Source organism: Xiphophorus hellerii, chromosome 8 (assembly GCF_003331165.1).
Source record: "Xiphophorus hellerii strain 12219 chromosome 8, Xiphophorus_hellerii-4.1, whole genome shotgun sequence".
Taxonomy (NCBI): Eukaryota; Metazoa; Chordata; class Actinopteri; order Cyprinodontiformes; family Poeciliidae; genus Xiphophorus; species Xiphophorus hellerii.
In genome coordinates, this window is record NC_045679.1 from 14,233,208 (window position 1) to 14,346,497 (window position 113,290).

Here is a 113,290-nt window from a genome sequence, read left to right on the forward strand (position 1 = left end):
ACAGGAGATGGGGACTTGAAGGCTGCTGAGGACGAAGTCAGAACAGTCTTTCACAAGTAGAGCAAGCTAGAAGACCCCAAGACTCTACTCAGATCATCCAGACGTCTTCATCACCAAACAGCAACCTGAGGCCAAGGGACACAAAGGTGGGTTTCTTGGCTTGAAGCTGTCCGGAAAATCCAAAATAGATGAAGAGTATTTTATTTAGAGGTAGGTTGCTTTGACCTTCAGTCAGAAGAGCATTTAACACCTGGTTTGTCTTTTCTAACATTTCTATTCAAAATCAAGATTTATAGATGATTTGGTAGCAGTTTTTGAAAGATCTCTGTTAGGATGACCCTTCTGAAAGCTTGGAAAAAGTAAGGTAAGATATCATATTCATGTGTCATAATCATCAGTACATTAAAATCATCTCATCAACTTTACTTCATCTTACGGAAATATGCTCATCCTGATAAACTTCCACCGCCATCGCCCACCATCTTCGCACAAATCCCTCCAACCCCTGCACCATTTGGTCCCTAAGAATAGCGAGTTTTTCCTTGCTGCATTGATATTCATTACGATATCATTTCATCACACAAAGTGGTTCAGTTGCCTGAGCTCTAAGTTGATTATCTCACCACGCTTTCTCGTTTGAGTAAGACGTCTCTGGGGAGCTGAAAGAGACACTGGAGAAGGTAACAAGATTGAGAAACCTTTTGGGGAAACGACTCCCTTAGCTTGATGGTATCTTGACTCTTGACATTGCACTCACTGGCCGATAACAAGGTTAGTACTGAGATGAAAGACGGGTCGTGTCTTTGCGTTGAGGAGATGGTCAATGTCTGCAGATGGACTGCAGAGATACAGCTATAATTCTTGAGGTCAGTGGGCCACCGCGGCTCTTTTAGAGTTAATTACAAGCTAAATTCGAGAGTCTGGGTTCACAATGAGTCTAAGTTAGATCGCCCGAACTCAGTTTCCATTGATCAGTGGGAAAATTTCACTTGCAAGAAAAATGCAAGTCAGTGAATCTTAGACTTGTTGCACACATCACAATGAAAATTATTTGGCATTTCTAATGCATATGTTAAAAATAAGTTACAGAATTTTCTCGTTTCTTTTTGTTCAGGCGTGTCTCAAACAAAGGCGAGAAGGGCGAGAGGGTGGGGTTTGACGCAGTTTGTGCGCAGGAAGGGTGGTACCCTTTTTTTCCGCAGTGAGCATGACCTATGACTAATCTTTTTCTTTTAATATTCTGCAGATGTTTTTAATTGCGGGATCTAAGTATAACCAAAGGTTCTAGCCAATCAAACGACAAGATAGGACTCTAAAGAACTTTTTGACTTTTACCTAGCAGAAGCTGCTGAACTGAACTGGATTATTCTATTGTAGAAACCAAAGGAAAAAATCATAACATAGAGTTTTTTAGGATTTAAGCTTAAGCTAAGAGAAGATGTATTTTTTAAGAAATAAAAAATATGTTCTTTTGTAAAAGCCCTTCTACCACGTGAATTCAATAATCTGCGCTGTTCTTTGGCGGAAATGCAGGGGAAGACTTTGGCGATATGTGTTGGCTTTTCTTGCCTTTGCCCAAGACTCCATTGTGCTTGATCTAACCATGCAGTGCATCCTGCGTCCATGGTTGTGCCAAGCACCTTGGAGGCTTGTGAGCGCAATCTACAGTCATTTCCCAAGCGAAGGTATCCAAATATTTTACATGTTCGCAGTTTTGCATTTCCTCTATCTGAAACTCTATAATAGGGATGAAGACTTGATAATGACTGCAAACCACTGAATAATTTTTTTTTCTGAGTTTGGTTTAAATCAACATGTCTTGTTTTACTTCATGATGCACATTAAAATTCAGAACTATGACTAATAAATTGTAACTAAATGCTCTGTGTGTGTTAATTTTTTTAGCTGAATAAACTGGATGGAGGTGGGGACGGGGGGCAGTGGTTCAGAGGTCATGCAGTTAAAATTATTCATACAGATAAAGCTGTCATTATCTACAAGCTGGGTGGTCAAAATATGCCCCATTCATAGAAACGATCAATTACAGTAATTGCTCGGTGGCTTTTAACTCGTCCAATAATTTCAGTCTCTAGAGGTCATACATTAAAACGATCTTCCGCCTGTCAGGACTGCAGATGCATCACAGACGCGTAAATCAAACCACTGCTGCACAAAGACTGAAACACAAGTGTTCAGGACGAGTTTATATACCTGGATTAATGATGGAATTACTTTACCCTGTTCTATCCAGAGCTCAGCTACTTATTTAAATTCAACCGCTGTTTGATCAGAACTGATACACCACATCAATAAATTTCATTTGTGAAAACCAGACTCCTTATTTCCTTGTGTTTCCTATTGTAATCGATTCATATTTTGCCTATTCTTTTTTCATTTTGTCTTAAATAAGAACCACAAATATATTTTTTCTAGTTTAAAACTCACCATGAATGACAACCCTTGCACTATAAATGGTGAACTTCTTAATGGAGAAATACTTTGTAATAAATATGTAACATGAACGTGTTTCACAGGTTTATCATCAATATTTACATGAATAAACATAACTTGCGTCATCAAAGCTTCATGTACTTTTTAAAATTATAACTCCTCAGCTATATTTTCTGTCTTGTTATTCTTCTTTTCTTATTCTGAAGGTCATATTGAGAACATTTCAACAATTACTGATGAGCATTAGTAACCCACGACACTGACGTTAAGTCAAAAAGGGGGGTTATAACTACCAGCTACTTTAGCCATTGGGAAATTAAATCATTACTGCATTGATTTTGTTCATTGTCTGACTTGTCAAAATGTCTTCATCAAAATAAAGACAAGAAAATCAATAAAACTGCAGCAGTTTTAGAGATCCAGAAAACAGGACAAGAACAGACAATACAAGATCTCCTTATTTTCATGTATAAGCCACCAGTGCAAAAGTCAGAATTGATATTTACTTTGCATTTATAAAGTACAGAACAAAAGCTATGAGAAAATTATAAAGTATTCTCGTAAATGTTAATGCACACTTCTTTCTGCTTTGGTAATATGTACAAAAAAGTAAGAAATAAATATAGGATAGAGATGGAAGACTTATGTATCTATGGGTGAAACAAAACTGCTGCGAACAATGAATTTCTGTCAGACTTCGTAATCTGAAATTATACAGCAAAGCAATGTATGAAAAAACAAATTTCTATTCAAAAAGAAAGAAAGAAACAAGCCAAAATAAACCAATCATGTATTATGGTTATAGAGGTTGCATTACCTATAAAAATACTCTCCTTTATTATGTTATTGTGTAAAATTTATTCCACATCAAAAACATGTATTTAATATATCTAAATATATCATATTTTTGTAACACAGTTCTATTTAATGCACAGTACATTATCCAAGCCCAAATAAGCCCTCGGCTACTGAAGAAACCCCAGAAAATGTGTCTGTAGTGTTTAAATTAAAAATTATAGTTCAGAATGATGTACAATATGCATTAGTTTTACATTTATGAGATTTTTTTAAATAACTGAGACCACTTTAACTGAAATTGTATTTTAAAAAGTGTTAATCAAAATATATATCCAAAAAGAAAATACTTATGTAAATTAAAATGCTCAGTATTTATTTTTTTCTATATTGAAATAGTAAAGGTGATGAAAATGTAATAAAAAAAACAAGAAAAGTCACATTTATTGCATTTTTTTTTTTTTTGGCTTAATGGTCAAACATGAATACTACATTAAATACTCATGATACTAATTTTAATACTACATTAAAATTAGTATCATGTACAAAAGGTTTTGTAGCATGACTGACAGTATTTTTCAGCAGCTGATCGATTCAGCAGTGCTTTCAGTAAAACCACGAGGAGCCTCTGAAGCTTCACTCCGACCTTTCACCCAGACTGGAGTACGAGGTTTATACCTTATCCCATTAGACTGAACTACATTGGTTTAACAGAGACAATGCTGATTGTCCTTTTCTCTGGCAGGATGATATATCAAAGCTGTTCTCAAGCTGAAGACGGTGAGACAGACAAAGACGTTTAGATGATCTGGTTAGACTCCAAATTCAGGTTATTTCATTTTATTTATCAAACTAAAAATTGACAATAAATGAAAATAGTTAACATGAACTGCTCCTCATTTACTTAGTGAGGTCATATTAAACTTTTTGCAATAAAGGGCCAATAAGAACAGCGAAAAAGATTGCACAGCTTGAGGGAAAGCCTTAAAAATCTATTCACACGTTTAACAGTAGCAAATATGTTTTATTGGGTTGAGATTTTCACTTTTCAGTTCGATTATGACAGACTGCTTCTGAAACAAACATTTAAATTTCAATACATCAAATTTCACTACTAAGTTTATTTAAAAAGCAGGACATGCTTCACCACTGAATTCAGGAAGCAGACTGAATTACACTGAAACAAGAGACTCACTCAGATGCATCAACTACAAATTGTGAACATAACAATTTAGTAGAACATGGAGGGCTTTGTTAAACACCATGTCGGTGTCAGTTTAACAAGCTGTAAACAGTTTAATTAGGCAAGGTTTCAATCCACAGCATGTGGTTCACTTTGTACATTCATTAGAGACCCTGCATACAGCTCATTATAAACATCGACGGAGAACACTATGACGTTTCAGTAGAACCTGCATAAAACAAGAAAATGTATAATTGAAACTCGGGTTAGGTATTGTGAAGCTTTTTGCACCTAAAAACAATAAATGTGCCCGATCTACAGTAAAAGAGAAAACCACGTAACTCACAGACTGAAAACAAACTAAACAGAGAAAGGCAAAAAACAAGATTTGAAATGAGAACTTAAATATACATCCAGATAAATTGTCATGTGGCACGGTCTACGCAGGGCACTGCTTTGTGTGTTTTTGTACAACCGCCTCACTACAAAAACTTTAGTACCTTTTCTAATGAGGATTTATGCGTTTTTTGTAAGACACTATGCCTGTACTGCTGAGACTGCAATATCTTCAGAAGGCTGGCAGCTTTGAACACTGAGATGACTACAAACTCCTGTTTTTTTTCTTCATATGTAAAAAAAAATAATAATAATATTTTTTTTACATACAACTGCTTATCCAGTAAAATGACCCTATTGTGCAGCAAAAAAAACTACAACCTCCTCATCCATGAAATGCAGGAACCTCTTGTGAAGCATTTCTCACAGCGGCCACAGTTCTTCATCAGGCAGTGGGTTCATTGGGTCAAGGCCTTGCATTTCAGTGATAAAGTCCACCAGGATTCAGTCATATTCACCTCCCTGTATCAAAGTCAAGACAAACCACATGACTTTCCATGGAGCTTTGAAAAAAGAAAAGAGAGAGAAACAGTGCTTTGGCAAAAGCCTCTTCACAAACAGGAAAGCTGGCTGGATCTTATAGTTACAGAAGACACGCCACTGCCAAACCATGATGAGAGACACACGGGATTGGCTGGATACCAAAACTGTGCCGCCGTCATCAGTCTGCACCTTGTCTCCACAAGGATAGTAATGCCATCCATCATATTCTGGCTGCCTCATTCACAAACAGTATAACGGCATCTACCTGTGTCTGCAGGTTGGACTACAAACCCCTTAACTGTCATGAGGACACCGGTGTCCTTATGGCCCCATTGACTTGCATGTGGGTGTGTTTGGGGTGACAGTTAAGGGGTTCATTTGTAGCAGTACCCTAAAGGTTTCATTGGAGGACTTCAAACAGACTCAAGTGCAAATTAAAACATGCCAGAGTTGACTCCTGGACGACTTCCGTCTCAAGCGTAGATATGACCAGGACCACCAGTGTGTGTGTTTTCAGCACCTAGGCGCTCCTGGCTCGGCTGACGGTTGGACTCGCTGGATTTGATGACGCCGGTGTAGTCGTGAATCCCGACCTCCAAGTTCTTGGCCCGCAAGGCAGCAGTATGGAGCTTCTCTAGAAAGTCTGGCATACCTGGCAGGGAGTTCACCAGCGATTTTACTCAGGAACATATGATAAATACGCAACTAACGCAAAAAATTATAAAAAACTCTCCAACCTAGATAATAAACATGGATAGCGTTCCTATAAAGTTGCAATTTCAAAATTCCAGGATTTCCCCAAATTTTCTGAAATATTATTCAGCTTCTGATGTAGGTATAACATTTTTTAGGTTTACCGTCAGTGTTTTTAAAGCATTAAGTTTTAAAACGGGCACAAATCAATTTTTAATCACCACAGCGACGGCCAAGTGTTGAGGATACAACACTGTGTACACGGTTTGTACACTTTTCAAGAATTTCAAAAGGTAAGTTTTCAAACTTCAGCGCCAGACTGATCCTGTGCTTGTTTTTCTAATGGGAGAACAATATTATACTAAATTTTTATAACATTATTATCTGCGGAGAAATGCCAAAGTCATATTTTGTTAAGAAAACATTTCCCCAATCTCAGTGTTTTGAGAAAAACAAAATCTCAAGATGGTTTAGTAACAGCAATTTGATTATATTTCAGCATCCTAAAATTGGATTTCAGGTTAACCTTGTTTTGTCATGTAATAATTACTATATCCACATAATGTTAGTTTTTAGGTTGTTGACTACAGCTTAACAACAAAATGATGGGTTCCCAATCATGTTTTTGGCACAATACCAATTTAGTTGCATCAAGATCATAAGATTCTGAGCTCACTTTGTTATAGCCTTAATTAGATTAGATTAATTGTCATTGCACATTATTTTTAGCGGTAAAATAAGATTAATAGTGCAACTTTGCTATTCTGCACTGTTAGTCTTTATTCAGACTGATTATACCTAACAGAACAGAGAAGAGTGTAGAAACAGTTGCTAAATAATCCATTTTTGAAACCCCTAAAATCTACTTTTTAAGACAGTGAAGGAGGTTATTTCAGCTCCGTGTATGAAATTGGTATATTAAATATATTCTAAAGGAATGTACAGCTAACAAGAGTTAAATGTAGAAACTGTAAGTTTAGTGAAAAAGAGCTCACCACTTGACACCATCCAGCTCACACAGTAACGAGGAAAGACCGTCTGTGGATCATCGCTGTAGGTCAGCAAGTAATCAAACCCGTTCTGTGAAGAAAAATGACAAATCAATACAAACTTTAAAAACACACATTTGTATAAGCTTGAAATATCTGAACAATTCAAACCTCATCAAAGGACTTATGAGGACGAATGACCATCTTTGACTGGTATGAGTGGACCCTCACAAATTCTTGAGTCTCTGGGACTCTAGGATGCTGCACAGCTCTACACAAAACAACAACATACAGCAAGATGAGATACACACATCATTTGGTTTATGTCTGTAAATGTGCAAAATATCAATCAAGTTTACAATTAGGTGCAAATATTTATGAGCCCCACCTGGATACCAAGACCATCATGTTATTTTCCTCGTCAACATCATACCGCCGCACATAAACATAGTCTCTTGAAAACAACGGATACTGTGAAGGAACAATAAAGACAATTTTGTTTCTACAACTGAAAAATTGTGGTAATTTTCTTTGTTTCTAATACATAAAACATTGCGGGGAGGATAAGCAGCAAGCTTACTGGAAAGTGTGTCGCCCAGTGCACAACTTCCGAGCCCGTGTTGGCGTCCCTGTCAACCACTTCAAGCTTGATGACCAATGAATCCCACTTCTTCCTGTACTCAGTGTCCAACTGAGGGAAAGGGGAAAAGTGTTAGTAAATACAGAACAAGCATTTATGGTTTACAATAACCTTGTGATACAAATTTTGAGCGAATTTTTAAAAATGTTGCGAAAAAGAAAATGCTAATTAAGTGTGTTTACATCCACGCGAATCAATCAGGCCATGTAAAGCGTAATTCTGTTAGATTCTGATGCTACGCATAAGAAAAAAAAAAAAGAGACATTTTTTAGACTTCCGTGCTTCTAGTATGGCACAAACCCACCAGTGGATGAGAGCGTACCACCCTGAGGTGGTGCTAGGCATTTTTGTTCCAAATTTTAGGCTTTTAAAACTCTTAGGACATTTCAGTACAAAACATTATCTTAGCTGGACTTTATCTTTATAATCAACAATTATTGAAACAGCAGAAGTGGAAGTTGACATTTTATTCAGCAGTGTCACAAAGGAATATTATTTAGATTTCTTGGCATCTGGACTAAAATGAGCTACAGCTGACAAATCTAAAAAACTTAAAACTTGCAAAATATAGACAAGTGTTACCTATACTGAATACAGATTATTCTTAACATAAAAGGGAAGTAAAGAGTAAAACAGCTCTTTATATTTTTGAATTAGGGCACTTCTATCTGTGGGGTTATCTTCACTTGAATATCAAACGGCGTAAAAAGCACTTTTGGAAATTCCTATGACTTACAAAACATTTTTCCAAACCCATCTTTTTTCTGAGCTTCCAAGTAGCAGTTTCAGTCGACTGCTCTTCTAAATGTGACACAGACTAAGTGGAACATAATGAGATTAATGAGAGTTTACCTGTACATTGAAGAACTGTCTCGGTGTGACATCGTGGTAGGAACCCAATACTGCAGGAAAAAACAAGAACAAAAATGCCAACTCAGATTGTTGTCCTACGTGCCCATCAGAAACTTGGGTGTCAGATAGCAACCATACTGACCTCTGTATTCATAGAGCTGGCTGTCGGAAATTTGTCTCTTCCACACTCTGATATCCTTTTTGTCCACCACAACTTCCCAGCCACCTTCCTGGTGCCCGGCCCTGCTGCTAGACGGTGTGCATAGCTTTTTCACTGCTTCCATGGCTTCCAACTCGAGTCCACATCTTTAAAGAAATGCCAGTGTCAAAACAGGATTAGCACACAAGTCACAGCTCACACGATAGCTCACAGGGAAATTAATCCAACTCACTGAGGGTTGCAGTTACCGATTGGTTACAAGTAGGCATGGGCCGGTGACAGGTATCAATGTATAGTAAGGTTATAATAAATACAGAATTAGTACTTTCGTCATACAGTTCCTATGGATTAAAGTCTTGAAAATGAAATGCCAGAGAACACGCCAGAGTAACTAGTTTCCTGTAGATGCATAAAGTGACACAGATTACTGCAAGCGTTACCATCTTGCACTAAATGCTGCCCATAGCTGATTTATATCAGCTGTGGACAGCAAAAGTCCATCCAGAGGCCAATATTGTTGGCAACAACAGCATGACTGCAAGAACTTGAAATATAATAGCCTCCAAAATATTGCTTCAAAGGTCTCCTTTGCAATTGGAGACCTTGTTCTGTGAGGACAACATTTTATATTATGTCCAGCTAGTTAAGGAGTTACTATCAACTTGTTATACTTGTTATATTCAGCACAATAAACAGTTGAAAACTATGACCGTAATCTATACAACATACTTAAATAATATGTTTATTTCTCAATTTTAACAAATTATTAATAATTTCATTTATAATGCCCTTTATATCTTCAAGGGTGACCTCAAATAATAGACTACATTAGTAGCAAATTGGTGCCTTTTTTGTTATGAATAAGAATAAGCTGGCCATGTTACAAATTATTTTGCAATTTTATGTAAATAACATGCTATTTTTACTGACGGTAATCACGCTCTGAAAATATACATGGAAATGCATTAAAACTAATGTCTTTAGCTACAAGATTTTCAACAAGAGGGCAATTTCTTTGTCAAAGTGACTGTTTTAGTTCCCTAAAATAGGATAATATCTCTCCATCCCAACTGTCCATGGGTGAAGTGCAAGAAGTCCTCACCTGCGGATCTCCTCATCTTGTATCTTCTCAATGTCCCACAAGAAGACCCCAGCCAGAGCCGCCACAAGCTTCCCTGTGGGGGCGTGATTGTTCTGAAATCTGCGCCAAATGTTGCCAACCAGGGTCCACCTGGTCCGCTCGGAGTACAGGTTGGAGTAAAGCTCGCCCACTTGGCAGGCCCGCCGCAGCCTTTGACCGGTCACAAAGCCACAGTGGTCAGCAAATATGGACAGCAGACCTTTCTTTTTCTTCTGACCCGAGGCCCTGTTGGAGCCCACACCTGCTCTCTGGAGCCAGGAGAGCAGCAGGCCCACGTTCCTGCCCAGCATCGGGAACCTCTGGAGTTTCTCCATGCCCTCCTCCACTGTACATCCGAGAGACCTGCTGCTCTGGAGCCGCATTGTATTGACTCCGATCTCGCAGATGGGACGTCGGGGCACAGAGTGAAACATGACTGACAGCTGTGACCGTGACACAAGGTCCCACAGATAAATACCAATGGCAGGACGATGCAGCAGCAACGTTACCAAGCTAAGTTTTTAAACAACCCGGATGTCAGAAAAGAACCACCATAGATTACCTCTGCGTGTATAAAGAAGCAGGGTTTTAGTTAGCAGTAGTCATAACTTCGCTCTGGTAGCAACTCTTGCTGTCAACCCCTGTGTGAACACGCTACATGTGTCGTTAGCATTAGCTAGCAGGCTTTCATACTAACGATTTCGCCTCAAAAATAAACAAACCCCTCTGACGCCACTTTTATCTGCGTACTGAAACATAAAAATGTGCAACATAAACGATATGATCACACCAGACCTCTATTAACTTGGTTTTCTCTCCTTATGACAGACTCACGCTTTCCAAACTCTACCATCTCATTTGACCTCCTCTTCCTTTCGTGTCTTTCACGCCCACTCCTAAGGCCCGCCTTCCTGAGCGGAAGTTAGCAGTGTATGGCATTTCTGATTGGTCGAGAGGGATGCCTGTCAAAGCTTCAGGCGCTTAAGTGCCAGCATGTGTGTATGTCCGCTTCTTCCCTCAAAGCCCTAAAACCTGATCCAGGACCGGTGTTATAGAAAAGCAGAAATGACAAGATATAAACAGGAAGAGAAAGTCGCCCTCAAGTGGTACAGTTCAAAAAATAAACAAACAAAAAAATCTTTAGCCAACATTTACACTATTGTACAAAAATGTAATCGTGTAGTACGAATGATTTAGGGTTGTCATAGCTATCCGTGCCGTAAAATACAGAATAATAAACAGAATATATAATATATATATAATATATATAAATATATATTAATATAATAATATATATATTAATATAATAATATATAATACAGAATAAATACAGAATAAATACAGAATAATTTGGCAGTTAAGTGTTGCGTTTCGTATTGGAGCGATACGGAAAGCTATTTGTTCTGTATTTTTTATAAATATCAAAAACACTCCTGTTACACACAAACATCAAAACTAAAGGTAGCAATAATAAACAAAATAAAACACATGAAATATTAACCACACGCCTTGCTGCTTTCAAAATCCGCGTCATTTTAAAACTATGAAAACGCTTGCAAGCATACAGACGCGAGTAAGGAGACGCACATCCCTGCTGAACGGCGTCAGTGGGGATAAATAAGACGAACGATCAGACATCATGGATCAGGGGAGCAACACAACACGTAAGTTAAGAAAGCACATGACCCAGTCACTTCATTCCTCAACCGTCTCCTGAAACTGATATGGTGGAACATTATGTTGCGATTGATTCAGCTTCCAATTGTCCTTTTAGTAAAATATTGTTGTTTGATTGATTGCTTAGGATGTTAAGTTTGAATGATGAAATATTTGCTATATAGCCAGGCTAATTAAGGCTAAATCACAATTTAAAGAACAAACTGTGCTAATACATCAAAAGCAAATATTGTGAAGACAAAACGTTTATTTATTTTAATATCTATAAATTTTTTTAGATTTAAAACGTCTGTTAGGGTTGTGTGTTTTATTTGGAAATGTTGATATTTTTGAAGAATACAGTGTTCAGTGATTTGGATAACCTAAGTCCCATTAAACAATAAGACAGACAGCAGACAAATACTGTGAAATTTAATTTATTATGCATTTTGTATGTGCCTTAAGAAGAATAAATTAATTAAGACAATGTAGTTTCTAAGTTTATGAAGTTTCCAAGTATAAGTTAGTATCTCCATCCACACTCCATGCCACTTGGTGGCAGTTATGTACCAATGTCAGCTATCATTAGTGACAACCAGCATCATGACAACTAAAAAAACAGCTAATTGAGACAGAGTTGCAGAGAAGTTTGGTGCAGGGTTAGGTTATAAAACAATACAACAAAGATTTTGACAAAACACAGAGCAGTGTTCATTTTGTCATCCAAAAATGGAAAAAAGCAAGTCACAACTACAAATCTTCTTGGAATTGGAGAGCAGAAGAGCTGCCTCGAGTTATATGGGAACTGTGCAGATCCATGGCTCAGGTCGGAAAATCTGGTGAGAGAACAAATTTTAGACATAAATCTGCCCCTTTGTGAAAACTGAAACTCCACATCCTTCTCGCCATCATGCTACTATGTTTGTAGCAGCATCAGGCTGTGGGTGTGGTTTTCTTCAGCAGAGACAAGGAAGGTGACCAGAAGTGATGACAAATCCTGAAAGAAAATCTGTTTAGTGACTGCAAAAGACTAGACTGGGGCAGTGGTTTGTCTTTCAGTAGCATATTGACTGGGAATACTGCAAGATTGTTTAGATCAAACAATTTTCCTGTCAGAACTGACAAAAATAAAATCCAACTGAGAATCTGTTGCAAGAGCAATATGTTCTCCATCCAAGCTGCATTTCAGTCTCTAAAAGTGCAAAGTAGTGACATACCCCAAATATTTCCAGCTGATTTTGCAGTGAAAGACAAATCTTGCAAATGCATTCCACACACTTGCCTGATTCTTAATAGAAAATAAGAAATGTTGTATTGTCTCCTCTCACAAAACAAACATATACTCTTCTGAGTTGGTATACCACACATAGTCCCAATAAAATACACGTGTTTGTGGTTGCAACGTGTCAAAAAAGAAAAAGCGAGATGGGCGTGAACACTTTTGCAAGGATCTCGCTGTACTGACCAAAAATGTAGTGTATGAGCCTCCCTAATTGTAGTAATCATAACAACACTCCCTTTAAGGGTAAGCAGAATATTATACTGGATACCAGTAAGTAATTTTTGCAAGTCATGACTCATCAGTGGAAGGGAACAGAATGACAGATATAGAGACCCGGGGACTCAACTCTGTCTGACACCATTACAAAATTACAAAGATCCCAAAGTCCCATACAACAGATTAACTTCCCCTGTTCAATATGAGTACCAGTAATATAAAATCCTTATCAGATTTAAAGGATCTCATCTCATTTACAATTTAATAAACAAGCTCTGTTAACTCATTTTGTACCTAAACTGAAAATATTCCTACAAGATATAGTTTACTTTCGCTTACATTATTTATATAAAATTAGGTATAAACTCAAACCCTTGTGTTTATTTTTTGTAAAAAAAAAATACAAATAAAATAACTAATAATAATAAAAAATAATATTAATAGTAATTTGTTCATATGAAAATTGACCTCAAGCAGCAAGATAGTAGAAACAATTAAATTGTAGTTACCATAATATGCGCCAGGGGGCGCCGTTTCACTTACGCAGTAAATGAGATTCATCAGAGAGCATTTCTAAAGTTAAAAATTAATTTGCAATGTAGATAACTTGCACCAGAAAGTTCAGCTCGTCGTATGTGAATGACACTACTTTGATCCCACTCAAGAACTGACATTTGCTCTATATTCTGCATTTGCAGTCCCATGAAAAGTATTCAGACCTTTTAGGGGTGTGGGTTGGATTTTGTTTTTGTCTTTTACATTTTTTTAGTTATTTCAAAGTCCATTAAATCTGATTTTGACTTTATCTACTTGACCTAGATAAGCACGTAATTGCACAACTGAATGAAAGTTATTACCAATTTGCCATCTGAAATTTCTTTCCCTACATCTTCTTCGGAATGTAGTCCTGCTCAGACTGGATGGACGGTATTTTCAAATATTAATCTTCAAAGATTATCAGCTGGCTTTAAGCCTGGACTTTGACTGGGCCATTCTTTTTCAGAAATATGCTTTGATCTAAGCCATCTGGCCATATGTTTAGGGTTGTTGTCATGCTGGATGGTGAACGTTTTCTTTGTGAACAGCAATGGTAAGTCTTGCTACAGATTATTAATTGGTTTTAGGTCTGGATTTTGAATTGACCATTCTAAACATGCAAATATGATTTGTTCTAAGTGAGTGCTTCACAAAGTTGGGGTAAGGAACCTACTTGGGGTCATAAAGAGTGGAGTTCTGAGATTTTAAGTAATTAATTTACTCTGCAATAATAATTGTATGCTGAACCAATGGACAGTCACAAATGTCTGTCACTATTATTTCGATCTAAGCCATCCCATTGTGTGTTTAGCACTGCTATTCTGTTGAAAGGTAAACCTTCGGCCACTCAATTCTTTTGCTGCCTCTAGCAAATTTTATTTTATTTTTTTCCTGGATTGTTGTGCCATCCAGGTTGCCGTCATTTCTCACGAACTTTGTTGATCCTGTTAAAGCTTCCCCAAAGCATGATGCTATCACCATGTGAAAAGAAACATCACGAGATTGGACCCTGTTTATAAGTAAGATTACTTGGAAAGTGACTAGATTTTAATTAGGTGTATCAGAGTAAGTGCCATACTGTACATTTACAGTGTGTTGTAGATGTACAACACACTTTTTCAATTTGTCTTTAAGTATTTTCTTCTCTCTTCACAATTATACTACAGTTGCTTTGTTATTGTCATGGAAAAAACGACTTTAACAAGAGAAGAAATAAGAACTTTATTAAAACCTTGCAAGGTGAGAACAGAAATATGGAGTCAAAGGAGCACAGAATGTGGTAAGAAACCTTTTAAGGGAACAGGCCACTCCCCTCCACTGCTGTTATACGGCACTGTAGAAGTCTATAAGAGAGCAGCTTGACCAATCTCATGATGAGATCATGACACAATCTAAAGCACAGGAGGGGTGATGGGCACCTTATAAAATTTTCCATTACAGTTATACAATATGTTCTCACATGCATTTGAATCTTGAATTTATAATGTGAAAAAATGCTGAAAAGCTTAAGAGATATGAAGGTTTTGTAAAGCATCCTTACAAAATTAGCTTCATCATTTCATGCAACAAACAATCAGGTTAAATTAAAACACAACATGTGTTTTGCCAAAGAATCACTACTGCACTAAAAGACATGTGACCAGAAAAATAATAAATTTGGACCCGACAGTGTTGCTTGAGATCATGTGTTTGTTACTCAGGCTGTGGTGGATTTCAGCATCATAAGACTGTGAGGTTAGAGTTTCGAAAAAACAGTTTTGAGTTTGTGTCCTTGTTTTTATAAAGTCTGCTTTTCTCACTGAGTCAAGGTAAACAAGAAGGTTTCTCAAATCAGTTAATTGCTACGTTGAGGAAAGGTGGGAGCTGAAGAAGACACAAATTATATCTTTAGAGATTATGGACAAAGTTCTGGAAATTGCCATTATAAAACCGCAAAACTTACGTTGGAGAGTTTATGTGTTATCGGCATTCTTGTCATTCTGGTGCTTGGAAACAATTTCAACTATAACCCTTACTTTTGCATAGATAAAGCTCCCCTGATCCCCAAAGGTGTGATGTCAATAAACAATGAGGGAAAGCAGACAAATAGTTAAACCCAAACACAAAGGGCCCTTTGTTCCATTTACAATAAATCAGCCCTGTGTCTTTTGTTCTACCTATTGAGCAATGCTTTTATGTGACATAATGCATCTCTGTTGACCATATATAAACCAGCAGTGGCCAAAGAAAACAACTTTTGTTAGAGTGAATGTTCTTATCATTTCCAGCTGGATGCACTTCAATGAGTGACAAGTCTTCTGTAATGTGCCCAACATCACCGGCTCAGACTGTTTTCCTGTTTTGTTTTGTCCTGACATTGTTTTTCCATTTTTATAGAAACCAGACTGTGACGTGTTATTCTCCAGAGTTTTATGTGTAGAGGCACAAAATTAATGATTTCCTTCTTAAATCATTAAAACACCTTTCGATTATTTGGTATACGCCATACAGTACATGTGACTAAGACAGAACAACATCTGACGTGTTTACAGTATGACTCAGAGAACATTATGTGCCATTGCCAACATTACAATAATCAACCCAACCTATCTTGTATCTTGTTTCTCAGGTGTTCTGTACTGGACCTTGATTTTCAAGTCAATGTGACTTTGCAGAAAGCCCAATCTGGATGTAAATGTGTTCAAACCTGCTCTTCAGTCATTGTCCCCCAGATAGACGTTCTACTTCCTGCAAGAAGATTCAAGGAAGACCTTTCAGTTCATGGCAAAACAGAAGAACAAAAAAACCTTCGATTCTAAGAATAAAATTTCCAGGAAGGACATATTTGCTTAATGCAATGTCAAAAATATTTGCCATAACATTTTTTGTTGAACATATTTCTCTATGAAATGCGTTAAAAACTAAGAAGAAAATACAATATCACCTAAAACATGCATTAGATTTAAAAAAGTAAATTATGCTTTTAGCATTTGAATAACACAGACTACAGAAATTTCTAAACTTATTTAATCTTTCATCATACACATGTGCTGAACAAATCAACCAAAAAACAAATAACAAAAATCAATTAAGAGACATTTTTTTAAACACAGAAGGTGCAGCAACCTGATTGCAGAAGTGTGCACAGCACATCCTACACTACTACATACTTAGTTGAAAACACATTTTGAGAATTTTTAAAATGTACTTCTATAAATTAGTGTTCTTGGGTTTATGTCTTCATATCTTATAGGAAGCTGAAATAAAGTTCAACTGTTGTAACAAGACTTTCTAGTAGAATTTATTTATTTTACCAAAATAGTTCATGAAGAGGTGACAGATTATCAAAATTATCTCACTAAAGGTATCAGTCTGGAGGAGAGCACAAAAAACAGTAATATGAATACAGTATGTACCATAGTACTGAGAAGGGAATGGTAAAAAAAAATACTGGGTAAATAACAAAACTGAAACTTTGTTCCTAAATTGAAGGGATACAAAAGATAAAAGTTGCTCAAGGAGGCCAAGAGACTGTCAGTAAAACTGTGGAAGCTGCCAGAATGTCTAACATTTCTAACACTTGTTGAACTTTTCATGTTCGACAAGTGTCAATAATATAATATATTTCCATATGTTAAAACTTAGATGAAGGGAAATTTGAGTGAATCCTTTGCTTTAAAAAAAAAACCAACTAAACTTAACATTGTCCAAAGCAATGTGGTAGATATGGTCTACCAATGTGGTCTGGTCTTAAGGAACCAAAGTGAGATATTTGGGCCAGATTTCCAAAAGGTGTTTGGCGCAGAAACAGAAGTAAACATCACTGAAAGAAGACAAAACCCAAACAAAACATAGTGGTGGCCGCAATGTGCTCTGTGGCATACTGGTGGTCACTGTTTTTGTTAAGGTGCAAGAAATACTGAGGAACTTCAAATAGCAGGCAGTTTCCATCAAAACCTCCTTTTTTTTATTATTATTCCTTAATTTTTAAAGTGTAATATTTTTTTCACATTTTTTTCTGTTGTGTATTAATGGGATTTTGCATAACTGACCAACAAAAATGGCAGATAACTATGACATGAAAGAAAAATAATACATGTTTTTTTAAAATTATGTTTATAATATTCTGTTTTCTTCAATTTACAACTGTCCCAGGGCTTATATGCTTAGTTGTTTTCCTCTTAGATTTAGCTCTTAAAGAATCTTTTGCTGCCATTAATTCTTTGCTTTCTCATTCACACTGAAAGTACTGTTGTACCAGTGTACTGTGTGTTGTTTTTTTTTGTTGGTAGTTTTTATCTGTCTTTTCAAACATCCAGTCAGTCGTAGCAGATGGCTGCTCACACAGAGCCAGATTCTGCTGGGGGAGTTTTTCTCTCTGCTCTCCCTAGATTCAGGCTCAGATTGAGGTATTGCTGCAAAGTTAACTCAATTAAATCGACTGCTGTCGCTACATCCTTGTTCCAGAAAAGGAATAGCTGCAAAGTCAGTGTCTTCATGCAACTGGCTGAGTTTAATTAGACAGAAAACCTTTTTATTTTATTATTATTTAAAATAATAAACTGAACTCGACTACATTGTTTAATAATGGGGACAAAATTATAATTAATGTAATTGACTTTGAATCTATAAATGTATTTAATTGGAAATCTAATTCAGTGTGTAAATTGTAACCACAATATTGAAAAGTGTAGCGTGTATCTGTATTTAACCCTTCTGAGCCAATTTAGGCTACTTTGTAGAACCATATCTCTCAATGCATTGAAAGTATTCTGCTGTATTTCCTAGTCTTTTACATTTACAGACTGGCATTTTTGTCCATTCTTAGTTTTAAAATACCTCTGTGAACATCAATTTTCCAGTCTTCCTGATTTTCAATTTGATGTAGGTCTAGGCTTTCACTGCACCATTATAGCACAAGAATATGCTTTGATCTAAACCATTGGATTATATTTTTGACTAAATGTTAGGGGTTATTGTCCTGCTGAAAGGTAAACCTCCACCACAGTCTCAAGTCTTTTAATACTTGTGACTTCTCTTTAAAACTATTTTTTATTTAACAAATTAAAACATGTTATGCAGACATGTTACCATATTTATTTCTGTTGTAGCTACTATTGTTCAAGTACATATCAGATATTTTCTTACGCAACATCAGAATTTGAGACTGCCAAGTGGAAAAGGCTAGAGACAATTGCAACGCGTGTAAAGTAAAGCATTTCTGATTGACTACAACTGGGCAAACTCATATTTATAGGATTACTGCTCCACTCCGTGTAAGAACAATGTAAAGTCTGACAGAATGCTATTTAGTTTAAAAGATATTCATTTATTTGTTTAACTTTTCCTAAAAAAAAAAAAAAAAAAAATTAAAAAAAACCCCTTTCCCAAGAAATCCGACCCATCCCTGTTTGTGTTGCATCAGAAGAATGGACTCCTTTACCCGGGGAGGGGAGGGCTACATGCGCCGATCACGTGAAGGAGGAGCTGGAAGGGGCGGGGCTTCCTGCAGGGTGTATCCAATAAAAAAAGGAACCCCCGTTGTCTCGCAGAACCGGCACGAGCAAGTTTCATACATGCGGTAGAGAAGCCTCCATTCAAACGGCGACCTTTCTAGAACTTTAAAAGCGTACTTATTTCCGATATAGGCGTTGTCGTAGATATATATTTTTTGACGCAATCATTTCTTTGTTTTAGTGTAGGCAGCTTTTGAAGGGATATTTTTTAATCTGTTTCATTTTTCCTTATCCCGCGCGCGCTATCGCAGAGAGCCGTTTGTGAACGCGCGCGCGCGCTAATTAGCTTACCGGCTAAAAGGAAGTATTTTCTTCTGGACCGACTGTCGTAACTTGTGGTAAGTTTACAACTTTAATATCTTCATCAGCACTTTGAGCCCTCTTTTTCTGGTTTAGAGGCATGGCCTGTATTTTAAGGCTGTATAACCTGCCGATGTTAGCCTACAGCTAATGGCAGCTCGAACAATGTTGTCATCACAAACATCAAGTGAGCTGTGAATAGTAAACTGGTTCACTTATTGCGAACTAAATATTTCCTAAGCTTTAACTAAATTACAGTTGTTGCCAAAAATAGGATATGGGGCGTGTACCTTTTTACATAAATTGTCATATAAGCGAACATTTTTTTGTTTAGAAAAAGGTGACCGTCCTTGACATCAATACTGTTGATATACATTAAAACGTTCTATTTATTGGATGAAAACTAAACTGGGTCAAGACGCAGAAGATCCACTTAAACGATGAGGTACTGCATCTGCAACTGGAGGAGTCTGTACCGGCTCACATCCGGTTGCATCCCCCCTCGTACGAAAAAATAGAAAAACTCGGCAAACATAACTTATATAAAACATCTTTTGCCCACAGCAGCGAGTATGGCGGTCACAAAGACGAATTAAAGACTACACTGTATCTCTCACTGCTTCTCTGTTGTCTAGACAGTCTGAGCCGCACTACAGAAGGAGCTCGTGTTCTTTGCTTAGCGTGAATGAGTGACGACACGTGCACACGTAGTAAAATCGTGCCTCCACTTAAGACAAATACGCCTTTTATCTCCACACTTCTTTTAATAAATGCGATTCCTCTGACCAGGCAGCTGTAAACAAAATGTTTGATGCATCGACCGAGATATACCAAAGGTCGTTATTGATCGGAGACTCTTCGTGCGCCATTTCCTCAATATGGCTTCCCTTTTAGCTTTCTGGAAAGCACGCAGCTGACGATCTTCCGGTATAGGCAGTGGCTTCTGAATTTTCATGCCGTCATATGCCACGTAAAAAGAGGCTTTTGTCAATTTAATTATTGTTTTGGTGACTGTCCATAGAGATTAAAGTTTTTTTTTTCTTTCTGTTTTCTCTTTTCAGAATGTTCCCCTGCCTACCTGCAGTCACAGTTGCACAATGGCTGGTTGTACCCTCTGCTTGATAACCAAGCACCACAACAGCAGCAAAAAATCTAGTATAATTGCTGGATAGCAATAAATCTTTTGTTATACCTCTAGTTTACTTTAATTAATTTCTGGTCAGTCCCAGATTTTTACAAGTTTGCACTGCTGAATCTCAGTAACTCGGCTTATAGAAAAGCTATTTATTTATTATTATTTACATAATACCTCTTGAATTTATTGGCTGCTGTTTAAAAGTAGCCTTATTGAAATAGTTTGTTTTTACATTACTTTCCCTTAAAATTGTGAAGTAATTCTAATCTAGTCTACAATCATGGTTTCACCAACTACAGCTGCAGTTATTTTGGCTACTGCTGCAGCAACAGTGTCAGACACTCCTATGACAGACTACATGTGGCTGCTGATCGTTGGCTTCATCATCGCATTTGTCTTGGCCTTTTCCGTGGGTGCGAATGATGTGGCAAACTCATTTGGCACAGCTGTTGGATCTGGGGTTGTGACCCTGCGACAGGCCTGCATTCTGGCTACGGTGTTTGAGACTCTGGGTTCTGTCCTTCTCGGGGCAAAAGTGAGTGAAACCATCCGCAAGGGTATCATCGATGTGGGCATGTACAATGGCTCTGAGCATGTGCTGATGGCTGGATCTGTCAGTGCCATGTTTGGTAAGTAACTTGTACATAGTTTAAAATTCCCTTTTGGGAGAAAAAAGCATATAGAGCTTTAAAGTAGCTGATTTTTTTTAGTTTGTCCTCTAATTTTCTTTCTTTCTCTATAGGTTCTGCTGTATGGCAGCTGGCTGCCTCTTTCCTTAAGCTCCCCATTTCTGGAACACACTGCATTGTTGGTGCTACAATTGGCTTTTCGTTGGTTGCCAAAGGTCAGCAAGGAGTCAAGTGGCTTGAGCTTCTTCGTATAGGTAAGGAAGACATTTTACTTACCCTCAATTTACTATAGCCTGCATTTACGCTTCAAATATCTTATATAAATGCATATAATGTGTAAACTAGACATGAAGAGAATAAATAACAGTGATTTACAGTGGGAATGTTTCTGTTATGCTATAAACTATTAAAATGTATATATTTGAGGCTTGGCTGGATTTTTGTGATGGTAGGTTAAAATCTATAGTAACTGTTATGAAAACTTCTGTATATTGCAAGAAATTTTGAATCTGGTTGAGTGCGACAGACTTGACAAGACACTTGAATTGCCACAGTTGTATTTGACTTGCTGAATAACTTAAGCAATTTTCCAAGGATGTTGGATTTTGGAACTGGTTAATAAGTAAAAAGAAAAAAGTTACATTTGATGTTAAATCAGAGTTTCTGTTTTCAGTTGCTTCCTGGTTCCTGAGTCCCCTTTTGTCTGGAATAATGTCGGCTGTGGTTTTCTACTTTGTGCGCATGTTCATCTTGCAAAAGGTATGAACATTGCTACAAATCAGCTGATTTTTCTAAGCTAGGAACTTGATGTCTTTGTTTCACAGCATGGAAATGCCGTCCTGTCTCTATATGTCCACATGGATCACATTAAATTTCTGACCTTGTAGCTGTTTAAATGTGGTAGAACCTGTAAATCTGAATTATTTTGTTTCTGTTCCACAGAAAGACCCTGTGCCTAACGGCCTGAAAGCCCTGCCTGTCTTCTATGCTGTGACCATGGGGGTCAACCTGTTCTCCATCTTGTTCACTGGAGCGCCGGGTGAGTATCATTGTCTCGTTTTTCTCTACGTGACTGCCAGCAGACAAAACCTAAAATAAACGGCTCCCTCAGACAGCCGGATGCCCACGCAAATATTCCAGACAGAACCAGACTGTTTACCACTTTCACAGAAGGCGTGTTTATTTTAACATGTTTTTGAGGCCCTCTTGTTTGTGGTTCTGTGTGGGTCATAGCTGGAATGAAGTTTAAGAGTGGAGCACAACAAGGGAATGGAAACTAGAATTAACTCTGAGCATCTTCAAACTTCAGAGAAGTAAAGATGAAGTGGTTGTGATTTTTCTTGTGCCTCTTGTTGTTATGGTAATGTTCTTGATAATTGTTAGTTGTCTTGACCTTCTGGAAGCATTTTATTAAATGAGGTGCTTTTGCTCCTTTTTGTTTTCTTCTCTCTGCAGGGCCAAAAAGTTCAAGATGTTAGCTGGCCTGGGCCTTTAAATGGCGGCTACAGGCCAGAGTTTGACCACATTTGGTGTGCAGATGTGCATGCACATCGGCGCATTCAGAGGAGATCACTTGCACTTCCAGCATAGCTAACCTGGCTTAGACAGACATATTCTGTAAAGTTGTGTGAGGTCCTTCCCATCGGAACCCACCGCAATATACGTGAGGACCAGTAAATGCGTACCTTGCATGAAAAGGTGTGAGACTTCCCTTAGAGATCTTAACAAGCTGCCCTGTGTTAATCACATTAGATGAGGCTTACGCACAGTGGTTAGAGTCACATTAGGCATTCATACATTATTATAGACAGTCGCAACATGAACAAGAATAAGCTTTTGAGAAAAAAGCATATATTACAGCTAAATGGGATATCTTTAGAAATCAGAAAATTATATAAGTCTAATCCAGTAGCAACACTTTTGTAATCGGCTCTACTCTGGAATAAGGCAGACTCCTATTTTTGCTGATCTGTGTGCTTTAATGCAGCAGCTGCATCAGTATCTGCAACGAACAGAGTACAGCGTGTCCTGCAACAAGACTCGACTCTCCGAATCAACATGTTAGCACAGTGGAGTGAATGGAAACCGGGCCGTCTGCAGCATATTCCTGCACTCAGTTTATAAACAGCCATGTGAGAGAGCTTATGTTGGCAAATGGAAAACTGAATGCAGTATGAAGCCAGGACTTTAAATTTCAGCTGATTATCCATAACAGATGGATGTCTCATGTTACCTGAGGTCTTCTCCCCTTATAAATCACTCAACTGCTTTAGCTCCACTGCAGTCTTGTCCAGTATCAAATGATCTGCCTGTACAAAGATTTGTTCATAGTGCTAAAGCAAATGTCACATAAGCATTAATGTTAGTAGGGTAAACTTCTGACTGATGCAGACATCAAATTTCCCTTAACAAATTACTTGAATTTTTTATTATTTTTCTCAGACATTGGTCTTTGGATATTTTGGTGTAGCCCTGGAGACGACAAACGATCCCCATTATTACCCCACTTTATCGGTTATCAGTAATTGGCTGATAACTGAGTCTCACTATGTCATATATTTGAATATCAAATAACTTATGATTTGCACAAAACACACTCCAAACAAAGATGCAAGGGTCTAATTGCTTTTAAAGATTTAGATTTAGAACAGGGGTTCTTAACCCTGATCTTCACAACTCATTGTCCTACATGACTTAAATGACTGATTAACAGGCTTCTTCATGCTGAGGATGTGATGAAATCATTTAAATCAATTGTGTTGGAGCAAAGATTCATCTAATACATGAAGGACTATGTGCACTGGGGAAGAGCATTGAGACTGCTTTATAGAGTCAGTCACTGGCACTTCTTTATTACTTTAAATCTTCTGGGGAACATGAGGGAGTTTTTCTTTTTTTTAATTGACTTTCTAAAGGTTGATACATCTAAGCAGCCTGTGGTTAGCACTGCACACCGACTTCATTTAGAATACGATGCTTTAACTCCAATCAAAAAACGAGCTCCTTGGGTCTGAGTTAAATATATAAATGCACAAGTAAAAACTTTATTGGTGAGTGAGTCATAAAGGGGAAGTTTTAGTGGTCGTCTGTTATTGAAGTGGGTGTTAACTTGCACATGTGGCACCAGGGGAGGGAAAACAGACCATGTCATTGTGCTTTGTAGGCCACAGAGTACTGAGGTTTCAGGGAACGGTTTTGACACAGACATGGTTAAATTTCACTTCCTGTTGTGTAATATGCTCTTTTCTTTTATGTGGAAGTGGTAACCAGTGTAGTAGACGCAGCTTCACTTAATTTTCCCGTCTCCTCACACGTAAGCGTACACACCCAGACACGCCTCCCCATAAGGGAGCTGAACTACTGGAGCCTTGTCGTCGTCTTGTTCCCGTCCTGAGGGGAATGCGCTTACATTGCGCAACTGAACAAACATCAATGTGGTGCTGCAGTCTTGTGTTGCAGTGTGACTCCGTGAGGAGAGCGTGCTGTCACTGTGGACTCTTCCCTCAAATCAACATGGCAGCGGACACATTTTTTATAATGTATCTTTGACCCTCATTTCCTTTTGTTTATCTTGCTCTACCAAAACAACAAAAGGAAACCTCATTTCCTTTTGTTTATCTTGCAATGCCAAAACAACTTAAATATCCACACTCAAGGTCACCCTAACACAGTAAGTGTCAGGTGTGTGTTTTGTAGTCTTTACTTTCTGTTCACAGGTAATTACTGCCGACTCCAACTCTTTGTTAGACAAAGATGGCTTCCTCCTCTGGGAAATTCAAATAAGGTGCTTGAACTGTGCTGCACCAGTTTTGCTGCAGTCTTGGCAGGATTTTACCCCCACTACGGTGAAAAGTTGCAGTGTGCAATTTCACCCACCTCCCTTTTTCTACTTTTCTTTCCTTTTGAGGAACTCGTCCGTGTGCATTTGTTGGCTGGGCTCTTAGGGGTCATGTTGACATTTGTGCCCTCTCACCTGTTGAGTGTTATGTAAGCGTTCGCATACAGGGGTACATGTGCTTTCCATTTATAACCATGTGCCATAGTGATGCAGTGCAGTCAAGTGATGATGCGTGTGCTGCTCCTATAAGACGCAAGATTACTAGTCTTACGTCTCAGGTTTAAAATGTCTCCTGTAATCCATGGTTTATGTTCAGTTTTATTCTTTCATAAAGGTAGCCTCCGCTGCCTTGTCTTATAAAATGTTCTGTTTCTATTTGCCTTTCTTGTGTTTTTTGTGTGGACCCTGGTGATCTCTCAGAGCTGGGAATTGACAAAGTCCCTTGGTGGGGCATCCTGCTCATCTCATTGGCCTGTGCTCTGCTGACTGCCATTGTGGTCTGGTTTATTGTCTGCCCTCGCCTCAAGAAGAAGATTGAACGTAAGTCCAAGTTGTGTTTTCTTTTTTATTTGTGTTTGATTTCTGAATTGACTTTTGAGGCCAGTGAACAATTGGTTCTCATTTAACTCCAGCCTAGTCACGTTGAGAGCTCGCATAATCCAAATGGATCTAAGGGATATATTTTACCCGTGGATTCACAGAGATGAGTCACCTGACAGTATTGTCACCTATTTATGCCTCATAATCCTGGATTATTTTTTTTCTCCCCCTTCCAATAAATCAAGAGTTCTGGTTTTAGGGCAGAGCATTTTGTTAACCTCTTTAAATCCTAAACAGAGCTTTTATTCTCTGTACACTGATTTGGTCGTTTCCTTCTTCGTCACACGACTTCAAAAGATGTGACAACACAAGGCTCTCAAAAGGTTTAAAGTAGTTATGTAGGTCTTGTGGATCATTGGGTTTACCTGATAATGCGTCCTTTCTGGGTGAGCGCCACCTTACAAGTCGTTTAATTGGGTCAAAGTGATCCTCTAATTGGTCTTTAACTCTGACTAAAATAAGCCTGGGTTGACTTAAGATGTTCACATGGCTGGGTTAAAATACAAAAACGTGGGAGGTGACTGCAGCTCTGACCTTGAGGTTTCTGAATAGTGTAAGGTTACTTCCTGATCAGCTTGCTCCAGCGTGTTTACTACAGAAAACATTAAGTGGAATTTCTTGTCTTCTTGGAAGCACGAAATGTCAGTTCACGTGAGCCTCATGTTGTGTTTACTGTTCTGTGATTAGGTAACCTCTTGGCAGTAATGTAAATATGGTCCATTTAATCCATTTATCTGATCCTGTGAACAGAGGCTCATCTTTAAACTTGGGTAACATTACATTTGTAGGACAATAGTCCTTTGACTCTGTAACTACACAAGTCTTACGGAATCTCACAGATTAGGCAGAAGGAAAACAGCGGCTCTGTTTGAATATCTCAGCTGGTTGGTGTACTTGTACGATCTCACCTTGATGTCTCTCCTGCCAGGAGATATCAAGTCTTCCAGCCCCTCGGAGAGCCCCCTGATGGAAAAGAGAGAGCTCAAAGAGGCCCACTGTCCCATCCTGAAGCAGACTGCCAAGGAGACGTCTACACCTGCTGCGCCAGCTGTCACTCAAAACTCCTCTGAACCTCAGCCGGTCCCTGAGGAGCGGAGGGTGGCGTTTGACATTGGAGAGTCTGAGGAGGGGGAAACTAATAAGGAGCGCAAGGTTGCTTTTAACATCGGGGATTGTGATGACACAGATGACTGCAGTACAAATGGTAAGAGATAAGGATTTAGAGCTCAATTTCTGTCAGGGCTGGAGGGTATGTCTAAAAAATGTTTCTCACAATATAGGCGTTTCATAGAGGTCTTACTATAGTTTTGTTTTAAATATCTAAATTATTGCCAAAATGGAATGCATTTCGTTTTTTTATACTCAGTTTTCTTATGGTTTTTGAGCTGCTAGGAGTCACGATGGTGAAACCTTAAACTGCTGCTGAACAAGTTACTCAACATGTTGCTAGGTAACCATGTTGATTTCCTAGCACCAATCTTGCTTAACTGGCTATGAAAGGTTGAGCGGCTGAATTCTTTCCTCTGCCTACATTCCTCAAAATATGGACGTATTATCTTGATATTGATCAAGTGTCTATTGTAGTATATGTTATTGATTTTTTTGCCCAGCCCTAATCTCTGTTTGTTAGTCTTTGTGTTTTCTTGTTCTCAGATATGAATACTGATACTAAAAATAGCCAACACTGAGTCAATCCTCATTAATGGCACCAGCTTCAAAGAATGTCGTTTTTATGATCTAGTTGCAATTAGGTGTCGTCTTTTCATTAAAACCGTCAGATTTAGATTACCAACCAATTTTATTTGGAGGATTTCTAAGTTTTATGACATCCAAATTAAAGTCTGACCAAAATGGAAGTAAATTTAATGCAATGTGGCACTTCTGTAAAATAAATGAAACGCTGCAAAAAAACAAAATCTAAGTATTTTGGGGCTAGTTTATGGTGCAAATATCTTAGTCCACTTGAAATAAGACAATTAACTTACAAGTAACTTTTCAGCTTGATACAGTAACTTTAAGTCAATAATTAACATTGATGGGAAAATACAACACATTCTTCCCATATTTTAAGCTATGGTATGGGGAAAAATGTCTTGTTCCACTCTAAGATTATTTCACTAGTAGCTGGTACTTTTCCATCGATATTTAGGAAGTACTGACTTAAAACAAGCCATCTTGCTGAAAATTTAAGTTACTTTTGTACTTATTTCAAGGGTACTAAGACATTTGCACTGAAAACTAGACCAGAAATACTTGGTAAGATTTTGTTTTTGCAATGAATAAGACACTTTATCTGAACTTTTTATTTTTTTTTGTCTGCAGCCCCAAAACAGCCTCAAACAAACGACCAGCTCCAGCACAGTAACGGCTCTGCAAATGCTCCTAGCCAGGTCCACTTCAATAACCAAGCTCAGTTCAACAACAGACCGGCTCAGATCCCCAGCAATGGTTACAGTCAGTACCACACGGTCCACAAGGACTCCGGCCTCTACAAAGACCTGCTGCACAAACTCCACCTGGCCAAGGTTGGCGACTGCATGGGCGAGCCGGGTGACCGGCCCATCCGAAGAAACAACAGCTACACCTCATACACTATGGCTATCATTGGCCTACACGGTGACTTCAGGCACAAAGAGGCGGACCCTCGTGTCGGCGAAGACGGCGACAAGGCCCCGGGGTCCGGCAGTCAGGAAAAGAAGCGTGTGCGCATGGACAGTTACACCAGCTACTGCAACGCTGTAGCAGAGAACACAACTCCTGAAGGTCTGGGCGAAGGCGACGTGACACTAGAGATAGTTAACGAGGATGCGGGCAGCAGCCATAGCTCTCTGGATGACAGACACGAAGAAGACAAGCCTGAAGTATCCACTCTGTTTCAGTTCCTCCAAATTCTCACAGCTTGCTTTGGATCTTTCGCCCATGGTGGAAACGACGTGAGGTAAGGACTCTGTACAGCGCAGGTCATGTTGTACTGATAAGATAAAAACAGGTTGCTGGTGACCTTTTAACTTGCCCTAACTCTTTGCCCAGTGTGTGAATAACCTCTCTGCGTCCTCTGCAGCAATGCCATTGGACCTTTGGTAGCTTTGTGGTTGGTTTACACAACGAGCAGCGTGACCTCTAACGCACCGACACCCATTTGGCTTCTGCTGTACGGCGGCGCTGGCATCTGCATCGGCCTGTGGGTGTGGGGTCGCAGGGTGATCCAGACTATGGGCAAAGACCTCACCCCCATCACGCCTTCAAGGTACAGAACGCAGACATCACCCCCTAAAACCTCATCCTCTCCAGACATTACCGAGTTCTGGATTTAGCAGGCCACTCAGACACATCATCTTAAATCCTGAGTGTTTTTCTTTTCTTTTTTTTTTTCCTACAGTGGTTTCAGCATCGAATTGGCCTCAGCCCTGACTGTCGTGGTTGCTTCTAACATTGGTCTGCCTGTCTCAACCACCCATTGCAAGGTAGGCCAGTCAAACTCTGCGGTCTGTGAATTTGACTGAGGCATAGGGAGGCTGTTTAGTATGACGGAGTCTAAAGTAAGCAGTCTGCCACTTGGTCTAAATATGGACAGAGTTCCTCCTGAGTAATGTGAGGCCTTACAAGTGTTCATAGTCCTTGGGCTTTATCACATTATGTTCATAAAACTTTAATGTGTGATTTACCAACACATAAAACTGCTTTTTAAGAAAGGCTGTTACTTGTGAAAGTCTGGAAAGTGGAGTGAACTGAAATTAAACAACAAATAATTAAATTTACAGTAAAGTTTTATAGAAGACGCAGTAAAAGTGAAAAAGGTGCTTTGGTTCAATGAAGATCATAGATTCATGAACAAATATTGCAAACAAATAGTGAAATTGTATCAGAATGAAACAAAAATCAATCTTCTTTTCAATTTGTTTAGACGTAATCAAATTATTAAAATGCATCACTTATTGTGATAAATTAGTTCTCCTGATAAAATAAATGTACAACTACTGATACCTACTCTAAATACATTCTACCCATATATTCTGTTACTGGAGACTATGGAGGAGATTCATTTTCCAGCAGGATGAATCTAAACCTGCTGCCTGTGTTTGTATCATATTAATGTATTTGAAGTCTTATTGAAAGGGTTTGGAGAGACTTCAAAATTTATTTCCACAAATGAACTCTGTCCAGTCTGAGCCTTGGCTGTCATTTTTGCAACAATAATTGCAGTAAAAGTTGATGGCGTAATGCAAATGCACAAAACCATCTATTTTTCTTTCTACTTGTGGAGCGCTAAAACATTTGCAAGGCAAAGCTTTACAAAATGACGTATCCAAGAGATTAACGACCGCGTTGCTTCCAGGTGGGGTCGGTGGTGGCAGTGGGATGGCTGCGTTCGAGGAAGGCTGTAGATTGGCGCCTGTTCAGAAATATCTTCATGGCGTGGTTTGTGACCGTTCCCATCTCCGGCCTGATCAGCGCCGCCATCATGGCCATCTTCATCTACGGCATCTTTCAGATTTAAATATCGCTTACCTCAGGCTGACGACAACGAAAGGAAAAACGTTTGAAAGGACTTGTGATATGTGCCTGTGGTTCATATTCAACTTAGCTTTTGCTATTTGTTCCTTTCGGATCTCCGTTGGGAGAAATCTGTTTCATATCTCATCATTTCTGTAAATTCTTGATTCTTTTTAATTTTTTTCTTTTTTTTTTTTACTTTTCCAGTGATGTAAATACAACCATTTTGTGTTTTTTGTTTTTGTTTTGTTTTGACAGTATTGGAAATGCAGTAATAAACCTATCACACCTGTAATTTAAAGTATAACACATGCTGAAAGTAATGTAGATGCAAGAGCTGTACTTTAGGATTAAAAACAAGATTCATTGCTGTATGTCTTTACTCCAGAGTATTTAATAATTTTCATATTTTGCATCCGACTTTGTTATACGCCCTGAATCCGTACGTTGCATTTGTTCTCATAAAAGAATCAAAAACAAGTTCAGCTAAAGTTGGTTAAAATGGTTTATTCTCCAGACTCTATTACAGTGTAAGATATAATTGTATACACTGGATGACCACATGCAGATTAATATGGAAAATACTGTATGCATTAAAGGGTCATTTCTTGAACAAAAGAAAACAAAGCCACGTGCACAAAGCCTGAAATTGTTCACCTCAGTTTTAGGATGTAACAAAATGTCCACCAGCGCGTATAATGTATTCCCAAACGAGTCCTTAAGTCTCCTGTTGAAACTTGATTGCATCATCCTTGATGGTTAATGCTTTAGGCCTGCTTTAGCCTTGTATTTTTTAGATCACCTTGTAATTGCTACTTTCAGTATGTTTTTGATACCGTTTGCACCTTCTGAGACGGTTAGGATACTTTAGCTATACACAAGTTTTAAAACTGGAAGTGAACTGATTCGATTGGCACAGAGTTGGCCTGTTTTTCTTCAGAATGGGGGCAAATATACAGTGTGTTGCATGTGGTCACTTGACTGCAATACTAAATGCATTTCAAACCTATAGATGCTGTAGTTGCCTTATTTTTTTATTTCTTTTTTTTTTTTTTTTTTAGGTACCAAAGATTTTTTATTTTAAAATGCACATCAATCTTTTGCTCCACAATTGTGGATGGAAAAATCAATAAAAATGGTAAAAATACTCTGTCTGAAACTCTTCATTTCAAAAATTCTTGTACATCAAAGCTTCCCTGTTTTGGCCTGTGACTGTGAAGGAAAACAAAAGGATAGGTGGGATTGTTTTCCCTCTTATTGTTGGAAAGCTGGGTGCAGCTCCGGGGTGGCGATGAGTAAGCGCTGGGGCCCGCGTGTTGCAGGGATCTCAGTCATACATCTGTGAGGCAGGAACAGACAGAATTCCTTTACGCCAGCTTTAAAAAACACCACAATGCAGTAGTTTTCCATGGCTTCAGGTTAATGAATCACACCCCCACTGGGTTTTTACGTCTCGCAACTCCAGAGGGAGGAAGATGAGTTATGACTGCAGCAATGTTTCTGAAAGTGGCAGCTTTTGGTCTGCAATACTCCCTACCAGTTTGGGTTTTCCTGCGAAATGAGTTTCTAACCACGGCTAATAATCCCCTCATTGTTCCAAAGGCAAACCTAAACCAAAATCAGTTTATTTCCCCAACATTTTTCAGAAGATCCTTGTTCCTAAAATAACCAGAGGCAGATGAAACTGTATAAATCAAGCACAGTAAGTACCTGGGGACAGATGCCTCTGAGTGTCCTGGATTCATGTCCCAGATTTACTCACACACTAAGAGAACTGTGTCAAAATAAACATTTTATTTTTTTGAGGTCAAAGGAGCTCGTATCCGTGGTGACATAATTACACCTTTAAAGTAAACAGCTTTTTTGGGGGGGGAGTGCAGCCTAAAGTGGTCAAAACCTTCTTTTTGTTTTTATAGCAGACTTTATTCCACAATAAAAGTTTGTGTCACTATTTTAAAAAGTCAAGCCCAAACTGGTTGTGACCGGCTCTGTTTTTCTCTGTCTGGTTTATTGCATAACCCACAATTTAAACTCTCACTCCAAACATTTCACCACATCTCGCCTCTGCAGGTAGTTTTGAGTCGGCCTCAAAGAATGTTAAACACTATTTCTGATCTGAGCTTTTACTGCCTGAATCTGAGCAGTTACAAATACCTATGCCGTATCTGTGCAATATTACATTCAATTGTTACTTAAGTTTTTCACCTCGTTCTTGGGTGTTCTCTTCTGCTGCAAGAGGAACGAGAAAAAAACAGTTTTTAAAGCAGGTAGTCGATCTCATAAAGGATTGTCTCAGTGTTTTCACGTACCACACAGTTGAGTGTCGATGTCTCTGGGTATTCTAGAAAAATATTTTTATATGTGAGACGTATTATTCTTACAATGAATTAATTAATTTTGGAAAGAAAAATAACACAGCATGCCTTCCTGATAATAAAAAAAATCATAAACACAAGCATTATCAGGAGAGCAGAAATTAACCCTTGAATGGATTTGTTTTTTTTTTTCCAAACTCACCCTTTGTGTCCTCAGAGGACTCTGACTCTGACTCTGGGTTGAAAAAGGGACATAAATGCAGCTATTTAGACTTAACGCACCTTTTCACCATCACTTTTTAAAGTTGTGTTTTACTGCCACCTAGAGGCTAAACTGCAAACCTGCGTATCTTTCCTCTGCGGCACCATTGGAATCTGCTGCTCCCTCTGCAGGAAAGCAGTGGTATAGTTAGACAACGTTAAACACGGCTAAGCCTCCTTGATCCCTTCACATTATTTGCTTGTTTTTTGTTTATGTTATAAATTTCACTTTTGTATAACTTTGGCTGTTAACTGCAAATCGCACATTTTTTTTTTCTTTTTCGATATCTCCTTACCCAAATCTCTAAATATGCAAACCAATCTTCAAGTGATCATTTTTGTGTCTTTCAAAACTGAGCAGAATCTATTGCTGCTGATCATTTTTGACGCTCTGGGGTTTGTAAAAATCTAATGTGGAAATATAAGAAGGTGGGAGAAAAACTAAGGAGGTTCAAATGGATACAATTAAAATTGTTAAGTATTGTCAGGACAAAAGTTAATACTGGTATAAAAAATAAGAAAAACATGTATTTCCATGGTAATCTTTAAAATTTTTAAAACATTGACTGTGACATGTTATCCACAAACCTTTGCTTTCATCTTCAGCTTCATCATGTTCCTCTACTGTTAAAACATTTATAAAGGAAACTTTAGCTTTATGTGGGTGAACATGAATTATTGTGTTAAGGACTAGAACTCACCGGATCCATCTTTAACAGCCTCTGTGAAGTTAAAAGGCTGCTTTTACCAAATAATCAGCTGGAATTATTTGCGGGAAAACATGATTTCTTGTTTTATTCTTACCAAGATAGCGGCTATCTTCACTCTGCTCCTCTGTGACTTGAAAAAACAAAACAAAAGCACAGTTACATTTTCGCATATCTGCTTCTTTTTCAACCATTTTGTTGTCAGATTTAAACGTACTGTTCATTTGCGCTGCTTCAGCTTTTAGAGCAGCATCAAACTCCATCTGGTCTGAGAGAACGAAGCCATGTAAGTAAGAAAAGACAGTAAATGTCAACATTCTGACAAAGAGACACTAAAAATACCAAGATAAGATTCAAATTTGGGACTTAATTTTGAGGGGAAATCCAGATTTTTGAAATCTATCAAAATTGTTATTCTGTAGAAAAAAAAGGAGTTGGTATATTACCTATTTTCTGCAGCTGAGTCAGCCCATCTGCACAGAAATAATATGGTTAAGGCATTTCTGTCAGCTTGTGACATTGTCCATCATTCCTGTTTTTATGAATAAATTTCTACTCACCATACTGAGTAACTTCTTCCTTTTTCTCTGCCGACTCCAGAGATGCTGAGAGGGCTAGAAGCAGTGATAAATATGTAAAATGATGAAAAATCATTTTTACCAAAAACCAAAAATGTGATTTCTGAGACACAGTTCATGCATCAAATCTAAGAACTACTACAAGTTTCAGTTTAGAAAGGAAAGACCCAACAGCATGATGTTTGATGCACTTTTTAAAAGACTAAAGATTTATGCTTTTAGACTTAAGTCTGAATACGTATTTAATTTCTTTATTGTCCACTGGATGCAAATCACCTTCATTAAAGAAGCTGCAGAATATGTGATACAAATATTCTTTTGTATCACATAAAGAGTATTTACAACAGTTTAAGACAGAATTGAGAAGCTCAGACATAATGTAAAATTGGAAATCGGTATCAGCAAAGAAAAGCCTGATTGTGCGTCTAAAGATATAAGCTAACTTCAAACAAGTTTAATCGTTTACCACCTTTGATTTTACTTAGGTTCCTGTACAAAAGATAAAACAACAACAACAAAAAAAGACCAGACATCTAACGTTGACTGATTTTGGAGGGTTTTTTTGTTTTGTTTTTATATCTCTATTTTTCTCACCAGAGTGAAACGCTGCCACAGCAAGGACGACAGAAAGCGGCACCAGAAATCTCATGTTGGCTGCTGGTCCAGTTTGTGCAGGATTCAGGATGTCTGAACTGCCTTGTTTGGGGCCCTTATATAAATCTTCGGTCACATCACATGTTTTGCATTCACAGGCGGCTCTGGTACCATTGTCCCTCCCCACCTGAGAGGACGGCTTGGTGGTGCATCACCAAACAGACGTATCCTTATTCCCTTTGTCAAAGCGAGCCATTGTTGGCTCCCAGGGTCACATGGGGCTTTATTTGGGAAGTGAGATGAACAGAAAAACAAAGGAACTCCATGTTATAAAGGCTGAAAACAATGCTTGTTGCCTTTGTCAAATGGAAACGGTGACTTCACAGAACACGCTTGGCTCATGAAGGATGGGTCACAATGTTTGTCGATGCAACAATTCCCCAATTTATCCAACAGAGTATCAGAGATGGAGATATTATTATCGGTATAAAAGGTGCATGGTTTATTTTCAACATCAAAATTATAATAAAATTGATAAACCCATAATAGTTATGGATTTAAGACTCTAATCTGCATCATAATACCTGTCACAGAGCTTAAGCAAAGAAATGGACCTCCATATTGTTTTGCTTCCTTTCATTATGAACTATCAATCAATCAATCACTTCTATCAATAATTTAAGATTTTGTTTAAAAATTGGATTTTTTTTCCATATTTGTTTCAGTCCAACTTTAATAGTTTCTAGTTCTGGTAAAACAGAAATATCCTTTCTAGTTTTTTTTCTATAAAAAGTGAGTTGAATTGAAAGAGTTCCTTTATGAAAGAGAAATTTACATCCTAAAGTCAGTTTTTAGGAATCCTTTCATCCACAGCAGTTTTGCTGTTGAGTGTTTATTTTGTCCATTTTCCAGACCTCTTTTACTTTTTTTAAAATATCTCATTTTGAAATGAGTTCATTTACATTTATCTCCATTGAATTCACAACAAATATGAAAGGAACTGTCTGAGAGAAACAGGTTCAAATGTTAAATCTGAATGAATTTAATTTGGTCTAGATTCAGTTCAAATTTACTTAATTTATTACAATACCTCAAATTTAGAGTTTGCGTAAAAATAAAATTAAATTGTAATAGCAAAAGCCCACATGATGGATTCGCAGGAAAACCTTCTCTTAGAGATTAGTGGCAGAGTTAGCTCTGTCAGTGGATTCATTTAAGAAACAGTGGAGATGAACATCAAAACACAAAGACTTTTGTCTGAAAAATATGTTCCCAGGATAAAATCCCAACCTTGATTTTTACCCCAAGGGTTAATTTTTTTTGTTGTATCTGGTATCGTATTACTTCTTTCTATTTTACTATTCATGAATGTGCATGGAAACCATTTCAAATTTCCTTAGCTCAGAGGTTAAAGTTTGGCCAGAAGGTTTGCAGAAAAACAAGAATCAGAACACAAAGCAGAAAAGGTCTCATTAATTTATTATGATTGTAAACGCATTTAAAAATCTACAATACTGTTTGGGCCTTTTCAGTGTGGTTTAACATGAAATTTTTTTGGAAAGCTGTGTGTAAAACTGAAACCTAGTTAAAGTGCCACTTTCTGTAAAACTCTACAGAGAAAATCATCTAAAAGTGCCTAAGGAGGGATTTTTTTCCAACTACAATTTCTGTCCAAAAGTACAAAATAACCTGGAAGTAGAGGACAAGTCAAGTATCTTTTCCCAACATGAGTTCTGACTATAAGTCAAAAAATTAAAATGATCCTTATTATCTAAGAAATCAAGAAAAAAAGAAACATTAAGCACAATAAGCACATTAAGTTGGTCCTGTGGTCAGGCTTTTTAGACAAAATCTCAAAAAGGACCAAAAGATCATTTCCAAAATGTTTACTACTCCAACTCCGATTTCATTAAGGCACAATCAAATTTCTAAAGCTATTATTTTTGCAGTTTGCCTTGAAATAGGTGGCACTGAAATCCCTAAATATTATCAACCTTTGGTGCTTGATGCCTGAACTTGCCAGCAAAACTCGCAGCACTTTGTTGAGGAGGTAGAGAGACTTGGAAGTTAACAGAAGACGAGTAAACCGATCAGAAAAATCTTCCAGTCAGGAAAGAAATGTAGCTAAAAAGCCATAAAGACAAACTTGAAGTGTTGAATTAGGTTTACGACATGTGCAATGCAGACGAAGACTCACAGGGAAAGAGGGAAACTTCAGGATCTACCATTTAGTGCAGCTTGCTTCAGTGTTAGAACTATTTTTATATTGTCTGATTCTGTCCGGGGTAATCAAAAAACAGAAAAAAAGAGAGAGAAAAATAAACTGTTGCATGTTTGAAAGTGTGTTTCTTGTAAAGAAAAAATATTTTTCATAATCATGTAATCTGTGTGGTTGAAATCACAGGTTTGGTTGCTTATCCTGATTTGATTTTTCAGAGTTCTCCTCTGAGTCGCATGTGCAGGTCCTCCTGGTCGATCTTGCTGGTCTGTTCGTGCCAGCGGTGATGAGCCAGCAGGGCCACGTTCCGGGCCGAGATGGCGCTCATTTCCATGGCGCTGGCCGCCCACTCCACGGCGTTGAGGTAGTACAGCCGGTTGTGCAGGACGAAGGGCGGCGTCTTCCGGTGCGGCGGACGGTAAGACGGATAGGCGAGCCACGGGGTCTCGGACACGGAGTCGTAGGACAGAAACATTTGCTGCAGCTGCTCCGGGGTCAGCGATTCCGAGGAGAACACCTTCCAGACTTTAGGGCGGCTCGCCGGGGGTCGCTTGTAGCCGTCGGGGATGTGCACGGGGTCCAGAGAGCTCAGGCTGTTGATGGCGCAGCCCTTGGAGTCGGTGGTGAGGATTTCGGACACGGTGAACTCGGAGGCGGCCTCGGCGCTCCCCAGGTAGGACATGTTCAGGGTGCCGTGCACCAGGGTGGCCACCGTCTGGTGGTAGAGACCCGGGTAGTGAGTCGGGATGGGAGGGGAGAACCCCGAGAACGTAATGTCAGACTTTCCCTGATGAAGTGGTGTCGCTATGACAACGATGTCATACAGAGAGTGCGCCGAGCCGGATTCTCCGACGTAGTTGATTTCGTAGTAAGAGACGGTGCTTCCTGAAAATAGAGAGCAGAGAGGGGACTTGGTGAGGCAGGGAAAATAAAATAAAGTCGGTTTTACGCTAAATGAAGCAACATGGAGATTACCTCTCTTTGATGGACGGGTCTTCATTGAAATGGAGCCGACTTTAGCAGGGATGAGATCACTTTTGCTGTGGTAAAGGAGTCCAGAGCACACTCTCTTATTGCCACCGTCCACTGCCCACAGGCCTGAGTCCACCCCAGCTAAAGACACCGCCCCTGAAACACAACACTTCCATGTTAAATTCACTCTGGAGGAATGAACCCGAAGTAAACCTGATATTATTGTAAAACTTACTGACCCTTGACTTTGCTCTCTGCAGATCTATTAGTGAAACTTTCCCTGTTTTTAGCTTTTGTTTAATATCTACATTGTCATTTGTTGCACTTGTTTATCAATTAATCAAATTTTATTTGTATAGCACATTTCCTCAACAAGGCAGTTCAAAGTGCATTACATCATAAAAACAAGAAAATGAACAATTGAAAAATTAAATTTTTTCAATTACACATCAAAATGTTGCCTAGTGTTTCATTTATTATGGTACAAAAGCAACTCTAAACAGCTGGGTTCTTAGTCCAGATTTAAAGAATTTCAGTGTTTTGGCTGTTTTACAATTTCCACGACGTTTCAAGAAGAGTAATGACACAAAGAAAATTCTAAAAATAGATTAAAAATATTCATTTTATATTTAAAAAAAACCTTTTCATACTTGAAACTTCAGAAAGGAAGTGAAGTGTTACATAAAAGGTTATGTTTAATGCCTCAATTTATTTTTTAATTTCTAACTTTAATATAAAATGTTTTTGCACGTTAAAAAACATTTTTCATACTTCAAACTTGAGACTTAAGTGTCATATTGTTTTATGGAAGTAGCTACTACAGACAGAGAACATTTGGAAGAAGGAGATCTGATCTACATAAAAACAGTATGGAGGATAAAAAAACACACACAAAAAACATTCATTATCCAAGAAAAATAAACATGCATCATTTTCCTTCTCCTTCTCTATTATGCACTACTTTTTAATTAATCTAGCTCCTAAAATTCCCCCCAAAATACTCCCATTACAGCCAATCTGTGGCTGTAATGTGACAAAAATGTAAAAGAGGCCTTCTGGTGAAGACACATACCCACAAAGCCATTGATGCGGACGCTTTGGCCGTAGTTAACACGCGTTATGGGTGCAACAATATCGTTGATGAAGGCCTGTGAAAATCCATCTCCCATCATGGCCTCCTCTAGAGTTTGATTCATCAGGGTGAGGAAGCCGTCGCCTCCCATGGCGTGCAAGAGCTTCTCCACAGTAGAGAACGAGTACCCGTACTGCTGATACTGGTAGATTCTGTCAACAACAGGATGTAGAGGAGGATTAGGGCACCTGCAACACTTCTGAGCTCATATTGCAGCATTGCAACTAAAATCTGTGAAGCCTACTCTCTCACCTCATAAATTTGTCCAGAACGCTCTCCACCCACATCTGCATGCGGACGAAACTGAATCCGTAGCGCCAGAGCATCCTGAAGAAGTTAACAATGAACCAGTCGCTCTCTTCAAACACTAGCTCTTTCCCATCGAAGATCGCCATTTTAGAGGGGACGTCTTTCCTCTGGGGAACACCTGTTGACAACGAGGCATCAAGTTTAGAAAACACATATTAATCTGATGTCAAATAAGCCGTGGTTGTGCTGAGGTTACCTATTTTTTCAATGAACTGCTTCATGTGTAGGTTCAGAGGGTGGATCACAGAGCCTCCAGTCTCATACTCATAATCCCCCATCTTCACCGTTGCCAGACGCCCTCCAACTGTCCCCGACTCAAACACATCGATCTTGACAACGGGTCCAAACTCCTCCCTCAGGTAAAAGGCTGCGGCTGTTCCGCCAATCCCTGCGCCGATCACAGCTGGAAAAGGAGCAGAGACAGAAAAGTAAAGCACAACGTGTGCTAAAATGGGGACTGCAGCCACATTTCTCTGGAATCACTTAAACTCTCGAGAAGATTGTGAGCATCATTTGATCTGTGAAGCACGGTGGTGGCAGCATCATGTTGTCAATGTGTTTAAATGGACAGAAATATATATTGTTAAGAAATTTGTTGTTATATATATATATATATACAGCTCAGGGGCTGTATATATAGTCTTTGGGTTTTGTTTTGTTTTTACATTGGGGAACAAGAGCATGGGTTATGTGCAGGATATCTGCATTTGGTCGCTGTGAACTCACAAAGCTTGGGGGGGGGGGGGGGGGGGAATTACAAGTCTTTTGAAACTTGTTCTTTGGTCACAGACTGATTTTTTTTCTGAATCTATTTAAAGTAACTAAATTCAATGAAGCAACATTGAATGCATTACATTAGAAACTAAATATTTACATAAATTCTAGTAAAAAAAATTGCTTACCTCGCTTTTCTAAAGTGATTTCTGTGTGCTAAATAACACAATATGGGAGATTTATCTTTTCAAGAGATGTTTTTTTATTTCCTCAAATTAAAAAGCTTAATGTCTTTAGCATTTGGTAGTATTATCTTTTTAAACTGTGTGATTTGAAGCGGGGTGTCCAAAGTGTGGCCTGGCAGCTATTTGCAGCCCTTTGGGTCATTTTGTTATGCTCCTTACCCACAATTTGAAAATTGAACGAATTTGTCTTTAAGCATAGGTGGTTTGAGATCAACACTCTTTTTAAGGTGAGGCTTTTAGAAAGTCTTCTTAATATTTTTCTTTTCTTTTATTAACCATGTTGCTGCTTTCTTGGGTTAAATTTGGCTAAATGCAGCAAACCCTAACCCATCTTACTGAATGCAACACTGGACCTGAAGGTTCACTCCAAAGAAGTTTGAATAATCAGAAGAACCAGTCCTCCTGGTGACTCCTTCATGTTTGCGGCAGCGTCATTTGTACTTGCCTATTTTCTTTGGCTGCTCCAGCAGCTCCGGAGCTGAGGCCAAACTTCTCCTCCCAGAGTGCCAAAGCCCCAGGAACAGCAGGGTTCGCAGTGAAAGCGTGCGTAATGTCATTGTGGCCGTCGTCTACTGGTCTGCACCCAGGAACATAAGTGCATGAAGAAGAAACAGGAACCACTGATAACTTCTCCTGAGGGTCAAAGTTCGCACACCTCACTGCTGTATATTAAACAGCAGAGCGAATCACTGTGATTTCAGCTTAGATCTGCCAAACCATGCGGCGGAAAGCGCAGTACTATCTTTCTACAGTCATGTTCAATGGTACTCACAATTTCAAATATCACCACAGAGGTGTTGATTCAAAAAAAACTTTGACAGAGTTAAGAAAAAACATAAAAGCGCGAAAAAAATCTCCTCTAACTACTTGGAAAAAAAAAATTAACTGGGTATGAAGGTAAATGTGAAAACAGAAAGTTAAATAACGAACTAGAGCAGTTGAACGGTTGAGTCCCTACAGGGAATCGTGAACGTCGCTCAGACTGAGAACCAACTTCCGGGTTCGAGCTTGAATTTCACAATAAAACACATCTTAATGTGTAACCCAGGCATGTCCAAAGTCCGGCCCGGGGGCCAATCATGGCCCGCGGTCAGATTTCATACGGCCCGCAGCTTCAGTCTTATAATGTATTATTTATGGCCCGCCTGCACTATCAAACAGAATAAATAAATCATAAAACTTGAAACTGTAATTCCTCCTTTCACCAAATGGTGGCAGTACCACTTTAATACTATCAGTCTGCCTTCGTGCAGCGAACCCCTCTCCACTCATTTCTGCCATGGCCACTGCAAAGAAAACAAGTTAACAGTGAGGGCCGCCGCTTTCAAGAGAGATGGGAATTATAATACTTCTTCACTGAAAATCAAGGCAATTGTGCTTGTCTAATTTGTGAGACGGTTGCCTTGTTCAACGTAAAGAGACACTACCAGACTAAACATGCTAACGCATACAACAAGCTAACAGGGAGTGACCGTGCTGAAAAAGTGACGCAGCTCCAAGCTGCACTGGCATCACAACAGCAATTCTTCACGCAGGCCTGAGTCAAAAGAAAATACCACCAAAGCAAGCTACGAAGTGACCATGTTAATAGCTAAACATGGCAAACCTTTTACTGAAGATACTTTTATCAAAGACTGTGTTATGAAAATGGTGGAGAACATTTGCCCTGAGAAGAAGCAAGAATTTGCGAATGTTTGCCTGGCACGTAACAGTGTGGCACGGAGAGTTGAGGACATGAAATTGAGTATTTTGAACGATAACATCTGTCACTATCAACAGTGAAAAGCCAAAAGAACATTTATGCACCTGGATTTATGGCACTTATTTTTATTAAACTCTTGAGTAAGATTTGGTTATTACTGTTGATGTTATGAACCTGTAGATGTGACACAAACTATTACTTTCTCAAAGATATTGTAAATGACAAGAGCAAAATTAACTTGTTTTAAGATTTAATAATAACAGACAACTTTGCATTACTTATAACTCCTGTTTAAAATGTTCTTGAGGCAAAGATATTTTTAAACTCCTGTAAATTTAAGGTATTTCATACAGTTTGTTCAATGTTATCTGACTCTCCAGATATGAAAGAATTGCAGAATTTGTGTTTTTAGAGTTGTTCTCATCTGCCTGAGTGGCTTATATTTGGTTTTTTTGTCATTTGAAAGATAAAGATAATTGTGACAATGAAAATAGTTTTATAACAGAGTGTATTTGCATGAAACTTTTGTAGTTAAAAAATGTCCGAACAAACTATTGGCCCCCGCGCATCTTCACTTGATCAAATCTGGCCCTCTTTGCAAAAAGTTTGGACACCCCTGGTGTAACCCCTGACAAACTAAATAATACCTGAACTATCACCCCAAATCCTAGAGGACCACCCACAACCACATAGACAACAAATTTCCTACAGCAGGTCTTTAGCTAAAATTATAAGTTGCCTTTTTTCAAAATGTAGTGTGACATTTGTGGCTTTAAGCGAGTTTTATTTGAGAGTAAAAATAGCTAAAAGGAAAAAGAAGGTTGCAGAGCGCTATGGACAGCGTGTTGGCTTTTATTTTGAAAAGCTTGAGGAGATTGGCGGAAGTTGTCACTCTCCATCGAAGAAACGGAAGAAAGTCGGAAATGACCCAATCATCTCTAATCTTGGACCATGCTTGAATGGAGGTGACCTTAGTTGTTACCAAATTGTGAAGAAAGTTGTGCGGCGCAGTTGGACTTCCGGTCTCGGTTGAATGAGAAACTTGTTCTGAGTGTCTTTGTAAAGGAGCAGAGAGGCCTGCAGAGATGGCAGAGGCACACCAGACACGCGTGCAGAAGGTGGTGGAAGAAATGGTCCAATCTCTGGAGAGGGACCACATCCGGAACATGCAGGTTACTGATCTTTCTCACACCAGGATGGCGCTTTGTTTACCAATAAGTCGTCCTGACAGGCTGCTGTTTTGTCCTGCAGGGACGCATGTTCAAATGCAGCGCAGACTGCTGCGGCCGTCCCTCTGACTCCATGACTCAGGTGCATCAGTGTATCGAGAAGTGTCACACTCCTTTGGCCCAGGCTCAGGGGCTGGTCACCTCAGAGCTGGAGAAGTTTCAGGTGAGGACCTGCAGCCCCGACACCGTCTTCTACCACAACCACAGGTTTACAGAGGAACAGCGGGCTACTTTTGGAGGGATAAAGTAATATTTTATGATATTAGTAGTTCAGTTGGACTGTACCAGTGACAGTCCAACTGAAGCAACACACACCCCTATTAACAAATAGCCAGAAATCCCCTGAGATCTGCAGCACATACCAGATGTTTACATGATCTGCATAAAAATACATGTAACTTTTTTTCCCCTCACTGTCTGATATTAAATCAGATTAAACTGCCCCTGTTTAGGTCACTATTAATCAAAAGAATACTGTTTAAAAATGTCAGATTAATGGCAATTCTGTTTTATTTTCCTCGAAATACAAAGTTTACACACATTAAGGTTACTTTGGCTTTAAGATACATGTTTTTGAGCTTCTGATTGGTTAATAATAAAAAAAGAAATACACCTGTGCATGTGTATTATAAAGCAGCGCCCCAAACACTCTGCTTCCACTATCTTGCATGACAGCAATAATGTACAGCAGTAAGACACATGAATGTGTTAAAAACACTGTTTTACTTGCAGTAAATCTTACATATTTTCTTTGTCAGCCATCTATAACATAAAGTTGTAGTGTTACCAAGTTTATTTCTATAAAATCTATATATGTTACAGCAAAAGATACAGTAAAAACTGTCAGTTTCAATAAAAAGTAAATTTTTTGTGTGTTTGTGTTTAAGATACTGGTCAGAATTAATATTCTCATCAATATTAATTTCCATTAACACTGCACAATATACATCGCCCATTCAGTTAAATATAATTGTTTAACATTTTCATGTTATCTGTGGGGGTAAAGCCACATTTTACTCACTTCTCTCCTTTTTTTCTGCATCATCATGTTCTCAACACTCCTTTAGCATCTTAGTAAATATATAAGGTTTAGTCACCAGATGCAGGGAGGGTCCATCCTGATCAAATATATCGTTGAGTCGTATTCATAGCTCTTGAAACATACTAGTCTACCAAATATTGCATCCAAGCGGTTCTTTCGCAACTCTTATTTCCAGGCATTAAAAAATTAGTCAGAATTTACTGTTAAGTAATATGTGATGACAATGAAAATCGCCCACAAACTACATGTGGTAATGATAATGCTAAAATAAAAATATTAAGATTTTGAGTTTAATCTAATTGTCTGAATATAAGTCTCATGAAAATTTGAATTCCAGTTCAATTCAGCATTATTTTGTGTAATTAGAAATTCACCGCTTCACATTAAAGTGATTTTAGGAAATCTTTTGGTAAATAGATGTGTTTGGTGTTTTTTGAGAATGTAGTTCATTAATTACCTGTAATATTTTCTATAGAAATAAATATTACAGGGAGAAGAATGACTATTTGAATTATTCTTTAGAAATTGTTCACAATGTAAATAAACGAGTAGCTCTATGCAAAAACTAAAAAAAAATTTTTTTTTACATATTTAATTGAATCTGCCTTTTTAATATGAACCTTTAGTTTGTTCTGTGTTTTGTTGCTTCTGTTAATTTGTGACAGTCAGTTTCTTCTGTTCTGCTTCCCTCAGGACCGTCTGACCAGATGCACGATGCACTGCAACGACAAGGCGAAGGATCTGTTCGACTCCGGATCGAAGGAGCCGGCCGTCCGATCGCTCATGGACCGCTGTGTGGGCAGCTGTGTGGACGACCACATTAACCTGCTCCCTAGCATGACCCGGAGGCTCAAGGAGAACCTGGACTCTATACCGCAGTGAAGAGCAAGTAGTCTGGACTTGGTAGACGCCAGGTTAGTGACCAGAGGATTTCAGGACAACCACAAAAGAGCAATTCAAAGACTTTGATAGTTATTGTGAGATTTGTTACTTTAGCTTAAAGCTAGTGATTTATCTAAATTCAGAAATCCAATATCATGTTACCATGCAGTGCAGTGATGGTAGATTTATTTGAAACAGATCTGACTTTTAATTTAAATAGATCAATGTTACCTCATGTGCATCTCTTGACGGATTTTGTATGCAGCTCTTCCTGGTCCTGCTATTCGCACTGTTTTGTTTTGTCTCAATTAGTTCTCCAGTTTTTTGTGTTGGTGTCTACCTCCACTGCTGTTTATATGTGTGAAATAAAATAACAATCAAGGTAATAAGTGTTGTTTTATGTTGCTCTTAAAAACGATTGAAACATTTTTTTTTATGGAAAATTAGGCTTGAGAAGACTAACACTGTGAGGAAACTGAAGAATAGGAGATCGTAGACAAATTGCCAAACACATAAATGCAGTTACTGTAAAAACCTACAAATATGTTGAATCAAATGTAGAACCTGTTTCATTTTGCTACCAGTTTGATTTGCAGTCACCTTATTTAGTATAAATTTATAGTATGGATGAGGTTGGTGGTGAAGAAGTTAAACTGAGCACAGTTCAGAAGTTATTGACTGATAATATAATCTGAAAAGTAAACTGATGAAAACTACAGTTCATTCTATAACTTTAATTACTCGCCTAAATAAAAAGTGATGATTTAAAGCCACCTGGAGGAAAGAAATAAGTTGAAATGGTGAGAAAAAAAACGTTAAAAATTCTGTCATGATTAGAGTAAAAATATTGAAGTTAAAGTGGAAATAACTTTAACTATTTAAAGTGAAATAGTTTCAAAAGTTTAAACTATTTAAGTAGTTAAATAGTTTAACTATTTTGAAACTTTTGAATCTTAAGTTTCAAAAGTGCTTCTTCCAAGCAGGTTTGATGAGCCTCTTCTAGCCGAGGAGAATATTTATACACTGAAAGAATTTTTTTAATAAATCCTTTTCTAATGGTCATTTCATAAGCATGACTGACGCAGGTCTTTTCTAAGTGTCACTTCTGTTGTTCTTGATGTTTTTTGTTTTTTTTTTGACTTTGTTGACATTTCGGCTATATTGTTTTACTTTTCCATTTTTTTCCATTATTTCGATTTTTTGCTCATTTAATCTTACAAAGGGAAAGAAACAAATCTTATTTTTCACCAAGTGACTTAAAGACTCAATTGTACAACAGCTTTCTGAGTATGATGAAATTAATCACGGGTAAATGATCAGCTGACCGGACTAATAGTTCAATTCTCTGTACGTGGCTAAAGTGCACCAAGTGGTCAAATAATACATAACTCCAACTATCCATTATACCTGCTTGTCCTTATGGTGTTGGTCCATATTACCTAATTTTTTTGAGTGATACAAATTACTCTTTTGGGTAATTTAAAATGTTATAACAGGTAAATTACAAAAATATGTATCCAGCTATTTTCTTCTTTGGATGCAGTGAGTGTTTCTCAGCACTCACTCAGATTAGAGTTAAGACTTGTTTTGATTCAAATTAAACTCAAGTGTATTATTTTTTAACTGTTTGAGGAAGGTGATTTCAGTGCTTTTATAGTAATATGGTGTGATTCAGATTTTTCAACTTCATATTGGCTCACAAACTGATGAAAGTTAGCACAAAATTTCCTTTCTTTGAGAGAGAATGCTTGTTTCTCCACTTCATAATACTTTAACAGAATTAATCAAAATCTTTAGAGCAGCTAATTGAAAAGAAGACAGAAAATAAGTGACATTTAATTTTCTTTCAATGCAGTTTGCATTTAATTTGTTTTATCGGGATGACTGTTGCTTTGAATATTTTAATGATTCAAACACAACCTGATAAAAAATGTTGACATTTCTAAAATGAACAGAGGAAGAACAGGAAGTCTAAACTTTTACTCGAAACAATAAGTACAAGACAAATCACCCCATATCTTTTAATGTCTAACTTCTTTGCTCATAAACACATTTGTGTACCTGTAATAAAACTGTAATAAAAGATCGGATTGTATTATAGCACCACGGCCCGTATGGAAGGGCAGTTTTATTGGCAGTAAAGAGAAATATATATTTTTGCAAACATAAAACATCCACAAAAATAAAAAGGTAAAAAATTAAAAACCCAAATAAAAAAGTCCAAATTTATACATAATAACGGCTGTACAAACAAATTCGTTGGAGATCCAGAAATGTTAAAAATACATATAATTTACGACTGAGAATCCCCCAGGTTTTCAAAACGTATCCAAATAAACAATGAATAAATCTACAGAATGAGAGCAAACTTAAGAGGTAACTGTGCAGATTTTGGTAACTACTAAGCTACTTTGCGTTTACTATGAGTGCAGAATAAAGATTTAACTCAAGTAATTCAAACATCTTCCCCCATAAATAATGACCAGGAGCCCAACTGAACATCAGCGATGGAAAATAACACTGCAGGAAACCTGTGGAAATATATTGAACAGTCCAGCAGACAGAAGAGTCTGGCTTGACGTTACAATGCTGCTTCACTCAATATGAGGTGAAGATTACAAAACCAAGTTCTGAGAAGCTGCTCTGTTGTAGAATTGAACAAACACGCAACCACGAGTGTAAAAACATGTTAAACTAGAGTCATTCTCCTTCTACAGCATGCCATTCTTTTTTTCCTCAATGTTTTTCATATGTACAAGTCCACATGAGGCAGATATTCTCTTTCAAATTTACACGTATATATGTATATTTTGATAAACCAAACATTTGTAAATTTGGACCGTTTCTTTGATGAGAGTGAGTTGGTCTGATATATGATGAATCCATTTAAACCTGTTGTTGAGCTCATATTTTTTATTTGATAGTGCTCTACTGTCAACTTTTAAATAAATTTAAAAAAAAGTTAATAAGCAGAACTAAAAAAACCTCCTCCAGCAGATCATCCCATCTTGAAGCTATGAAGTTCCTAAACCCAACCTGAAAAGCAGATTTCCCCTACTCCCTTCCACTTTAGTAAGTGGATGATTTATGGATAAATTCATGGCAACGGAAGATGGCGGGCATCACTGAGAACAGCTTGGTGTCAAAATGTACCAAAAACTGCCCATATGGATGTGAAAATACCCCCAAACTCCACCACAAGCATGCCGTCAGTGTGTTCAAGAGGTGTTCGGTTAGTCTTTGGGTGAATGTCTTCATGTCAACAGGAATGGTAGCAGCTAGTGGCTGTTAGAAGCTATCAAGACGCAGTGCGAGTGGCGCTTTCTGGCTCCGAGGAATCTGGACGGTGGTCTGAATGAGGCGAGGTATACAGGAAGTTACAGCACACATACAGGGGGAATGACAGCAACCGGCTGTCCAGGTTCATCACCACGTACTCCTGCGGGATCCAGTGGGAAGGACAATTATTAAAGGTGTTTTTGCAATTTCAGCTGGTAACGTTTATAGCCTGGCAGAGCTCACTGACCTGGTCCTTCTCCAAGGTGAGGAGCTGGTAACCCGTAGAGCGACTGCAGACCAGCTTCCCTCGGCTGTCAAAGGAGGCGAGACGTAACCTTTGCCAAAAATGAAAAAGAAATGTTACATTTATGCCTGTGGGGGCATGCCGTGGTGGCGTAGTGGATAGCGCGACCCATATTTGGAGGCCTTGAGTCCTCGACGCGGCTGTCGCGGGTTCGACTCCCGGACCCGACGACATTTGCCGCATGTCTTCCCCCCTCTCCTTCGCGTTTCCTGTCAGCCAACTATCATATAAGGGACACTAGAGCCCACAAAACCCCCCCTGGAGGGGTAAAAAAAAAAATTATAATAATTATGCCTGTGAAAGCAGGTAAACGGTAAATGTTTTCCAAATATGACGTTTTAGTAAACTGCGTCGTTGCTAAGAAGCGTCTCCAAGTTTTCCAGACTTAAAATTCCTGAATTTTGTTCTAAAACATTTGTTTTTCAAAATGTTTTTTAGAACATTCTAGACATTTGCATTTACATTTACTTTGTTGTGTTTAAATAGATCTCTGTTCCACTTATTACAGAATTTGGATCTGTGTTCAGCAGTGTTTTTAAAGGGATTTTTTTTTTTTTTTTTGCCTTTGGACAAAAATACATCAAAATCAAATAGTATCACAGTCTAGAACACATAGCCTACACTATGTTACTTTCTTTAAAGCTGGATTTTGTTACATCATATTTATATATGAAACAGACTTGGATTTATTTTCATTGAAATTAATGCAAAGGTGATCATTCATTTAAACAAACCGACTGAATTCCTCACCTGTAAGCCAGATGTCTCCGTGATTGTAGACTCACAGCGCCCCCACATGGCTGACTGAGTGTATTCCTTTTAAAGACTATGAAGCGGTTTGTGTAAGTGACCAACAGATCAAACCCGAAGTTGAAGCCCGTCCACCTCCAGCAGTACTGAGACAAAAGAAAGAATTGGTTCATTTCTCTGTGCTGATATTACAAAACATATAAATTATGCAAAAACAGAAATGATCATAGAAACTCACATCTCCATCTTTACTCAGCTTCCTGCCACACCTCATGCTGTTCTTCTCAAACTCATCTTTGTTGGGCTCCTGAGGTCTAAACATACAAACAGTGTTGTTTTCACAAGTAACAAGAAACATATTTCTTGTTTCATTATTTTACTTTCCAAAAACTCATTACAGCAGTTTATTCTCAGGGTCTCACCCGTTATCGTTGTCAAATTCTGTCCGGAGCATAGCAAACCACTGGTTTTTGTACATCGCAGTTAGCCACTCTACAGCCGGAATTATTGGACACAAGTAATTAATTAAAGTTGTCTGAATATCATTTAAATTTAAATATTACATGTTAATGAAGCTTTGGTTTTACCAGGGGGCAGAATATTGTCTCTCTCTAGGATGCGAGCAGATGCGAGATCGTTGATGATGTACTGGAGACGGACGAGCCTGAAGACGGAGCGAAACGGCGCCCCGTCCTCCGTGTTTAAGAATGGCTCCTTTTCACACAGGTCTATACGTCGCCGTTCAACGAAAAACAAAACAAGAGAGTTTTCTGTAAGAAACAGAACGTTAGCTGCAATGTAACGTGCAGCTACAGTTTGAGGACATGACATCACCTGTCCTGCGTTTGCAAAGCCACGCGTCGGCATCGGCCAGAAGCTGCTTGATTGGACCGTCCCATGAAGAGTTTAGCTGCAGAAACATCCACTACAGAAACGCCAAGAAGAAAATTAAAATAGTGCAAAATATATGCAGGTAATGTATGATCATTTCTGTCTTACCTTCTTCAGAGCAGTGTACACATCCATCTCCACCTGCATGACGAATAGGTCTGAGGACTGGATGAGCTGCTCCATCACATCAGCCCTGTAGATTCACAAAACAGAAAAATACGGACAATAAATATAGATCTTATATAATTTATCCAAATTGTTAAAAAAAAAAAAATCGCTGAAATTAATCCACAGTTCCTACAGAAATTAATGCTGGAATTTCATAATTTTTCAAACACAAATTTCTAGATTTTTGGCCTTTTCAGCAGATTAATAATAAAAAAAAACAACTTTATGTTTGTATGGAAAGACAGGCTGATGAAAAGATTGGTGGAGAGATCTAGAAACAGAAAGACAAAGCATCAGAGGGACAAAAAGACGGGTAGATGGACAAAGGACAATCGGATGGATGGAAATATGTACAGACAAAAGAAAGGCTGGGCAAACAGGCAGATGGACATGTGGACAAATGGGTTGATGGACTAATAAAGGACAGGGTTGAAGGGACAAATGGATGGATGCATGGACAGACAAATAGAAGTCCTGTTGAATGAATAGTGCGCCTGTCACCATAACAAATTTTGCTGAATGATAATTGTCACAGAACAGATTGCAATATACAATAATATTATTCTATTTTCAAGTAATATATTAATAATGGCATAATAATACAAGTTGACCCTCTAAAAGACCAATAAATTTTCATTTTGTAAACAACTCTGGAACTGGCAGAGATTTTAAACATCCAAAATAAAACACAACAAAATGATAAATAAAACAAAAAAACACACCCACAAACAAAACCATAAATACATGGATCATGTTGTTTCTGTAAACAGAATTGCACTTCAAAAAAATCATAACTTAAATATTGAGCTAATTTTAATTGATCATGTGGTTGATTAATTACGTATTACAGCAGGATTAATGAATAGCCAATTAGCTTAACGATGAATGGACAGACAACTGGACAGTCAGACGAGTGGACAGATGATGGATTTTTCAAAGAATGGGAAACTGAACGAAGTCTGAAAAAAATACAAATGTTGCTGTAATCTAAATTTTCTTTTTCCATACAGAATGCATACCCAAGTTCTTTCATCAAGTCAACATTTTGATGGGTCATCAAATTGTTCAGAAGCCATTCAAGGCACCTGCAAGAAAGAATAAACGTATAGAGAGCCATATTAGTAAACATATCTACTAATAAAGTCCAAACATTGTTACAACATGTATGAAATCTGACTTCTTCATGACTGAATCCAGGCCGTAGATGCTGGCACAAGCGTAGAAGCCACACACAGTCTTGGCGCTGATGTTTTCCTTCATGGTTTCACCGCACTGCTGGATCAAGCCATCCTGGCAGGATGGAAAGAAAATATAGACAAATACATATAATAAATATATATTTCTATTAGCACAAAAATCAAATTGTTCATTTCACGTTCCAGGAAACGGTGGGAGGTTTGTTGTGTGTACCGACCAGCTGTAGCATGCAGGCAGCAGCGAGAATACTGATGACCCGGCTGGGCTTGATCAGAACATCATCCCGGTACAGAGATCCAAAGACGACTTGCAGAGCTGCACAGACACAGGACAGTAAAGAGCTGTAAGGAAAGAATGAGACAACGTTTAAACATTTGTTGGGTTTCTGTGACTCTCACCTTCAGCGTCGATGTTCTGGTCGGGAATCTCCAAGTTGATTTCCATCATGTTGGACTCCTTCCAAGAGCCACTGAACATGCTGGAGAAATATCCAGACTGCAAAGTGGCAATGAAGACACAGTGAGGTAAAAAGAATTTTAAAAAATTGTAGCTATAGTAATAGCACAACTGCATTATCTATATTACCTGACAAAGGTACACTTTATGGAGGTTCCACTCCTGCCCCAGAGCACAGATACGAATATCACTATTTTCTCCATTTAGAAACAAGGTCTGATAAATGTACTTTGAGGTGCTTTTCAATTTCTTCCTGTCCAATAAAAGCAAACCAGACAAAATTTTCAGAGCCAAGAATATTAAGATGAATAGACAAGTGAATTAAATTCCTTGAGTGGACTTGCCTGCGAGGTGTGTCTAGTATGTCGTCTTCTTCCTCCTGTTCGCTGTCGCAGTCACACTGAGCGTTCCGCTTCCTCTTCTTACACTCACAGCCATGTCTTCGGCTGCTGATCGCGCCCTCTGCTGATTCCTCTGGTCCCTGAGAGGGGGACTGGAACCTGCTGCTCAGGTTTCCCATCTCTACACACATTAACCAATTTGTTAAGCATCATGACGAAAACATCACTTGCAATAAATCTGCATTTTCTTCACTCCTGCTTCTCAACCATCATCACCAGGCAGGCACTCTGTTTTTGACCTTTAGTTCCTTGCCAGCTGTCATTTCTGGGTTGTGTACTATACTGTATGCAATACTCAGTTCTGGTGCTTGAAGGCCACAGCAAATTCTTCAAAACACTCAATACAAACGGCAAGACAGATTACAGCTGATCACTCAAGAGAACTGTGAGCAAAAATCCTGCTACAGTTTTATTTTTGTCTATGTAGCTTTTAAGGACGTTGGTTCATTTGTTTCCGTCAAGAGTTTGCAGTGTTTCTCAATTACTTTGGTGCATTTCTGTGGTCAGAATTAAAATTCTTATAGTATAAATTCTTAAGTAGCAGTTTCTCTTTTCTTCCAACAAATTGCAAGTTGTTTTGGACATGAACCAGCTGCTTGGATACAATTCTCCACTATTTATTTGACATGGCCACTGCTTGTGCTAGAAAACTGTTAAAAACTAATTTCCTCTCATTTAGTTGACAAAAGTAGGAATAAAAAACAGCAGATTCACATATTTGGTAAATATTAACAACACAAAATCTAACAAGGTTGGCTTGTTGCGTTTTTTGTGTTAATTAATCACTGTGGACGAACTTAAAACAAACATCAGAGCTATTTCACATTTCAACTAATGGTTTTGAGGATCGTGTACTAACAATTTAAGAACCATAAATGATCATCTATGAAGATAAATAAACCACAAACTGTCACATTTATCTGTGTTTCATTATGTCCAAACACACTTTTAAAGGAAATGACATTATTTGACAAATTAACTGTCAGAATAGGGACAAAGGTCATTTACGTTGGTACATTACAGGTTGGTGTTATTATATATGATTAATGCCACAGGAGCAAAACTCCGGAGTGAAATTTCATTCATCAAACACGAATTAGACATGCAGTGTGTCCAGCTAAAAACAAATTAACTGTCTCACTTACCTAACGGTTAAGACGTAAAGCTGAGGGAAAGGTGAGAGATTATTCTGGACGGTTGGTAATCTCTGTCAACCCTTAACGAGACAATACAGAGAGAAGCTAACCTTAGAGCTAACCTAGCTGCCAAATTCACCAACAAAAACCAAGTATGAGAGCAGAGACAGCGATTTAGGTTTCTCTGTTAGGCTGCTGCTCTCTACAAGCCTCCAGACGGCGAAGGTTCAGATGGCTCCGGTTACATTTTTATAAATCAAAACGAATCCGAACCCAGAGAAAAAAAGATATTTCAACACTGAAAATATGTGCTTGCTTTCTTCTTCTTCGTATTCTTTATTGTAATGGCGGTTGGCAGATCAACTATGATGGCGCATTACCGCCATCAACTGGACTGGAGTGCAAGTACACCTCGCTGCAGCAAACAGAATGGGGGAGAAGGACCTCGCTGCAGCAAACAGAAGGGGGAGGGGACGGACCTTTCCGTCAGTCCCATACCTTATTTGGAAATGGGACTATTGCATTCCGGAAATGAAGGGGGCGCTATTTTTATAATCACTAGTATAAATACCTTAAGTCGCGGAGTTAAGAGGAAAGGAAGAAGAAAGAAAGAAAGAAGTTTGAGTGGTTCTTCCACTGGTGTTCGGCACACGATCAACAATGCAAACCTCACAAAGTCAACAAAAGGTATTTTTACCTACTTAAAATTTTTTCACATAGTAAATCAATACGCTTTTCTAGATTAGGTTGAAAATATAATTAACAGCTGTAAACTAGTGAAATTCGTAATTCATACAGGGAAGGCTAATTTTATCATGTAGCATAGCTAATTATTATCCCGCAGGGCACCATTAGATAAAAATAGAAAAGTAGATAACATGTATAATTGAGAAATGTATTTTATGCTCAAACTTTGTTTTTTATTCTCATTATACAGATCCACGTATCTATTTGCAACATTCGGAACGGAGAGAAGATTCTTCCGTATTGCATGAAAGATAAATATTGCTGTTCCCTTTGCTAATACAAGCTACAGAACCATTTAGCACAAACTGCTATGGTTCAACATAACAGTATGTAAAACTACACTTGAAAAATATAAAATATTTTTTACATACTTACCAGTTTTCTAGTGTTTCTCTTTTATTTTTAAAGGTTAATCTTTTTTAAATATGTTTTGTACACCAATGTTAAGTTTCTGGAAAGTCTAATATATTTTATAAACTAACAGCTGCCATTATAGTTGGGTGTAGTACCCAGATGTGATACTCTAATGACGAGTAGCACAACTTCAATATAGTTTTAGTAAGTAACTGCAATAAACTACACAAGTAAGAGTAACAAAGTATTTGGTGAAATGGCAATTATTAAGTACTGTTTTACTGATCATAATGTGCAATGTGATTTTTTATTTTGTTTGGTTTTTTGTTTTTTTTCAGATGCCTTTAAATGTTCTTGAAGCTGTTCTCCAGGAGGTGATACCAGCACAGGGAGACTCAGCTTACCTCACCTTGGCATTGACCTGCAAGACCTTTCAAGCCGTTGTGTCTGACCCAGTTTTCAGGAAGAAGACTCACTTTGCTTGGCTGGATGGTAAGGACCTTTGATTTTTTTCACCTAAAACATGTGAAATTAGATTTCTACTACATGAAATCGATTTTTCATTAACAGGTGAGATCAACTGGGGTAAATTTTCAAAAACATTCAAGGCAGAAAACCGGATTCCTTTTGCGGTTGTAACGTGTTTTTCCTGCAACCGGTAATATAAAGACTGTGGTCTTCACCGGCAATGGAAGACGAGGAGAGTACCCTGGTTACTACTGTGATGGCCGACCTGGACACTGCACTGACTATCAATACTGAATGCAAGGAGAATATTAGTTGCTTTCCACAGTCTTTCACACATTTCAGTTGTCACACATTGTTCGGGTTTTTTTTGTGACAAGCCATTTTAAATCATTTCTGCTAAAGAATATTTGCCTTTTGACTTGTGCAGTCATCCTTTTTAATAATGTGTTCGTTCAATATTATCTACATTTTTGAATGTTCCTTTTGTTGTAGCTCAGTTGATTTGCATTATTTAGTTTTCATAGAAATGGTGCCGTTTCCACACAAAGTTACATTGTCGCTGTAATTTGTTGGAGAGAGTAGAACCAATAAAGTAGTTGTAAATATATTGTAACAGCATTGTTTAACAATAGGATAACCTTGTTTTAAAAATTTTAAATGCAAGCAAAGCTAATAACTTGCAATATTTTATATGTGTAAATACAATGTTTCCTATACTTTTTGAACAATGACTGGAATCAATACAAATTTTCTTTACAAATCTGACATACAGCTAAGTTTATGTTTTAACAGAATCAACTGTTGGGTTTTTTGTAATAAAGTAAGCACATACAGAAATATATTGTTCAGTTACAAAGTCATAATACAAACATAAGATTAAAGGTATGCTGAGCCGGACTTTATGAAGAGAGATGAGCCCGGCGCCTTTAGGCAGGGATGGAGACACATGATCAGGTGATTCGCTGAGCAGGTGAGATGAAGACAGTTATAGTTAGAATTTACACATTGGTTTAATTTATGTAACCAGTGACTTTATTCAAAAAGGTTTTCATATAGAAAAAAGATCATTCTCTCTGGCAGTTACCAGCACAGTGTCTACTGCCGGGATCCGAGCCCCAAAGATTATTTCTTGTCAAATAAACTTTCTAAAACCTACTTTCTCTCTGTGTGAGTCTTTCCAGGTTGAAGCTACATTTAAAGTTTTAAATGAATCCCTTTGGGTTTTGCAACAATTGGATATTTAAGGTCTTTATTTTATGAATCAATTGCAATTGGTAGAATTGATATGGAATTTCTAAATGGAATAGTGGGACACCAATGAGTTTACTGGTTGAACTGGAGTCCTTATAGCAAAAGTTTCCAATGAGACATTGTGGTAAACAATGATAATAGCTGAGCCAGGTCACCTAAAACCAAAAATATTCTAGTTTTCAAAATGGCACTTGTTAGAAGTTCAGAAGTCCTTTGGTTTGTTTGTAAATTATATTCACAATGTGAATAATAAGAAAAATATTTGGCAAATAAACAACAAAAGTGCACTGTGAATGGACGTACTAAGTTGGCCAAAATTGTTGACTAAATGTTTAACCGACCAAACCTCTTTTCCATCTAGTTCTTATTTAATAAGCCAGAGGCTATTATATTTTAGATTTTAACTTATTTATTTTAAGAGTACCATTCACAACATCAAAATATATTATTTGAACTTCATTTGTTTATATCTGTTTTCTTAATCTGCAATGGACTGGCAATCTGTCCAGGGTCAGCAGCCCTCATGACCCACTATAGGCATAATTCATGATAATTAATGGATGGATAAATGTGCTCTTAATGTAATGTACATTTGTCTCCAAAATATTGATTTGATTCATGTTTTATTACTTTTGTTTGAGATAGATTGGGTGTAAGGATAGATAAATACATCTCCATAATGTTTCCTTATTGTTGCTTATTCTAGATTGCTTGTTGCTAATATAATTTTAAATAAAGATTTAATAAAGATTTGGAAATAAAAAAGTGACTTACCACGTGACAGACATACCACGTGACATATCACGTTTTGTAGCCATTTCTTTACTATTTAATTTGTATTTTTAATGTTGAAAGTCTTCTTGGGTGTTTTAAAAGGCGTTGTCAAATAAAATACGTTATTATTAATATAATTATTATAACACAATCGGTACAGGAAATAGTGTCACTAGCGCCCCCTTCATTTCCGGAATGAAATAGTCCCATTTCCATATAAGGTATGAGACTGACAGTTGTCCGTCCCCGCCCCATTCTGTTTGCTGCTGCGAGGTGTTCTTGTTCCAGGTCAATTAGAAAACATGAACACATAACACAAAATAACTCAAAAATAAGTTAAGATGAGAACATATTCTAACAATTTCCAAGCGGTCCTGAATTAAGAAGACGGCGGCTTGTAAATATTCGTCGCTACCAGTTAAAGCTAACGCCGCACAGCAAAGTTTACAGCCTTCACTTCACTCCGGATCAGGTTCTTCAGCCTAATGAAAAAGGTAAAGGAGCCTCCTGTGTTATTTCCATGGAATCACTTCTGTATTCAGCCTGAAAGAGTTTATGGGAACCAGAGAGCAGACCAGAGCCAGACAGCAGAGCAACTGATCCGCATGTACAAACCACTGTAAACACCGTCCTGCTTCACAAGAAGCATGCAAAACTAATAAAGCGAAATAACACGGAGACCTTAAGGAACACGGCCATATTTTTCTAAAAGCAACAACTTTAAACCTGAACAGTCAGCTGAACTAGAACTCCGACACCAGAGCTGCTCTACTGTTAAGCTATGGGCTTGTTGTGCTTCAGAAGCAAAAAGCCTGAACCATAAAATCCCCGTTACTTGGTCTCTGACACTAACGACAATAAACCACATAATATACTTGAAAACAAGGTAAAAACATTGTCTGTTAGAGTGGATGAAAAATGTTTAGATACTTAAATAGCACATTTTTACAAGAAAAATGTCTAGCATAGGCTAAAGCTAATGTTAGCCACAAAGTTTAAAGAAAGTAAAACTCACCTTCGTATCTGTGTATAACGAGGCGAACATCTTAAAACCTTTCTCCAGTTTATTTGTCGGGGCTTCGGATCGATGTTCATCATTAACTGTTACCTTGGACAAGCCCTGCAGACGCCCAGTGGAAAGAGCCTTTTTCAATAGATCGGAAAAGATTGAGCCGCTTTTCCCCGAACGCGGAAGCTGAGGTGCAAAGAGCTCAACAGTTCAGGGTTTCTCATAAATCCTTTATTGTCACTATTTAAATATCATATTCATTGTTCCAGGTAGGGGAAGCCATGCTTTGCTGCATTTTACAATGAACTTAAGTTTTATATCCAGACTATCAAAGACAAAAAATAGCTATTAAAACAATTGAACTCTGTACTGCTTTGAATGAACAGTTGGGAACCGAAGCCCCGTAGCTTTTTCTTCATCTTGAATATATTTATCTGTATTTGTTTTTTTCTGGAGGCAGAACAAATGTTTCACTCTGTCGTTGTACAGTTTGTCTGTGAATAAAGTTTAAAAAAAAACATCCCCCCTCCCCCACACCCAACAGACTTCTTGTGGCTTTGATGTCACAGTGATGTCACTCATTCTGTCTATGACATCACTGGCGGCTGCCTTTGTATTCCCAGATTCCACAGAGAAATTCATTTGCAGTTTGAACCAGAGAGCAAAGATGGAAGAACAAAATTTTTTGTTGACAAAAATGAACAATTTACAGAAGAACCACAGCAAGCTGCAGAAGGAGAACCAAGAGCTTCAGAAAATCGTGGAAAGTCTGAAGATTAAACTGGAGCGACTTAACAGAACGGACAAGACACACAACTGGCAAAAGGAAAATAACTTACTTATAAATTCAAATGAATATTACAAGAAACAAATCAGAAAAATTCCTCTGGACCTGGAGAAAGCAAATGCAACTATACTACAACTAAGATGTGATTATGAAGACAAATTAAGAAGAAAAGATACACTGGAAGAGGAAGAGAAGAAAGCGAGAAACACTGTAGCGAACAAATTAAGAGCAAAAACAGAAGAAATCGAGTGGAAAGAGAGAGAAAATGGAGAGTTAAATAAAGAGATTGTAGCGCTGAAGATAAAAAATGAGAGGATCAAATCCAGGGTGGCAGAAAAAAGCAAAGATGTCCAGCAAAGGGAAGAACCAGTCAGGGAAAATATCCAGGAAGAGAAACCATCAGCATGTCAGAGAGTAGGGAGAATTTTTATGAATATGTACAATTCAGGAACGTTGCGGTATTGGGTGCCACCCTGGATTTTTTTTTAACAGAAAAGGATATTTTGGGTTGCTGGTAATGTTGCAGGGTATGATACTGTTGGATCTGGTCGTTTTGATTACCTGCAGTTGTTTGCGTCTCGATTGGTTTTGTCGTGTCTCGATTGGTTTTGTCTGTTTTGATTATCTACAACTGAGAGTAAATTCTCTTTTAAAAGAAAAGCGTGAATGAGTTGATCGCGTTCGCGTTAAAAGAAATCCTGTGTAAGAAACGCTGTGAATCCTGGGCTCTAACAGCTGAAACTAAACGGCTTTAACTTTATGCTGTTGTGGTGATAATTGGATGGCGGAGTCCAGCGAGCAGCCGCTTAAATCCGTCTTAAAAGTTTCATTCGGTAAAAAAAAAGGGCGGCGGAGTCCTGCGTGAAGACGCTTCAGCTCCGTAACTGAAGTGTGATTGGAGGTATAAACACCTTTAGGTATTTTATCTCATTTAAAGTAACGGGTTTGGAAGGAGCAAACCAATTGTGGATGCAGAGGCAAGAATCCTCCACTCGTAAGAGTCCAAGAAAGGATTACCACAATTGGTATTTTTAATTGTTACCCACTATAAAAAAGAAACCAGTTTTTAGAACAGCCTAGGTGTTGACAAACTGGTCTAAATTGGTTAAAATTGGTAAAAAATAGCAGGAAGTGGAGAGAAGTGTTTCAATATGTGTTCGTTTAATTTATTTTATAAATGAATTCATTTAAATTGTCCGGAATGGTAGAAAAATAACTGCAGTACTGGAGAATACACAGCAGATGGCGGCATAGCAACCATTGAACGAATTACTGCTTTATAGTTCAACAGTAAATGTAAATCAAAAGATTAACAGCAGTGAAAATATTGGGAGTGTGTTGAAGGGCAGGTCCCTGATAAAATACAAAATATCTGAATAAATGGATAGTAAAGTACAGGTTAAAAGATTAATTAAATACTAAAATAGAACTAGAACTATAGGATAAAATAAAAAACGAAAGAAAGAGCCAAGAAATTAAGAAAACAGAAGATTGTGATGACAATGTGTTGGCAAATAAATAGATGACTAAATGAAAAACTAACTAAATAAATACAGGAATAAGTAGATGAATATAATAAAAAAAATATCTAAAAACTGGAACAAAAGTCATAAAGGAAAACAAGTAACAGACAGGAATATGAAACACAAGAAAGGGGAATATGAAAGTTTTTTTAAGAAGGAAAAGGATGAGGAAACTTTAAACAGTTAAAGTTTCATAGAAAGAAAAATAATGATGAAAACTACTAGCTCATGATTTGCAGGAATTAACAAACTGAGTAGTAGGTTTGGTAAGTAGGCATATGTGGTGATTTAGAAATAAGGAGAAAGGCAAGGAGCAAGTGAGTCAAAGTAAGAGAATGGAAAGATGATTTGAACAAATATCAAATTAAAATGATCGTTGTGTTCAAGGTTGCTCTCATAGCAGTTTGGAAGAACTTAATAACTGGAAATAGAAAATAGATCTTATAGAGAAACAGCTAAAATGCTTTGCATGGTCCAAAGGATGTTTATAAAAATCTGAGTAATAATTATATAGAATTATAAGAATTAAAATATTAGATAAGAATGTTAATTATTCTTTGCACAGATAAAAAAAAAACAAGCTGCAGCTGATTCTGGACATCTTAACATTCTTTTAATAATGAACAAAACTTTATTAAGATAGAGAAATATTAAATCTACAGGACTTACTTTTAATTGATTCAGTGAAACTAAAACTAACTGTCTTGGTAGATAGTAATTGATCAAACAAAGGAACACATAGCCTTCATGGATTTCAAATGCACCATTAGCTCTGCTCTTGAAACCTTTATTTTTATTGCCAATATAAAACAAAAACAAATGTTTGCAGTCCAGTTTAAAGAATCCAAAACAGATTACAGTTTCTCTGGCTACAAGATCAATATATGTGATACATGTGAAGAATAACAAGCATGTTTACGAATCTGGACTTGCACTTTTCAGTATGTTGAAATTAGTGTATAAGCTAAAATTAGCCAAATGCTAATGTAAGCCTAAGCCTAGACCACCATGAAGCTTGGTCTGCAGATGGAGTCTGAGCTGCTGGCAAACTCTGCTGAGACGTTGAGGGTCAACCTGCTCCCCGTGGGAGTCATTGTTCGCCCTGACACATCATATCTTGGTGCAACTCCAGATGTGACCCGTCAGAATCAGCCCCGTTTGAACTGGTTGAGGTGAAAAGCAGCATGAAGAATGATGTGTCTCAGGTTGCTCAGCTCAAGGTTCAGGATGGCCAGGCTGTTTTGAGGCGTTCACACGCAGGTACAGGGTCAACTGGAAACCAGCGGATTGGAATGGTGCCACTTTGTCACGTTAACAACAGTAACTGTTGAGCGGGTGTGGCGTGACGAGTCTTTCATGATCAAATGATCCTGTAGGTGGATCTCCAGGGTGAGGATCAGCCATTGCACTGAGGCGATCTGACCTCTGTGAATTCTCCACATGGGAGAATCTCAACTGCACAATTTATGGTAGTGGGGGACTGCGTTCGCGCTCTCCCCTGGTATTAATATCTGGGTTAAAAGTGAGTACTCCTTTACTTTTTTTTAGCTCTGAGGATTGAAGGTGGTGTGTTTGGCCTAGATGGTGACGCCCCCTTCACACCTCATGGTTATTCCTTTCTGATCAGATTCCTTTAAATAAGTGATAAAACTTAATATTAAAATACTTTATTAATAAATAAACATCTCATATCTGCACAGTTTGGATAGAGGGAGTTCTGCCGGTCAGGCTGGGAGCTTGATCCGGATGGGCGGCAGCCGGATGGGCGGTGGCCTGATGGCGGCGTCCCTCACCTTGGCTGTGATGTCCATGCCCAGCGGAGCTCTGCAACAGAACTAGCAGAACGGGTCAGAACCTGCAGCTCATGTCAGTCTGAGGGTTTGATCCGCTAACAGCAGGAACCGGGTCGGTACGGTAGAATGCACTGGTTATTTTATGATCCAAAAATCTACTGTCAATAGCTCTTTCTTTAAAATATGAATGAGAGGAAGTGAAGCCCTGACCAGAACGTGAACTGGTTCTGGTTCTGACTGACCTGGGCTCGTAGCTGACCTTCACCTCCGGCGCCAGGATTCCGGTTCCTTCCCTCAGATGCTCCACTCTGTTCCTGCGGGGAGGAAACCAAACGCCTCAGGTGAACTGGACTCGTTTCCAACCACAGCCGGGTCACCAGAACTCACCAGGCGACCATCGCTCCGTTGTGGGTGCAGAACCGGGCCGGAGGGCAACGCAGCCGCAACCCGGTCGCCTTGGCGACGACGGCCAGAGCTTTACAGATGTACTGGTTGCTGGCAACGCCTCCAGACAACACCTGGAAAAAACTCTGGGTCAAATCTAAAAGTTTGGATATGCTGGGTTGCTATGGAAACACTGCAGCTTTCTTTTTTAATTTGTAAATAACTGATACTGATTCTGAAGTTAGTTTTCTTGCCCAGCAGATAAAATATTTGCCTGCAGAGAATTTCAAGACGACTGCAGTCAAAAGTTTGTTCACACAATGAATCATTAAAATCCTCATCCCACTTCCTGTCGTCGTCTTTGTCGCTTCTGCTAGCAGTAACATCCTGTTGTTGATCATGTGACTTGTGTGATGTGAAAAATGTTTCTATGGTAGTTTTGTGAATTTTGGTACAGGTGAAAAACATCTCATCTTAGAGCAAAAACTTTCTGTTGAAAAACGAGTTTTTCTGAAATTATCTTGTTTCATTTAAGCTAATTTATTTATTTATTTATTCCAATTTGCATAATTTTACGGTGAATGGAACAAGTACACCTCGCTGAAGCAAACAGAATCAAGTAAAAACACAGAAAACAAAAATGAAAATAAGATAAAATACTAATAAAACCTGAACTAAATAGGTAAATATAAATAAATATTAGTAAATTAAAATCTCTCAAATTACTTATTGCTAGTTTCTCGTTTCTTCCCATTTTCCTACTCAGAATGTTAAATGGGTCTTCCTGTCTCTCATATGTCCCGGGTTTTCTGCCAGATCTTAATATACTTATCATTTTACATTTAGCTTTACTTGATGGAAGTTGATTATTAACATTTTTAGATTTCAACGCACGTACCTCTAGATTTATAGATTAAATGTAAATGACAAAGCTAAATTTATTTTTGCTATTCCCTGAGATGTTTTTAAAAATTAAAAATAAGAAGAAAAATGAGAGGAACAGGAAAAAAGTTTGTCTAAAATTAAGAATTAATTTAAGAATTGTAAGGAGTCTTTATTTTCTCTTTATTTATAAATGAATAATAATTGCAAATATATGCAAATTTTAAATACAAAAAATGAAACAATTTCCTTTTCAGACTAATACAAATATTTTCCCTCTAAATTTAAACATTCGAGTATAAATAATTATACGTTTACGTGCTGAGGAAGATTTCAGGATGTGACGTAGAAGAGGGTGGAATTAGCAGTGAAATCAGCCAATGAGCAGGAAGCACCTTTTTCACAACATTCCAATCCTTCCCACGACGTTCTCCTCCTTCTCTCCTCCCCTCTTCTGCTCCTTTCTGGGAGTATGTGGTACTGTGACACGTAAACTTTGTCCGCCACATTCCTCTCGCAGGATACCTCCACCTGGGACAGGGAGAGCAGAGAAAAGACTCATGCCTGATCCCGAACCAGAATAACACAGATTCGTACAAAAACCCAAAACAAAACATGGAGGCGAGAGAAGCTACTGCAGGTGAGGTTACTGTTAGCACTGACTGTCAAACAGCTAGAAAGAGAGCGAGAGAGACAGAGGTGTTTGTTGTTGTTTTCACTCCAATTACCAGTTAGAGCAACACCTAACAAGCTGGGATCTCAACACCAGCTATGTTTGTGTAAATATAGCTCTGAACACGAACCTGGCAGGTTGTTTTGATTGAACAGAGGGAGCACAATGAGTCCATTCAGATCTTGTTTAGACTTGCCTTTAAACAGTAACCATGACTTTGCGTCTTGATTCTCCTTTATTCAACTTATAGGTGCTTTTGTTGGCACCGACAAAGAGAAAAAATCTGCTAAGAAGGATGCAGCTCCTAAAGCGGTGAAACCACAGACTAAAAGCAGAATGGAGGAAATCTTTGGCTTCAGGAAAGACGACCTGAACTCCTGGGAGAACCTGGTGGCCCTTCTGAATCGACCCACTGACCCTGCATCTCTGGGCATCTTCCGCTGCATGTTTGGTGAATAAATCAATGCTCTCTGCTGTTTAAATCTCAACTTGTTACAAAGAATAGTCTGTATTCACGACTTGTGTTCTGTCCAGGTTTGCTTATGGCTATAGACGTCACACAGGAGAGGGGCCTCAGCCACCTGGATTACAAATACCTGGATGGGGCCCCTGTGTGCCGATTTCCTCTTTTCAATTTCTTAGAGCCCCTCCCGCTGGATTGGATGTACGTGGTGTATCTGGTGATGTTCCTCGGTGGGTATCTTACCATTAAGAGAGGCTAGTCTTCAGTCTGAGCAGATTTCTATTGGAAATCTACTGGAAGATCTCTGTGAGATCAGCACCTCTCGATTGTTTTTACATCTGAATAATATTTGTTACCATGGAATAATTAACTCCAAGTTGTTTGAAAATGGCCTACGATCCCTTCCCAGTTTGATGAGTGGCAACAATTGCTTCTCTATTACTTTTATTTTTTTAATTTGCATACTTGTATGTTGCTAAAACTTATGCTTTTATAAGAAGGTCTCATCTGCTAAAGTTCTTATTCATTAAGTGCATTTCATAAACACCTCCCACCTGCTACTATCCTTTCTTAAATCCTGCAGAAACAAAAAGGGTGTACTTACTTTTTCTACTCTTTTACTTTAAGGTGAGTTGTGAATAATTTTAGAACTTGGCAGAGAGTAGACCAAATACACATACTCATTATATTTACTATTTCTGCAGCATATGCAGCTTTTCAATACCTCATGAGTCTGTTCCCCTTAAAAAGCAGGTAACTGCTCAATTTAACTAAACTGTGTGTTTATTTTTAATTAAAGGTGCACTGGGCATCATGCTGGGCTGTTTCTACCGTCTCTCATGCCTCATGTTCATCTCGACATACTGGTACATCTTCTTCCTGGACAAAACAGCCTGGAACAATCACTCGTATCTCTACGGTCTCATTGGGTTTCAACTCGCCATCATGGACGGCAACAGATACTGGTGAGGTGAAGCTTTATTAGACTGCTTGTGAATTAATCTGCATCCTTTTCTCCGCGTCAGTCGGTTTTTTTTGTTGTTTTTTTTATGTGTATCTTTAGGTCGCTGGATGGATTACGAAAACCTTCCATAAGAAATGCTCATGTTCCTCTGTGGAATTACACCTTACTGAGGACACAGGTTTGCTTCAGTCATCAGCTATTTAGCTATTTTTATGTGAAAATTATTGTGACAATCTGAGCTGATTTAATGATACCTGTGATCTTGTTTTTCAAAGATCTTTATTGTATATTTCATTGCTGGAGTGAAAAAATTGGACGCAGACTGGGTGGAGGGATATTCCATGTCTTACCTGGCACACCACTGGCTCTTTGATCCTTTTAAGTATGTTTGCCTTAGTCCTTAATAAATTATATAATTTTACAATCAAATATGCAGTGGTTTTTATCACAATAGAGTTGGGCTATATGGCTTAAAATTCTCAAATTGTTTTCATGCCAGATTCGATTTCCGATATTTATTTATTTTTTAATCTTGCTTTCTTATTTTTAAAAGAAATTACAGATGACAGAAAATATTTTTCAATATTTTTCATATTGACACTGATTAAACACTGCTTTCACTTAATATGCGAAAATGCCAGCGAGGTATAAAAGCTTTTGCGAGGCAGTGTATGCCATATATGTTACTGAGCTGTACCAACGTTGTTTTTGTTTTTCAGAGTGATTCTTCCTGTGGAGTCAGTGAGTCTGCTGGTGGTGCATGGAGGCGGTCTAATTCTGGATCTCACCGCCGGATATTTGCTGTTTTTTGATGCCACACGGCCATTCGCGTTTTTCTTCGTGTCTTATTTCCACTGCATGAACTCTCAGCTGTTCAGCATCGGTCAGTGTGCTGCTTCATTCACTCTCAGGACAGCTGTAAAGTCTTTGTTTCCTCCACTGACGTGTATTTACCTGTATTTTTAACCCTGTTCAGGGATGTTCTCCTACACGATGTTGGCAACAAGTCCTCTCTTCTGCTACGCTGATTGGCCAAGGAGATTCTTTGCGCGCTTCCCATCTTTGCTCAGCAGAGTCCTGCCGTTCACCACAGAGGAGATTCAGCCCAGCACTTCCTGCCTTTACCCTGAAATCCACAGCAACGAACATCCAGGGACACAAAATCCTGCAAAAGCTTCCAAAATGAGATTTAAGCACAAGCTGGGAGCTGTTTTTACTATTCTTTACATAGCTGAGCAGTTTTTCATGCCTTATTCACACTTCATCACACAGGTATGTCTTCTCAGTATCTTGCATTCATTTCTTAGATTGTTTTATTTCCATTTCTGAGAGGACATCTTGCTGTCCCAGTGATCAAAAGCCTATTAAACCCTCCTGATAGTGAAACACAGTCATTGTTTCATTATAAACAGCAGCTCGGATAGTCAAAACTTTGAAATACGAGAACCCTTATCATTCAGTCTCTGATAAGCTGAAAACATGGGTGTTCGCTTTCATGCATGTGATGAATACACATAAGTACAACCAGGGGGTGTAATATAAAATTGTTCTAATGTTCTTCCTTTTTTTGGACTCAGGGTTACAATAACTGGACTAATGGTTTGTATGGATACTCCTGGGACATGATGGTCCACTCCCGCAGCCATCAGCACGTGAAGATCACCTACAAAGACGGAAAAACAGGGGAAATCGGATATCTGAACCCAGGGGTGAGATACCAGGAAAACCAAAACCATGCAAGGGAGGAAAATAATCATGGTTGCACTTAGAGTTGTGTCGATCATTTCACTAGAGATTGGATTTAACCAAATACTAAAAATACTTATTTATTTTTTACTTCTCTACATGGCTGGGCAGTAAATTAATTTGATCAGTTTCTGAAGATTTTATTTTTGGAAAATCAGAATTTTTACCAATTTACCAATGCACTCCCGGGGTTTCCGTAGCTCAGCGTGATGTCAGCTCACCCAGTGCCTACCGTCTTGTTTGACAAGCGTGTTACACAGCTTCTGTTTACTTGGACTTTGAATTCAGGTCAGATCACCAAAAAAATGACTGAAACAAAATATTTTTGGGCATTTGTAATTTCTTTTCAAGAAAAGAAATCAAGATTATTTTGTAAAAAAAAAAATGGTATGAAAAAAAATCAGAAATGTTATTTTCAGCCCTATTCCTTCCCTAGCCAATAAGTTGTTTAAAACTAATAACTTCCACTATTTTGGTCCATAAAACTGCTGAAAAAGGTGAGAGAAAAGGTGTCAAAATGCTGCCTTGCAAAGTTTACATGTGTATCTGGTCCAAAGCATCTGAATAAAGCAACTGTATTACCACTTTACTACTATAAATATGGAATAAACAATAAAATAAAACACTAAAAATGAAGAAAGGCCAAGGGATAAAAAAAATGTTTTAAGAAGAGTTTTAAAAGTGGACAATAAAGGGACACTTGTAATACGTAATGGCACATCGTTCTATTACCATTCAGTCAGTCTCTACAGAGTTCTACCTAATCTAGTTATTTGATTCAGGTGTATTGAAGAAGATGCATATTTAAAGTTATATGAAACTCCTGAGCTAGGGGTATGTTGTTTTGATGCATAAATAGTGATATCCTTTAATTTATGTTGGATCTCAAACTACAATAATTATTAGAGAATCCATAGCACATTTTGTTTTCTGTGAGATGTTAAAATCTTAAGAAAGGATGAAAAAAAAACTGTAATCTGCAGGTCAATCACAATAGCAAAGTAATCACACCTAAACATCACTTTTTAAACTACAGGTTTATTTAACAGCTTTCTGGAATAATCCTGCCTGTGTTTCAGGTGTTTACTCAGAGTCGCCGCTGGAAAGATCACGGAGACATGCTGAAGCAGTACGCCACTTGTCTCAGCGGGTTGCTCCCACGCTACAACATCTCTCATCCTGAAATCTACTTTGATATCTGGGTGTCGATCAACGAGCGCTTCCAGCAAAGGTAGGAGGCGAATTTGGATGTCAGATGTTGGATGAAGTGTGGAAAAAGTGTGATGGTTGAATTCGCCATGTTCTCCTCTGTAAGGATCTTTGATCCTCGCGTGGACATCGTGAAGGCAGAGTGGTCGCCTTTCAAACCAAACCCGTGGCTGATGCCCCTGCTTGTTGACCTCTCACCCTGGAGGACCAAGTTCCAGGAGATTGAGGGAAGTCTGGACAATCAGACTGAGATCGTCTTTATTGCAGATTTTCCAGGTTGAAGCTCTCTTCTTTGTCCTAATTTTTGTTGTAAAGTATTGATTATCTAACTGCCATCTCTGTTACCGCTCAGGTCTCCATTTGGAGAACTTTGTGAGTGAAGACCTGGGCAACACCAGCATCCATGTGCTGCAAGGGCAGGTGAACGTTGAGGTAGTGGAGGAGAAGAAGAACCACACTCTGCAGCCTGGTGACCAGATAAAGGTACAGCTCCACAGCATCGCCATCAGGAGTTTGATAACAACAAATACAATGTTTTCAGACACTAATATTCAATTAAATTAAGATTGAAACATTTTGTAGGAATAGTTATACATGATTGATCAAAATACTTTTCAACTCAAGTAAAAATTTGAACTGCTGTGCACTGGTAAATACATGTTTGAAATGGAAAAAGTGCAGGATGAAGTCGTATTATATTCTTCAGTATAAAATAAGAGCATTAATTTACAAAAGGGATCCTCTGTGTAATGTTCAAAAAGGGTAAATGGCTGTTAATGAGGGTGTGGTAAAATGACTATTTTCCTCTTAATTAGGAAGTATTTCTTGTCATATTTCTTCATGTGAGCAAGTTGTTCTAATGCAACAAGCTTCTTCTGACTGCTTGTGTTGCCTGTCTGTCCTTTTACAAGCTAATTTTAGCAAAGAAAACTAAACCCTGCTGTGCAAGTTTCTGAAAACAGAATCTCCAGCTGATGCATTAAGTGATTCACCTTCCAAGGCTGCTAAAAGTTTTCCAAATGTGCAAATGCAATCTGAAATGTCATAAAGGAGGCAGGTGGACTGCGGACAAAGCAAAAGAGTAGCAATAAAAGAGAAAGAACGAAAACTTGTATAAATAATACTGGCTAAATAATTACAAAGCAATACTGGTATGACTCTCCTAAATTTTTATTTTCCTTTACATGTTTGCAGGTTCCGGCAGGGGCTTATCATAAAGTGTACACCATATCTGAGAGCCCTTCCTGCTACATGTATGTCTACGTCAACACCACAGAGGCAGTGCTGCTGCAGAACTTCACCAAACTGCAGGAGCTTCAAGAGCGCATTCGCAATGGAACAGGTGAAAACCATTCGGATGAGAAGGTGCTATAAAACTAGCCTGGTAAAAACCAGCTGGCCAGGCTGCTATTTTTAGTTTTATTTAACCTTTAAATTATCCTTTATATTACCAGGATAAAAACCCATTGAGACTAAAATCCTCTTTTTAAAAGGAGTGCAGGCCAAGAGGCAGCAACAAACACAACTCACAAAAAATACACAGTAAAAAGAAAATGTCAAGCTATAAAAAATCTGGTACATATGATTGAATCAACATCAAGAACTATTAGTTTGGATTATACTATAAAACTGCTATTAGTTTCATTTGAACACACCAAGTTTATTGCAGTATTTGGAGGAAGATATGTCAAGTTTTCTTTCAGGCTAAAACTTGAATCTCATCTGTTGAAGCTTCTTATGTTCCCGGTACTTTCTTTGAGGACAGAGATGTTGTATTAATGAGACGCAAACTGTTGCTACTTGAATCCATTCACATCATATGTTGATGAATGACTCTCTCTCCGCAGAAACTGAGCCTCTCCCTCCTGAGCTGCAGCCTCTCATGGCGGCAGACGACGACGGAGAGGCGGAGGTCAACGCCACCGACCCCGTCGTGCAGCTGTTCCTGAAGAGGCAGCGTCGGATGAAGGAGGTGAAGAAACGCAGGGAGGCGGGAGTGCTGGAGCGACTGGATCGCTTTGCCGTTAAAAAGTACTACACGATACGGAGGGGGTACGTGCTTTACACTGTTCCTACACACTCTTGGAAAGTACACAGAAGTATTTTTCAAATCTGGATAAGACTTGAAACACTTATTTTTGGAGATTCTTCTCCGTGATTTTCAAAAAGTAAAAAATAACATTTGAAAACAAAAACTGTTTAAAGCTAATTGCTGGAGGAAAGCTTGGGTTTTTCTTCTAACTATATAAACAATGGATGGATGCAACAACCAAACTCCTCTTTCTCTCAGGATAAATTGTTTGAAATGCTAAGGTGGGAAAAGAAACAATAGAGATTCTGCTTTCCTGATATTTTTAAAAAGTGAAATTTAAAATCAGTTTTCTCGACATAAAAAGCTGGATGTTTCATTATCTCAAGTAATGAAACATTCAAGTTCCAATTAACTCAGACTTAATTACCTTAAAATAATGCCGTAATTAAACCATTACGGCAAATGAAATAATTGAGCTGATAACACAAAATACAAGCATGTTGAGATGGTGAATGTTTTTGAAACAAATTGACTTTAAAATCTTGAGATCAGCTGAATGACCTAATGAAAATGTTATTGCAACACTAGGAAATAACAACCTTGCTCCTTTGTCTGGTAGATTTCTGATGACAGCCATTGCAATAAGAAACCTGGCGGTAGGTCTCCCTCCTGTGGAGCAGCTGAGGAGTGAAGTAGCCTTTGCCAACATGAAGGAACCTGAAGCAGAAGCCGAGCCAGACGAGACGCTCAAACAGGAAGTTGGTCACGCAGAACTTTAAAACTTGTCAAAACACAAAGTATGATAAGGATGAACTCCGGGTACTGAATCACACATTCGTGTAAAGCTGTTACTGCTGGACTGTTACCAGTTACCAGACTGTTAGTGGGTTCCTCTCTGGTCAGGCCATGAAAGTACTCTGAAGAATTAGCATTTCAGGTTATTTCCAAATGTAATATGAAGTTCTTAAATTTCAGCTTCCAGAACCCGTTGCAGTACAACCAAAATTCTGTATGTTTGTGTTCATAATGTCACTGCCACAAAGCCATTATAATATGATCTGCTGGAAGATTAACTCATAAACATATCAGACTATAAATGGGGAAGCATGAGGCTGAATGAGTATTATGTCTTTAAGTTTCAGCAGCTTGAACCTTCTCCTATTTTTCTTTAGAGTTTTTACCAAAATGTGAGAGGGAAAAGAAAACTTGATGACAAATGTAAAAATAATTGTAAGGAATCATTTAAAAAAAAACAACTGTATTGATAAATGTGTTTATTTAATAAAACCAGGTCTGACAAAACTTTGTAAATCATAATTTTATTAGTGTTTGTATATTACAAAGCATTCGTTAGTGTAGATTCAGCATTTACTGTAGTTTGACATTATGGCACAGATATGATACTTACACTCAGTTACACAATAAATACATAAAAATATTCACCATGAATCTTTAGAGGATGATTTTATTTAACTTCCGTTTTCTAATTAAAAGAGACTTTTGCTTCAGTGTTAAGAAATAAAAATCCAGCCAAGAAAAAAAATAAAATTAAATTAAACAACTGATCATTGACGACTATCCAAACAAAGTCACAGATTTAGTCGAAATCAGCAAAACAGTGAGTAGTTGTCTGGTTTTATATTGCACATGTTAAAACAAAGCACCCTTTATATCTCTACTTAATTAATACCTTCACAACTGGCCTATTAATGATATATTCCCCTTTTTTAATGTATCATGAAAGGAGTTAGTGTTAGATGCTGGCTTTGAGGAATAAAAAAAGAGAAAATGAATCAGGTTTGTTTAGAAACAAGAATCTCTTTGTGGAAATCGTGCTTTAACCCACAGCTGCCAGGACAGAGTTCGTACAGAAGCATCTTCACAGAAACGGCTCAAAACTAGTTTTTGAGCTGAAATACTTTTGCATAGATCACTTACAAAAAAAACAAAAACTAACCAAATATTCAAGTGACCATCTCTATAGGCTGTTTTCCTTTCACAATAAATAAGTCTTACTATAGTTCACATAAAAATTTGTAACAGAAAACAAGGTAGTTGCACCACAAACACACGATTCTTTAGTTTAATTTGATGGATCTGATTAAAAAGTGGAAACCTCTGCTTAACGGGTCTAATCGAAATTGAGGCCGAGCAGGTTTGGTACCATCAAGGTTCAATAAATCCTGCATGCAAACAGCAGAGGCTAAAAACATTTAAGAAGTTATACACCTGGGAAACGTGAAGATCTTTTTTAAAAATATACTCATGTTTTGTAAGTACATTTAAGTGTAAAGATAATGTAATTGAAGCATTTTTTATTAACAATTTTTAAGTTAATCAGAGTTTGAAGGAAATTTTAAATGGTAATTATGGCACAAGACAAATGTGTGTTTTCAACTAAACTCAATATTTCTAAAGTTGGAGAAAAAGCTAAAGGGTTTATAAAACTGTAGTGAATAGTAGCACACCAGGATTAACAACTCCCCACAAAAACAATTTAATTTAAGGCTTTTTACACATATTTTACCAGGAGTGTCAATATTTAATAAGGGATTTTTATGTAACTGGCTCCATGTAACGTAATGAGTCATAAACTATTTATTTCACACAGCTGGTATAATGGTCATTTCTAATTAAAGGCCGTTTTTAATTTACTCAAACTACGTCACACAACGAAAGCTCTTGCAGTTTTGGTTTCAAACTGCGTGCTTCTTTAAAAGTCTCAAGCTCACGACTGCTTGGAACGGAGCAGATTGTTCGGCATCTGAGAAAAAATGTATCAAAAAACTACAAATAAGGATCCACATCATTTCAAAAAGTGTTTAAATGCGTCAGTGTAACCAGAATGAAGCCACAGCTACATTATTCCTGTTGTTCGCTGTCGACTGGCTCCTTCATGACAAAAAGAAATGCATCAAAGGTTTTGTTCAACCCTCGACGCCATTATCTTCAAGATACGACACATTCACTAACATTTCCAGCCTATCTTTATTATTATTCCAATATTTACCTCTGGAACTACTGAGAATGTTCACCTTTTTCCAAGCTATTTAAATGGGCTTGTCAGACTATTTCTCGTATAATTTACATTTTAAAATTGAGTTTTAAAGTGAAAATCAGATGGAATATGTAGCAAAACATAAGTTAGTGTTAATGCATAAAATGTAGTGAATTATCCAGAGACCAGCAATCCATTTTAGTTAAAAAAAAAAAAGTAGAAGAGTTATGAGTTTTTGATGCATGTCTGTGAGTAAAAAAGAGGCTCAAATTATGTTCTTATACGTTCTTCCTGGTGCACAACGAAGCTGGTGAGACGCATCGGGGTAATTGTTGGCCTGCGCGTCATTTTCCTCTCGGCGGCTCTACCTCGGCTGAAAATCTGGGTAGAAAACGCCGTCCACCACGCCTTCAATCACAACGTTGGAAAACGTATCTAATAAGGAACAAAATTGCGAGGTCAGAAAAAAAAGCACATATAATTTCACAGCTTTTGTCTATACATTTAATTGAGTGCCTTTTTATTATGGGGTGTTTACCCCCTTACAATTGTGCTTTTTAATTCCACTGCACTGAACCCCATTAAAAACGTCATGATTATTCCACCAAATATTGATTTCTGATCTCTTCATGAGTTAAAAAATTAGTGTTGTTGTTTCTAAATGAATATAAACTTGTTTTCTTTGCATTGCTTGAAGCTTTTTCATTATTTTTGACCATTTGTCATTTTCCGCAAATAAATAAAAAATTTTTGCTTGGAATTTCGGAGACATGTCAGAAGTTCATAGAATAAAAGAACAATGTTCATTTTACTCAAACATATACCTATAAAAAGTAAAATCAGAGAAACTCATAATTTTAAGTGGTCTCTCTATATATAAATAAAAAAATATACAAGTAAATACACGGTTCAGACGATTCCATCGAACACCATGTTCAACTTTCAGTTTGACGCTCTTTTTCTGAAATAATGTTATACAAAATGAGACAGACACGCCTACAATATTCCTGTTTTGCCTCTTAAATCCATGGCGTATTTACTCAAAGATCATCAAGATGGTTGTTGGCGTATGTGAGACAAAACCTCTTGTTTTCTGTCAGCAGTGGGGGGTTTTCCTTGGAACTCCCCCATAGAAGCCATTTTTGTCCTCCGTCTTTCTTTTTTCGTGAATCATAAACACCGACTTTAACTGTGGCCTATAATTCTATAAATGTTGCTTTTAAGCATCTGGTTGATGTGATTTTTAGACTAATTTTAGAGAACATGTTTCCTTTCGTGAATCAAATCCTTACTTTTTTAAGATTTGAAACATTTCACTGAGGAAAAAACAAAACAAAAGTAGAAGAGATCTGTGTAAGGAAAAATACTTTTCTCAATACTGTGAATAAATGTGGGTCATCATGTCATGTGAGCGTACCGAGTGCAGAAGGAAGCAGGTATGGATCTCTGAGATAAACCACCACTGGCTGATGAGACAGTTTACTGAAAAAGAGTAAAAGAAAAAAGAGACTTGAGCGGGTAAAGTTCAACACGCTGCCTGACGCACTATCTGGGTGAAAAGCAACACGAGCACATGACCTACTGATTTATGCGAAAGGAGGAAACTCAAAATGACTCACCTTGATTCCATTGATTCTGTGTCAAAGGAGCTGAAAAGCATGAAGGAAAGAGAAGTCAGACTGCATAGTCGTTCAAGAGTCTGGGAACAAAACTGTCCCACAACAAAAACTGCCACAAATTGCTTTATTTTTCTATACTGAAGCCAACCTGCAGTTCCAACTCACCCACAGCTTTCTGTTTTTGGCACTGAAGGAAAATGGCGGACGTTGAGGAAATCCAGGAATATCTTTGGGAGGACCTCATTTTCCATAATTACAGTCTGACAAAAAAAAAAACAACAAAAAAAAAAAAGGACATTTTTGTGAGCGCACCACGCCAGGATGCAGAAACAAAAGTTGCTCAATGAGTTAGGACAGCAGACAGAAAAAACAACCACTCTACCTGCAGGTAGAGCTCCAGGCCGTGCCTCCTCTGCTCCAGAACTTTAGGGACCCAGTTTCTGACATGCTTCGAAGGGATTTCAGGAGGTTTTATGCTTTTTTTCAGCTGAAACGATTCAAATTGTTAAATTATTATTATTTCTTTTTGCATTTTATAGTTGTAATAATCTTAGAATTGTGCTAGATTTTTGAATTCAGCTTTAAATCTTCTATCTAGGTCGTGCTTTATTATAAAATTACTTAAAGAAAATCTCTGTAACACCTTAGGTGTGTTAAAATGACTGTTTATCAATGTATTACATACAAAAAGTTAAACAAAATGTAACATTCTGGGGGAAAGTAGACCGCATGTCGTGATTGGGAGTCAAGGCAACTCCTGGGTTGTTTGGAGCTTCAAAAGTATAAAACACGTTTTAAAAAGGAATTTATTGAGTTTTCAGTTCTTGGATGTCATGGCAGACAAGTTTAACAATGTGTGCTCCACTATTTTCTTCAGAAAACGTGAAAAATATTCAAGTAATAAATTTCTGTCACATCACCTGGCTTGCTGCTGCGGTTTCTCTCCTTTCAAGTATTTTTTTTTTATATGTATACATACACAAAACACATCATTCTGTTAATTTGTTTAATTTAATTGCCCAGAACAGCCCACAAGTTGATTGATTATTATAATTAAATAAAGAACACATTTGTGTAGTGAATTCATCTAACATGTTTCACTTAGTAAATCACAAACTGTTCAATAATATCCTAATTTATCACGATGCTTCTGCACGTCGTCAGATTCTGCAAATTTATTCATTCACTCAAATCAGTGGAGTTGCACATCTTAAATATGCAAGATTTTGGCACTCAAGAACTGATTAACATAAATAAATATAACAGTACAGAGGAAGGGGTGAGAGTTTTGACTGCATTGTGAAGCCGTTTGTTACAGACGGTTGCAAAAGAAATTGCACATTACCAACATTTCATGCTGCACAAGTTGCTTTAAAACTAATATGCAACTAAAAGACATAAAATGCATAATAATGATGCAATAAAAAATATAAGAGATAAAAGACTATTTAATAAGACAATTAAGGCAGCTAAAACAAGAATGAGGCTGTTAAAGCAACAATGAGGCTGTTAAAATAAGCAAGAGCTTAAAGGTCAGGCGATAAAAATGTGCACATTTAATGGAGACAGACCATAATACTGCCAAGAAGGAGGTTTGAGATTTAATTTTAGTTGTTGAAATGGACAGCATCACCTTTGAATGTGGAAGCAAACACATATTTATATATATATACGTTTATTTTTCTGATATTATGGTTACATATCTGAGCACAAAAACCTCCCCACAAAATAAAAAACACACACAGTCATGTAGAGAAACCTGGGTCTCACCATTTTGTGCAAAGCGTGGAATTCACTGTAGCGTTTCTCAACACTGTGCAGTCTGCCGTTCACCAGCACGTCAATTTTGAAGACCTGACGGAAAGACAAAAAGAAGTGATTTCCTCTTGTGGAGGGTACATTTGATTTGGTCATCATTTAGCAGCTAACAGAAAGGAAACATCTGTCTCCATTTTTTTTGGTTGATCTGTCAAAATGACTGTTGGCATCCCTGAACAAACGCGTCGTCTACTTCCCTCTCTGCTTGATTGTTCCCTAAAAAACTCGACGCAGACGTCTCTGTTTCTACCACAATGACAGCGCGTTCTGGAGTGACAATGGAGCTGGTGATAAAACTCTGGACAGAAACTTAAATATAAAAAACTTACAGTTTGAAACTAAAAAGAACTAAACTGCTTGTAAAAGCTTTGTACCATTGGTGTCCTTCTCTTGTATGTATTCAATGCAGATATTGAATAAAAATATGATGCTAGCACTGCTTAAATCACCTTTTCTTATTGCTGTCCAAATAGGTTTTTCATTTTAAAAGAGTTATTTTGTTTTATAAGAGCTTTCCAGAGTCACAGGTTGCACAACCCTGGTTTATATCAATGTATTTTTATGTATCAGAATGGCCTAGTCAAAGTTCAGACCAGAGTTTTAAATGCATAGTATTTTTTATGACTATTAATAAGAGTATACATTGCATGGATATGTAAAGAGACAGGATACATTATAATTGTCATAATATATGATGCAAAGAATCATTTATATTTAAAGGGACCTATATAAAAATATGTATTAAAAGCAAAATATATTTTACAGAGGTTCCTATTATAGTATTTACTTAATTTATCTATTTATACAACTCCAGATTGTCAATAACATCCCTTTGAAGTGTCCCAAAATTAGACTACCTGTTTGAAAAAATGAATTTCTCCGAGTTATTTTTGAATTTTGGTGATGATGTCAGGTGAAACGGTTTAAACTTGTTCACAAGAAATAAAGAAAGACAGAAAAATCTTAGATATCGCCAAGCTGTCTAAAAGTGCAGTGGCTCTTTAATGTAAACGCTGCCAAAAGTTAAAAGGAGAAAACTGACATGTTTACAGAGAGAACATGTGATAGATTCAGCTGTGAGGAGGTGATGTTCTGCTAAAAAAAAAGACAAATTAAAACAATCGTGTGTGAGCGACACAGTCTGCAGTCTGCGAAGCAACTCGATCAGGTTTAAAGGTGATATTTAGACGGAGACACACGAACGCAGGTTTCCGTTGATCTTACCGTGAATCCTTTCTCCACTGAGCTGTTCTCCGAACGGAACGACGGGATCGACAGTCGGATCGGGTGCATTTTTCCCGCCGGACCAAACGGTTCTGTTCGGGTTCTATGTGATCTTGTAGCGCGGACACACAGAAAGCATTTAACCCAAACACTGACTGCTGGTGGTTTACTGCAAGTCAGTGTGATAAAAATCACTGAATTCAAATAAACTCAGGCATGTCTCAGTGCTGCCCCCTTATGGACTGGATGACATGGATTGTAGCCTGGATGGGGAAAATACTACTAGAAATTGTATTTTATTTACTTTTCTTTTATATAGTGAAATTATTAAATTACTTACAGACGCTTTAGCAATATTTTGTTTGTTGTTTTTTTTTTTTTTTTTTTTTTTTTAGCAATTTTACGTTTCTAAATCTTTCTTTCTTTTATTTTTAAAGATAACATACCATAGATAAACCCTTTATTTATGTTGCTAATAGGAACCTAAGTAACATGTTTTTGTATGTAATAGTTCCCTTTAAATCTAAGCGATTCTTTACATCTTAAAATAGAACACTATAGTAAAAATAGTGTTCTATTTTAAGAACACTATTATTAGTTTTTGATGCATGGCATCAAAAACTAATAATAATCATAACAATAGTAATAGAAAAATGTCATTTAGTGATAAAATGTATAACAGATAATAAAAAAAATAATAAAAGTATTAATAATGTTTATGTAAATAAATTGATTAGGAAAAGCCTGTAAAACTATTGCTTCATTTTCAGTAATCATTGACTGTTATTGCACTCAGCAGTCACAGGACATTTGCCAACACATGAAGAAACTAATCTGTTTTTTCTTCTTTTTGATTGCGTGCAGTTTATTAAAGCAGAGCAAAAAAGGTTGAAAAAAAAACATTCGAGACAATATCTGCCAAATTTATTTTCAAAAGCTCCATCAAAAGCTTTAGAATAAAGACATTTTTCTTCTGCATATAAATATAATAAATGCATTTTCATTTTAGATAGCTTTTACTTTTTGATATATTGAGTAAGGGACTAAATGGAGGCAGATTCAATGTGGCAACCCCTGAAGAGAAAAGACAAAAAAAGAGAAGAAGATACAATGACTAAGCACTGAAGGACATTGTGTTGTTTTAATCTCTTCTTTAAGCTGTTAAATATAACAGATTTATTTAAGTGTCTTACAATAAAGGCATATGGGATACAAGAGAGGGAAAAAAAGTATAACAGAGGTGTTTTTTCCTCATAAAGCAAAGAGGATTCAATGTAATCTTGTGCCATAATAGCTGATGGTTATGTTTATTTTTTTTCTAAATTTTTTATTCTAAAATGAAAGTATGTCACATATTATCATCTTTCACACATCCCCTGTTGATCTTTGTACTCGTCAAAGTCATTCACAGGGGAAACTTCTTGAATATCAGTGGATCACTGCTGTGTCTTAATATCTGAAAAATCCAGAAGCAAAAGGACCATGTGAATTAATAGACAACACAATCTTAAAATAAAAAAAAGTCACTTCACTCACGATACTTACGGCGACATGTGGCACCCGGATACATAGGCATAGTTGCCGGTGTAACGTACGTCACACCGCACAATGTTGTTGGAGTAGTCCGATTCTTCAACTTGATAGGAAGGATTTACACTGATCTGTGCACAACAAACCGTACGAAACAAAGACGCATCAACGACATCATTAACTGGCGATTCTACAAAGGAATGTGCTTCAAAGGCAAAGACAGCCTGTCAGGCACAGACCTTGAGGGTATATTGTCCAGGTTGCACATCTGTGATGTCGATCCACTGACAATCGATGTCTGCGTTGTAGGTGTCATAACATCCTGGGCTCAGACCCTGCACATCAAACAGTATCCACATTTAACAATAATATGATAAATGTGTAAAATCATGTGCAGATCTTTCACATGATTAATGCTAAAGGTCATTTTTAGCTATTCTAAAGTATGCTTTATTGTGCCTAAAAGAACAATGATTACAAAACAATCTAAGTTTCTAAATTATTTGAGTTTAAATCGAATAATGAATCAGGAAATAGGGAACACAGTACAAAAGTTGTTTATATTCATGTAAGCAGAGAGGCCAAAACTTCCTTCTTAGCACCTTTCTTATTGTATAGGGATGTTATTAAAGTTGAGATTATACGTAATTTTTAAATTTTTAAAGTTTTTAATTAAACTCATCATCTGAACCATGACGCTGGTGCACCGGTCTAGTGTTCAGCTGTAAATCTCGGTTTTAATCCAAGTCTTTTTCACCCTTTAAAATATATTCTCATAAAGAAAGAGACTGTATTTACTGAGCTAGCTTCCTTTTTATCTGTTTCACTGGAACGAATCTCAGAGAACCCAAGACTTAGAGAAGTTACATAAAATACAAGATTCTTGTAAGTTAAAGGTTGTCACTTCATCAACGTCAAAATTTGATAGAGCAGAATGACTTCTAATGAAATGGTATCTCATTAACAGACAAAAGTGACAGGACAAACTTGTTATTGTAACATATTTAACCCACTAAAATTGATGTATAGACTTTTAAATGAGCAAAGCATGGTTTCTGGAAACACTCATAAGTGTCACAGTTTTGTTTTATGTTTAAATATGCATTCATACAAAAAAAAACTGCCGCTTATTTTGAGACCTGTGTGTGTGACGTGCAGGCATATCTCCGGTAGTATCCATAGTCACAGGAGGTGTCTTCCAAGCAGAAGCTAGCCTTGTGGCCCTCTGCGACCGACCGCTGAGTAGAGGAGTCCAGCAGTTCATAGTGGCTGAACTCATCCATGCTGTGGTAGTGCCTGTCGATCATCAGCAAAACAGACAGGTCAGAGAATAAACTCTTTCTGCAACCACTGGACACCGTGTATAAATTCCCCAACGTCACAGGTGATAATTCAATTTTCAATATACACAGTTATGTGACCTTGTGCAGAACAACATCTGGTTTAACTCTGCTGTCTCTTAGGAAAACAGTCTGGCCTCTAACTGCACTTGACTTTCAAAACACTGACAAAAAATCTATACAGACCACATCAACAGTTTGTTGAATCGTGCCCAAAAGGGCTCCATATCGGGAAGCAGCCCAGTCGACCTCTCACCTCACAGCATAACTATGGAGTGAGGTAATTTCAGGAGAAATTGAAGTAGGACTTTTACAGTAATCCCAGTGAAAGATCTGAAAGCTCAGCAGGTTCCCCTGTGGAGCCATTAATCTCCACATTTTATTTTATCTATCCACATAAATCTTTTCTGTTGATCATGAATCAAACATTCTGGTTCTGTTTAAGTTTATTAACCTCATCTCGTAAAAAAATAAGGAGAGCTAGATTCTCTTTCTGTCCAAACAAAACAGAAAATCCTACTTTAGCAGCTTAGTTTGTTAATAAATAGACTATAAGGCTGCGTTCACACTGCAGTTTGAAGTGACCCAATTCCGATTTTTAGTCAAATCGGATTTTTTTTTTTTTTTTGCCGTGGTCGTTCACACTGCCAAATAGTATGTGTTCTGCAGTGTGAAACGACCTTAAAGTATCCCGTATGTGCAGTAGAGGGCGCAATAGCGTCAGCGTTCTCAGTGTTCTGCCAACCGCCATCAAAAGAAGAAGTGCTCAGTGTTTGCGGAAGTAAACATGGATGCTAACGGTAGGGCATAGCTTGCACATTTGAAGTTGTTGCCGGCCGGAGCAGCATATTAACAACTTAATCCTCATTATAGTCCTATAGTCCGTCATATTTGTTGTTTTTCTTGCCGCTTGTGCGTATCAGGACACAGAATAGTGACATTTGTCACTATTCGGACTCATCCGAACCTGACGTTCAGTTTGGATGAATGCGACCTGAACGTTAGATCGCATTTGGATCGGCTATGTATCGGATATGAGTCAGATTCCAAAAGAATCCGGCTGTGCTGTTCAGACTGCCATGAAAAGATCGGATACAAGTCGCATTATGGCAAAAAAAAAAATCGGAATTGGGTCACTTCAGGCTGCAGTGTGAACGCAGCCAAAAAATGTCAAAGTTGCTGTGGTTTACCATAATAACAAAAAGAAAATGTAGTCATCAGCATGTACTGTGAAAGTATTCTTTCTGTGTTTCAATAACCTCTGATATACTTTTGTCATAAAATTGAATCAAACTACCATGCAGTCAACATGGTGTATTCATACCATCAGTTCCTATTGATGCACATTTAACACAAACAAGGATCATAATGGAGGAACTTTGCAACATTCTAGTGTTCAGAGTTATGGACAATACACCCCAGTTTAGCTGATTTTCATACTAAACACCTTTTGTGTGATGTTAATGTTACCAATATTTACTTAACTTAGAATCACTTTGGTAGAAGTATGTAAATAATTTGTTTTTATATGATTGTAAGTGAATTCAGGCTCCACTGGGTTTAAATAGTAAAGAACAGTCAGAATTTTTTTAATAACTCCGATTAAGAAGATTTGTTTAAAAGAATACTGTGACTCAGTGCAAAGAGTAATCATAGTTTGATTCACCCTCTGCAACATGATGACTTTTGTTAAATCCCATGTTGCCTACTTATCTATATATCAACGTGTTTGTGTTCTGATAAGTGATTTTGAGTCATGGAGTAAAGGCAGTTTCATTGGTCATTATGTGTAAAAAAAAAGCTGTATAAATTAAAAACATCCAAGGAATCTAAAAAAAAACTGTGTTTAGTATTTAATACATAACAGGATTGTGTTTGTTTGACCACATTGAATTTTTAATGACCTTCACAAACTTTTTAAAATTCTGTCAGTTTTCCACTTGGTTAAAATAAGCAGGTTTATGAAGTGAGAGAGCACAATAGGGGGTGGGGACAGTTTACAAGCTGACTCACAAAGACAGAAAAAAAGCAGCAAAACCAAAATCCACCCAAACTGGAGGAGAATTTTTTAAAAAAAATTATCAAATGTCTGTGTGATGATGAGGTGGACAGCGTGGACGTAAACTTTCTACTCACTGGTGGCAGCTGTGCCACTCCCAGGAGTAGCGTGGCCTGCTGGGCAGGAAGTCAGCTGTGCCTTGGTTCTTGACTTTCTGAGGAAACCTCAGCAGCACTCTGGTGTCGTAGTCTCTCGCTCGATAGGCTGAGCTGCAGGCATAGAGCAAAGAAAACAGATGTGATTGAAGGGACAGAAAATACCTTCTTATGTAGACGGTGACATCACCACTGATGTTTTCCCTGCTTCATCTCTTCCTCAGAGTGGAGCAGACTCTCAGGGTCCAAACTGAAACCAAGTCTGCCAAGGTGTGTGTGAAGGGGTGGATGTGTGTGTGTGTGTGTATAAATGCAGGGTGGAAAAAATCCTTCAGAGGCGCTCGGTTGTTTGGGTTAGTCCTCGATAATGTGTTTACCATTCAGGCTTTCTCCCTGAGGACAGGCTATGATTAAACTTTTACAGAAATCCACCAACTCCACCCCCTTTCTCCACCATCAGCTGCAGGAATCACTTAATTTTAACTCATCTCATCGCTTCAGCTGGGCAGTCCTTCCTTACAAACACTTAGGTGGTTGTTATGGCTCAGAGCTCCCTGATTCACACTCAGACAAGGCTACAAACTCCCACCCTTACTTTTTTTTTTCTCCTCATACATGAGTCCCAGTACCTTGACAAACAGTTTTCCTCAGCTGCACATCTCAGGTTGTACATCGGTGCTCTTTGGACATAAGCAGAGGCTTGAATGTAGTATGGATCTGGCACAAGATCAGGAAGACCTACAACACAATATGAAAATAGATTAAAATTATTGATCAATAACATACGTAGATCCAGTTGATGGTGGGTTAATGCCAGCTTGAAAAATGAAAAAAGAAATTGAGGGTGCTACACCTTTGTCCTTAAAATTTCTTACTTTTTAAATGAGGATCTTACCTACTATCAAAATGATGTAAATCTTAAAAGCAAACATTATATCGGTAACAAATGCTATCTAAACATTTAGATTATAATGACACTGAATCTTTTGGTTCAGTCATTTGATATATTTGTTGTTAGCAGGGAATACCTGATATGTTTATATTGGCTGTATTATGAATAATTATATTTAACCTTAGTGACAGCTAAGAATTAGCATAAAATTTGTGGCTGAAAAAGTTTCTGTGTTGTAACTAGCTTAGCGACAACGCTATAGTCAAACTTGTAAGATGAGCTTCTAAACTTTGAGACACTTTCTAACTTCTGTTTTCTAGGAGATTTTTAAGAAGCCACTTTGTTTTAATAGACTTAAAAAGTTTGCATCCAGCTTTAGCTTGATATGCAGCTTTAGCTTGAAATAAAGCCGGATATTATTAGCAAGCTTCACTATTAGCAAGTGAAGTTTGCTAATACCTTGGAACAACACAACATAGCTGTAGTTGTCTGTGAAACAATATTTACATTTCATGTTATCAATTTTTTAAATTTACACAAAGTTTTTAAGTAATTTAGTGACAGTGCTAACTTTAAAGTCAGACCTTAGCTGAGCTTTTCAACCCTGCAGCTATTGTTGCCAATGAATACCACAACTTAACTGTGGTTGACATGGAAAAAATTCCCCTTCCACCTTCTTGTATGAACAGATTTAAAAAGTTTCTATTAGAATCTAGCTAAAAGTCATGAGCAATGAACACCACATACTAGCTGTGGTCAAACAAAGGTTTCTACCCACCATGTTAGAAAAGATGTAGATTTTTTTTTTTTTTATTATTTCACAAATTTTTATGTCCGGATCGAAAACAGGTCTTGGGATGTTTTTCTTTGTTTGATGTGAAGACAAAGCAGATAAGTACTTTAGCCATTAGTTGTAAATAATTGAGAGGAAAAATTTAATGGAATTGACTGTATTTTACCTGTTAATTAGTACATAGTTTATACTTTAACAAATCTACTAAAATAAATCCAATTGCTGGACTCATTTCATTGGTCAAATTGTTGTTTTTTTTCAGTGAATAAAGGTGGAGACACTTTTGATGAACAGATGCTGTGCTGACGGCCATTACAAACACCCTCTTCTGCCAAGCATCCACACATTTATTCATGCGTGAAGAGCGCCTTCTTCATTCTTACCATACTGATGATACCTTGTACCATATCCGGGTCTTGACCTCGGTCTTGGTCTCTCGTAAACATCATAATGGTTGTAATATGGATTGTCAAAGTCGATGGACTTGTAAGGATCGTACGGATCATCACCGACCATCATGTCACTGGCTCTGGGTAGAGGCGGGCTGACATTGACATCTCGGGTGTCGTTGACAGTGCGGTTCCCCTGCGGTTCCCCGGTGCTCTCCGCGGGTCGTTCCCGGTGAAGATGCTCCCGATGTTCTTGCCCTCTCACAAGCGTAAGGAGGCTGCGGGGCGGCTGGTGCTGCTGCTGCTGCTGCTGTGGCTGACTCCGGGCTTCCTGATGTCTCACGTCCGCATCCCGGATGATGGTGACAGGTCGCGTCTGCTCTTGTTCTTGCGCTGCTCCCCTGCGCTTCGGCGGCACGTACTCCGAGCCTTGGCTTAAAAGACTGAAAACCTTCCCGTTGTGAGACCACTGCAGCGTCTGCCGAAAAGCACCTCTACGGTCATTTCTTGGTTGCGCTCCCGGGTTTCTCTGGGAGCTAGCAATTTGCAGGAGCACAACAAATAAACAGAAGCATGCGTAAAAAGTGCCAAATGCGCCAAACACGCGCCCTCCCATTATAGATGTAATGAAATATGTCAAATATGGACAGAATGCTATTATAAGGAACAAAAATCCTAAATTTGAGCAGCAGTCTTCATGTCTCAGTCGAAAGGACGTTCAAAGAGCAGAGAAAGTGAAAAGCTAAATTTTAGTGTTTCCTTGTGACCTCATATCGCTTTTCTGCAGCCTGGAGATGCATAAGATGATGATGATTATGAGGAGGAGGAGTTCAGCATTTGGAGGAGTTTAGGATCTTGTTATTCAAGTCTGCTGCTGCTCTAGTAACGACAGTGACGTGTGATCATTACCAACCAAAATTGCGCAATCTGATTTTTTTACAGGATGCCAAATGAGCGTGGTAACAAGCAGTAAAACAGAAAAGAGTGAAATCAAGTCTAATATTACTGTGCCTTGCAAAAATATATTCAAACGAACTTTTTCCCGTTTTGTTTTCTTACAACTACAGACTCGTAGTATATTGAAATTGTCTGTGATAGATCAACACAAAATAGTGCACGATTGCGTGGAAGGGAAAGACTGCATGGCTTCAATTTTCTTACAAATAAACAGAGCCCTCACTATTGGTAGTTGCAAAAATTCAATTACTTAGGGCCCCGAGCAAAAGGGGGGCCCCGAGGACGGAGGTGTTGATCTCAGTGGATAATACAGTGAAACTAATGAAAACAAACCAGCAAAGCCCGTCATACAGCCTGACGAGTCGATTCCTCTGAAAGAACCCCTAACAGAGAGGTTCCTCCACGGCTTTCCTGAAGTGGCCAAAATGCAACGACCATAAGAAACACTGAGCCCACCGACATGACTGGCTTACTCGCGATACCCCTGTAAGTGAAAGTGGGCCCCGTGACAGCTCATTCGCTGTGAAACAAGCGCCGACAGGCACCAAGCAAATAGCGGGACATCTTTAAAAAAAATATGAAGCGCACATACGACTGGAATTTTAAAAAAAAAAAAACTACGAAAAAATAAATAAAAAGAAAACGAGACAGTGGTAAGACAGATATACTCTCAAGTATAACTGACTCAGAATTTAAGAATAGACTGAACGTTAACACAAATATAAACTACTATGTGTGATAGATTTCAATATATATTTATATATGTATTTATAATAAATTCACATAAATGTAAAAGCTATTTTGACTTAGAAAACATGGAAGAAATTGTGTTAGTATTATGAAACATAAATTACATATAAAACAATATAAGTTTTTCACATCAAAAATTCACAAATTACAGATAATACAAAGTAGCCTACATTAAGTGATATGCTTTGCAGCAGTGATGGGGAAAGGCTCCCCTCAGCCCGCAAACTGGAGGATGTGCCGCTAATCACTGTAGCTCCATCATAAGTCTGGGCAATTAAGTTTATTTTTCAGTCTGAACGACTGGAGCTTTTCTTTCATGAGCTTTTCAAATCCCTCTACGGGAAAAAGCCTGAACACAATGACACACTGGCTCACACCAGTTGCACCGCAACAAATGACACTTCTAAAATGTCATGGTATTTTGTTGATAAACCTCTAAAATGCAATCAAGGGGTTGGCCTTAGAGGTCTATTTAGCCACCTGTGTATTTAACTGGTGATCTGACTCGCTAAAAAAGAAAACTGATTTAGCAGAAAAAGAACCACACCCCATTCAGCGACGAGGAAGAGTCACACCCGCAGAATTGTAAAAAAAAAAAAAAAAAATCTATATGGAGGAAAGAAAATCCCATCTTGCAACAGGAAACAAACGTGTATGCCTATTTTCACTTCCGGTCAACAATTGAAAGGAGAACGTAATGCTAAAATGGAATTAGTTTCCTACATCTAAAGGAAACTGGATAAAACAGGAAAGGTCACATCACCGGTTAGGGAGTATTTCAGGTATTTAAGACAAAAAAACCCATCCATCCATCCATCCATCTTCTTCCGCTTATCCGAGGTCGGGTCGCGGGGGTAGCAGCTTCAGAAGGGAGGCCCAGACTTCCCTCTCCCCAGCCACTTCTTCTAGCTCCTCCGGGGGAATCCCGAGGCGTTCCCAGGCCAGCCGAGAGACATAGTCCCTCCAGCGTGTCCTGGGTCTTCCCCGGGGCCTCCTCCCGGTGGGACGTGCCCGGAACACCTCACCAGGGAGGCGTCTAGGAGGCATCCTGACCAGATGCCCGAGCCACCTCAACTGGCTCCTCTCGATGTGAAGGAGCAGCGGCTCTACTCTGAGTCCCTCCCGGATGACTGAGCTTCTCACCCTATCTCTAAGGGAGAGCCCAGCCACCCTACGGAGAAAACCCATTTCGGCCGCTTGTATCCGCGATCTCGTTCTTTCGGTCATGACCCAAAGCTCATGACCATAGATGAGGGTGGGAACGTAGATCGACCGGTAAATCGAGAGCTTCGCTTTTTGGCTCAGCTCTCTCTTCACCACGACGGACCGGTACAGCGCCCGCTTGACAGCAGACGCTGCGCCAATCCGCCTGTCGATCTCCCGCTCCCTTCTTCCCCCATTCGTGAACAAGATCCCGAGATACTTAAACTCCTCCACTTGGGGGCAGGACACCCCCCCTGACCCGGAGAAGGCACTCTACCCTTTTCCGGCTCAAGACCATGGCCTCGGATTTGGAGGCACTGATCCTCATCCCGGCCGCGTCACACTCGGCTGCGAACCGCTCCAGCGAGAGCTGCAGATCACGATCTGATGAAGCCAAAAGGACCACATCGTCTGCAAAAAGCAGAGATGAGATCCTAAGGCCACCAAATCGGATCCCCTCAACACCTTGGCTGCGCCTAGAAATTCTGTCCATGAAAGTGATGAACAGAATCGGTGACAAAGGGCAGCCCTGGCGGAGTCCAACTCTCACCGGAAACGAGCCCGACTTACTGCCGGCAATGCGGACCAGACTCTGACACCGGTCATACAGGGACCTGACAGCCCGTATCAAAGGGCCCGGTACCCCATACTCCCGGAGAACCCCCCACAGGGCTCCCCGAGGGACACGGTCGAACGCCTTCTCCAGGTCCACAAAACACATGTAGACTGGTTGGGCGAACTCCCATGCACCCTCCAGGACCCTGCCGAGGGTGTAGAGCTGGTCCAGCGTTCCACGACCAGGACGAAAACCACACTGCTCTTCCTGAATCCGAGGTTCGACTATCCGACGGACCCTCCTCTCCAGGACCCCTGAATAGACCTTGCCAGGGAGGCTTAAGAGTGTGACCCCTCTATAATTGGAGCACACCCTCCGGTCCCCCTTTTTGAACAGGGGGACCACCACCCCAGTCTGCCAATCCAGGGGAACTGCCCCCGATGTCCATGCGACATTGCAGAGTCGCGTCAACCAACACAACCCTACAACATCCAGAGCCTTAAGAAACTCCGGGCGGATCTCATCCACCCCCGGGGCCCTGCCACCGAGGAGCTTTTTAACCACCTCGGCGACCTCGTCCCCAGAGATTGGAGAGCCTAACCCAGAGTCCCCAGGCTCCGCTTCCTCAGTGGAAGGCATGTTGGTGGGATTGAGGAGGTCTTCGAAGTACTCTGCCCACCGGCCCACAACGTCCCGAGTAGAGGTCAGCAGCACACCATCCCCACTATAAACAGTGTTGGTGCTGCACCGCTTCCCCCCCCTGAGACGCCGGATGGTGGACCAGAATCGCCTCGAAGCCGTACGGAAGTCTTTCTCCATGGCCTCTCCAAACTCCTCCCACGCCCGGGTTTTTGCCTCAGCAACCGCCCGAGCCGCATGCCGCTTCGCCCGCCGGTACCCATCAGCTGCTTCCGGAGTCCCACAGGCCAAAAAGGCCCGATAGGACTCCTTCTTCAGCCTGACGGCATCCCTCACCGAAGGTGTCCACCAGCGGGTTCGAGGGTTGCCGCCGCGACAGGCACCGACAACCTTGCGGCCACAGCTCCGATCGGCCGCCTCGACAATGGAGGCACGGAACACGGTCCACTCAGACTCCATGTCCCCCACCTCCCCCGGGACGTGTTCGAAGTTTTGCCGGAGATGGGAGTTAAAGCTCCGTCTCACAGGGGATTCCGCCAGACGTTCCCAGCAGACCCTCACAACACGTTTGGGCCTGCCAGGTCTGACCGGCTTTCGCCCCCACCACCGGAGCCAACTCACCACCAGGTAGTGGTCAGTGGACAGCTCCGCACCTCTCTTCACCCGAGTGTCCAAGACATACGGCCGCAGATCCGATGAAACGATGACAAAGTCGATCATCGAACTGCGGCCTAGGGTGTCCTGGTGCCAAGTGCACATATGGACACCCTTATGCTTGAACATGGTGTTCGTTATGGACAATCCATGGCGAGCACAGAAGTCCAGCAACAGAACACCGCTCGAGTTCAGGTCGGGCGGGCCGTTCCTCCCAACCACGCCCCTCCAGGTCTCACTGTCATTGCCCACGTGAGCGTTGAAGTCCCCCAGCAGAACAAGGGAGTCCCCAGGAGGAGCACTCTCCAGTACCCCCTCTAAGGACTCCAAAAAGGGTGGGTAATCTGAACTGTCGTTCGGCCCGTAAGCACAAACGACAGTCAGAACCCGTCCCCCCACCCGTAGGCGGAGGGATGCTACCCTCTCGTTCACCGGGGTAAACCCCAACGTACAGGCGCCGAGATGGGGAGCAACAAGTATGCCCACTCCTGCCCGACGCCTCTCACCTTGGGCAACTCCAGAGTGGAAGTATGTCCAGCCCCTCTCAAGGAGACTGGTTCCAGAACCAGAGCCGTGCGTCGAGGTGAGACCGACTATTTCTAGCCGGAACCTCTCGACCTCACGCACTAGCTCCGGCTCCTTCCCCACCAGAGAGGTGACATTCCACGTCCCAAGAGCCAGTTTCTGCAACCGAGGATCGGACCGCCAGGGTCCCCTCCCTCTGCTGCCACCCATCCCACACTGCACCCGACCCCTTTGGCCCCTCCCACGGGTGGTGGGCCCATGGGAGGGGGGGCCCATGTTTCCTCTTCGGGCTGAGCCCGGCCGGGCTCCATGGGTAAAAGCCCGGCCACCAGACGCTCGCCATCGTGCCCCCCCTCCAGGCCTGGCTCCAGAGTGGGGCCCCGGTGACCCGCGTCCGGGCGAGGGAACACCAAGTCCAAAGTTTTCCTTCATCATTGGGGTCTTTGGGCTGCTCTTTGTCTGGTCCCTCACCTAGGACCTGTCTGCCTTGGGTGACCCTACCAGGGGCATGAAGCCCCAGACAGCATAGCTCCTAGGATCATTGGGACACTCAAACCCCTCCACCACGATAAGGTGGCAGCCCATGGAGGAGACAAAAAAACCCCTCTAATCAATAATTATCAGTATTGAGTGACATGAAATGCTTCTTCTGATAAGTTTCTCAGCCATATGTCCAGACCTATATATGCTTTAATTAAATTACAGAATATCACATCCATTTTTGGTGACTGTTGTAGTTTCCTTCTTAGCAGCTTATGGACAGTCAGCATTTGTTTTATTTTCTAATTTTAAATTGTTTATTGTTGTTATGGCGGTTGAATATTATTTACACAGCACTTTAAATCTTAACAGTTGGGATTTCGTGTATAAACTGAGTCAGCTGGTGAGAATTAGTAGGAAGGTAGGTGGAGATAAATACAGGGCAATTTCAGACAAAAACCTGTTAGAGGCTCCAAAATACTCGAAACTCGGGCGAAAGTTTAAATTATTCCCAATTGAGGTTGTAGCAAGACAAAATCTGAAAAGCTAAGAGGGTAGGAAACGTTTTGCTAGGCACTGAACATAATTTATTTTCAAGAATGAGTCTTAATACGTCTGCTTTTTATATGGTGCAGCAACACTCCTGCTCAGATACATAACCTGAACTTTCCAATATTTCCAGAAACCCATCTCCCACAAACCCACCCTCCTCTAGAGCCTCTTCTTCATCAGTGCTTTCCTGACGACGTGGAATCCACACTCAGCTAACCGGCAATCTTCTACAAGGTCATAATTAGCCATTTCTCAGTCAAAGGGAAAGGGAAAAGGGGAGTCTGCACAATATCTTAGTCTCTGCTTGTTGGCAGACTACTGACCCACATCTCGTCCCCTGATGAATTGGACTCATTTGCTGTTGGCAAGTCTAATCGCAGCCTTCCTGGTGTAACTCCAGATGCGTAATGCATAGGTTGGGAAACTTCATCCAAGGTTTTCATTTTACTGTGTGCAGGAAACCAGGACATTTTTTCTAGCATCTACAGCACGGACCACACCATGGTTGCTGCTAAACCACAGCAACTTGTCACGTGGATTTCACAGCTTCTCACAACAAAATGCTACTTTAAGGAAAAAAAAACTAAATTATGCTTGTCCAAAGTACCACTAGAGGGTAAATTTAGTGTACTTTACATTTTAAACAAAAGATAGCTTCTAAGAAATATTTGTTATTGGTTTTAAATCACATCTTGATGTGATTCTTTTTTCAGAAGGGAGCAGAAAAGGAAACATTTAACCACTAGAGTCTTCGCTGTGTGAAAGTCGAGCAGTAAATAATGTACAGTGTTTATATCAAGGAGACAGGATGTTTTACATCACCAGGGCGCTGCAAGCTTTTCCTCCCCCAAAAATTATCATAAACTCTGGCTTACACAAGTGTTTATAGTGCAGTATATATCTACACAGTATACTGCACAAATAAAGGACTAACGCCTTTAAACAAATCTCATTTCTTTCTACTTTCATTCTTAAAGTTGTCTTGATGAACAGGCATTCATGGACTCAGGCATAAAAACTTAAGGAGTTGTATAAGCAGTGTTTTGCTTATGCATAAAAGACATTTATCAGAAAATCCAACATGTTGTGAAATGGATCCTTAGGAGGTTTACCAGCAAAAAAAGCATCCAAAATTCAACAAAAAACATAAAGGCAAAACTCTCACAAAATACGAAGCAACACAAGTCTTGGATGTAGATAAAAAAGAACATTTTGTCATGAACAAAACTTTCCTAAATTGTACCATTAGGGTACATTTTTACAAAGCACCTACAAAAGCACAGTCATATTCAATGAATCATACACAGTCAAAATGTCCTTTTTATCAATATTACAGAATTATTTACTTAAAACAAGCTCCTATGTACTGCTGTAAGTTACTTAATTTAATTTTATCTTCTTCAAAGTGTGCTTATGGTTTTGTACTAGAACCTAGACAAAAAATACTTAGTAAGATTTTGTGTTTTTGCAGTGTATAAATACTCCTGTATCCTAGATCATTTCTGTAAATGTTAGTAAAAATAGGTTAGTTTCAGACATTTGCACAAGCTTTTGCTCAGGACTGCACAAGTTTAATCATTTTCTTCCCCTGTAATTGTATCTATGTGCTGAAAGTAACTCCTTGATTCCACCATTTAGGCCTTGAAGAAATCATAATAGCAGCAGTTAAGCATTTTTAGTTTATCTCAGACATTCTTTGCTAACTTTTACACCTGGAAGTCACCCAGCAGCAGCTAAATCATTATTAACACTCTGAAGTAACAGAGGAGCTGCTAGGTGTTAAAGGCTTTGCTCAAGGGCGCCTGACTGAGGGAGGGGCAGTCTCTGCATTTAGTTTTTTTTTTTTTTACTTCATACTTTCATATTATTCTCCTCTTTTTCTTTAATTTTAGTTTTACAGAGTATTTTATCTGAACTCCATCGTGTTTGCCAAGAAAAATGCAGTCCCTATTTGGCAGCAGAAAGACAAAAAACTAAGCAAACTAAAACAGACTACCTTGTAATCTGTGCCCTGGACAGATTTTCTGCATGGGACAAGCATTTAAATCATACTGTAAATTACAGTTAAGGCAGTTGTATTGTTCTTGGCGGACACACCGTTCCACCATCACATGACGTTCCTTTTCCGCTTGTGTAAACAATGAGGACAAATCAGAGGCATAGAGCTCCAGAACAAATCCTCCCTGAATACTGCGGTGTAGTTCAGAATGCAAATTCTAGATACTGAAAGATAAGGACAAAACCTAATGTTTTAAAGTTTCACACTTGTTTAGGAAAGCAATAACTTTAAGGATCAAGAAAGAAACAAAGAAGTTAAGAAGAATTTGTAGCCTCATAAAAATGATCTTTCCAGTCTGAGAAGTACAAAGTACAAAAAAACATCTGCTCTTTTGCAAATGTTTCCTGTTTTGTCACACAGTTCTTCTTCTCGCAGTTTTATATTTTTCCAGCATATAACTACTCAGGATGCTCTTTGTTTTGGCTGGCATGCAGTTATACTTCAGCTTTGAGGATGACTGACATAGCTTGATTCTGCATACCAAAGGTTCCTCCAGAGACTGAACAACATGTGCTTCATGATCAAATCCGTCCTCTACCCTAAGACTCCAGACGGTCAGAACCAGCTGTTCTGGGTCATTCACTTGTTTTGCGGGTAATTCATTGAACTTTTTCCATGTCAGAGCCCCTTCTTTAACTCTCACTTTATGCCCCTTGCTATTCGCTCACAAGATTCAGACACATCTGTAAGGGATTAGCACAGTTCTTCAGACCACTTCGCTGGAATTCATCCCTGTTCCTGATTCTTTGGGCACGGGAACGAGCCTTAAGGAATTTGAATAAATCGGAGATGAAGAAAAAGAAGGAAAAGCTGTGACTGTGTTGGAGACGCATGAGAAAGGAAGAGAAATCTTCACCATGTCTTTTGAGCTAAATTTATTGTAAAACCAAAACGTAAACTGTTGAAGTCATTACTGAGTCAGCATACACTTATATTACCCTGGAAAACTATTCCTGCTTCTTGAAGCTTTTGTTTTACAACTTTTGTAAAACCTTAAGCTTTAGTGTTTGTTATTAGGACTTTGTGTTGGACTAAAAAATAGTCTGTGGTGTACATTAGTATTTAGCCCTCTTTAATCTCAGTGGCCTTCAGAATTACTAAATAGCAGTGTGTACTGGATTGTCAAGTTTAAAGCTGCTATTTAAAGACTTCAGAGGTTTGTTAGTGATAATTAGTAAACAGCAGCATGTTGAAGACCACGGAGCCCAGCAGGCGGGGCGAAGAAAACAGCCAGGAGGCCAATAGGGATCCACCGAGATCAAAAGATCAGGTAAGGAAATCTGCATGGAAACTATTAGTCATGTGCTTCACAAATCTACCCTTAATGGAAGAGTGGCAAGACAAAAGCTATTGCTGAAGGAAAACCATAAACAGTCACATCTGCAATTCAAGGAAGTGGTTTCAATCCTTGTCTTCTTTCATTTCCCTGCTCCAGTGTCAAACCAGCGCATTACCTCCTCAGCCATTCCCTGCTGCAGAAGCCTGGCAATCATCCATTTATTTAAGACAAATGTTAACATTTGCATCAGATACACAGTGAACATGTGGAATAAGATGCTTATGATAGTTAATGTCAAACTAGCTCTTTGCAACCTGCATGCAAAGCTAACAAAGCCTTCGCCTTTAACACCCCATATCCACCTAAAACATGGTGGTGGAAGCGTCATGCTATGTGGATAGTGGTGGATTGAACTAAATCATGTAAGAAAATCTGTTTGAGGCTTAAACAGACTAGAGAAGAGGTTCACTTTTGCTTTCCAGCAGGATAGCAAATGTACATTTAAATCCACATTTAGATTATGGGTGTCCCAGCTTTAGAGGGTTGCAGTTCTGCAAGTCTTAAATGTGGCTCTGCTTCTACAATCCTGAACCAAATAATTATATCAATAGAAGGGGATCTCTGAAAATTCATTGCACTCTGAGGTGGAAAATCAGCCATTTGATTCAGATCCTGTTCACCATGACCAAAGCCTAGTCAAAGTTCAGAACTAAATCCAATTAAAATTGGAAATGGAAGACAAAATTAAGGTTTTCGGTAACACTTTATTTGACGGGTTGTGAATAAGACTGTCATGACACCGTTATAAACATGACATAACACCTGTCATGAACATGAGTACGTCTTTATGAATATTTATGACTGTTGTCATAAAGTGTCATTCAGTAAATCATGACACTTTTAATACAAAGTTGACATTATTCAAAATGTCTTTGTTATGACAACTTGTCATTAACCAAGAAATCATGATCTGACATAAATTTGTTATAAAAGTATTACTGATTAAACTTTAAAAATTACGTAGCTTCATGTTATTAAAGCTAAAGACTTACTCATGTTCATGACAGGTGTTATGTCATGTTTGTGACGGTGTCATGACAGTCTTATTCCCAACCTGTCAAATAAAGTGTTACCAGGTTTGCTTCTCACTTCAGCTGAGGCCAAAACCCCTTGCTCAAACTTCAGTAGCTCTTTGAGAATTTATACCTTCTGCAGTTTTCGCCATGTTTTATCAATTTCAGCACATATAGGTTAAACCCCCTTTGAAGTAAAACAGGACCACACACAGCCCTGAAACATCCATGGCCTCTTCGACTTCCTCTGATCTGCTTCACATGTGTTTCAAGCTTCAGTCTCAACATTCTGCTTCCCCTCTAACTCTGACCAGATTTACACTCCAATACTTCCTTCCAGTAGCTAATTTCTCCTCTCTCCATTCACATAAAGTTCAGCTGCAGCTCTATGACAAAAACAGACAATCTAAATACTTTCTCATGTGCTATGAATAATAGGTATCCATTACTGCACACAAGCTGGGGGTTGAATAGGACATAGACACACATACACTGTCTGGTGGACTACGTGGCAAACTGCATGTTTTCTTCAACGAAAAAGCTGTAGGCGGAGCACTTAATCATGACGCAGCCCAGCAAACTTTACATTGTGGGGTTATTCTTCCTCCTGTTGATCCCACATCCACTAAGAAGCAGGCACACTGCCCAGTTAATAACACAATCATAACAATAATAACAATAATTAATATAATTAATTGTGCTAAACATAAAAACTCTGATTTTATGTTTAAATTCAGATTGTCCATAATTAATTGTGGTTGGTATTCTGGAGTTATTTGCCTCTTGGACAAAAATATATATATAATTAGCTTTTTTCTTCATATTAATTAGACACAAATTGACATTAGAGACTATCTGGATAAAATTCAGATTTGTCTTTTTAGGCTTTTAGTCTCCATAAACTCTTTAGGAATCAAATATCTTACAATCCCATCAAAACCTAGATTAGGAACTCAAGTATCACAATTTTTAAACCAGATTTCCATGTCAAAACCTGTTCAGTAACACCCATTACTCCCAGTAAGAAAGACTTTGCTTTCACCTCTCTCTTGTGTAACATTAGCATGTTTACGTCCATGTCCACCTATACTGAACATGCGACTGTCTTCTTCTCTTTGCAAACACATGCAGTCCAGGCATTCTGTAAAATTAAGATTCACCCAGCTGCCAAATCTGGATTCTAAAGAAATTAGTCAGCTGAAGACAAAAGAAGGAATCACATTAGGTTGTTTTTCTTCAGCTTATAAATAAAGTGAGCATTTTGAAGCAATGCAAACATATTTTTAAAATCTATTTTTCTATCATATAGAAAAAAAGTTGAAGGATTCATTGTGTAGCTGAAGTTTTTGAACATAAGTGAGGACTAATGATATTTTAAAATGTGGCAGAGGAACATTGGCTCCCTCTGTTGGTCACACTCTGATAACTTGTCTCTCATTTGAAAATAATTTCTTGCTGCAAATTAAAGCATCGAACTAATCAGAACAACTGGAAAAAAAGAGATTATCCTATAAATTATATATATATATAACATCTAAATAAAAAGAGTATTTCTGCTGAAGTATAAAGTAATCACATTCTTTTTTCTTTTTGTTTACTTTGGTTCAAATAGTCACAATTTTTCTACTTTATCTTGTATTGGTACTGTGTGTCAAACATATATTTTAAATTTTTCACTTTTAACATTTTTTAATAACATAATTTCACATTGACAAAAGATCTGTATTTCTGAGGGACAATGCAATTCAATATAAGACAACAAAATTGCAGTAAAACAAAAATATTGGCAGACGAAGCATAAAATATAACATTTTTAAGCTACCATGATTTGTATGGCATATTTATAACTTAATACTGGTTAATCCAATCAAAATTGACTCAGTATTGATTTTTGGTTTAATGGACTATAAGCTGTAACAGAGTTAAACAGACTCATTCAATTAAAACCCATGCTTATTTAGCTAAAACTAACAAAATGTCTTATTACAGGAAATGAGGATACAGTTGTATGGTGTGTCTTTATCTGATCATCTGCTGCAGTGGCTAACCGATGTGAACAGATTTTGTAGGACCTTCACTGGATCAGAGGAGAAATAAAAAATTGTGTCAGAAAGTTGAAAAAATGAAACGAGTAAAGTATTGTTTGCACATAATAATCAAAGTTCTTATCGCCTCATAAAGCAACTAAATCTGAGCTAGGAAAAAGTATACAAACTACTACAGAATCAACTACCTCAAGGCCCAGAGGCTCTTGCAGGTCCAAGGGGTCGTGGAGATCCTGTGGGTCCTGATTGTTCAGTTGATCTGTCTGGGTTGGGTTCTGTATATGAAAAGGAAATAAATATCAAATTACATCTTTGTGTCTTAAAATTTCCCAGCATTCTTTGACAAAAAACCTAAATGGTTTCAGCAATAAAGGTGACACTGACTCTCCACCACTGAATTCTACACAACTATCAGGAGATCCTGTAACCTCAAGCAAAAATAATACTTTATATACATTTTTCTACAAAAAGAAAACCGTACACGTCATGTGTTTGCCCCCAACTGCCTATTCCTTTGAAATTGTTACCATAACAAAAGCACTCCTTTTAATTAGTTTTTCTTCTTATGTGGCTTGATCTGATTGAACAGGGTGTGGATAGATGTCAGGGCGATGTTCTCATCCATCATCACCTGCAGAGAAACACAGCAACAGCTCATTTCCTGAAAGTGGGCAGTGACAGAAAACAAGCTGATGTATCTTGATGTTCAGTACTAAGGAGTTTCAAGAGACATCTGCTGCACTTTTTTAATGGCATTTAGTGTGAAATTAAGCTGTTACATTAAAAGATGGAATATATATTTTAATGTTTTCTTTACATCTTTTCAAGCAATGTCAGTTAGTGTGAAAGGCAGTCAACCTTCAATATTTTTGAGTTTCCCTTTTAGATGTTCCACAACTCCTCCTACTTTTAAAAGTCTGATTTTTTACTTTGCAACAACTCATCAATAAAAAACTCATACAAAACAGCGATCGCTCAATTTCTTTATTGAACGCAACATTCAATGTAAAACAACAAAGGTGCAGTAAAACAAAAATATGATCAGATAAATCACAACATAATATTTGAAGGTAAAGGAATTAGTGCAAAACATGTTCATAATTAACACTGGTTGATCCCATCAAAATGATCGTAATGTTGATTTTTTGGTAAAATAGACACAGTTGTAACAGAGTCAAAAACATTTGTTCAATCAAAACCCATTGCTATGAAGCTAAAACTAACAAAAATGCCTAATTACTACAGTAAAGAGTAAAATGAGGATACAGTGGTATGCTGTGTCTTTTTCTGGTCATCTGCTGCTGCGAATGGCTGACGTAAACAAATTTAAAAGCCCACAAGTCACTGGCGTTTTTTAATATGAAGTTTATCCTGGAAAGAGAGCGTTTATATCCCATTGTGAAGAACAAATGTCCCGAGAAGAAGATGTTGATGGCCAGCTTGACAATTTCCATTGTAATCCCAGCTTTCTGCTCCGATGGAAGAAGTGCAGAATCAATGACTAACGAAATAAACAGGTCTGTCCGTGATCTTTGTAGGCTTGTTATGTTTCTTTATGACGGAAACAAATGAATCTCTCCCAAGAGGGATTACGGGCCATACCCAGATGTTTGAATATTGGTGATCCTAGAGGGCATCTGGGGCTGAATGTCCTTACTGGATCTGAGGAGAAACATACATTTTGTCAAAATGCTGAGAAGATGAAATGAGTGGAGTATTGCTTGCACATAATAATCAAAATTCATAAAGCAACCAAATCTGAGCTATGACAAAAAGACACATAAATGAACTGCAGACTTTATGAAATTACTATTCAGAATCAACTACCTGATTGGTCTCAAGTTCCAATGGGTCTTGTGGATCCAGTGGGTTCTGGGGATTCAGATTGTTGAGTTCATCTGTCTGGGTTGGGTTCTGTTTATCAAGAAGAAATAAACATCACATTAAGTTTTTGGATTTTAAAATATTCCTTTGACAATGTGTGACATTATTTCAGTAATAAAGGTGAAACTGACCTCTCCGTCATCGGACTTCAAACAATTAGTAGGAGATCCTGAATCATCAAACATAATAAGTTTTTATACACATGATTACAAGAAAGCACATTACATCGTGTAAAACTGTGTTTAGATTGGTCCCGTGGATGAACAAGTTCTTACCGATGCCACAGGGTCTCTCCCTCCATGCAGTAAGATCCAGGCGACGCAGAGTGGAGCACTGCACCAGACGGTTCCTATTTGAGGTGACGCTGAAAGCATCACTGGGCACAGATGTGATGCCGGTGTTGTCACAGATCACTCTGGAGAGTGTAACAGCAGACAGAGCCTGCCTCTGCTGTGTCGTGAAAACGCCGGGGTTCCGGAACCACAGCCTGAAAAATTACAGAATTTTGGTAAATGATTCCATTCAAATCTACGATTTCTTCTTGTGAAAATAAATCAAACAGTCCTACTCTGCTTTACTGACCTGTCACCCTGACGAATCCTCTGGAACTGAGTTGCAATGAGGCAGGCGAACAGAGGACCCACGCGGCCGCCAGGCACAAATGGCTCTGCGACACCTCCAAGCCACACGTCAATGTTGTCGGGGGTCCCGTAGAGCTCCAGCAGCTTCTGAGCCAGGGTGGGATTCCTCAAAACCTGAGCCAGCTCTGCCTGGTTACTAGGCTGGGACAGACCACAGAACCTGCGCCAGGCATTGTAGCCTGAAGTGATAGAAATCATGAGGATGAGAAAGTTGAGAAATCAAGAAATGCTTGTCCAAATAAGACATATTAATTTTATTTGTAGCATCAAATTTGATTTAGACTTTGATATTAAGAATAATTATTATTAATTATTAATTTTGCAACAATAGTAAATACAATAATAGGTCATCAGCGTAGCGTATGATGTTGTCTTCTAGGCTAATCTGCGATTTATTACTTGGCATTGTATCTGAGGCTTTCTGGTGATCACTAGAAGACAAAGGAGAGGCTAACAAATTTTCTTACTTAGATCAGTTGTCTGATCTAAGTACTGCATTCCTCGAGGATCAGAGTCCTGCATCTTTTTTATGTATCTCTTCTCCTCGACACTTGAATAAAATGTCCATATAGCTCCAAAGAGCTGTGCTAATGAGATAATAGTGTATTAAGGTGTGCTGAAGCAGAGAGATATACTATTTGAAGGACACCAGCAGTTGAGGAAGGGAGTTTGAGACTACTGATGTAGGTCTTTGAGGATTGAGTCAGAGATCATGTTCAGATTCCCAGTTGCAGGGTGGAATTAGTAAATCACGTACCAGGCAGGCCATGATCACGACTTCTCTGCATGTTCAGAGAACCCAGGTCCAGAGCCAGGTGCTGGATGAATTCAAACAACCTCTCCCTCAGAGCATCCACCAACATGTTGTCCTGAGTGCCCAGTTTAGCAGGACGTCCTATCAGACCACGCAGCAAAGGGTCGACTCCACCTGGAGGGTGAGAGCAAAAGAAATGAGGGCTTCATCCTACAGCACAATGACAAGATGGGTGCAGTTATTTTTGTGGGGCACACCTTCGAAAATGACTCTCCAGGGGGTGAAGAAAGCCTTGAACAGGGGGACACTGGGGAAACCAGGGTGCTCTCTGTAGTTTGGATCCAGTCGGAACAAAACTGGCTGGATTGCCAGGTGAGCGAAACGGTAAGCGGCTGTCGCAAACACATTGGAGATGCTGGGGTCAACATTGGAGTTGTAGCCAAGGTAACGTCCGAGCTGTCTGCGCATTGCATCAGGACCCAGTATGTGAGGAAGATAATCCCTGAAGACAAACATCTGATACACAAAAACCAGAATATGAGAAAACAACACAGTCTTTGAGTAAAATGAGACTCCTTGCTGACTGTTTGGGTTGTTTTACCTGGGTGTAAGCACCCATGATCTTGCGGGCCTCTTGGTAGAGAGTCTCACTGTCCCAGTGTGGATTCAGCCTCTTCAGCTGACGAGCCAAACGGTTGTGTTCACGCACGAACAGGGTGTGGAGAGATGTCAGGGCAATATTCTCATCCACTCGGCCATCACCTGCGGGAAAATATAGCAACAGCTCAATTCCTGCTGGCATTTTTACTTTTGGAGGCACCTAAAATTGACAAATGACTATAATTATAATTTGGTCAACAGTAATTTATTAATGTTGAACATTGGAGATACTAGGACTTGAAATATAGACTTGAGGGTTTGCTCATTAGCAAATCCTGTGTTTCATAACTTGTGTTATCTTGTTGCTGAATTTTGTTTCAGTTTGTTCTGTTCTTATTGCTATAAGACTGACTACACAGACTAAGTATTTGAGCAATATTATTTTTTTATGTTTAAAGGATCAAGCAACATAGTTATTGCTTGATCCTTTAAAAAAATATACTGTTTTGAGACTTGTCCTTTTGTTATAATTATTTTTTTGTTAGTGAAAGATTATGTATTCAATCATTCAACTCAATTTCTCCTTAGAATCTAACAAACCTGCAATAAAACAGGGCACCTCCCTGGCGTTGGTGTCGTTGGTGATTCTCCTGCGGGTGGCGCACATTTGCACCTGCAGGGAGTGGAAGGGCAGCAGCTCCCGTCCGTTGTCCGTGAATTCGGTGTTGACGCGCAGCAGGCCGGCATCACTGGTGAGGTCACGAAGGTTCAGGGCAAGCTTCTCGTTTGAGCCATATACTTGCCCCAGATCCAGAAAGGCCGTCAGTGAATTGATCTGCTCCCTCTTGCTGGGTTCTCCACCAAAATTAAATGCAGAGTAACCCGTTCCACAGGCAGGAGCAGATCTAAAGGCTGGGATGCAGACGTCTGGGCGGGAGGGAATCCGGGCATCTCCAGGAGGGATCTGATCGTTACAAAAGCAAGAGTTTTAAGTAAAACAACAGAAAGGTGAAGCAAAATTAAACAATTTGGTTTGAACTTTGACACCAACCGGGATAGGGATGCATGGCTCACTTTGCTCGCAACTCTCGTCACAGTTCAGTCCATTGCTAAAGGAGCGAATACTTGGTGAAAATGGTGTGAAGCTGAGGTCATGGTCATTCCACTGGCCAAACATGGTCACCATGTGAGAGTACTCTGTGTCATTGACAACGCCTGCATCTGTTGTGCTCAAGATGTTATTGGACACCTGCCGCACCTAAAAGTGGAGAGAAAAATATTTAATTTAAACTTGAGACAAATATTTTGATAAATAAGTTTGGATTTTGGAGCTAAGTTGATACCAATGGCAGCAAGAAGTTGTTGAATTTGCGGTTTTTGTCCCATCCTTTTGGTTGGGAGATGCCATCATCGTACTCAGAGGGCAACCAGCGGGTGAATGGGGTGTTGGAGGCACCAAGGCGAGGGTTTTTTCTGTAAAAGAAATGTGGAAGATTCAAGATTGGATATCTTACTGTTGAAATTCAACAGAAGGGAACACATCTTTAGAGGTGAATGGCCTAAGAAGTTAGAGTGCATTTCACAAGTACTTCTCTAGTGGGTAAGTTAAAAAAGGAGCTTCTAAAAATGAAGCCTTGCACCAATAAACCCCAAATTTATTCCTAAAACCAATTTGACAAGATAGCTGATCAATCATTTCTATAAAACTAGATTAAAGAAAATTATTCTTTGTCATAAAAACTTACAAGTTGTTGCAGACGCTGGTGGCTGTGCGATACTTGTTGATATTTGGTGTGTTGAGACATGATGGATTCCTGATTCGAGCCTCACATCCAGTAATCCGGGCAAGTTCTCTAATGTCTTGGTCAGTGAGCAAATCTGAAATGTATAGTTCAACAATCCATGTGTCCTTATTGACTTCTAAGTATACTAAAATTGTAAATCGGAAGCACAAGGCTTTCTACCAGAAAAGGAATTAAATCAGCTTTGACTGTGCCTGACCTGTTGCATTGAGGGAGCGCTTGTGCACATGATGTACTTTCTCTTGGACCAAACGGAGAGTCTGTGCCATGTAGTCAGCAGAACGCACGGCTGAACGAGTGTCTCCACGAGGCTGCTTCAGGAGACGAAGAGCATCATGCGGCTTCACCGCATCCCTGCGGACCCGTCTGAGGCTCCTGTAGGAGAGAAAATGGAAATATCTCTCAGTTTTAACAAGAAATCCAGAGCTCTGAAGTTCAGAAAACTGCTCATCACTCAAGATAGGAAAGCATTATGAACTGACTCTTCTCTTGAGTATTTGTATGCGTCGTCTACTATTTTCTTTGCTTCTTCAAAGCATTTCTGAAGAAAAGGACTGCCAAGCCTTTCGCCTGAAAAATAAGAACAGCTTAAACATCATGCATTCACAAAGCATATATGTAAAAAAAAAAAATTCTCAGGAGAAATTTACCTGTAGGTTTGGATTGACTGGGCACCAGGCTGAGGCCCAGGATAAGAAATACAGAGAGAAGCATTTCTGAAGCAAAACATGAAACAGACATCAACTGATTAAAAACACAATGAATTGCAAACCCTTTCCTCTATGGTCTAAAATAAATCTTTTTACCTTTGTCTGTGGAAGCTTCTGTGGCGTCCTAAGATGCTCTTTGAGATCTGGAGGTAGTGATGCTGTGTTCAACTCTCTGGCCCTCCTTATATTCAGTAGACTGACCCAATGCCTCGCCTCCTTTACGGGATGAACAGGTGCGGCTACTGTCAGAAAATGCATTTCCTTCTTCCTTATCAAACTCCTGCAGGAAACACTTCGTTTGTCTAATCAGTCACAGCTTCTGGTCAACTGATATGACTAACAGTGTTCTTTAAAAACCTATAAATAATAGTACAATAAGTTCTGTTGGATGGGTTGGTCAGAAAGCGGCACAAACATTGACATCTGGGGATAAAACGTTTCAATCATTTTAATCAAAAGTCACTTTTCAATGTAATTTTTCAAAGGTAATTTGATGAAGGTAGAGGAGCAACAAAAAATCCAGCCAAACACTGAAACTTGTTTCATTTCTATCAATGAAATGAAGTGATATAGATTTGTTTGGTTTCAAATCATTTTTCTGTGTTGAGTCATACTTTGGTAAACTAAATAACAACAAGCAAGTTTTACTTTAGCATTTGCACGTTTGCTAAACTAGCTAAAGCTAAACTATTGCTCCAAAATAGAAATTTCCTCTACTTCAACATTTTTGACAGTTAATTTTCACCTTGTTAATATAGTCATTAATGATATAACCCAAAATAAACATATAAACATTATACTGTTTTCTGTTTGTACCACAAATGAGAATTAAAGTTGAACCAACACCTTGAGTTAGATTCATATCAAAAGATTTAATCTAGCTTCATAAACTTTTATTATGATATAAATGAAACCAGTGAGAAAGGAAAAGAAGGACACTTGCTTTTGGAAAAAGCTTTTCTTTACTGATGGTACAGTGGTTTCAGCCTTTTGTAGAACAACAGAAACTACAGATAGGAAAAGTAAAATAAAAAGCAAAAACAGCTTAGTCTTTATAAAATGAAGTTAAGAAATCTAAATAATATGAAATTCAAAGAGTCAAAAGCACAGTGTCTTAATTTTTCTATTTAGCATTTAATAGAAAAAAAAATCCAGAATATTTTCATTTGAAAACAATGCTGTAATGATTGAAAGTGTGAGTCACAGAGGTTAAGGAAATAAGAAAGCAATATTGCATTTGTTCAAGACAAGGAAGAGGAACAATAAATGTAAAGTTAATCATTATGTTTCTTTGAAAAGCAGTGTAAGTGTGTTTGTGTTTTATGGTGGGCATGTCTTTTCTGCACATACAATGGGTTTTTCATGCTATTGTTGTCACTGTGACAAACAAGCTGAAGTTCCTTGATCTTCGCTATCATGAGGTTAAGTGAGTAACTGATTACTGCAACAGTGTCTTCACACATTTTCCTGAAAAGTCAGTCAATCAAGCAGCTGCAGCTGATTCAGGGAGCTGACTAAAACTCACTAAAACCAGGAAGTTTTAGCACAGCACCTCAGTTCTGAAGTCCAGCTGAATGCACTGCACTATTTGAAATGAGAGAAATCGCAAAGCTCAAGGCCTTTTCTCACTGGAGGAAGAGTGCCAAGTCTTGGAGAAGGATACCTGTGTGGATGACGTCCTTACCGTCCACAACAGCATTCCACAGGGAGTTGAGATACAGGTCAGCCTGTGTCCAATTTGAGTGAAAGGCGCTGAGGTAAACTTTAGAGACTCAGCTGTGGCAGCGCACGTGGCGCAAAGCCCCAAAAGTGTGATTGGTCCATGTTCCCGGCTTTGTTAAATGCATCAACTACGAGCCCATCTTTAAGGAATAACTGACTCTAAAGGTTTGAGCCGGAGTCCATCACTACACCTACATTTTGGCCTTGATTGCTAGTTTCCAGCTGAAGCAGCTGAAGCTGTGTGTTGACTCCAGATCGTTCCTTTTTAGGTTCAAAGATAGTAACTTCAGTTTTGTTTTTGCTAAGCTGAAGAAGGTTATGGCACATCCACACATTTATCTTCTCATATGTGATTTTGTTAGACACAATTTCCTTCCTTTTTATAATCAACTTTAAGAGTGAATTTTTCTTTTTCTTTTATTTATTTTTTGGCAAATTTGCAGTGTGAGATTTTGCTACTACAATAAATGATACATTTATTTGTATGTTTTGGCCACAACTTTGCAAGACATGTCATTAAGTGTATTCCACATCTAACATCTCCGAGTTCTCCTTTTTAATGTTTTGCAGCTCCTTACTTTAAAAACAGTTGTTTTAAATTTGCAACAAATCAGTAATAAAAAATTTACAAAATCAGTGATTGCTCAATTGCTTTATTGAATGCAATATTCAATATAAGACAACAAAGTTGCAGTAAACCAAAATATTAGCAAACAAAGCAAAACATAACATTTTAAAGTACATGTTGTTAGTGCATAACATGTTCACAATTTAATACTGGTTAATCCCGTCAAACTTGGCCAAATGCTAATTTTTGGTTTAACAGACTGTAAGTTGTAACAGAGTTAAACACATTAGTTCAATTTAAACCCATGGAGCAAATATCCTTGTGAGTTTTAGCATAAAACTCACAAAGATACTTTATTATTACAATAAATTGTAAAATGAGGATACAGTGGTATGGTGTGTCTTTATCTGGTCATCTGCTGCTGTGAGTGACTGACGTAAACAAATTTAAAAGCCCACAAGTCAAAAAACTGGTGTTTTTTAATGGGAAGTTCATCCTGGAGAGGGTAAGGTAATTTTATTTATATAGCAAATGTTCAGCAACAAGGCAGTTCAAAATGCTTTACATGAATTAGAAGAAAATGCAAAGAAAACAACAAAACTAAAGTACAAAACTAAATATTGGTTCCCCATGTTTAATAACAATAAGTAGATCATAATCTATATAATAGTAGGGTTTTCTATGGATCTTAAGTTTGTTTCTCAATGTTTGATTCTATTAGTAAATATACAGTATAAAGTTAAATGTTGGTTCTCCATGTTTTATTCTTTTTCTGGGTTTCTAAGTAAACTAACAGGAGTTTCTCTAGATCTTGCTCTGATATTAAAAGTAAAAAGCTAAATGTTGGTCTGAAGTAATAAGCACTCCACATTCTTGTTCAGAGCTGCTATTAGTAAGCATACAAAGCTAAATGCTGGTTGGTTCTGCTATTAGTAACTATTAAGCTAAATGTTGATTCCAGTTGTTCTATGTTGCTAAGAAGTTGCTAGTTCTATATTTGAAAGTATAAAGCCAAATGTTGGTCTAAAGTAATGAGTACTCCACAGGGTGTGTTTATGTCCCATAGTGAAGAAAAAATGTCTTGAGAAGAAGATGTTGATGGCCAGCTTGACAATTTTCATTGTAATCCCAGATTTCTGTTCCAATGGGAAAAGTGCAGAGTCAATGACTGAGGAATATAAATAGACGTGTCCACAATCTGTGTTGGCTTGTTTTGTTTCTTTATGACAGAAACAAATGAATCTCTCTGTGTATGGCCCATAATCCCAAAAGGGACACTGATGTTTGAATATTGGTGATGCTAGAGGGCATCTGGGGCTGAATGGTCTTAATGGGTCTGAGGAGAAACATAAATAAATCAAAATGCTGAGAAAATTAAATGAGCAGAGTACTGTTTGCACATAATAATCAAATTCATAAAGCAACCAAATCTGAGCTATGACAAAAAATATACAAAGGATTTCCAGACTTTATGGAAATTACTACTCAGAATCAACTACCTCATTGGTCTGAAATTTCAATGGCTCTTGCAGATCCAGAGGTTAATGGAGGTCCAGAGGATAATGAACATTTACAGGGTCCACAGGGTCTAATGAGTCCTGGAGATCCAGAGGGTCCAGATTGTTCAGTTCATCCGTCTGGGTTGGGTTCTGTTCATCACAAGGATCAAAATAAGTCTTCAGATTTTTAAATATCCTAGATTTATTTTGACAAAAGAGTGCCATGATTTCAGTATTAAAGGTTAAACTGACCTCTCTGCCACTGGACTCTGAACAACCAGCAGAGGATCCTGTAATATCAAACAAAATCATACAGTTCATACACGATTACAAAAGAGAACACTACATCAGGTAAGATGATTGCTCCCGAGGATGAAAAAGCTCTCACCGGAGTCACAGGGTCTCACCGGAGTCACTGCATGGAGGGTCTCTCCCTCCATGCAGTAAGATCCAGGCGACGCAGAGTGGAGCACTGCACCAGACGGTTGCTATTTGAGACGACGCTGAAAGCATCACTGGGCACAGATGTGATGCCGGTGTTGTCACAGATGATTCTGGAGAGTGTAACAGCAGACAGAGCCTGCCTCTGCTGTGGCGTGAAAACGCCGGGGCTCTCGTGCCACAGTCTGAAATATTCCAGAAAGTGAGCAAATCATTCCATTTGACTCTATGATTTATTTTTGTACTCGTCATTAGTCCTACTCTGCTTTACTGACCTGTCACCCTGACGAATCCTCTGGAACTGAGTTGCAATGAGGCAGGACAACAGAGGACCCACGCGGCCGCCAGGCACAAATGGCTCTGCGACACCTCCAAGCCACACGTCAATGTTGTCGGGGGTCCCGTAGAGCTCCAGCAGCTTCTGAGCCAGGGTGGGATTCCTCAAAACCTGAGCCAGCTCTGCCTGATTACGAGGCTGGGACAGACCACAGAACCTGCGCCAGGCATTGTAGCCTGAAGTGATAGAAATCATGAGGATGAGAAAGTTGAGGGATGGAGAGAACAAGTAATAATTGTCCAAATAAAACTACATGTTAATTTGAGATATTAGTGGCATGATCTGTGTTATTCCAAAATCAGTATATATGACTAAGAATGGAGTGAAAAGTCTCACAAATTTGCTGGTAATGTTCAAAGACTTAAATCTCTGAGGATTGAGTCAGAGATCATGTTCAGATTCCCAGTTGCAGGGTGGAATTAGTGAATCACGTACCAGGCAGGCCATGATCACGACTTCTCTGCATGTTCAGAGAACCCAGGTCCAGAGCCAGGTGCATCACAAACTGGAACAACCTCTCCCTCAGAGCATCCACCATCATGTGATCCTGGGTGTTCAATTTAGCAGGACGTCCTATCAGACCACGCAGCAAAGGGTCGATACCGCCTGGAGAGTGAGAGCAAAAGAAATGAGGGCTTCATCCTACAGCACAATGACAAGATGGCTGCAGTTATTTTTGTGGGGCACACCTTCGAAAATGACTCTCCAGGGGGTGAAGAAAGCCTTGAACAGGGGGACACTGGGGAAACGAGGGTGCTCTCTGTTGTTTGGATCCAGTCGGAACAAAACTGGCTGGATTGCCAGGTGAGCGAAACGGTAAGCGGCTGTTGCAAACACATTGGAGATGCTGGGGTCAACATTGGAGTTGTAGCCAGGGTAACGTCCGAGCTGTCTGCGCATTGCATCAGGACCCACTATGTGAGGAAGATAATCCCTGAAGACAAACGTCTGATACACAAAAACCAGAATATGAGAAAACAACACAGTCTTTGAGTAAAATGAGACTCCTTGCTGACTGTTTGGGTTGTTTTACCTGGGTGTAAGCACCCATGATCTTGCGGGCCTCTTGGTAGAGAGTCTCACTGTCCCATTGTTGATTCAGCCTCTTCAGCTGACGAGCCAAACGGTTGTGTTCACGCACAAACAGGGTGTGGAGAGATGTCAGGGCAATATTCTCAGCCACACGGCCATCACCTGCGGAAAAATATAGCAACAGCTCAATTCCTGCTGACATTTTTACTTTTGGAGGCACCTTAAAAATATGACACGAACTCCACCCAACCATTATCCAACACACTTATCCCTCGTGGGGTCGCGAGTGGTGATGAGTGCCTATCTCCAGCAGACAACAGACGAGAGGCAGGTACACCCTGGACAGGTTGCGAGTCCAAAAAAGGACATAACAGAGAGAAATAGGACAATCATGCACACACACATCCACACCTAAGGAGAATTTAGAGAGAGACCAATTAACCTGATAGTCATGTTTTTGGACTGTGGGAGGAAGCTGGAGTGTCCAGAGAGAACCTACTAATGCATAGTAAGGACATGCAGAAACAAGATCCCGGGAATCGTACCCGGGATCTTCTTTCTGCAAGGCAACAGTGCTACTAACTCTCCCACTCCCATGACATGAGCTGAAAATGACAATTTGTTGATCAGTCGTTTATTAATATTGAACATTGGCGATACTGGATCTTGAAATATCCAATAGCTGGGTTTGCTTTTTCAGTATTATCATTTCTAAGTATTATATTATGATTTTGCTGTTTAAGTATTATAATTTTTATTATAATTTTTATTCAATCATTCAACTCAATTTCTACTGAGAATCTAACAAACCTGCAATAAAACAGGGCACCTCCCTGGCGTTGGTGTCGTTGGTGATTCTTCTGCGGGTGGCGCACATTTGCACCTGCAGGGGGTGGAAGGGCAGCAGCTCCCGTCCGTTGTCCCTGAATTCGGTGTTGACGCGCAGCAGGCCGGCATCACTGGTGAGGTCACGAAGGTTCAGGGCAAGCTTCTCGTCTGCGCCATATACTTGCCCCAGATCCAGAAAGGCCGTCAGTGAATTGATCTGCTCCCTCTTGCTGGGTTCTCCACCAAAATTAAATGCAGAGTAACCCGTTCCACAGGCAGGAGCAGATCTAAAGGCTGGGATGCAGCTATCTGGGCGGGAGGGAAGCCGGGGATCTCCAGGAGGGATCTGATCGTTACAAAAGCAAGAGTTTTAAGTAAAACAACAGAAAGGTGAAGCAAAATTAAACAATTTGGTTTGAGCTTTGACACCAACCGGGATAGGGATGCATGGCTCACTTTGCTCGCAACTTTCGTCGCAGTTCAGTCCATTGCTAAAGGAGCGAATACTTGGTGAAAATGGTGTGAAGGTGAGGTCATGGTCATTCCACTGGCCAAACAAGGTCACCATGTGAGAGTACTCTGTGTCATTGACAACGCCTGCATCTGTTGTGCTCAAGATGTTATTGGACACCTGCCGCACCTAAAAGTGGAGAGAAAAATATTTAATTTTAAACTTGAGACAAATATTTTGATAAATAAGTCTGGATTTTGAAGCTAAGTTGATACCAATGGCAGCAAGAAGTTGTTGAATCTGCGGGTTTTGTTCCATCCTTTTGGTTGGGAGATGCCATCATCATACTCAGAGGGCAACCAGCGGGTGAATGGGGTGTTGGAGGCACCAAGGCGAGGGTTTTTTCTGTAAAAGAAATGTGGAAAGCTGATTTTGAGAAATCAAACTTTTGAAATCCCACAGTAGTGAACACATCTTTTGTGGTTCATGGCCTAAGATGTTAGAGTGCATTTCACAAGTTCTTCTCTAGAGGTAAGTTTCAACTTTTTGATCTAAAAAAGAAACTTCTAAAAATTATGATTTGTACCAAAAAACCCTGTATTTATTTGTAAGAGCAAGTTCTTAAGATAGATGAACAATCGGTTCTACAAAACTGTTTTAAATTCAATAAAATCTTAATTGTAATCTAAGACTTACAAGTTGTTGCAGACGCTGGTGATTGTGCGATACTTGTTCATATTGGGTGTGTTGTGACATGGTGGATTCCTGATTTGAGCCTCACATCCAGTAATCCGGGCAAGTTCTTTCAAATCTTGTTCCGTGAGTAAATCTGAAAGGTGTAGTTCAGAGAGCTGCGTGTCCTTATATGTTTTAAGATGTAATCAGATTGTTAAAAGTACCAGAAATGGAAAAAAATCAGCTTTGACTGTGCCTGACCTGTTGCATTGAGGGAGCGCTTGTGCACACGATGTACTTTCTCTTGGACCAAACGGAGAGTCTGTGCCATGTAGTCAGCAGAACGCACAGCTGAACGAGTGACTCCACGAGGCTGCTTCAGGAGACGAAGAGCATCATGCGGCTGCACCACATCCTTACGGACCCGTCTGAGGCTCCTGTAGGAGAGAGAATGGAAATATCTCTCAGTTTTAACAAGAAATCCAGAGCTCTGAAGTTCAGAAAACTGCTCATCACTCAAGATAATAAAGCATTATGAACTGACTCTTCTCTTGAGTATTTGTATGCGTCGTCTACTATTTTCTTTGCTTCTTCAAAGCATTTCTGAAGAAAAGGACTGCCGAGTTTTTCCTCTGGAAAACAGGAAGAACAATTTAAACATAATGCATTTAAAAAGCAAACGTAAAAAAAAAATATGTCAGGAGAAATTTACCCATGGGTTTGGATTGACTGGGCACCAGGCAGAGGCCCAGCACAAGGAGGACAGAGAGAAGCATCTCTGAAGAAAAGCATCAAACAGACATCAACTAGTTAAAAATACAATGAATTGAAAACATTATCCTCTATGGATTAAAAGAAAATGTTTACCTTTGTCTGTGAAGGCTTCTGTGGTGTTCTAAGATGTTATTTGATATTTGGGGGTAGTGATGCTGTGTTCAGATATCTTTCCCTTCTTATATTCGGTAAAATGGCCCAACGCCTCGCCTCCTTCAGTGGATCAGCAGGTGTGGCTTCTGTCACTTTCTTGTTCTTTGTCAAAGTACTGTAGGAAACACAACCAGCTACAGCTTCTGGTGAACCTATAAGACTAATGATCTTATTTAGGACCTATTGGTGCACCGATTGCAGTTTTCTGGTAGATTGCAATTACCAATCTTTAAAAAGCCTGACCTGCCGATTCCGATTTTGGCCGATACCAATACTTTTTGTCTGAAATGTTGTTGAGTGGGGTGACTATTGTTAACTGCAAATGTGCAGACATGATCTGGTCAGTGGGCCTGTCAGTCATATCTCTCTCTAGACCAGGGGTCTCAAACTCCAGTCCTCGAGGAC

The 113,290-nt window shown here is 38.8% G+C and overlaps 10 protein-coding genes, 1 long non-coding RNA gene and 1 pseudogene across 18 annotated transcripts; 4 read left to right on the forward strand and 8 right to left on the reverse strand.

Annotated features, from left to right (window-relative positions):
- Positions 1–4,249: 4,249 nt before the first annotated feature.
- On the reverse strand, positions 4,250–10,798 carry stard7 (StAR related lipid transfer domain containing 7). Of its 3 annotated transcripts, XM_032570076.1 has the most exons (9): positions 9,745–10,793; positions 8,625–8,788; positions 8,483–8,532; positions 7,571–7,681; positions 7,379–7,461; positions 7,162–7,261; positions 6,997–7,081; positions 5,829–5,960; positions 4,250–5,287 (listed from the first exon to the last, which is right to left on the reverse strand). In XM_032570076.1, exons 1-9 carry the CDS (start codon positions 10,194–10,196, stop codon positions 5,280–5,282), a joined length of 1,185 nt encoding a protein of 394 aa, XP_032425967.1. In that variant the 5' UTR covers positions 10,197–10,793; the 3' UTR covers positions 4,250–5,279. The 3 variants fall into 3 exon arrangements, with proteins under 3 accessions (XP_032425967.1, XP_032425968.1, XP_032425966.1); XM_032570077.1 differs by lacking the exon at positions 5,829–5,960 and having other exon boundaries at positions 9,745–10,798; XM_032570075.1 differs by having other exon boundaries at positions 4,250–5,960; positions 9,745–10,790.
- Positions 10,799–11,839: 1,041 nt separating this feature from the next.
- On the reverse strand, positions 11,840–20,175 carry LOC116724428 (uncharacterized). The gene is made up of 2 exons (XR_004340155.1): positions 20,080–20,175; positions 11,840–16,180 (listed from the first exon to the last, which is right to left on the reverse strand). It is a non-coding gene; the product is annotated as an uncharacterized LOC116724428 (long non-coding RNA).
- Positions 18,973–31,091, forward strand: slc20a1b (solute carrier family 20 member 1b). Its single transcript, XM_032570108.1, has 11 exons — positions 18,973–19,286; positions 20,310–21,012; positions 21,126–21,266; positions 21,686–21,771; positions 21,955–22,051; positions 25,271–25,390; positions 26,379–26,654; positions 27,773–28,388; positions 28,512–28,697; positions 28,830–28,914; positions 29,787–31,091. The coding sequence occupies exons 2-11, from the start codon at positions 20,664–20,666 to the stop codon at positions 29,946–29,948; spliced, it is 2,118 nt and encodes a 705-aa protein (XP_032425999.1). The 5' UTR covers positions 18,973–19,286; positions 20,310–20,663; the 3' UTR covers positions 29,949–31,091.
- A 4,769-nt stretch (positions 31,092–35,860) lies between these two features.
- On the reverse strand, positions 35,861–40,984 carry pcyox1 (prenylcysteine oxidase 1). 2 transcript variants are annotated; one of them, XM_032570110.1, is made up of 7 exons: positions 40,762–40,984; positions 40,435–40,566; positions 39,227–39,433; positions 38,974–39,148; positions 38,662–38,873; positions 37,593–37,745; positions 35,861–37,502 (listed from the first exon to the last, which is right to left on the reverse strand). In XM_032570110.1, exons 2-7 carry the CDS (start codon positions 40,544–40,546, stop codon positions 36,832–36,834), a joined length of 1,530 nt encoding a protein of 509 aa, XP_032426001.1. In that variant the 5' UTR covers positions 40,547–40,566; positions 40,762–40,984; the 3' UTR covers positions 35,861–36,831. The 2 variants fall into 2 exon arrangements, with proteins under 2 accessions (XP_032426001.1, XP_032426000.1); XM_032570109.1 differs by having other exon boundaries at positions 40,435–40,622.
- A 1,595-nt stretch (positions 40,985–42,579) lies between these two features.
- Positions 42,580–45,230, forward strand: fam136a (family with sequence similarity 136 member A). The gene is made up of 3 exons (XM_032570562.1): positions 42,580–42,863; positions 42,943–43,083; positions 44,656–45,230. The coding sequence occupies exons 1-3, from the start codon at positions 42,777–42,779 to the stop codon at positions 44,842–44,844; spliced, it is 417 nt and encodes a 138-aa protein (XP_032426453.1). The 5' UTR covers positions 42,580–42,776; the 3' UTR covers positions 44,845–45,230.
- A 1,621-nt stretch (positions 45,231–46,851) lies between these two features.
- Positions 46,852–53,727, reverse strand: gmcl1 (germ cell-less, spermatogenesis associated). Of its 2 annotated transcripts, XM_032570561.1 has the most exons (15): positions 53,436–53,727; positions 52,234–52,411; positions 52,019–52,142; positions 51,832–51,928; positions 51,651–51,748; positions 51,414–51,526; positions 51,256–51,321; positions 50,177–50,261; positions 50,012–50,102; positions 49,765–49,905; positions 49,600–49,669; positions 49,416–49,491; positions 49,178–49,323; positions 48,371–48,458; positions 46,854–48,283 (listed from the first exon to the last, which is right to left on the reverse strand). In XM_032570561.1, exons 2-15 carry the CDS (start codon positions 52,407–52,409, stop codon positions 48,143–48,145), a joined length of 1,512 nt encoding a protein of 503 aa, XP_032426452.1. In that variant the 5' UTR covers positions 52,410–52,411; positions 53,436–53,727; the 3' UTR covers positions 46,854–48,142. The 2 variants fall into 2 exon arrangements, with proteins under 2 accessions (XP_032426451.1, XP_032426452.1); XM_032570560.1 differs by lacking the exon at positions 53,436–53,727 and having other exon boundaries at positions 46,852–48,283; positions 52,234–52,421.
- A 7,973-nt stretch (positions 53,728–61,700) lies between these two features.
- Positions 61,701–61,840, forward strand: LOC116725121 (uncharacterized; annotated as a pseudogene).
- Positions 61,841–63,822: 1,982 nt separating this feature from the next.
- On the forward strand, positions 63,823–71,728 carry ggcx (gamma-glutamyl carboxylase). The gene is made up of 15 exons (XM_032569868.1): positions 63,823–64,038; positions 64,322–64,522; positions 64,606–64,764; positions 65,334–65,499; positions 65,598–65,676; positions 65,774–65,880; positions 66,218–66,381; positions 66,475–66,770; positions 67,076–67,207; positions 68,324–68,475; positions 68,560–68,729; positions 68,806–68,936; positions 69,648–69,795; positions 70,301–70,505; positions 71,105–71,728. The coding sequence occupies exons 1-15, from the start codon at positions 64,014–64,016 to the stop codon at positions 71,262–71,264; spliced, it is 2,295 nt and encodes a 764-aa protein (XP_032425759.1). The 5' UTR covers positions 63,823–64,013; the 3' UTR covers positions 71,265–71,728.
- A 13-nt stretch (positions 71,729–71,741) lies between these two features.
- On the reverse strand, positions 71,742–78,352 carry snx24 (sorting nexin 24). Its single transcript, XM_032569870.1, has 7 exons — positions 78,145–78,352; positions 76,873–76,956; positions 75,485–75,589; positions 75,268–75,362; positions 75,103–75,132; positions 74,901–74,965; positions 71,742–73,918 (listed from the first exon to the last, which is right to left on the reverse strand). The coding sequence occupies exons 1-7, from the start codon at positions 78,211–78,213 to the stop codon at positions 73,848–73,850; spliced, it is 519 nt and encodes a 172-aa protein (XP_032425761.1). The 5' UTR covers positions 78,214–78,352; the 3' UTR covers positions 71,742–73,847.
- A 701-nt stretch (positions 78,353–79,053) lies between these two features.
- loxa (lysyl oxidase a) lies at positions 79,054–86,079 on the reverse strand. 2 transcript variants are annotated; one of them, XM_032570785.1, is made up of 7 exons: positions 85,237–86,075; positions 83,798–83,906; positions 83,151–83,282; positions 80,814–80,970; positions 79,914–80,009; positions 79,690–79,805; positions 79,054–79,600 (listed from the first exon to the last, which is right to left on the reverse strand). In XM_032570785.1, exons 1-7 carry the CDS (start codon positions 85,856–85,858, stop codon positions 79,594–79,596), a joined length of 1,239 nt encoding a protein of 412 aa, XP_032426676.1. In that variant the 5' UTR covers positions 85,859–86,075; the 3' UTR covers positions 79,054–79,593. The 2 variants fall into 2 exon arrangements, with proteins under 2 accessions (XP_032426676.1, XP_032426677.1); XM_032570786.1 differs by lacking the exon at positions 79,054–79,600 and having other exon boundaries at positions 79,686–79,805; positions 85,237–86,079.
- A 12,904-nt stretch (positions 86,080–98,983) lies between these two features.
- On the reverse strand, positions 98,984–104,552 carry LOC116724377 (eosinophil peroxidase-like). The gene is made up of 16 exons (XM_032570031.1): positions 104,502–104,552; positions 104,346–104,411; positions 104,178–104,265; positions 103,895–104,070; positions 103,639–103,771; positions 103,237–103,366; positions 102,945–103,151; positions 102,494–102,857; positions 101,895–102,055; positions 101,551–101,809; positions 101,297–101,467; positions 100,481–100,718; positions 100,174–100,385; positions 100,030–100,067; positions 99,842–99,928; positions 98,984–99,676 (listed from the first exon to the last, which is right to left on the reverse strand). Exons 2-16 carry the CDS (start codon positions 104,407–104,409, stop codon positions 99,668–99,670), a joined length of 2,337 nt encoding a protein of 778 aa, XP_032425922.1. The 5' UTR covers positions 104,410–104,411; positions 104,502–104,552; the 3' UTR covers positions 98,984–99,667.
- A 2,211-nt stretch (positions 104,553–106,763) lies between these two features.
- On the reverse strand, positions 106,764–113,081 carry LOC116724378 (eosinophil peroxidase-like). Of its 3 annotated transcripts, XR_004340148.1 has the most exons (16): positions 112,826–113,079; positions 112,671–112,736; positions 112,503–112,590; positions 112,220–112,395; positions 111,980–112,112; positions 111,559–111,688; positions 111,266–111,472; positions 110,815–111,178; positions 110,006–110,166; positions 109,662–109,920; positions 109,408–109,578; positions 108,911–109,148; positions 108,602–108,820; positions 108,447–108,484; positions 108,195–108,344; positions 106,764–108,031 (listed from the first exon to the last, which is right to left on the reverse strand). XR_004340148.1 is itself a non-coding variant. In XM_032570032.1 (15 exons), the coding sequence occupies exons 2-13, from the start codon at positions 112,732–112,734 to the stop codon at positions 108,607–108,609; spliced, it is 2,205 nt and encodes a 734-aa protein (XP_032425923.1). In that variant the 5' UTR covers positions 112,735–112,736; positions 112,826–113,079; the 3' UTR covers positions 106,764–108,344; positions 108,447–108,484; positions 108,602–108,606. The 3 variants fall into 3 exon arrangements, 1 of the variants encoding a protein (XP_032425923.1); XR_004340147.1 differs by having other exon boundaries at positions 106,764–108,344; positions 108,583–108,820; positions 112,826–113,081; XM_032570032.1 differs by having other exon boundaries at positions 106,764–108,344.
- Between the last annotated feature and the right edge of the window lie 209 nt (positions 113,082–113,290).

Excerpts from the sequence above, each read along its gene's own strand:
- stard7 (XM_032570075.1), bottom strand. The coding sequence starts at position 10,196 with ATGTTTCACTCTGTGCCCCGACGTCCCATCTGCGAGATCGGAGTCAAT. Across the intron at positions 7,682-8,482 it reads GACAGTTCTTCAATGTACAG|TTGGACACTGAGTACAGGAA; the intron begins GTAAACTCTCAT and ends CCTTTCCCTCAG. Across the intron at positions 7,262-7,378 it reads ATGATGGTCTTGGTATCCAG|AGCTGTGCAGCATCCTAGAG; the intron begins GTGGGGCTCATA and ends TGTTTTGTGTAG.
- slc20a1b (XM_032570108.1), top strand. The coding sequence starts at position 20,664 with ATGGTTTCACCAACTACAGCTGCAGTTATTTTGGCTACTGCTGCAGCA. Across the intron at positions 28,389-28,511 it reads CATGGTGGAAACGACGTGAG|CAATGCCATTGGACCTTTGG; the intron begins GTAAGGACTCTG and ends CGTCCTCTGCAG. Across the intron at positions 28,915-29,786 it reads TCTCAACCACCCATTGCAAG|GTGGGGTCGGTGGTGGCAGT; the intron begins GTAGGCCAGTCA and ends CGTTGCTTCCAG.
- pcyox1 (XM_032570110.1), bottom strand. The coding sequence starts at position 40,546 with ATGACATTACGCACGCTTTCACTGCGAACCCTGCTGTTCCTGGGGCTT. Across the intron at positions 37,746-38,661 it reads CCGCATCAATGGCTTTGTGG|GGGCGGTGTCTTTAGCTGGG; the intron begins GTATGTGTCTTC and ends GTTGTGTTTCAG. Across the intron at positions 37,503-37,592 it reads GACCCGTCCATCAAAGAGAG|GAAGCACCGTCTCTTACTAC; the intron begins GTAATCTCCATG and ends CTCTATTTTCAG.
- fam136a (XM_032570562.1), top strand. The coding sequence starts at position 42,777 with ATGGCAGAGGCACACCAGACACGCGTGCAGAAGGTGGTGGAAGAAATG. Across the intron at positions 42,864-42,942 it reads ACCACATCCGGAACATGCAG|GGACGCATGTTCAAATGCAG; the intron begins GTTACTGATCTT and ends TTTGTCCTGCAG. Across the intron at positions 43,084-44,655 it reads CAGAGCTGGAGAAGTTTCAG|GACCGTCTGACCAGATGCAC; the intron begins GTGAGGACCTGC and ends TGCTTCCCTCAG.
- gmcl1 (XM_032570560.1), bottom strand. The coding sequence starts at position 52,421 with ATGTGTGTAGAGATGGGAAACCTGAGCAGCAGGTTCCAGTCCCCCTCT. Across the intron at positions 49,492-49,599 it reads GAATTTGACAACGATAACGG|ACCTCAGGAGCCCAACAAAG; the intron begins GTGAGACCCTGA and ends TTGTATGTTTAG. Across the intron at positions 48,284-48,370 it reads TCACCTTGGAGAAGGACCAG|GAGTACGTGGTGATGAACCT; the intron begins GTCAGTGAGCTC and ends TGGATCCCGCAG.
- ggcx (XM_032569868.1), top strand. The coding sequence starts at position 64,014 with ATGGAGGCGAGAGAAGCTACTGCAG. Across the intron at positions 64,523-64,605 it reads CATCTTCCGCTGCATGTTTG|GTTTGCTTATGGCTATAGAC; the intron begins GTGAATAAATCA and ends TGTTCTGTCCAG. Across the intron at positions 68,476-68,559 it reads AACGAGCGCTTCCAGCAAAG|GATCTTTGATCCTCGCGTGG; the intron begins GTAGGAGGCGAA and ends CTCCTCTGTAAG.
- snx24 (XM_032569870.1), bottom strand. The coding sequence starts at position 78,213 with ATGCACCCGATCCGACTGTCGATCCCGTCGTTCCGTTCGGAGAACAGC. Across the intron at positions 76,957-78,144 it reads CAGTGGAGAAAGGATTCACG|GTCTTCAAAATTGACGTGCT; the intron begins GTAAGATCAACG and ends TCTTTCCGTCAG. Across the intron at positions 75,363-75,484 it reads GCCTGGAGCTCTACCTGCAG|ACTGTAATTATGGAAAATGA; the intron begins GTAGAGTGGTTG and ends TTTTTTTGTCAG.
- loxa (XM_032570785.1), bottom strand. The coding sequence starts at position 85,858 with ATGGGAGGGCGCGTGTTTGGCGCATTTGGCACTTTTTACGCATGCTTC. Across the intron at positions 83,907-85,236 it reads TACAAGGTATCATCAGTATG|GTCTTCCTGATCTTGTGCCA; the intron begins GTAAGAATGAAG and ends ATTGTGTTGTAG. Across the intron at positions 79,806-79,913 it reads CTGGACAATATACCCTCAAG|ATCAGTGTAAATCCTTCCTA; the intron begins GTCTGTGCCTGA and ends TGTTGTGCACAG.
- LOC116724377 (XM_032570031.1), bottom strand. The coding sequence starts at position 104,409 with ATGCTTCTCTCTGTATTTCTTATCCTGGGCCTCAGCCTGGTGCCCAGT. Across the intron at positions 104,071-104,177 it reads TACAAATACTCAAGAGAAGA|GAGCCTCAGACGGGTCCGCA; the intron begins GTCAGTTCATAA and ends TCTCTCCTACAG. Across the intron at positions 103,152-103,236 it reads ACAACTTCTTGCTGCCATTG|GTGCGGCAGGTGTCCAATAA; the intron begins GTATCAACTTAG and ends CTCCACTTTTAG.
- LOC116724378 (XM_032570032.1), bottom strand. The coding sequence starts at position 112,734 with ATGCTTCTCTCTGTCCTCCTTGTGCTGGGCCTCTGCCTGGTGCCCAGT. Across the intron at positions 112,113-112,219 it reads GCGCTCCCTCAATGCAACAG|ATTTACTCACGGAACAAGAT; the intron begins GTCAGGCACAGT and ends TACACCTTTCAG. Across the intron at positions 111,689-111,979 it reads ACCAGCGTCTGCAACAACTT|AAAAAACCCTCGCCTTGGTG; the intron begins GTAAGTCTTAGA and ends TTTCTTTTACAG.